The 143,616-nt window shown below is 48.7% G+C and overlaps 2 protein-coding genes across 3 annotated transcripts; both read right to left on the reverse strand.

The window, feature by feature from the left end:
* Nucleotides 1-3,506: 3,506 nt before the first annotated feature.
* Nucleotides 3,507-7,136, reverse strand: EDN2 (endothelin 2). Its single transcript, XM_086480240.1, has 5 exons — nt 7,073-7,136; nt 6,578-6,710; nt 5,303-5,422; nt 4,381-4,485; nt 3,507-3,618 (listed from the first exon to the last, which is right to left on the reverse strand). The coding sequence occupies exons 1-5, from the start codon at nt 7,134-7,136 to the stop codon at nt 3,507-3,509; spliced, it is 534 nt and encodes a 177-aa protein (XP_086336366.1).
* Nucleotides 7,137-50,868: 43,732 nt separating this feature from the next.
* Nucleotides 50,869-114,647, reverse strand: HIVEP3 (HIVEP zinc finger 3). Of its 2 annotated transcripts, none has more exons than XM_086479523.1 (6): nt 109,530-114,647; nt 105,259-105,404; nt 72,412-72,587; nt 63,807-63,905; nt 54,649-55,709; nt 50,869-51,762 (listed from the first exon to the last, which is right to left on the reverse strand). In XM_086479523.1, exons 1-6 carry the CDS (start codon nt 114,645-114,647, stop codon nt 50,869-50,871), a joined length of 7,494 nt encoding a protein of 2,497 aa, XP_086335649.1. The 2 variants fall into 2 exon arrangements, with proteins under 2 accessions (XP_086335649.1, XP_086335650.1); XM_086479524.1 differs by lacking the exon at nt 50,869-51,762 and adding an exon at nt 54,047-54,114 and having other exon boundaries at nt 54,645-55,709.
* Between the last annotated feature and the right edge of the window lie 28,969 nt (nt 114,648-143,616).

Below are 143,616 nucleotides of genomic sequence, written 5' to 3' on the forward strand. Positions count from 1 at the left end.
AACGTCAAATTTTCCTCTGTTCATTGATCTTAGGGCCAGAAAAAAAAAAAACAAAAACCAAACCACAAAACAAACACCTCAACCCACCCACAAATGGGTTAGTTTAAATTTTGTCTCTCCCTGTTTGGATGCCTTGCTTACATGCTGCAGCAGGGTTGGAGAGCATTTCTGACGGCCCCACCTCCAGCAAATGTGATGCTCCCCTTCTGCTATTACCTTCGCAGCTGGCTGGGCCTCGAGCTGCCTGAGCAGGGGGGCTTTGTTCTCCGAGACCAAGGGCTGACTGAGGTCATCGTTCTCCTGTGACTTCAGAAAGGCTTAGAAAAGGCTGGGCCCAAGGTTGGCTCAATAGACATTCCAGGTGAATGGGCAATCTTTCCTGGGAAACGTATGAATTTCCAACAGCCCTCAGCTTCCTCATTCACACCACCTGAAATCACCCCAAGCAGGACACTGTGGAAGGTTACTCCAAATAGGCGAAATTTTCAGGCCTGTTCTGGAACAAGGTTGAGCAAAAGAGGGGAGAACTGCACCTTAGATATTATGCATAGGAAATGTGCAGTATTTCAGGGTACTTTTTTCCATTTTACTGGTAATTCAAGGTCCTTTTTATCATGGGCCTTTATAATTAGAGTCATAGAAACTATGACTTACTGTCATAGAAACATCTGAAGTAATCCGATTTTTGCACACTCTAACACCGAGTCACAGGGTGAAGGCTTGGCAGATGGGAGATGCAGCCCAGCCAAGAAAGCTGAGCAACAGGAAAGGATGAGGCTGTAGCTCTCTGAACTACTGTTCCCAGGAAGCCATGGGAACCCATGGAGAAGTGCTATGGTTTCTGGGTATGCAGCAAGCACAGAGCTAGCCAATACATTAATGTTTCTTTTTTAGTCCCTTCTCGCAGCTGAGCCATGAGATTCACTGAGTTAACTACACCAGAGTAATCTATGGTGTTGTCTTCATGTAAAGACCATCAAATGGATGGTGGCTTTTTAACTGCACCTAAAAAATAGACAATTAAAAGCAATCAGCAAAACTCCTATGTAAAAGTTGGTGGGCACAGGAGAGGGTGAGTGGTTGCTCTCTCCCTGCAGTGCTGACATCCAGAGTCACAAAGCTGCTAAGCAGAGTTGAGGCAAAGGACTCAACCATGGAAAAAACATTAAGAGGATCCCTCAGCACAAGGATTCGAGCCAGTCTCAGCATCCACAGCCCTAAGCACAACAAGTTGGGCATAATTCCACATCTATGTTCCCACAGACCTCTAGAAAGCAGCAAGGTATTTAAGTGAAGGAACATTTAAGTCAGCTGGATGGCTGAATTCTTCACTCTGAATTGAAGGACCATTCACAAAACTACACAGCCTCCCCATTCTCACCCAGCTCTGCTGTCCCCCTCACTTTCACAGTGCTTTTGGCTATCTGGATTTCTTTCACATCATCCACCATCATCCAGCCATCAAATAAGGAAGGAAACTGGTATTGACTTTTGTCATTATTTATTACAAAATTTTGCAAATTACTTCTAAAAAAATCAATAGGTTTAAATAAATATACAGATTTCCAGATGCTACATATGGCATGTGTGCAATAAGTCACTTAAAGATGAGACATTATACACACAGGGAGATATACATAGTACTTTACAGCAGTAGTTTTACTTTAAATTACTAGGCTCACATTAAACCATGTGCAAAGTTTCCTCTGGAACAAACCCTTTCAGGATTTTTTTTTTTTTTTTTTTTTAGAATGAGTCAAACCTTCAGAAGGTCAAATATAAAAAAGATTCTCTGCAGCTTCGGGGACCAAATGATTAGCCTGCTGTTTCATTTATGATACAATCAATTGGTCTCATTTCCCCCCCCCTCTAGGGCTTAAAGCAAAATCAAGGAAGTATTTTCTATGTCCAATGGGACTACACTTGCAAAAGCCACAGATTTTGGTCCACCACCAACTTCAAGCAGCCTTTTTAAATGCTCATGTGTAATACTGGATTGGGCAGCAAGGGGGACCCAACAGTGGTTCCAGGAGAGCAATTATTTATCTGCACTACCCAGATGACAGCTGCAGCCATGATCTATAACAGAAATTAATCTGCCCAGGCAAACAAAAGTGCATTTGTGATATAGAGCCTTGAGATTGTGTTTGCCTGCAGGATTGGTTTCTAGGTCCTGGGCTCAGTGTTTTTTCCAAATTACTCCTTCCCTCCCCTGGGCCAGCAGCACCATGCTGCTCCACAGGTGGGGAAGCAGCTGCCATCCTGGCATGGGTTTAAATCCAAGCCTTTCTTCTAAAGCTGTGCAGACAGTGCTGTGCTCTCTTCTTCCCAATTTTTTCCTCCACATCAATCCCACCTGGCTGCCCCTTGCCTAATTCATTCTCTGTTCAGGTGATGCTTCTCATAGGGACATGCTATCCATATACTGGTCATTTATTATATGGAGTCGGACTTGGAGAGCTGATCTAAGCGAAGCAGCAAGCAAGCCTTTGCATGCTATTTTCCCACCACCCGTCTTCTCTGCCCCTAGCCTTTCCTTTCAGACAGAGCTGAAAGCAAGCTGGACTATCAGGTTAAGAGCTGGAAGTCCTCTACCCCACTAAGGGCATGTCCAAGGAGGTGACACAGATTCACAGCACTGAACTCATCCAGACTAGCAGCTCAGCTCTGCCTCAGACCCAGGGGGGCTCGCTCCCCCCCCCCAGTTACATGGGGCTGCATGCACGGGGCTCCTGCAGAAGTGCAGCTCCCCTTCAGCCTCCCCGCCCCTGCTGCCGTCCTCGATGGCAGGGGTCATGCTTGGATTTGATGCAAGCAAGCTATCCTCCACCTAAATGAGAGGCATTTCAGGACAGCCCTTCAGGGAATTTCTCGGCCAAAAGAATGCCACTGACTACTCAGTTGGCTTTCAGGCTTCTAGAAGATATATGTTTTTTTAAGAAAAACTGGGAGCTGTTTTACCAAGGGAGCCTCATTCATACGCACATCGCACTGTCTGACAAGGAAGAGAAAGAAGTGCAAAGGTGGGCTCACACTGGAGGCAGTTTATCCCCGTCTACAATGGCCAGCCAAACCACCTCTGCCACGCTCAAACCTGGCTCAACGGCAGAGCAGCCCCGGCCAGCGAGAGGGGCTCAGTCCTGCCAGGCCCAGAGCTGCACAGAGCCAGCTGGGTCGCGATTCAAGCGCCCAGCGCAGGCTGACCCTCTGCCTAGGACTCCAGTGCAGAGTTAAGCGAGTACTCTTCCAGCAAGACCCTTGCCTGATCCAAAAAGGCACAATTCAGCTCCACGACACATCTATGACTGTATAGAGAGAGACAGTTTTCCCTTTACAACAGCCGCTGAAGTGCATGCAGTACTGGTTCACGCAACAGGAGCATGGAGACTTCCACTTCTTCCCCCTTCCACTCATGGCCTTTCCTTCAGCTCTAACTACCGACAGCGGAGTTAGCGACACCCACAGGACTCCAAATTCTTCTGGTGAACTTGGTATGCACCTGTTCCTTATCTTTTCTTCTTCCAGATGTTTTTCTTCCAAGGCAAAACTGTTGGCTGTGCGCTCCTCCGAGAACGGTGCTGACGCTTGCTGAACCGCGGGCTCGAGATGGCCAGATCCCTGTAAACACAGAGACCTGTTCATTCTCCAGTCCAACTACTCAGCAACAGCCCATTTTGACGTTTATCTACCCCTTGCCAAGATTTATTTTGAGGCAGAAGATGGGGGAAGGAAGAGGGAGAATTTCTAGCGGCACCTGTGATAAGCCATAGCGGGGATCCACTGAGCACATTGTCCCCTTTCCACCAGTGGCCAGTAGCAGAGAATTCAAGGAGTCCTGCAGCAGGGCATGACTCAAGTGATGCTTCCCTAGATCTGCCTTTCAGAAAGTGTTCCCATGGCATCTGACTTAACTGTCACCAATAGACCAACCCTCCTTCAACTTGCCAACTCCCTTTAACTCAATTTACACTCCTGGAGTCCAGTTTCCTCCAGCAGAGTTCCACAGCTTTTCTCACATCACATCAGTGAGTTATTTCCTTTGGTCCAAAGTTGCTGCCCAATAAATCACTGTCCTACACGATGCTGTGTGTCTCTCCCTCTTCTTGAACATCATGCGTTTGCCCGCCCCATATCAAAGGAACTTCCCACTCCAGTCAAGAATTACATTTTCTATAATGTTCCTCCAGTTTTGGAAGGACGCAAGCAACTCTGGTTCCCTCAGCTGTCAGAGAGCAGAAACAGTCAAGCCTACTCATTTAAAGGGAGACAAGAGGGGGAAGTCAGGCCAAACCCAAGTGGCAACTGCAGTCTGGGGTCACAGTCACAGATTTTAAAGTGCTTATGAGGGACGTTCAGAGTGGGTTTAAGCAGCGTGCTCACCTGAGAGCTCTCAGCAGGCCACGGTGGGAAGGCCTCACACCACCACTCTGCAGAGACTTCGTTGATGCTCCAGAGCTCGCTGGGAGCATCAGACTCTGGAGGTACCTAATGAGCAAGAGGAGAGGAATGAACCACTCGCATCTAGCCATGCTGTGGTAAGTACCGGGGGGAGTACTGCTCTAACGTCACCAGTGACAGACTAAGACAGATGAATGCCTGTTTTTGAAGGGTTAATTGCAGCTATTTGAGAGCTATTTATAGCTCACTTTTACTGCTATCCTCTCCTGTCAGACCTCACTATTCACAGTCATATTTAATGATTGGGGATTTTAACGATTGCCTTGCTATGAAATTAATGACAGATCTCCGCAGTGACTTTACTCCCCACTTCCCCACAGCGTAAGGACTCTCCTACTTCAGCTGCTGGCTAAAGCAAGACCACAGAGAGCCCATGTGCACCGTAAAGAACTGGCTACAGAAGGTACTTGACTTCCAAGCCTCAGCTCACAGCAGTCCCACTCTCCTGCAGCCTCTCCCACCTGAGCTGCGCAGGAGACACTGGTGTCCCAAAGCTTCACACCCTCCGCTTGTCCCTCTCCCAGCGCGCTGCCAGCTCCTCCCTTCCCACAAGCGCACCTAGCCCTTCCTCACCCTCCCGGCAGCCGGAGGGATGGAGGTAACATTGCTTCATATCAGTAAAGAGACTATTGTACAACAAAACCACCCTAGTGACACTTTGCCAGGGCCTCTTGGGAGGGGTACGAAAGCCACTAGACAAGTTCCAGCTGTTTGCAAAGACCAACGCAGCCGTCCCCAGGGAGGCTGTGGTTACTCCAGCTCCTAAGCATTGCCCGTCTGCTTGCACCCTCGCAGAGCAGCCCCCAGGGGCGTCCCCCTCAGGACCCCCCCCCCCCCGACTTACCCAGGCTTCGCCTGGCAGAAGGTGGCACAGATGCTGTCCCTCGACTGCGAGCACTGGCACCTGCTGAGCGATCTCTTGCGCCGCCTTGGCGGGCTTCCCAAGCCATAGGGAGCGGTGTGTCTGTTAAAAACAAAAGAAATCAGCTATGCAACTAACTTTTTATTAGCCAACAGGTTTATAACACAGCCCTGGGAGGCAGCCAAGCCAGTGCCAGGATAATAAACGACTCATCTATAGACATAAGGTGAAAAGGTCACTGATATGTCTAAGCCTTTAAACTCCAGCTCCTCTCCCACCTACTGTATTCCCCACCCTACCCCTCCCAGGGAGATTGCCAGTATGTGCTGGGTTGCTAGTGGAATTTTCTCTCCTTGCAGCAGCCCAGGTGCCCGTGCAAGGGTTGCCACATGGGCTGGGCGAGCTGGCAGCTCACCTGCGTGGCAAAGCACACGAGGAACGTGGCTGCCCCAGTCCACCAGCCCCACTGGCAGCCAGTTTCTCAAGCACAGAAGACGCCAGGGCTTTTCCTCCTCCCGTGGGTTTTAACACGCAGGACATCGTACAGATCAAGATGTCTTGGGGCCATAACAGGTTCTTCTGATCACAGCATGCTTTCAGAGCTGTTAGCACATTCCCGCTCCATCTCTGATGGCAATCTACTCTCCCAGAGGGTTTAGGATTGGCAGGGACTGCAACTATTCTCTGAGCAAGCAGCGAGTTGTAATTGCATGTTAGCAAGCATGATTATAACCACACCTGAGTACCTGTGTTTTGCTACACTGCGATGGCCATTGGTCTGAAACTGCTCAGAAAACTGCTTTAGCATTCTTGAGGGCAGGACTTGGCAGCCACAGGACTCCAGTGCCAGCCCACTGCTGTCTCATTAACAATACTGGCAGTCAGCATTACAGTTTTCAGATGGGGAGAGTAACTTTCTGACTTGCAGCTATAACACCTCGGCGCTGCTTTTGGCTCGCAGAGGTACAAATCTCAGGGAGAGATGAGCCCATGAGGGAGCAGCGCCCTGTGCTTTCCCCCTGCTCCCCTCTGGGTTATACTGAAACTCCTGAGCAGCAGCACAGCTCGTCCCTTTCTAGAGGCTGGAAAAGACTGGACTTGCAACGCTCTCCGGAGCAGGTGCTACAAGATCCTCACAGCCCTGGGACCCTTTCTCGCCTTCCTCCCACCAAACCCCATCCTCAGTCAGAAAGCACAGTCACTTACTCATCAACAGAGCCAGCCCCCCCCTCCCCGAAAAGCTGTGCTCATGCTCACCCAGGCGTGTTGACCCAGATGATATCCAGGTGACAGAAGTAAATGCACTCCTTATCCAGCCAGCTGTTGCAGGAGCATCGCTTGGTCCTCGGGTGCGCGGCCAGGTGGGACTCCAGCGGCGGACGGCCCGTACCTGCAGCAGAAGGAGGAGGGGATGAGCGGCAGGCTCGGTGCAGAGCGCCGGGGTGCCCGCCGGTGCGTCCCCTCCGCAATCACACCTCCGGCAAGGATGACGGCGATTTCCAGGGGCAGGCGGCTTTGCGGGACGGGCAGCCCCGGCGGGCTCAGAAAGCACCTTCACAACCCCGCCAGCGGCTACCCCCGGAGCGAGGACACCGCAAAGCCACCCCGCAACACCCCCCGCCCCGCAGCCAGCCCCCCCCCCCCCCCCTCCATGCAGCCCCAATGCCCTATCCGAGGCGGGGGCAGAGAGTTCTCCCCACCCAGGACAGACACCCCCGGGGAGCGGGGGGCACCTGCCAGCCCGGGGCTTACCATCTTCCAGGAGGGCGCAGAGAGCGAGCACCAGCAGCACGGCGCCGGCGGGGTGGCTGGGCATGGCGGTAGAGTCTCGCAGGCGTGGGGCTGGGCCGGCCGGAGAGATTCGGAGGTTTTGGGGCTGGTTTGGGGTGGTTGTTTTTCTTCGTGTCTCGTCCCCCCCCCGCCCCACGCCCCACGCCGCTCCTCCGCGCTGCCGGAGCCGCAGCCGCCGCGATGCGTCTGGGGCCGGCGGGCGCCCGGCAGGTGCTTTATAGCCCCGGCGCCGCCGCGTCACCGCCCCGCCCCGCCCCGCCGCGTGCGCCGGCCGCGGGGGAAACACGCGGGGCGCGGACACGCGGGGCAACCCCCCCCACACACACACACACCCCCCTCCCGCCCCGCCGCCCGCGCGGCACACGCGGGGGCTCCCCCCGCCCCCCCCCCCCCCCCCCCCCAGCGGTGCGGGGGTCCCGTGTGTGCCGGTGCTCGGCGCGGTGCGGGTCGCTTCCCCCCACACACACACACCTCACCCGGGGGGGGGGCGGGGTGGTCCCGAGTGGGGGCTGCTCCTGCCGCCCTCGCGGCGTGGGCTGGGGGGTGGGGGGGGTGCAGGGGGCGGCCTGGCGGCAGCAGGGGAAGGCAGGAGGCAGTTTGCAGGGGCCGCCGGCAGATGGAGCGGGAGGGGTGCAGGAGCGCCGGCCGCCGTGGGAGCCCGCTGCCCGCCCGCCCCACGCGTGGGGAGGGGGGGGGTTGGTCCACGGCCCCGGGCGCTTCCCCGCAGAGGGTCCCGCAGGCTGCGGCGCTCCCGGGCGCGGCGGAGGAAAAACACGGGGGGGGGGGCGAAACGCGGGTTGGGGTGCGCGGGGAGGCCGGTGCAGGGTGGGGAAGGCGGGCGGGACGCGGGGCGCGTTCGATCCCGAGTGGAACCGGTGCTCAGGGAAATACCCGAAGGCCCCCCCCCCCCCCCCCCCCCCCCCCCCCCCCCCCCCCACGCTCTTTCCCTCTTTTCTTCTTCCCCATGAAATCAGCGTAAAGCCCTCGGCTGGGCTGAGCAACCAAGAGTTCTTGCCATGAAACTGCCGCTGCCTGATTCTGCTTCGACACCACCGGCAGCTCGCTGGACGCTCTGCACGTTTTCAGAATAACAAGAAAATAAAACACAGAAGTGACCTCCTGGGGTGCGCGAAGGAGAGCGGCAAAGCGGCTTCGTCTCGCCCATCGCGGGCGTCGTGCAGAAGGACGACACTGCCCGGCAGAGCGGGTGGGCAACAGCTCCCAGGCAGCCCGGGCGCCCTGGGGCTGCCGCTCCAGCGCAGAGAGGCGGCTCCTGGCTTCACAAATCTGGGCTAAATCTTGGTGTAGCCCTAGGAGCGCGAGCAGGTTGGAAGAGCCAACAACAAACTACCGCCCTCCACTTTCTTATGATGTTTTTAAAGGCTTCTTAGCAAAGGGAGTGTATCTTTATTTGTTTGCAATGACCAGTTTAAGGTTTTATTGCACTGTTGTCGTGAGGAGATGCAAGATGGTGGCAATTACAGTGAATCGGTGCGAGGTCTCAGGCATGTAACGCGTGCGTGGGGAGTGGAAAGAGAAATGAGAAGAAGTGTGGTGAGCAGGAGCGTGGAAACCTGCTTTCGTTGGAGCAACAGCTTCTGCTCGCAGCATCTCGTGGAGGTAAACCAGGTTACAAGTGCCTTCCTGCAGACAACGGCAAGAGGGCTTCAACATTCGCTCAGACCAAGCAGCGGTGTGAATCCCTCGCTGTGCTCACGCGAAATGCATCCAGGTGATGTGCGCAGGGACCAAAAATATGCTCAGGGGAAATTACTGCTCTATTCACCAACCAGCTGTGACTGTGGCGGCACATGAGAGCACAGACACCGTCAAGATCTCCGCTTGCTGAGTGGGGATGAAGGGTGGGGGCACGGGAGGCCAGAGCAGCTGAAAAATGTACATTTGGGGATGGAGCTAAAATTGCCGTGTAGAGGGCATGTTAGGCAGAGAAAATTGGGGATAGTGAAAATTTTATTTTAAAATAATAAAAAACCCGAAAGTATAACTGATAAAACAAAGCTTCAGTACCAGAGGCAAACAAGTAGAGGGAAGTTTTTAACCTCTGCACCAATGCCATAGTCGTTCTAAAGAAAACAGGGAAACACAATAGCGGCATTACCTGTCACAGCCCATATTCCAGCTGTGCCAAGTTTCAGAGTTATGTCAGAACTCGGATACTCTGTGACATTCCAGGTGCCAGTTCAGTGATATAATAAATCTGCCTCAGCTCCGGTGTCTGTGATCCCCATTCTGGCCACTGCCGGGTGAAAGAAGATATCCTCGACGTGGGGAAGGTAACGCAGCAGTCGTTACCCACACAGAGGGAAGGCTGGGGAATAAATGACATCATTTTGTTTAAAGAAGGGGCTCTTTCTTAGAGAAGGTGCTACCAGTGATTTGCATCAAGTATGAGACAGAGCCACAGCAATACGGCTTTGCAGGGTTCGTTTACTGAAAGGATCAGCAGAGGACTTTGTCACATGAAGAACTCTCATGTCTCCATGAGGAAGAAGAGTCTCGAGTTAACCAGAGGTTTTGGAGATCTGGGTTCAAGCTATTTCCTTTACCAGACTCATTTCGTGGCCATAGCTTTGTCACTTAGCTTGCATTTCCAAGAAGTGCCTGAAGCTACACGTAACTGTCTGTAAAGATCTCTCACCGTGTTGCTAGAAGAAGACAAGTGCCCAGGTATCTGCTACATATCCGCCTTTAATGGCAAGTGGAAAAACATCTTTACAGAACAGACCTTTCATCCAAGATTTCTCACTTGTTTTTTTCATTTCTCATAAATCCCAGAAGATTTACACAGTCACAGAAAATGGAGCAAGTGTTACACCCTCTTGTTCTCAGGTGCCTACTGAATGGAGTCTGAACTCATTTTTTTTCTCCAGGAAAAACCCTACTGTGTTGGGCAGGCACAAACCTGACCAGCACACGTATGGGCGTTTGGCACCCGTGTTTCAACGACCTGAAAGGATGCGGGGCTGTGGACCGAAGTCTCCGTTTGTGGCAGGGATGTAGGAACCCTGCAGAGAAGAGGTGGGGCTGGGATTGCATTGACCAGGCCTGCTTCGAACTGGCAGTGCTCGGAGAGCTTTGTCCAGAGCTACGGAATTTCTGTGGGGGAAAAAAAAAACAACCGTTTAAAAAAGTAGTTTGCCTTGAAGAAGGCTTGCGAAGAAGAATGTCCAGACATAGGGTGAAACAGCTGTCTCAGCACCAACCATCCCCACAGAGTGTTACTCTGGTGTCTCACCGTGGTGCTTTCAAGAGTAGCTGCTCACTTCAGGCTGAATGTTCAATCCTGCTCCGTACTGTGGGCTGGGGGGTTCCACTCGGACTTGGAGCAGTTGTTCTCCTTGACCTCCTAGACACAGAGAAGCTGCTCTGCTCCTGCAACTGTCCCTGTTCCTCTGATAAAGAGCAGGGGCCACTGCTTCCCAGGGCCAACCCTCCTGGCATTATCACCGCGCTAAAATCGCTAAGAAAAACAAGAGGCTGGAGCAGAGGGACTGGTCCGTGCTACACAAACACAGCTCCCAAAGAAGGAACAAAGGCATACACAGGGTCCTAAATGCCAAAGATGGGCTTTGCCTCCTGCAGTTATTTTTTCCCTTTTGTTTCTGACTGTAGGAATACATTGTTCACTTCATTGTGAAGAGTTCCAGGCAGACATGACGAAAGGGACAAAACAGCTCAAGAAAAGAGACGTCCCGTGCAGCATTCATGAAATGCGCTGTTTGGAAACAAGGAACGAGCAAACAGGAAAGTGCTTTAACCATTGAGAAGACGGGATCCCAGTGTGTTCTTGGCACCAGCAGGAACAATGGGGTGATGTCACGAGCCAGAATTCCCCACGGTGGATGGAAGCCCAGCAAATAATCATAATTCTTGTTCTGGGACATTAGCAAAATTTTTCCACAGTTGGTCATCCCCCACTGAGTCCCTGTTAGGAAGTGTAGGAAAGAGACATTGTCAAGTGAAGCTTCCTTTGGGAGGTTTGTCGCCCCCCCACCCCCAGATCAACGCATCAGTTGTTATAAATCACTGCTCTCTGCTGACGACGAGGAATTTCAGTGGTGGTGCCGGGAGGCTGAGCACAGGGCTGCCTGGAGAATACGTTTCACATAGTGAAGAAGGGTGCACACAAGGGGCTGGATACTTGTGAGGGCAAAGGGGCAGAAGTCTCCTTAGCTATCCAGGGCTTTGAGCCACAGCAGCATCCACATGGAGCATTGTCCTTGCAGTTTCAAAGGTGCTGAGAATGGCAAGGAGCTTGGGAGACACAGTCTTGCACAAACAGTGGCGTTTGGAGAATTTAAACTGAGTTTAAGGCTACTAAATGGCATGAGCAATACGAGGGCATCCTCCAGATCCCAGGCTCTCTTGTTTTGGCTTAAAGTCAGCTCTGTGGTGAGCGACCTGAAGTCCGCTTGCAGCAACCAGGCATTTTCTGAGGCAGCTCTTGAATTCCCCTTTGGCTCCTTCCTTTTGACAGGGACTAGTCCCACGAGAGGACTGGGATAGCCAGGCAATCCTCACAGGCTGTGATGGCTTCCAATCATTATTTGGCTATAACTGGAAATCCAGACTGCTCTCACCTCTCCCAGGTTGGGTTTGCAAGAACCCAGTCAGCTTCTCTGCAGAGCACGCCGACTCTGGGCTGTCAAGTTTATTTTGTTCCGTGAAGGTTGCTGTTAGTATGATGGGGAAGTGGGACTGCTTGGCCAAGCTGGACATAGGATTACTCTTTGAACAGCAAAAAGGACTTCAATGAGCCTAAGGCAGTCATGGAACGGCAGCCCTGGAGGAAAGAAGCATTAAGACATGAGTGTTTGCATGGTTTGCTGATAACAAATTTGTCCCAGTTCTATGTTTGTCTGTGGTTTGCATTATCAACGCCTGCATATACCATGAAGGGTTGTTTACTCTGGTCCCAGTTTCCAGATCTTTGTGTGTTTTCCCCATCCTTGGAGTTTCCAGAGAAACCCAATGTCCCTCACAGACATGGGGAGAGGTAGCCTGACCCAGGCACCGGGACTGCCACCCGAAACTGCTAGAGCTGTCCTGCTGCCTCCATCTCCCCCTGCCGCAGACACAAGGCTTGTTTGTTGCAGAGGTGGAAATCTCCCCAGGAAAGCGGTGAGAGAAGGTGGGGTCAGACAGGGCGGTGAAGACCGTGCCCTGAACCCTGTGACTTGCTATCTCCATCCTTTCCAGTGAGAAGGGGGCAGGTGGTAGCAGCTGGGCTGGCCTTTGCGTGGACCACCTCTCACATCCACGAGAGCCAGCCTTGGTGTAGCATCACTCCGAAAGCGTCTGTCCCCGTGGCAGCACGGACACCTCGGCAGGATGCTGCCCTTCGCCTGCCTTGCACGTGCCTCCAGCCAGCCTTTTATAATAAGGCTGATGTTTGTCTGGCTCCCTGGCTAGTGAGCTGCAGGAATGAATTATCTCAGACCTCTGCTGCGCGCAGAAAAGACAAAACTCATAGGCTTTGTTCTGTAGGGCACGGTAGCACTTTGCTGCCTGGGAGTTTAAATTTACAGCAGCCACGAGGGGCTATGAGACAGCGAAGGGGGAGGGCAGGCATCGAGTAGAATCATGCTCCCTTCCTGCAGTGCTTCCCTGCTTTAACTAAAGGTCTCAACATTCATTTCAACAGGGCCAGTTTGGCACCACCGGGGTCATGGCAATGATGGACTGCCTTGGGATGTCTGTCAGGCAGACGGAGGCCTCTGCAACGCTGCAATTTAGGAAGCTGCTAATGAAAACTTAAGGGCAGCGAAAGGGAGGTGCGATTCTCAGCTGATTTCAAATGGGGAAAAATGAATTGAATGCTTCAGAGACCTTTGAAATGGACTGTGTCTGTAGCCTAAGATGATTATCACTCTGTTATCACACCAATGTAATTACTGTTATAGCAAAGCAACCAGTCCTTTAGCAAAATAGAAGGGGGGGGGGGGGGGGGGGGAGGGCGAGATCTGCCTCTAGGACACCAGTTTGAATTAAATCCAGAAGGGCACTAGATAAACTGGGGACATTGTGAATATATGGATGTGTGATCAGCTTTAGAGGGACATTCATGCATCAGGGCTCTCCTGTTGCAGGAGCAGGCCATACCTCATCTCTTCTGGTGAGACATGTCCACCTTCCACTTCAGCATCTTCTGCCAGTTACTGCCACAGAGCACAGACCTCATCTAGTCTGGTTTTGCAGTGGTTATTTCGAAGTTGTGACAAATGTGCTCCTGATGACATCCTTCCATACTGCTGCAGGAGCTCTTGCAGAGAGAAGCGCCGGTAAAAACTTGCAGCTCTCCCACACCGATAAAGGTGCTGAATATTTTCACCACGAGCTATTCCTTCTTTCAAAAATGTAAGGACTCAAAAAGGCTGTGAACTCATCCTATTCCTTCCTCACTACCTGGGAAGCAAAGGGTATTCACCCTCTTTCTGTGGATGGAAAAGCTGCACACACGAGAAACATTTGCAGGTAAGAAAGTTTTCTTTTCTAGAGTTAAACCGAATGACAATTACAGATCTGTCCTGTGTGCCTGTCTGATTACATACTTTCTGTGCCCAAAGGGCAAGAAAAGAAAAGTGCAGTGTGTGTTTAGACAGCCCCATGGAGACATTCCTTGTATGTTGGGTGTTCATTGGAACACTTTAATATGGATGTCTGCATTTACTCCACCCTGATGGTTGAACTCCTTCAGATTTCCAGAATGATGAGTGACCTGGAATTTATAATTACAATAGGTGTAATGCAATTAATCACCACCTCGGAGCTGTCTTCTATTGCTAACTGCTTTATGATACCAACCCTTTGCAGCAAGTGCATGAGAACAGCTTGTGTAACATCACTCTTTCCAGCTGAGACAAGTTCAGTGGGGCTCCTACCACCAGGACAGGCGCACATATCCCTTTCTGCAACAGCTGCTCTCTGCAAATGCCAAGGTATTCCAGGTTGCAGACGCAGCAATATTCAGTGTCCAGTTCAGATACCAGCAGATGACAAGTATGCTTGAAATCCCTTTTAAGCAACAAGTTTTTACTTGGCCAGCAGCTTATATCCATTCCAGATCTCTCTTTCTAGGTCACGCTTTTGGGGGAGATATGTGGGGTAAGTATTCAGGTAAGTAATCTGCAGAGAGTGGTCAGAGACAGAAATTCATACAGAGAATAAGGCAGAACTTAAATATAGTTTGAAGAAAACCAGGGAAAACAAAGAAAATGCAAGTGTATGCCCTTTAAACCTCAGCACTTGTACATGTGGTTAATTATTAATTATTGATATGGTTTATTGATGTATTGATGTATTGATTTGTGCCACCTAGAGGACAGATCCCATTGTTCTGAACAAGCCCATGACGGTATCTGAAATGTTTACAAAGGTTTTCCAATGAGAAGTGCAGATGCTGGAACACATCAAAATTTGAACACTGAGAATATCTTCATTTCCTCCCACCAAATAATGGGTAGAGTAAGAAATGAAGTTCATCAGGCAATTTGTTACATTCGGCAAAATTATTTCAGGTCTCAGACTTGCAATTTGTTGCTAAATGATTGAATGGATTTCATTTTCTTTACTCAGGGGCTCGAAATTGTAATGGAAAAAAATTTCTCCTGTCAGAAGGCAACATTTTAATCAGACTTGCAACTTTTAAAAACAGAAGGAATCAGAAATACTTGACTTGTAAAACCAAAGCAAACCAAAACAAAAAACAACCAAAACCATTTGCAGCAAACGAAGAAGGTCATAGTTTCCATCCAGCTCTATTTGCAATTTTGGTAGGAGACGAGAGACTCCAGTCTGCAGAAGCAGATCATTTAGGGAAGGAAACAACGAAAGTTTTACAAGAAAGTTTAATTAAAGTAGGAGTAATTAGGTGCTGAGGAATCACAACATAAACTTGGCAAGGGATCAGTCTGTGCTAGCAGTGTCTTTTTGCTGTATGTGTCTGCCCTTGGACAGATGTAACCATAATTTCAGTTACTGGTTAACCAGCTTGCCATGAAACTTCATTCTTGCAGGCTCATTTATGCTATAACTATTGGTATATGAGTGCAAGTCCAGAGGGATCAGAGCTGAGGGTAGCAAACAGATTTTCTGCTTCACTAGAAATTCTGCAATTTTCTTTTCCAACATAAAATGACATAAAACTATTAGGAATTTCATGTTAAAAATAATAATCTCGTAAGCAATATCATCTCAGGTTCCAGAAATGAGTCATTCTGAGCAAACAGTTGCAATCATTTGGTGTCTTAAAAAGAATGGTAGTATATTAAAGCAAAGGTTTCACTCTGAAAAATAAATTTAAACAGAATAGCAAAATAATCCATTCCAAAACTGTAGACATGAGGTACTACAAATTCATAGCAATGCTTAATTTTGTTATCTTTGCGGCTAATTTCTTGGTTTCAGTAAAATCGGTGTATTTGTAAAGGATGTTTAACAATACTGTCTGTGTTTGTAATTCACTCAAAGTAGTTGCATTTCTAATATTCACTTTGTCTCAATTTCCCAATACAAAAATGGTGGAGAAGAGAAGAAAGGAGGAAATCTTGTCCTTTTTCTTGCCACTCGTTGTTTTGTCTACTTGTTCTAGAAACTCCTTGGCTGTCTGTGATGGTTCTGAGCTCCCCGACCCCAGCTCAGAGACCAGGTCTCCAACAGGAGCTGCTGAGCAGGGAGCACAGTGTTGCCATTGAGTGGTTTTGCGCTGAAGGCCATGCGTTAGTTATGTCTGACATCTCTTGGATGCCACAAACCATCTCCCTTGTTACTGGAGATAATAGAAAGTCTAGAAGAAAACAAGGCAGATGAGGTGAGAGGACTCAACTCCCCCAGAGCTGTTACTATTTATACCTCAGGGATTCCTCAAAATAGCCTCTGCTGTGTTTACAGGGTGGTTTTCTCTAGCATGAATCATGCAGAGACATGTGTTCTTCTACTCAGCATGGCCCACAGGCCATGGGGTCTCACCAGCTGATGGAAGAGCTCAGCCCTGGGGGGAAGCTGGGGAAGAGAGGGTTTCACGGCGCCGTGAGGAAGGATACCCAAAAACATTCTTAGCTGCTTCCAGGCAAACTCCTCTCTTCAACCACTGAGGCTACATTGTGCTGCCAGCTGGGAGTAAGTCCAAACCTGCCACCCACCTTGATCCACCTGTGTCCACTTATGGCCCATCTGATACCATGTGCTGAAGCTTCTCTGATGGGGAAAGCTCATCCCCAAACACAGACACCAGTTCTCAACAATTCAGTCTGCAGTGATAAGCCAAGGGATGGCTGAGCGGGCTAGTCCCAGCTCGTCCAGATGGATGGATACTTAGAACCCGAATGCAGCTTAGAGTGCGGGACATAGGGAACAGCCTGCTTAAATCCCATCTTCACCTCCAAATAGGGATGTAGCCTGAGGAGGTGTCAGGAAATTCAGCGGTCCTTGGGGTTGTCGCTGCCTTATTTTTTCAGGTTCTTACCAAGGAAAAGGTTTGGATACTTTCACTGAAAAACAAATAACAAGGCAGCAAGCTGGCCTGAGCCATATCTTCACCTAGCCCTTCTGTAATCCCCGGTAACCTCTGTTGAGCTCTCCTCCACTTGGCTGTGGCTGCAGTCCTGATGCTCCCTCTGTGGATGCCCACCACACCAGGGACTCAGCAAGCCCCATCCTTCCGCCACCGCTTTTCCTTCACCTCTCAGAGAAGCATCTCTGCCTCCTGCACGGCCCCAAGTCAATCCCTCTCACCATTTTCTCCAGTGGGCTCAGATTTATCTTGGCTCAGCCGTAAGTCAGATGTGCTTCTCACTGCCCGCCCACAGATCCAAATTTCCATGCCCCTTCATATCCCTCTCTGCAACAATCCTCATCTGTCTGCCACAGCAGTTGTTAAGCTTGCTGAATTGATCACCATAAAGTACTGCACGTCCACTACACTGGAAAACTGTGTTCAGTCCCATTTTTCTGCTGCAAGCTTCCTCCAGGGCCCGGGGAAATGCTAAAACACAGGTTTTAAGATTTTAGGCATTCTCCTACCAGCATGGCAAGACAAAGACGCTTTAGAAACACGAATTTTCAGACGTGCTTTTGTCTCAGACAGTAAATCCACAAAGTGCTGCCATGCACGAGGGTGAGTCAGGAGTCAGAGAAGACCCAGTTTGAGCAGAGAGCTGCCTAAATTAGAGTGCGAAATACAAAGAAGAGAGTTGGGCAGCCAGGAGGAGTATTAACTGTGAACGTCCCCCAGAAGTTCAATACAAGAACTGCTCAGGTGTTTCCCATGGTAGATGAGGTCCTGGAAGGAAAAGGTCTCTCCCTCCCTTCTTGCTCTATCCAGTAACCCACTTCCAAGCTTCTACTTTAGCCAGTATTTATTTAGTTGAACAGAATATAAAGAAAGATATGAAAATCCCATCCCAGATACCTTCACTGTCTCCTGCCACGAAGACTCTGTGTTTAATAGCCACAGCATAAACCAGGTAAAGTTACTCACACTTGGCCTCTCCCATAGCCCAGGAAAGTGCTGTAACCACTGGGCTTTGAGTCTACTAGTACACACACATGTCTGAGGGCTCGTCTCTGCTGTCTTTTGTGTGGGTTTGGCAAGCTCTGCACATGCCTAACGGATCAGGTCCTGCCAAAAAACAGAAAGTGGGGAACGCCTAGTTTAAGAGTCTCTCCAAGGCTTGTGCACAAGCAGCTCACCATGTCCAAAGAGCTAAATCCAAAGGGGATTAAGTGCTCAAGCCTAGCATGTAGGCATCCTTGAGAAACCTAAAACCTGGGCTGCCACCTAACACTGTAGGTGCTTTAGGTTCCTAGGTGCTGACGTTCCTCCAAAGGAGTGCACACAAAACTGCCTACACCCCAGGTCTTTTGACACTCATATTTCTGCTGCTGCACGGCAGACACCCTACACGAGGTACGTGCACATCCCCATGGTGTAAACATTCTCCACCGCACTCAGACTGTTCTCCTCTTTCCTAAAACAACAGAGTTGTCCCCGTTGTTTTATGACATTTTGGAAAGGAATTCAGCAGCACATTGAAGGACACATAACAGAGCAGGGACAAACACTGATAACGTTGGCAAAGTGGCAAACAGAGTGGGTGTTTGATAGCTCCCCAAATACAGACTTCCACCCTCTGCTTAATGATAGGAAAAGTGTAGACAGGATATCGCTGCAGGGTGTCTCTTCAGGAGAGTTGCTGGCAAAACGTGTGTTTCTCTATACAGGGTGAGCAAAGGTGCTTTGAGCCAGAAGGATTTTTTATTGTGTAAGAGAACAAAACAAGAAAGAACAAAAGTAGTTTTTATGAGAGAAGCGTGTGAGTGTGTGTGTGCGTGTGCTCCCTCTGTAATAATCTGCAGTGAAGTGAACATAAATTGACTGCCTGTGTCTCTCAATTGAAATCGAATATCGCTGTAGACATTAACAGTCATAACACACACAGAGCTCCATACATGATAGCACTCATTTGCTTCCAAATGCCTTAAGAAGTTCCTTAGCTGAAAGACTAGAAGGCTAGCATTTGCAGGTGTAATGCCAGGTTGGTTGGTTGGTTGTGGAGGACAAACTTGACCCCACAGGGTAGAGACAGTAAGAAGTCAGTCTTGTGAGGGAATGCATGAGAAAACACAAAGAGATGCTTGGGCTGAAGCTGGTGTTTGTAGAAGGCCATGCATGACCGGACTGCATATTGAAGGTAATTGGGTGTTACCACTCCTTAGAGTTGATTTCTGGAGGAAAGATGGGCACATCTTCCCCTTTGCATTCCCAACAGTGGGTGAAAGTGTTGAAATTAAAAGCCAAGGCCTTCCACTGGAGTGGCACATGCAGGACATCTTGTTCCTGGGGTCACCTAGAGCTTTATTGTCTGTGAAAGGGAGGGGGAAAACTGGGTACAGAGAAGAGTGGTGTGTGTCACTGGGCTCTTCAGAACCCAAGATTTTTTCAAGAGCCTGTGTCAAAGAGGGCCCAAGAGTCTGGACAAGATGAGTCTGTCCAAGAGACTATCCACAGCATCGAAATGGCTGAAGAGTCTGGCTGACATTGGTTTGGGCGTCCAGAAGTTGGGAGCTACAGGCACCTGCCTTTAGAGGGGGTCTGTCATTGCACTCCAAACCCATGTTCCCCTAAAGTGCTGGACACCCAAGAATCAAAACCTCTGAAGTTATCTGTTGCATTTGAAGGTCTATCCGTTGTACAAAGTTAGTTGCAGAAAAGCGTTTCCAAACTCAGCTTTGATCTGACTTGATATGAAAAGCATAGAAGGTCAACTTTACCTTCCACTGAGAGCCCTGCAACTTCCAGCACAGCTCTGAGTGCTGTCACCATACTCCCAGCAGGACCTAATGCTCTTGCTTATGGAAGAGTGAACCGCTTTTGAACCTACTGTTACCATTTGCCCTGATACCTTGCGAGCCTAGAGGGGCTGTTAAAGGCTTTGCAGGCTCAGCTCTGGCTCAGTCATCCTCTGCCCTGCTTTTGCAGTTGTTCAGATCACCAGGCTGAAACCTTTGTAATTCCGTGCCAGCAAGACAGGCTGCTTTGCACAGCTAATTGCACGCAGCAGCAGATGCCTCATTGTGCTATGGTTGTCTGGACATGATATAGCAAAGCCTTGGTCTAGCTATGTCAGAGGGATGAGCAGAAATACTAGGAGGATGATCTGCCCTAGGTTAATGGCATAATGAGAGAGGTGTGAAAATTATGAGTTGTGGCAGCCCTGGGAGGCATCTTATTTATCTACGTGGTGACAGATGCCACCTAAGGAAGAGGTATATATGTTACAGACAGATGATGTAACGCAAATCTTAGTTAACATTAGGCACTTTTAACAATAACTATTCAGATGACAGTTCACGGAGAGCACACATTTCTGCAGGCAGAGAAGCTTCAACTAGGAGCGTACCCCACCCAGCTCTGCAAAGCAACCCTAAGGCACAGACCTACGGAGGCACAAGGGCTTGCCTGAGAAGGAAGGGCATGTTGCACCCAGCCCTTCGTTTTTTCACAGTGCTTTGTGTCCTGGGCTGTTCCAAAGGTGATTGCAACCAGAAGCCACGGGCACAATGTCACTGTTGGAGGTGCTTCCTCCATGGCCATGTCACAGCCAGAGTAGACTACCTACGTGGCAAAGAAGGCCAGATGTTCTAGGGAAGCATAAAGGTGTTCCCCCTGTCAAATCAAGGGCTGAGAATGACTCTGTTCCTGAGATCATTTGCCATGACTTCTGCAGGCATGGAGATGTTACTCTGTTGTATCTTGTGTCATCATGGTTTTAGACCGCTGCCTTCTGGATCTAGTCATCTGCATCTGCTGTGACTAAGACCTAACCTGCTACCCTGTGCAAGCAGAACAAGAGCTCAGGCTGAGGCACAGCACTGTTTTTTGGGGTACTGGCTCACCTCAGAAATGCATCAGCACCAGCTGTAAGAGTGTGATTGCAAACCTTATGAAAATCTTCCTTAAAATCCCAGGCTCTGGATTCATGTGGTGCTTATATGGTTTGAAAGGAGGTTTATTAGTCTGTGTAGCTCTAAGGTAAAACTGGAAAACATAATTCCTAACTCAGAAAAAAAATAATTATGTGGAGGAGCTTCCTCCATGATTTTAGAGAAGGGGCTGGGAATGCAGCCTGGGGATGATAATCTGACTTTTTTTCTGGAGGAACACCTGGGCTGCTGCAGTGATGCTACCTAGGAATCACCACTGCAGAAACCTCACTTTGTACATTATGAAGCAGAGGTGGTTCATGATCTGTTCGACATCAACATCTCCCCAGCTTGCAGCCCCACTGCTGTGCTGCTGTAATGCGTGCTGCCTGCCTTGATCTCGGCTGGAATTGGGCAGTCATGCAGGAAATCTTAAGCGGCCAACTGCGCAGTAGCACCGTTCCAATACGACGCTTTGCAGCACGTAGGGGTGAAAAGGGACGTGAGATGCTTTCGTGGTGCCACGTTCCTCAACTGTCAAGAAGCAAACACCTCCATGTGGTCAGTCCAAAAAAACCTGGAGTTTAATCCACTGAGATGCCAGCTTAGTTTGGCCTTGACATAAGTGCTGAGAGAGGATAAAAGCTTCTGGGAGGACAGGCCAGATGGGAGGATTATCTCCACTGTTTTGGGAAAGGCTCTGACTTTACAAACACTCGCTCACAGAAATGAACAAAAACATCTTTTGCGGTAAGGGCTGCCTGCACTGAGCCTTCTCCCCAGCTTGCTGATATGCAAATCTCACCACACACAGCTGGGCTGGAGCTTTGCGGTTGGCAACCTTTCTGTACCAATTTTGGTAATAGCTTTCTACGTGACTCGGGTATGACTAAGCAGAAAGGAATTAGTGGGGACTCTTTGTTCTTGAAGCTCAGCCGAAATATGAACGTGCTGGCCTGACAGAAGCCGGCTCTTCGCATAAAGAAAATAAAGAGGTCTGAAAGGTTAATGAGTGACATAATCAGCTCTCTGAAAAATGTGCATAGGCAAGGAATGAAAACAATGTGCAACGGAGATAATTGATTACCCACAGCGTTGCGCTCACCTGTAGCAGCATGGATTCCCCAGCATGCTGACTGAGCACGGCTCGCGGGGCCCGGCGATGAGGCAAAGCCTGCAGAGGGCTCGGCTGGGATCCTCAGCGCCTCTGTCGTGCTCATGCTTGGAGGAGGAAGGCGGCTGGCTCTGAAGGTGGGTTTTTGTAAAAAAAAAAAAAAGGCTGTTGAGGTGCAAAATCTGCCGGTAGGCAAGGTGTGCAGGAGGATCGGGGAACGCTGTACCCTTTTCCCACCCTAGTTTTAACCCAGGTTGTAGTCTGCTGTAAGGGATGGAAGAGGTGTGAATTCCCCTCCTGGTCACCAAGGGCTTTAGCGAGTCTTTAAGTCTGAGTTACTTCCTAAAGCTGGAAAGTAGCTCTTCACAAAGTCCTGTCCAAAAGCAGCCCTTGTTCTATATATGAAGTAAATGGAGGCTGCCTAATTTCAGGGCAGAGCTGTGCCTTCGGGAAGAGGAATTTCCCTGTAGCCTTCCTGCATCCCTATGGCCAGCAAGCAGCAAGAGCTGAAAGACACTCTTCATTTCCCCAATGGTTGTCACTCAGCAGTCTTCAGCCCCTCAGCTCCATGGCTGGAGCAACTGAATGTTTGAGGTGACAACACTCAGTGGCCACAGAGCCTAAACACCATCACTGACCCACCTATGCTGGAGCCTGGAATACCCCTGTGGGTTGGCAAAGAGATGGAAGGAAGATGACCTGGCAACACTGTAGGATGCTGTGCTATAGCATGGAGCTGTCAAACAAGGCATGGAAATGAACTTGCAACTAACTCTGGTTCAGCTAATTGTATCCGTGTCATCTGTCTGACATCATAATGCTGTTTTGATGACCAGATGAATGAATGATACCTGAGCAGAGCTTCTGTCTAGCTGCTGAGCAAGGATGTGAAATCCTGTGCATCGCTCCCAAGCAGTCTGCTGATCACAGGAAAATAGGCTGGTCTGGGCTGTGTCCTCCCTGGCCGGGTCCTCGTGACGATGGACTAAACCCTCCGCTGGCTTCAGCCAGGCAGCCGTGTGGCACGTGGTGCTTCCGACCCCAGGCCATGGAGACTGTCAAAGATCAAGAGGTCTGCGGAAATCATTTTAGCCTGAATACTTTGAACAGAAAGCGAATGCACTGTCAAGAACAATACCTGCTCAAAGGCCAGGGCGATCTCAGGGGATTGCAGAAGACACAGGCCTGTGACTGCATGAAGGATTTGCCTCTGCTGCCGTGCAATGGGCAGCACACAAGGACATGAAGAGTCATGTCCCTACAGCAATGAGTGCCTGGGAGGCTGGAAGGCAGGACACTATTGTTATCACCCTGACATAAAGGTTTTGTTTGCTGTTCTCACAAAGAATGAGTAACAGATCAGGCTTGTTTCCTAAAAGGGTATTAATCACTTATGGCTATTGCCCCACAGTCTGTTCTCTGCAGTCCCTGTAAAATGAGCTTCCAGGTCTGGGAATGTACATATCTGGGTTTTATTCACAGTTATCTCTGCTGACATCAGTAAAGATTGCCCAGGAAATCAGAGCACTGAGTTTCCCCTCTCTGGTCTGCCACAGCACCACTGGAGAGTGGCTTAGCTCCCCAGCTTCACAGAGGGGATGTTAGCACTGCCCTTTCCCACAGGGCACAAGGGAGAGTGGTGAGGATGTCAGATGGGAATGTAACCAAAACAGGAATGGGCATTGGCCTTCATGTCCTTGTGGAGTTTGTATCTGTTGTCTACTCTGAGCTTAGATAATAGTGACCAGTTTCAGTGTCAACAGAGACATTAAGATGCTCACATGCTCCTGGAAGCTATCTGTGAACCCACTTCCATTCACACAGCCTGGAATAGCCAAAACCAGCCTCCTCCTAGTGCATTTTCTCATGAACATTTCTATCTCTAGTAGTGGCTACAGCTCCTTAGTAGATGTCTCATTTATGTGAAAATGTGTGCAAGAATCTTACTCCGGGTCCTGGGAGATGAAGATCTGGAGCACAAAAGGAATAAAACCAGCAAAGAATTGTTTATGGTCTTGCACAGCGGAAGTTTACAGGAGGGGAGAAGGGAACAGTGATCTCCATTCGCATTTATTGACGTTGGAGAGGACCATTTTAATCATCACTGTTGGGCTTTAGCCTTGCACAGAGTAGCGAATCTCAACCTGATTCTTATTCTCATTTGGCACCTTTTCCCTATTTTGAATGTGGATAACGCCACGTGCAGAAAACACCTTTGCTGTTTGCCTTTGCTGCCTTGGTCAGCAAGTTTCCAGGCCCTGAATTCCTCTGCTTTCCCGTGCTCTCAGTCCAGCAGCAGTCACCATCATTAATGCATCAAAATGTGAAGGCCAGTTAGGTTGGGCATTATTCCCTTTAGCATGAGATCAGACCACTGCATCTGGTGAGTCCCTGTGTAGGACTCTATGTCCCTTTGAAGGGCTTTCCTCTGACCTGCCTCCACCCTCTGAAGATGTCTCCTGTGCACCACTGAAGCAAAGGCTGACTAGTTTGGACGTACACATCTGATTTTCAAAAATACATGCTCAGGTGGATGAATCCTATACCTGAAAAATCTCCAGGCTGGGGAGGAGACTATTTCTGGGCTTGCGCTCTTGCCATGGCACAAGTACGCTCTCTGGACACGTCAGATTTCTTCCTTCCAACAATCACCCTGAGGTGAAAGCCATTTTCCTGCAGGTATTCCTGTCTCACATGGGCACTGTGGGGGGTCTTCCCTGGCCACTGGAATGCAAACCATGGTGTATGAATCAGCTGTGCTGTCTTGAGACACAGCTTGTCTTCAGCTCATTGAGTTAGAGTAGGGGGGAATTCTTTGGAGGCTGATAAATGGGACCCACTTGAGTCCAAGTCTCATTAATGCCTGGGGTCATGAGAAGCTCAGAACAGCAGCTATAGCTGAAGGAATTTCAGGAAGATAAATATCAGTCCCCAGGAGATGCCCAAAGGAGGCAGAAAGCAACCGTAAGTCCCATAAATGCATGTCCAACATTTTCTTTGCTCCTATTTGCAGCCTGCTGTTGGGACAGTTGTTGCTCCCTGGAATGTGGTCACACTTTGTTCTTCAAGGGAGCCGCCTTTCCAAGATACCTGTCGGCACACTGCTCTCCTCAATCCGGTCAGTCGGGTGTGGAAGAGTGAGGGACCAAGCAGGAGGGAAAATGTGCATGCTGCAACTAAAATCCCAAATCATCTGTCACGATCTGGGAAATGTATTGGCAAAGGGTCAGAGAAAACAACGTTCAACACAGTGGCCTCTCCCATGGCTCCTTGGAGTGCCTCCAGCCTCACACCTTTGTTAGGCTCTGGACAGATTTCAGTTTTATTTCTGTCAACACTTCCTTCTCTCCAGCATTGCCCTCATCGCCTCAATCGATCACCGTCGGCATCTCCTCTCACCTGTACCTGGGCTGGCACCACAACCATTCTCTAAATCAGCACCTCAGAGAAGCTATGGCCAGGTCTGTAAACAAGGTACAGGGCTTTTAGAGGGAGCACAGTTCACCCCTGGAACAGTGTTGCAGGGAAGGATTGAATTGCCATCACTTGGCATCCACAAATGAATCCAGAGTGGCTCCTTTGGGGTCATATGGAGCCATGGACCATTGGGGAAAATAGTAGGGCAGAAAAGTCTTCAACCTCCTACACACAGCACACTGCACTCATATCCTCAACTCCAGCTAGCCTGGGCAGCTGCCTCTCAGGAGGTTAAACCACGAGTTGTCTTGCAGTTGGACTGCATTGTCTCGCCTTGTCTTTCCATGTAGGTGTTGGAAAACAAGCTCTGCTTGGAATAGATTAACTATCACAGACTCGAGGAGATCTTAATGGCATCTGCCATATGCCCAGCCTGGCAAGCACGGCTCTCCTTCACCTGTCCTATTGGTGCACATATTGAAAGCCACACCACAGATGCTGACAAGAGTTACCGCAGGGGACATCCCAGTTGACCTGTCTAGTTTAGGCCTGCAACATTTCTGCAGCACCCGTGTGTCTGAGGGGCAGCGGCAGATCTATCTTCACATACCTGTGAAGGAGGGCAGGCCCAATACCCTCCTTTCATAGATGAGGAGCAGAGGCATGGCAAGTAATAGACCAGATCCACACAACTCCTACTGAGTTTGCAGCACACACTTCCCCACTGAAACCAACAGTTCAGGATAGAAACCAGAATCACGGAATCAGAGAGTCACAGAATGGTAGCAGTTGGAAGGGACCTCTGGAAATCATCTAGTCCAACTCCCCCACCAAAGCGGGTCACACAGGAACATGTCCAGGCGGGTTTTCAATGTCTCCAGGGAAGGAGACTCCACCGCCTCCCTGGGCAGCCTGTTCCAGCACTCTGTCACCCTTAATGTAAAGAAGTTCCTCCTCATGTTCAAGTGGAACCTCCTGTGCTCCAGTTTGTGCCCGTTGCCCCTTGTCCTGTCACTGGGCACCACTGAGAACAGCCTGGCCCCATCCTCTTGACACCCACCCTTGAGATATTTGTAAGTGTTGATAAGGTCCCCTCTCAGCCTTCTCTTCTCCAGGCTAAAGAACCCCAAGTCTCTCAGACTTTCCTCATAGGAGAGATGCTCCAGCCCCCTCATCATCTTAGTAGCCCTCCGCTGGACTCTCTCCAGTAGTTCCCTGTCCCTCTTGAACTGAGGGGCCCAGAACTGGACACAGAAATCCAGGTGTGGCCTCACCAGAGCAGAGTAGAGGGGGATGTTAACCTCCCTCGACCTGCTGGCCACACTCTTCTTCATGCAGCTCAGGATGCTGTTGGCCTTCTTGGCCACAAGGCCACATTTCTGGCTCATAGTCGTCTCATTATCCACCAAAACGCCCAGGTCCCTCTCTGCAGAGCTACTCTCAAAGCAGGTCAACCACCAGCCTCTACTGGTGTAAAACACGCCATGTCCTACAGCTTCCCCATGTCCAAGTAGTGATGGGTTCCTTATGGCAGGTGTCCACCTCTCCACCAACAATCCAGAGGAGAAAGCTAGGTGCCACCTTCTTCCAGTAACCCAGTCGGAGAGTGTTTGGGGTAACATCCCTGTATAAACAGCACTCCCCCAGGAAGGTTCCCTCTCTTCCTCAGCAGGCCGTACTTTCCCAGTGGAGCGGGCTTTCCCCATTTGCACTCAGCCTGGTGTTGCTGAGCTGCTGGGAACTCAATGGAAAGCATTGGGGCAGGAGGAGAGGGCTCTGGCTGCCCAGTGGCTACAGCACTCCCCTGCATGGGGTCAGAGCTGGGTCCAGCCCAAGCTCCAGAGAATGCATTTATTTTGTTTATTTTTATTTCATGCAAAGGGGAAAAAAAACCAGGCAGAAGGTCTGCAACAGCAGGTCTGTTCCCCCCAGGTGTGGTACTGGAGAGATGATGATGTATGAGGTGATCAGCACCCACCCTGCTGCCCACCGTCTTCCACCAGGAGCAAGGCTGGCTCCCAGCTGATGAAGACAACTGCCGTTTCCAGTAGCATCGTTATATTCTCCGTGGGGAGGTGGACACATCTGGAATCGCTCAGGCAACACGCTGTCCACAGAGAGGAATAGCAAAATTAGGCTGCTTGGCTTATTTTCTGCAGATTCTCCAAGACAGTGGCCTCTCCCCTGACTGACACAGTTACTCCAGGCCATCTGTCTCTCCTGAGACAACCATGTCAAATTTCCAGAGGGCAGCACTTGAATTAGACACCTAAATTAGGCAAACTGCATACAACCCCAAATTCACGTCCTGTGTGACTTGTCCAAAGTCACCAGGACTTATGTGGCCAGCGCTAATCACAGCTCTGATATTAATTGCCTTCCTATCAGGCACAGGACCAGGAGGTATCTCACGTTTGCATCCGTATTGTCTTGCAAGGCAGTGGCTGCAGCAGCGCTGTCAGGATGGACCTGTTGGTTTTATGTCACCAGGTTTAAACCCAGCCTTGTTCTTAAGGATGAAATAGTATTGACATCTGACTGCTGCTCTGTGATCAGGGCATCTCGGCCTGGTTTGCCCGTCACCACTGCAGTGCGTGTTGTATCTGTCAGAGGCTGGTTGTGCACCTTCAGCAGAGCTTTCCTGGCCCAGTCAAAGCCGTGACAAAGAGCCTGGAAAAAGACACTGGCAGAAAGATGCCAAACCTGTGTCATACCTGACATAACACCCAGCCTGAGCTGTGCACTGACAATTCCAGGGACCATGGAGGACAGCGTACGGGTAAAACTCAGGTAGGGCTATTCTTATGTCTCAAACATTCATTTGCTACCAATCAACTGCAGAAAGCTATTATGACATACAATAATTATTGTTTATACAGCAACTAAAATACTGCCACGCAGAAAACGTCCGAATGCTTAAAACACGTCCCCTTTTTTGACATCAAAGGAACTTTTCAGCACTTAGTTAATGTGCAGCTTGTTGCTGGGGTTAGCTCACTTCTCTTCGCTTTTACCAAGGAGCCCGTGAAGTCTGACCACCAAAAGGAGCTCCAAAATCAAAGGTAAATGATCTTCTCCCATGCCAGCTTCTGGCTGGGCCAGACAATTTGGGGGTCTTGACAATGGGTGATGTAGAGGCCAGATGCTGATTTGAGCAGCACTAGCATGACCTTGGTTCAGCAGTTCGCCTGGAGGTAACCGAGCTGTGAATCCAGCCCTCGACGTGCACGACATCGGGTAGGGGAGGCTGCACTAGAGGCTGTGGCTGAGAGTGACTGACTCAGATGGCAACAGGTTGGCAGTCCTTCAAAGAGGCTTTCTTTTCTTCTTTGTGGGAGGTGTAAATGAATTGAATGGAGACGCTGAAGGCTTTCCCGTGCCAGTTATTAGCAATCTCACTTCTATATATAGCTTCTGCCTAACTTACTCTGGGTGAGCAAGCAGAGTGGCATGTGAGTTATCGCTCTTGTCACGTTCGCCTCTCTTGATTACATGCATTTTGTTTGCTAGCTCTATCGTGGTGATGTAAGGCAGGCTAAAAGAGGCTGCAATGCCACATGGCTTCAACGTGCCGGAGCTACAGGCTCCAGTCTCCAGTTAGGAGCTACCTGAAGCATTGGCACGCCAGGACATAACAGCCTCAGGACAGGGAGCAGAGCTCCAGGCAATCTTCCATGCAAAGTTGGACACTTTCTGAGCTGTTTCCCCAAATGTCTGGCCCAGCAGTGGTTCATGTGCAGGAAGAGAAGCAGTGGGAGACTAGGAAAATTGTACTGGAGGAAAGAAGTGAAACATCTTCCTGCGCCCCCATCAAGCAAAAGCCAATCAATCAGAGTTTTTTCAGAAGTTTGGTTAATCTTCCTGTTCTTTCTCATTTCTCTGCATTCTGGACTGGCACCAGGATCAACATGACAAAGACCGTACAAACAGCACCACTGAGCTCACCGGATCCCAGCTCTCTCAGGGGAGACTGGAGGAAAATCTCCTGTGCACAGACCCTGCTTATACTAACCCAGTATAAACATGCCCACTTTGTGCAGATTAGCAATATCTATGTTCCCTCCGAGCTGCTACATTCCCTCAGCCAAGCAGCCCTCGGATGAAGGTGCTCTCTTCCTGCGCTTTTTGAGGGGCAGCAAGTGCCGCAGCAGCTGGAGTGTCACATCAGCCAGCAGGGATGAGTCAAGGAAGTTAATTAGAGATGGTGAATCTGGGCCCAGTGTCCCGCTCCCTCATCCCCACCTCAATTAGGAGAGACTACCGGGCAGCCTGAGGGCTGATCCATCTCTGGGTCGTCTTTGCCAATGCAAAATGGCTGCAAAGCCTCCTGTGCTGAGTGGAGAGTCCCTGCTGCACACACCGTTTGCAACACTCGTTTGCACCCGCAGGGTCCTGGGGATATGGGTGTTAAAGGCCCATGGATGCTAATTAGCCACCTCTGTGATTCCATTCTCTGCAGGTCTGGGAGCAGCTTCCCCAACCAGTCACCTCAGAGGACAAGGAAGGTTGGATGCCACCGCTGGCACACCGGCAAAGCCAACGGCGTCCCCGCTGTGATCGCTCTCTGCAGATCCTGCCTGGATGCTCTACTCTGTACCTGGTCTTCCCACGTGAGCAGATGCTGGCAGCTGGTACCAAGCAGGGCCCCTCCGCCATGGTCCCACCGCAGCCCCGGTGCCGGGTGCCGAGCACGCCAACAGTTCGCAACGTTAGCAGGCCCCTGGGGCAAGACTTTGTGCACGCGGGCCAACACCGAGCCCCTTCGAGCGCCGAGGGTGTGTGTGTATTGGCAGTATCAATTAAAATTCTTGGATCACCACCAAGAGCTTTGACTTTGTTTGGGCCAAATTCCCAAAGGGGCCCCTTCGCTGCTTCCATGTTGGCTGTGGCCAAGGTCTCTTGAGAACAGACTGGTCCAAGTTGGAATATGTTTTAGATAAACAGTGTGTCAGGTTATGGCGTGTGCCCAACAGCCTGAGCCAGCCTCAAATGCAAACCCTACCCGCAAGCCCAGCTCTCCTGGAGAGACAGCAGTGGACTATGAGAGTGGCTGTGGGCCCACCATGGATGGAGTACAACACAAAGTCCTTAATTCCAAAGGAAACCTTGGCAGCCAGAATATTTTCCCTTTGATTGTGGCATCCCACTGACCAGCTGCTCCTGGGTGCAGTTTTAAGAACAGGCAGGATAATTCCAGGTGATGACCTTTTGAGACACTGCTGGCCCATCCCAGAGCAGTGGCGGTGATAGGTTGGTGGTGACTCACACCTGCAGTATGTGACTGTGCTCCTCGTGTCTGCACCGGTCCATGGTGTAGTTATCATCAGCCTCATTGAGAAGGGGAACTCACTTGGAATAAATTAAACAACTGCTCCTTTTTTTCCCCTACAAGAGGAACATGAGCAGCAATTGCCTGAGTGGAGCGACAGGCTGATCCAGTGAATAAACACGAAGCCTTTTCACAGTGAGGCTCCTCCAGGCACCAGGACTATCTGGGGATGAATTACAGCAAATAGGAGAGACCACTAGCAGCCAAAAGTGCAGAGACAAAAGCCAGAGCCAAGCTAAATGTTTCCAAACCCAATGATCCCACTTGGGAATCCAAACCTCCAGCTGAGTTTGAGATTCAATGAAGCCTTTCTCTCTCTATCCCTTGCATGGGGCCATCCTGGGTAGGAGGCAGAACAGAGAAGCGCCACAGAGGAGACAACTCATGTTGACCCGAATCGACCCTCCATTACCACGATACAACATGGGCAACCCCGGTTGCCACACAGCCATACCTTGGGTCTGACGCTGCATTCCTGGGTGTAGCGATGATGCAGATGCAGTCTTTTTTGACCATCCTGATGATAAGTGTGCAAACAAAGCTGGGGAGACAGCTAGGTATCTACCATTTCACATTGACAGCTTCTCAGGGCTTTACTCAGCTTCTCCTCGGACAAGTCATTTGTGGGTGGTGGTTTGAGTAAGGAACGAGCAACATATGATCACTGCTATCTAGGATGGTACTCTGACAGAGAGACTCACTGGACCTACAAAAGGTAGCAGACATAACGCCACTCTGGCAGCCCCACCCTTATCATTTTATTTTAAAAGAAAATAGATATTTAAGGTCAATTTTCAGCAATAGATATTGATAAACTGATTGATTTTTCCTGGTGATTAAGACTTCAGTCAATCAGACTATAAGCACAAAGACAGGCTGGAAGAGGAAGCACCTTTTTTTTCCAACTGTTATCTCTCTCAACAGCCAGAATACCTCAGCCATCCACCACGCTTCTAGAGTAGGCAGAACAATTCAGTCTAGCAGTTATTCTGCTATATATTTTTAAAAGATCAGAAATGATACTTTATATATGTGTGTATATATGTGTGTGTGTGTGTCTATATGTGTGTGTGGTACACATACCATAAGCATGTGAGTATACATATATTTAAAAATATGTACATTTAGTGCTTAGACCACAATGTCCTACTTTCTTTTTAAGGCATAAGCACACTGCAGCTACAATTACATCCCCTCCTTATTCTACCTCAAAAAAAATGTTTCAAACCTAAGGATTTTTCAGCAAAGGAAGCCCTCCTCACTGCTCTGTAACATTTTGTTTAACGGAAATATTGCTTTATGTTCCTAGTACAGGCGACCTGATTAGGTGGTCACTCAGATGCAGAGGGCATCACCAGTGACTGGTCTGGGGGCTGATCCCCAGAAGGTATGCGCCTTCCCACATCACTTCTCCAGCATTTCTGCGAAGGAACATCCTCCAGCTTCTCCGTGCCAGCCAGCAGAGAACAGCAGACGCCACAGCTGGCAGATTCAGGCGTTGGTGTCAGAGCAGCTGCTGAGTGAGAGGGGTTGGGAGGATGCAAATCGTAAAGGGAGAGGCAGAGGAGTCCAGTGAAAGCCTGATCATAGCTCATGGCCTCTGAAGGGCTAAGTCTCCCTCAGCCCAGCGCTGGCTCTTTCCAGCTCCAATTCCTCTATTGCTGATCTCCCCTTGTCTCTGTTGTTGGTCTCCCCTTTTCAGACTTTGCAAACAGGTCCTCTCAATGCAGCCCAGCATCTCCCATGACTTACAGGGACATCCAAGGCCACAATTAGGCTATAAAAGCACTTGAGAGATTTTTCACAGTGACACCTCCAATGACTCCAGGGGTGGAAAAACCAGGAGCACAAGGATCAGCCTTGCTCTGGTGCAAGGCTCTCAGTCCTGAAAGAGAGACGGGCGAAGCAGAGCATAGATACGCTGCAAGGAGCAAAATTCTCCCCTGCATTCCATGTGGAGTGCCACCAGCATGGAGAAAACACACGTATGTCTCTTGGAGAAACCCAGGTATGTGCCTTGGGCAGGCACCCACACATACCTGTGCTTGCAGTGACACCCTTTGTGTTTTCAAAGAAATGCAAATGTGCACTTAAACAAGGGCAAACGTGCACACACACTCTCTTGCTCTCTCTCCCTCTGTCAAACGTAGTCAGACACACAGAGATGTGTGTATACACATATATATATATATATATATATAAAAATATATACGCACTAGTAGGTTTAGAGAAGATGTAGTCATTTCTGTAGGGTCTCTCACAAGAAGATCTAGATCTTCATATCCACCCTGTAGTACCACTGACTTACAGGGCCCTTTAAATACAAGCGAAAACATGCAATATTTTCCTTGCGGAGCTTCCACTCGAAATCAAGATTGATAACGTGCCAGAAAAATGCAGACATTATGCAAGGAAGGAAGATGGAAAAACACAATTGGAAAGGAGCTGCTGGGGAAGTGCGCGATGGGGAAAATTTACATTAATTATTTTGTTTTCTCCCCTCGGACGTGCATCAAACCGGTGCACAACGCTGTGTTTTTTTAAGGAAATGCAGCTTTTTTTAAGGAAATATGGATGATAAAATAACATCCCACTAGATGGCACTCCGTGGACATGCATAATTCACTCTTCAACTCACGCAGAGCCCTCTGCCAGATGGGAGCTGGCTGCAGCCTTGCCGCAGAGCTCGGCGGCTGATGCAACGCCGGGAGCTGGTGCATGGCATGGTCCCGAGCCTGCACCCTGCACCCACGACCTGGCATCACGGCATCTTTGCCTCCGTAGTCAGTCATTCCGGGGATCTGCTTCCCCTTACGTAGCTGATTTGTGTTTCACGGGTGGGAAACGGAGCCCCGTGGCAAGGACGTGACCTGCTGAAATGCAGGGGGGGAAGCGTGCTGGGGGGAGAAGCCCTGACACTGCGACTCCTGCCCCTCTGCTCTAGTCCGGGGCACTTCAGCCAGCCAAGAAGGACGGCACCGCAGCGGTCTCCCCCGTAGCGTAACCAACATCCAGCAGCTTTGTGTTAGGGCAGCAGCAAACTCTGACCCTTCAGTCAACGGCTCATGCCAGGGAGCTGCCCTGTGATGTGGCTGCAGGTCAGAGACAGCGGTAAAGCGCATCTTCCTCCTGCCCACCAACTCCTAGCCTGCCCCCAGCTGAGGTGACCCACGTGGGGCACTTGTCAGGGGAAGGCCAGCCTGGGCACAGCCATTGCTGGGCTAAAGGGAGCTGGGAAGGGTCCTGTTTTGCTTGGAAGAATGTAGTTATCAGTGAGGAGAGCGTCTTGGGGCTTCCTGACTCCATAGCACAGCGCCAGGGCTGTGAATGAGGGCAGAGGGGAGAACCGGGCCCCACCAAGGAAACCTGCTTCTTGCTGTGAAGTTGTGGCCTGGGCTAGAGGAACAGCTAGCGAAACCCAAGACCCAACCTTTTCTTCCATCTGGCCTCAAACCCTTTTCTTCTGTGCGTGCCAGGCTCAGGGGTGCCTGCAGGAGCCGCCGAGCCCGCGAGGGTCTTGTCTTCTCCAGGGTGATCCTCTTCATCACGGGCCCTGCCCCCAGCCCCACTGCTGAGGCACGGGCACACATCCAGACAGCCCTGCTCCTGGTGCCACCCCCGTGGGGGCTAACGGTGATCCTGGCTCCTTCGTGAGAATCACGAGCACAAAATGCTCATTTGACCAAATGGCTGCTTGGCAGCAGGACTGGAACTTGCACGGTTTGACTGACAGCTTCCCGAGGCAATTTAATTAAAGAGACAAGAGTGCTTGAGAAAAATCATTAATTTCTCTTAAAGAGATATCTTTGCCGAGCATACCTGCCCGACGCGGGGCTGTGAGGAGCGAGGCTGCGCTCCAGCAGTAATTGGCACGAGCGCCCACCCCCGCGCTAATCCAATCTTTTCATGTTTCGTTCCTGCAAGCTCATTTTAATACCATCTGTCAGCAATCCGATCCCCTCTTATCACCACTGTAAGACCATCCAGCCATTAGACAGGCAGTGACGGCGGGGCCGGAGGGTACACACAGCCACCCCTGCGCAGGCTGCAAACCCTGCCGAGCCGTCAAGGCAGCGTTGTGCCCAGGACAGCAGCAACCGGCCCCAGGAAATTCTGGCCTTTGAGGTGACAATGGCTCCGAGGCAACCACCACTGCCCTGCAGCAACCAGGGCAAATATCTCCAGCCCTTCAAGGGTTGGATGGACTGGGGATGACAACAACTGGTTTGATTTTAGCTGTTCCGTGTGCAGGGCTGGTGGCAAAATGGGATTTATTGCTAAGGTGATGCTGCTCAAGGGTTGGCTGAAGGTGACAGCAGGGGTGCTGGTGGGTTGGGTACCTCGCAGGGTTTGGGACTCACACAGAGGGTGATTCGGGAGGGCTGTGACCATCTTTAGTCAAGCAAGGAGGAGAATGAAGAGAATGAAGGAAGCCTGTGACAGTGACCCCGAGCTGTGTGGGTCCCAGCCTGAGAAACAGAAGGGCAAATTCCTTTCACCCAAGTGCCACGGCAGACTGGGGACATGGCACGCCACCGTGAGAAGCCACTCACTGCATCTGGAGTGACTCAAACCTGGCCAGCAAGGTCAGGCTGCCGCTTGATGGGTGGTTTGTGGGGAACCAGCTGGGACATTCAGCCTGGCTTCTGTTGGTGGCCATGCCACTGAAACCACCACCACAGCTACCACAGTGCGGCAGGCCTGAGGCAGGCACAACCATGGCTGAGGGCCAGAGGAAAGTGAAGGGACCAGCTATGGGAGCAGCAGCCCAAACTGCAAAGGTCCCAGGAGTGAGCCAAGGGTCCCCAGACAGTGCCACGGATGGACTCCCGGGCAGCACACAGGTGACCTCCCCTGGAAGGGCTGCCTAGGCTTAGTTAAATAGACACTAAGACCTCGATCATCTGCAGTATTCTTGTTGCCATCAGCTTAAAGGGTACGCTCACTGCTCCTGCGGCTTCATCCTCTCGTGCTGCCCTGTCCTGTTGTGGCAGAGCTGTGCATCCCACTAGCCAGGTGGCTGCTGAACCTGCAGCCCCCCTTGCTCATCTCCCAGCCCATTGCTCTCCAGTGTGGACACATGGTGACAACATCCATCACGGACCAGGAGAGCTGGCAGGTGGTGCTGGTCCCTCGAGTGAGGCAGGGTGCTGGCACCACAAGGTTTGTGGAGATGCAGCTGACAAACCTCTGTGCACCCTGACGCAGAGTTAACCAGGCACATACTTATCTGTTTTTATGCACAGAGAGCTGTCACACATAGCTCCTTGCAGCCACACCTCGAAGGGACACCCCAACGGCTCTGGCTGGATGCACACCCTGCCATGGTTACACTCGCAGCCATCCTGCACTTAACACTCTTCCACACCCCGCTGCCAGGTGCCAGAGGGTGGGGACCTGTGCCAGCAGGTAAAGGGAGCCCATTAGCCACTTCCCTGCTCCTTCAGCCCCAGCCTGGCCCCTGGTGCTGCCAGCCCTCCCAGGAGGCACACGCCGAGCCGGAGGTGTTCAGTTGTGGGATTTGACAATTTGCTCCATGGTTTGGGTGCCCATGGGCGACAAGCAGAGGGTCAAATCAGCTCTGTGCCCATTCCAGCTGCAGGCCGGGGGCTGGGGAGCTCTTGCTTAGGACGTCCTGGACGCACAAAGCGCTGCTGAAGAGCCCTGACCTCACCGTGGCGCGCAGGGACCCCGGCGGGGCGCGCATCCCCGCGCCGTCGCGGTTCGTCACCCCGCCGCCGTGCTGGGGACTCGCAGACTCCACGTGCCGGTTCCAGACGTCTCTGGCTCAAGCACAGCTCGAGGCCGGCGCGGCGAGACCGTAACCAGACCCGCGGCGTGCGCCACGCGCCCGAGCGCGGGCTGAGCCGCGGCCCCTCCAGACTGTGCTCTCTTCCCCGGCGCAGACACGACGCCGTCGGCTCAGCCCTCCGTGCTGCTGCAGATCGCCAGGGCTGCTCCCCGCACCTCTGTCTGCTTCTGGAGCCCCAAGCATGGGCCCCTGGTGCACCCCAGGACCAGTGATGGCTTGCACTGCTGCCTCGCTGAGCCCAGCCCCGTGGCCTGGCGCCCAGGCAGGTCCCTGCCTGCCCACCTCTAAAATCAAGGTCTGGCTGCAGTTTTTGCTGGCTTCGGTTTTCGGCAGCCCAAAATGGGAAACACAGCCCCTTCTCGCTGTGCACTGCAGTCAGGAAAACTGAGCTGCGTTTTTGCCTTGGATGCTCTCAGAGCTGTCTGTTGGGAATAGCTCATGGGCCAGGAATGTGGCTCTTCAGAGCACAAGCTAGGGTCGCTGCTATTTCCCCACTTAAAACCAGAGGAAAATAGATCAAATGCTAATTAGCGGCAGGGGAACCTGCTGCAGGTTTATTAGGATTTTCCCCTTCTGCAGAACCTCCTGATTAGCAGACAGGCTACAAAACACCACGGTACTTTCAACACTGCACATTTGCAAGGAGCACAGCCGGTGCCTGAAGGATGAATAAGTCGGGGTGGAGGGAGATTGGTGTAAAAGCAGAAAAGGAACGTGTGAGTTTGCCTAAAGAGATGATGAATCCCAAGCAGCAACCCTTGTTCTGCCAGTGGCTAACCTAGCACAGTCACATCTCTGGCTCGGTTCTTTATCTGTAAAATGACCTAACCTCTGAGCTAGCTTAGGCTGCAATAAAAAGGCTAGCGGCTGGTGCGAGCTCTCGCTGGTATCACAGCAACAGTGGGAACATTTCAGAGCAAGCTCGGTTTAGCCGCAGCCTCTGGGGTTCTGGGGAACATCTCTTTAATGTCTGCAAAAGTGCTTTGAAACCCAGGGATGAGAAACAGGGAAGGGGAAGGATGGCAGTTATTACGGACACGGCAGATTCTGCTTCAAGCCTATCTGAATGCAACAGCTCAGAGAAATCATGCCTGAGGAGTATCCCAGCGAGACAGCTAAGCTCAGATTTCTCCCAGCTGGTACAGCTGAGGACTATCCCAGATGACCCAGTGACCTGCATGACCTAAAGGATGCTTCAGGTGGGATGAAGCCAGCAAAAAAGCAAACGGGCAATTCTTGATGATCCAGCAGTGCAGAAGCTGTCAGTGCGATACAAGGGCAGAGAGATCTCTTATTTATCCCGCTTGCCGGGCAGACAGAGGTTGAGAATTCTAATGTGCTTTGGGCTCCCTCCCTCACACCCAGAGCTGTCTGCATGTCCCTAGAAGGATCCTGGAAACTTCTGGCCTTGGTCATCCCTCAACAAAATGTCCTCTAGACCTCTAAAGGTCACCCTCTGGAATTTATTCATCAGCCTTGCTGGAAGGCAGAGCGAGTTTTGTCGCCATAATTTTAACCTACAGGAAGAACCTGGGCTAGCCCAAGGCCACTGCTCCCTTGCGCACGTCCCTGGAAGGAAAGGCAGAGAGAGGGGAGAGCCCCCAAATGAGCCACGCTGCCTGGAGGGGATCCACTGGCCGTTCTCAGGTGTCCTTTGCCTCGACCCAGGGGAGCAGCCCACCTCTGCTGCATGGTCAGCCCCGCTCAACACCTCTTCAGGCTGTGTGACGTGAAGCCACAGCAGAAGACCCAGCACTGCCACTCTTCGATTCCAGCAGCAGCCGGCACGTTTTGGAAATGGGGGCTGTCGGACGAGGCACAGAGCTCCAGATCTCTTACTTGCCAACAGCATAAAGGGTTTAAAATGCTGTAATGGGACCTCCAGTGTCCACCGAAGCCGTTCATAAGGGAGACTGCAGGATTTCACAGTTTCTCCTCCTTCCTGAAGCAGTACCCCTGGGTTATTGCACTTATTAAATTAGGAGCTGTAAAGCAACTGGGTAAATAATAAATTGCTAGAAGGAAATAAAAAAAATGCCACCCATTTCGGTTATTAGTCCAGATGAGTGAATTAGGTGTTGAAACAGCAGCTTTGAAGTCCTACTCATTAAATCACACACCAATTCAGCACTTATTAGGTCTCCAGTCAGATATATAAAAGCACCAGGAAGATAGGTTTGCTGTTTGCAATAGCCATTAATTTTTCTGTTTTGAGCAGCCTGCAAGTCTCACGTTGTTTGCTGGGTTCTGAGAGAAGAAATTAAAGCACCAGCTCCTGGTGCCGCATGAGAGTTTGGAAATTGTGGGGTTTGTGTCTGAAGGAGTAGTTCAGAAAGTGGGTGATACTCACAGACATTCACAAAGAGTCAGGAAGGCACAGAAAATGAGCTGGGAGGAGACTTTCTGGTCTATCTGGCTGTCCCAGCAGAGGATCAACTGGGATGCTCACATGCCATTAGCCACCACTGCAGTGTCTACCTCAAGAACCTGAGCTCTTCCACTCAGCAACAGAGACCCACACTTTGGAGGCTTCCTCCCCACACCTCGAGCCAGCCATCCATCCGTCCTGGGTATCTTCTTCCTCATGCATCTCCGACGTACCTTTCCTATAACCTTATCTCCTCCCCACGCTCGCCTCCTGCCAGATGGCACTGTCTGAGCGGTGGGCCAGCAGCCAGCATGCCCACGTGCCATCAGCCACCGGCTGGGCGATACATGCCCCGGACCAAAAGGCACTGGTCCAGAGCTTGTCAAAAAATGTGAAAAGACCTTCCTGGAGCACAGTACTTACCTTAAAGCACTGCCTAATTTTTATCTAGCCTGGCTCCTTTAATAAATGTGCATCCTAATGGGTTACAGGCATCTTAAAATTAGAGCTCTCCTCTGCTGGAGCTTAGTGTTCAGGCATGGCACCGTTGGCACGATGTATTGAAAAGTCCTAAGTGAAGTCTTCACAGTTGTGAGGTTAAAAGAACAATACATTTTGCATTGTGCATATTTGCCTTATGTTGGGAAATATCAGGTCATGATTTCCAGCTTTTTGCACAGCCACAGTATTTAGAAACCTATTTTTAAAGTCAAAATTTGGATTCTCTGTTAATAACCTTATTCCGGGAGCAAAAAAACTGTAGGAGAAATACAATCCAGAGCGAGCAATGGCTCTGTGTGCCCGGGAATTCCCAGTGCTCGCACATTTATAGGCTCAAAGGTTTAACCAAATGGTCGGACCGCGAACCCAATCCTCTCTCCGGGAGTTTAGCATTTCATCTCCTAACCCAAATATTTCAGCTGGAACATTACATTTCTTTAGGACTGGAGCAACTGGGCATATCTGTGGACTGAGCTGCCTTTCAACTTGCAGCTGAAACCGGGAAAGGCCTTCTGAGATAAATAATACATAGAATATGCTCTCATCCACTGCTATCTCTTACAGAAACCGTGTCCCTTCTGTAGCTGATCTGCAATTCGAGGAAGGATAAAGCCGACTCACCTCACAGGCTTTCTCTCTGCGGTTTAAGTCGGTTGCTGGTTACCCGGTTAAAGGCCGTAAGGGCCGGTTACTTGTGCCCGTTCAACACTGCAGCTCGGACAGGGCAGCGGCAGTAGGATGCAGTTGACTCCCAGACCCCCCCAAGCTCTTGAGCCCAGGGGGGCAGAAGCAATGTCTGGCTGGTGTTGCCTTCGCTGTAGCTCCGGAGCACCGGGAAGGCTTTAACCCCTTCTTCCCACATGGATGCACACACATAGGATCATAGGGTAAGTCAGGCTGGAAGGAAGTAGAGAGCAGGGTCAGCTAGGGGGTCAGATCAGGTTACTCTGGCCTTGTGTCTAGTCTGGTCTCGAAAACTTTGCTTTTGTTCCATTTAGAAAAGTCCGGGCCACATTCCTAAGGGATGCGACCAAGTCTCAGAGGAAGGCAGTGGCAGAGTCACGAATTTCACACCCCTCTTGGCAAGCACACAGGGGCCACAGTTCCAAGTTTTCCTCTGTAACCCAGAGGATACAGTCGTTTGCATCTTTCTAGTGATGAAAGCCAAGGTTTTCACTTAATCACCTGGGTCCAGGAGCTGTGTTTTTACAGAGAAGCACATGTTATGAGACACCTGATTAAAAACAAAAGCACAAGCTGACACTGTGGACTTACCCTGACGGCTTCCCGCACCTTTTGATTTTATGCCAACTCTCTTTTGGGCACGAGAGGCTGTGAGGGGGCACTGGTGGCTCCAGCAGGATACAAAATTTGTTATTAGGTGATTTTTTTATTTGTCTTGCTATACATCCAAGAAATCCGTCTCTGTAAGGACAATGAAGTTGTGCTTCACCTACCAGTGCCCCCCCAAGCAATCTGCTGTATCAGAGTCTGTTATATCAGGCACTATTTTCCCAATTTTGCCCACTGCACGGGTCCCACCAGCCCCATGCAGGACGCTGGCAGGGTTTAGGCTGCCGGGATGCAGCGCTGCAGGCATTCCCAGACCCTTCTTGCCCACAGTGGAGTCATGAGCCGCGGCAGAAGGTGCAAAGCCCAACCCCTCTTGAAGCCCCGTGTCGGCTGCATCCCTGGGGGCATCCTCCATCCCCGCGCCGTGCATGCTAACCCCTGGCCTCTGCCTGACCCCTTGCTGGCAAAGGCCTTCTCACCACCATCCCTCTTCCTTCCCTGCCTCCCCTGTTCCGCTCGGCACACACCAGCCTCCTCCCGTTGCCATAACAACGAGCATCAGCCCGTGGTGGCCATGCCAGCCCTTCCAGCAAAAAAAACCTCCTCGTGGGCGAACGCACCGGCTCCTGGCCCCAAACCGTCTGGCCTCAGCCCCAGGCAGAAGGATGGGGGGCTGCCTCACCCCACCCACCCACCTTGCCTCGGGTCGTGCTCCCCAACCCTCGGGGCTGAGCACACAGGGACACCCCACGAGCTGTTCCCTGGCCGCTCGCTGCAGCGCATCGCACGCCCTGGCTCGCCGACGCGGCTCCGCGCTCGCCCGCATCCTTCCCCCCGGCTGGCTGAGCCGTGGCAGGGGGATGTGGGGCAGATACGGAAAGGGCCACGGCCCTGCCCAGCGCCCCCCGGCGAGGCAGTGACCTTCCCCCAGCAATCCTTCCTCCCCGTCAACTCACCGGAGCCCCAATATCCCTGGAGCTGGCTCCCCTGACCCTCTCAACCCCAATATGTAGCACCCTGAAGCACGGGCAGGATCAAACAAGACCAGGTCAGTCCTGGTTAAGGAGCCACATAGGCTCCTTGTGCCTTAGGACATGCTTCTCCAAGGGGGACCAGGACCACAGGCAGAGCCAGAGCTGCTCCTGAAGGCACCGGAGGCACCGGGCACCCTTCCTGTGTTCCAGAAAATCCATCAAATCCAAGGCCTCAAAGGCATTTCTCCTTCTGGAAGCCTGTGGCCAGCCACAGATTAAAGCCACCCAAGACCAGCCTGCTCAGAGCAAGGGGCTGCTGCTACACCCAGAGGTGTGTAGGAAACAGAGCACCAAGATAAAGCGATGAAGATCTGAGCTTTGCCTGCTCCTTATTCATTCCTCACGAGCTTTGTGTGAGCTCCATTCAACCCAGCCCCTCTATGCCAGGACTGAAGACCAACACCCTCCTGAGTGGCTCTCAGCCTCTTTCCCAGCTCTTTTCCAGCAAACCCTGCCAGCTCCACCCCTCAGGAGCCTTCGCAGCCCTTTGCGCTGGTGTGGAAAAGCCAAACCAGAAACAAACCAGAAAGTTGCTGGCAGGGCTGGATCTCGGTGTGGATGGTTGCCCGTGCCCACCTCCACCCCGCCTCAGCTTCAGTCCCGCTTCATTTCCCTGGAGGCATTACTTCATCCCCAACCCCAGTCCTTTCTCCTCTGCTGTTGCTCCCATGCCAGCAGCTCCCCTTGGTGCAGCTCTGTACAAGACTGCAGAGTGACGGAAAGCAGGAAAACTGGTTCTCTTTCTGCTAAAGCCAGCCAGCTCACTCTCCACACAAGCTCATCAGCTCTTCCCAGTAGTGATGCTGGACTACATCTTCCAACACGGTGCAGCTAAATCCCACCCCTCAGCTGGGCAATCTGGCTCCTTCTTCAGCCAAGAGCCCTGTGAGAGACCAAGGACTGAAGATTTCTGAAGGTGCTTTTATGCCTGTGATGCACACAAAGGCCTGGTTGCAGCAGGAGTTCATCTTTCCAGGTTCTCAAGTCAAGGCCCCGAGCTGCTGGGAGGCTAAGGCTGAACCTGTGGAGAAGGAAAGACCATTTCACCGTGGGACTCAGGTTTTCAAAAGAACAGCAGAAATTTCAGCCTCCCAGAGAGAGGCTGGTTTGAACTTCTTCCAGCATCGCCACAACCTTCCCCGCTTCGCACGGCTATCGGTACCTGCATTTCCCGGGGGGTAACCAGCCTGCAAGATCAGCCGAAGGAGTCTTAATATTTTGATACTACCTTTGGCTTCCCAGGGGAGGAAATGTCTGGTCTCTGTGTCTAGAAAACAAAGGCTCTTTAAGGGGAAGGAATTTCTTGGGACACCTGATTAATTGGAGCCACTCTGGAGATTGGTGTAAACCAAATTGGTTCCAGGTTTGGGAGATTAGCAGGGTTTAGCCGCAGCGTTCTCCAGACAGCTCTGGCTGCCTTTAAAGCGTCTCTGTTTTTAAGCATTGGAGAAACTGTTTTTTAAAAGGGAAAAATCATTCCTCCGTTCAGTGGCTAAAGCACACGCTGGAGGGGCTGGCAGCATATCTGGAACAAACGTCACCATCCCACGGCCTCCAGCCAAGGCTCGTTGCCTTCAACCCCCATAAAGGAAAACACAAGGTGTTATTAGGGTAGGAAAGGACCCAATCTTCCCCAAGCCCCGACTCTCGCACACCTCCCTGGGCCCACAGAGACTCTTTGGATGCACAGACCAAAATGCTGGATCCACTTCTACTGCGTGTAGCAGAATCTCGGAGCAGGGACAACAGCAAGGGCGGGAAACCCCTAGAGCAGAGGGATGCAGAGCACAGCAACCACTGCCCCAAGCTTTCTGAGCCTTTCCAGCAGCGGAGAACCCCTGGGCAGATGTTACCCGCAGCTGTGCATCTTCAGCCCTTGCTGTTGCATACGCTTTAACCACTGGCGTTTTCTCACCGCCTTATGAGGAGGCCACGATTGCTGCCTGTGGTTGGGGAAACTGAGTCACGGAGCAGGGACCTGCTGCCCCAGCTGAGTGCCGGGGACTGGTACACTCCTTCCCCCGGAGTGAGTGATGAATAAATTAAAAAAAACAGTAATTGCTGCAAAGCCAGCCAGATCTCAGAGAGGAGGAAAGCAGAGGTTTGCACCCTGCCACCAACACTTCTCCCTCCTCTACCTGCAGAAATGAGGCTTTTGTCAGACTAAACGGAGCCCAGATGAGCTTCCCCACCTCTTCCCTCGTCTCTCTCATCCAGCACAGCCCCTATGCTCAGAAACCAGTGCTGGAGAAACCAGCTGGTTCAGGCTACAGGCTCTGATGTTTGGACAGGGAGCAGCTGATTCCGCTGGCTGGTGCAGCCCCAGCTGCATGGTCACAGATAGAAATCGGATAGAGAGCTCCTTCCTTGACCTATTTTGCGAAGACTCCCTCCCCGAGTCCCCCTGCTTTAGTCTCTGAACTTGTCTGCGGACCAACGGCTGGTGAGGCCGCTGGAGGCGATGGGGTGAAGAGGAGCAGGTGGGAAGCTGCCCAGGAGGGTTTGCTGATGCAGAAAGGGAACGGGCGGGCTGAGGGCAGCCTGCTTTGTTAGAAAGACAATTAGCAGGGGGAAATTACAGGCTCCTTCTTTGGTTTGGGGTTGTTTTTTTTTTTTTCCTAATGGCCATGCTCATTGCAGGAGCAGCGCTGGCGGTGGAGCAGCCTCAGGCAGTCCTGGTCCCTGGGGTGTGATGTTCCTGCACCAAGGCTCGCATTGGCTGGAGAGCGTGATCGGAAAGGTTGGGGGTGCTGGGGTGCAGCAGGATGAGGAGGGGCGCAGATTCCCCCCCCCCCCTGCTCCAAAATACCCTTTTTAGGGCTGCTTTCCCCCGGCTGGCCCTGTGGCAGGATGCCCCAGGCAGCGGGGCAGGCAGCAGCCTGGCAGCTAGTGGGGCAGAGGAGGGACAGACGTGCCCTGGAGGGGGGAGGGTGGTCTGGGGGGATGTGACAAGGAGGGAGTGAGGAAAGCACTCAGAGCCAGCGGGTCGAAGGAGGGTCTCCTCCCCCTCTGCTCTGCCCTGGTGAGGCCACACCTGGAGTGGTGTCCAGTTCTGGGCCCCCCAGTTCAACAGGGACAGGGAGCTACTGGAGAGAGTCCAGCAGAGGGGTACAGAGATGATGAGGGGGCTGGAGCATCTCTTTTACAAGGACAGGCTGAGAGACCTGGTGCTCTTTAGCCTGGAGAAGAGAAGGCTGAGAGGGGACCTTATCCACACTTACAAATATCTCAAGGGTGGGTGTCAAGAGGATGGGGCCAGGCTCTTCTCAGTGGTGCCCAGTGACAGGACAAGGGGCAATGGGCACAAACTGGAGCAGAGGAAGTTCCACCTGAACATGAGGAGGAACTTCTTTACATTAAGGGTGACAGAGCCCTGGCACAGGCTGCCCAGGGAGGCGGTGGAGCCTCCTTCCCTGGAGACGTTCAAAACCCGCCTGGACACGTTCCTGCGCAACCTGCTGTAGGTGACCCTGCTTTAGCGGGGAGGGGTTGGATTAGCTGCATCTCCAGCGGTCCCTTCCAACCCTGCCAGTCTCTGACTCTGTGAAAGCCGCTCTCTCAGCTTCCCGGCAGGGCTTCCCCCAGCAGCGGAAAGCCCTGCAAGACCCCCCTAGCGTACGTGGCCACTGCGGGATGATGTGCAGCATCCCAGATTTGGGGGGATCCAGCAAGGAAAGACACCTCTTAAAAAAACCCAAACCCAGCGATGCTTCCTGCAGACGGTCTCTGATCAGTGCACTGAATTCAGCGCAGCCTCTGCAGCCCCCATCGGAGCATCCACCACGTGCCTTCGCCTCTCTGCCTCTGCACTGCAGGCGGGAAACGCTGAAAAAACCACGTTCTGTGGCGTTTCTGGTACAGCAGCACTTCACGTGCGACCGGGGTGTCTCAGCAGCAATGGCTTGGGAGGGGTGGCTGCGCCTCAGCACTGGTTTATCCGAATTTGCCTCCATCGTTTTACAACCCAGGTCCTGACTGTGCTAAATAAAACGAAAATTAAAGACTGCCAGTCATGCAAGTAGTAATATGTTGGGACTTTAAAATTTATTCCAACATGCTATTTTTTTAAAAATACGCCCAGACTGAGCAGACAATCTGAGCTGTAGTAAAGGCAATATTATACTTGTAAAAACTTCTCATTCACAGTACAGATGTCATTTACAATAAGGGTCACAAACATCAAATACTGAGTATTTTTTCTTCTTTTTTTTTTTTTTGTTTTGCTTTTTTGTGTTTTTTGTCGTTTTGTTGGTTTTGTTTTTTTTTTTTTTTACATCAGACTGTGCTTTTACCTGCATTTTTTTGCACTGATATAACCATACAGACATTGCAAGATGCAAGTGTAGAAACTGGAGTTAAAATAAAATTACAGGCAAAACTACCAAATTACATTGTACGCTGTACATATTTACAGTACCTTTTTGGAATGTATTGCCATTTTAAGAACATATAGAAACTTTCTACAGACTATTCCACTTACAGAATACATACACCTTTTAGAAAAAAAGGCAAATATTTATCTTACATGAGACCATGTATATTAAATTTGCGTACACATTATTATTATTATTATTATTTTTACATTACATTTACTAAAGTGATCGTAAGTGCCATCATATCTCAGTAATGAAAACAGATTGGTTTTATGCCATCAGGACTGATTTTTTAATTTTTTTTAATTTTTTTTGTAAATAATTTACAATATGGTTTTATTTGTAAATACTGTGCAATAGATGGACATATTAAAAAGAAAAAAAAAAAAAAAAAAGAAAAGCACATGATGAAACCAAGTCAGCAAATGAAAAGCTATTGCAAGAACTGCAGGAAAGGGCTAGATCAAATTGTCCGGGATTTCGCGTGAAAATCGTAATTATTTTAATGACTTCTGCGTGACCAGGTATATTGCTTGTTAAGGTGCTGTTTCTGTGGGTTTGAAACGATAACCAGGGAAAAGGGAAAGCTGGCTTAAGGGAAAACCGACTCTTTGCAGATTTTTTTTTGGTGGAGGTGAAAGAAAAGCGATGGGGAGGCGGCCAGTCGTGCCTGACGGAGCTGATGGTCAGCGACTGGCGGGAGCTGGGAGGCATCGCCCCGGCGGGCGGCAGGCGGGCATCGCCCAGCTCCACCAGCAGCCACCTCCCGCCGCCGCCAGCGCCAGGGCTCGAGCGAGAGCAGGGTTTGGGACCGGCGGGCGGCTTTTATCAGCCGGCCCGAGCACCGGCCGAGGAGCGTAACTTCACAGACACCAGGGCTGAAAAAGTCACCCCTTCGGAGCAGGTGAGGAAATACATTTCCCAGTCACAAGCTGTAAAGTCACAGCTGCTTCACCATTACTTGTAGGAGTTTCCTGCTGCAGTTCCTGGGTATCCAGCCAACAACCTGCGAATAATTAGAGCTGACAGAGATCTGCTCCAAGGCACGGGGGCGTTTTTGGGAGCCAACTGCACCCCTCTCCTTCTCCCATGGTCTGCCCAGTCCTGCAAAGCATCAAGCTCGTAACCTTGATAAAAGAAGTTAAATTCATGTTTAAGCACAAAGAAGTTACTGAAACTCCAGAAACTCTTAAGCTTAAGCCAACGTACGAGCGCTTTGTTAGCTCTGGGCATCAGGCTTGGTACTTAACGGGACTGCTTCGAGGAGTCACTCAAGAGCATGGGCCAAGTCCTCTGTGCCGAACGATTTCTTGGATGCCAGAGCACCCGTTTGCCATTGAGCACCTGCATTCACAGGAGCTACACAAACAGCTTACCAGGGAAGGGAATACCGGAGTAGGGGTTTGGCTGATCAGCCAGCTACATAACAACGAGGAGCAGCCAGTCTCTGGAGGCCACGTGCCTTCGTGGACTATAAACTTAAGAACCTCTGCCATAAGAAAAGCAGGGTACTTTATTTCCACCTGCTGATGAAAAGGAAGGGCCGAGCTCTGGTTTTTAATTTGCCTATTTGCATTATTAATACATTCTCTTGCAAATAATGCTGCTAAAACTGCTCTGCAAAGCGTCCGTACGGGTACAAACATAGCCGGCCCTGGCGGAAAGTACTCCCAGGATTTCCCATCCCTATTTTGCAGACAGAACACACCCCCAGAATGATAGGAAAAGCTGTGACCTGCCAACAGCTTCCACCAAGCGTGACACAGGGGAGCCAGCGGGGGCTCCAGATAACAAAGGCGGCCACCGGTGACGGCTGGGCCTTCAGCCCCGCTGCAAACAACGCCCGGCTCCGTGAAAACCAGCGGAGCCGCGTCACCGTGCTCCCGGGCCGAGGGTGAGGCAGAGGGGAGACGCGATTTGCACGAGGTCACGCTGTGATTTCCCTCGGGGACACCCACCCTGCCCACCGATGGAGGTGCCGGGGCCAGCACGGAGGAGGACACCCTTCCCGCGGAGCTCTGAGCTGTCAGTGTGATAATTAGCCCTTAAATATCAGTATTTATTTTTTTGTTGTTGTGAGCCTTTTTGCCTATCCAATAGGCCGTATTGCGCCCATTAGGTATAGCATGAAGCACCATTTCACCCCAGCCAGAGCCTCCCGCACCGCCCCTGCAGCCACTCTGCTGAGAAGCCGGACAGGGTCGAGCCTCAGCACAGCTTTGGGGGGGTTTTTTTTTGCCCATCTCCTGAGTTTTCAGCGGTCCCTGCGCACACCCGCTCCGTGGCTGCCAGGTGGTGGGTATGGGATCCGAGTAGGGCACGACACGGGGAGCACCTCACTGCTGCACGGCCCTTTCCCAAACTCCTCTCCCTGCTTTTTTTTTGGCCACAGGCGAAGGCACCCGGCTGGTTGCGCCCACCCCTGCCCCACGCGGCGCCGGCTGCCAGCCCGGCTGCTCTGCGGCTGAGATGCAGAAAGCTTCAATTCATCTTGAGCTGCTGGAAAAGCTTTAAAAAATAATAATAACAATAATAATCAAAATAACCACAACGACAAAAGCAAGAACAGACTTCTGGGTTGTGTTGGGCTTTTTTTTTTTTTTTTTTCCCCCCTCTGTCCAGAAATGACAGAAGGAGAAAAAAAAAACCAAAACAACCATGCAAAGTATCACGAGGTCAAGGATTTAAAAACAGTTACAGAGAGAAGCCAAGCAAATTTGATCTAGCCCAAAGCTCGTGTCAAATGCACCTAACAAAACCAGGACTCTGAGTGCACAACTGCTGCGTTATTTTTCTTTATGTACAATTTATATATATATATATATATATATAAAAATTAAATACAAAAAGCTATCTTGGAATAATGTTAAGAGTGTGACAAGGGCAAGGGGGAAAAAAGTGGCAGGAGGCAGGCAAGTCAAAAGTGTCACAGACCCGGCGGACGGTCCCAGGGATGCTCACCGCCGCCCCGGCGGAGCAGCTCCGCTGAGCGGAACTCGCCGCCCTGCTCCTGCCAGGGGGTCTGCCTGGGTTTGAAAGCAGGACCAGCTTCCAGGCTTGGGGCCAAAGAGGGGGAGATGGGAACAAGGGAGACTTGATAAAAGTGCTAATTAAGGTATAAATGGGTTCTGGATGTTGTTTTGGTCAGTGTCACAGCCTTAATAATGTTATTTCCATGATATCTTCTTTTGTACTTAATTCCCTTTACAAGAAAAGCAAAAAAAATTAAAAAAAAAAATCGCAGAAGATTATTAAAAAAATTATATTATTTGCCCGTGAAACGGGAACAGTTCATAGCTCATCAAGTCTGGCAAGGAAATATGTTCTCATTCAGGGTATTATTTGATTTCTTTTAATTTTGTTTTTTTTTTTAATTTATTTTTTTATTTTTTTTTAAAAAAGTGTATTACATACCCGATAAACTGGAACAGCTCTGAAAGAAGAAAGAACTGGTCCACTGGTTAAATATTTATATCTTTTTTGTTGTTGTCGTTGTTAAAATAAAAAAAAAAAAAAAGAAAAGAGGTTTGTACAGATTCCATAGACCAGAAAACCCTCTGAAGTAGTAAAGAGCCTGCTGTCTGCTCGGGCAAACCTGCATCGAACACCGGTACGTTAAAAAGTGTGTTAGCGTGACAGAGAGGAACGGCTCCATCGGGTCTCTCCGTATTTGGTATCGTATCTATTGGCAGTAGAGGCCATTGCTCTGCTACGGGTGGTCGTCGTTAAAAATTTGCTCTGGAAAAAGTTCCCGCGCATGCATGGCAAGCTGATTGCAAACACGAACCGCTCGGCATCGCAACGCTTTTCGTCCAAACCGCCAAAAAAAAAAAAAAGGCCCGTCCGCACAATTCAGGGCTGCGCTTGCGGCGCTCTGCTTAAATAAATAAATAAAATTAAAATAAGACACAAAGTCACTCGTGAAGTTACAGAGCCCCAGGCGTGCGAACGCGCGGAGCACAACCCACTCCTGCATCCCTAGAGCTCCGCGAAGCCAAACCAGCCAGGGCCAAGCGGGGAGGGGATGGAGGGAGCTTGTCCCCAGCTAAAAAATCACGGAGGAAAAACGGTCGCAAGGCTGACTCGGCTCCCACCGTGACACCGAGGGAGGGGGTTTCCCGAGGGCTTCCAAAGCCCAGGGAAGAGGGGCTCTCAGGCACAGGCACGACTTTGCCGGGGGGATGCGGGGGGCATGGCAGAGCGGCCGCGGGATGGAAGGGTTAAAGCAAGCAGGAGGCCGGCTCGTCCAGCGAGAGACACCGCTCCTGGCACGGGGTCTACATTCGGTACATTCCTATGTCCTTGCAGTGAAATCTTTGAAGAAGAAACTTGGTTTTGTCCCATTTCAGAAAAGTGCTTTGATGGGTTCTGCAGGAGGGAGGGATGCTCAAGATTCATTTTCTCTCGAGGGACAATTTCTCTCGCCAACGAGCCTCCCCCTACTCAAGGAAGTGCTAGTTTCATTTACAAGTTCAGGGTAAACATGTTTTTCAAATGTAAAGCAGTCTCAACGGTTTAAAGCACAACCATAGGCAATCAGAGGGATGCGAGGAAAAAAAAAAAGCACTTTGCGAGAATTAAATAAAGCATGTAATAAATACAAATCATAAACTTCTGTACACAGGAGCAAGGGTTTGGTTTTGTTTTCTTTTTTTTAATCATTTAATCAATATAAAAAAGTTTTTCTGTTTTGTTTTTGTTTTCAGTGCATCTTCTTCCTCTTAAAATGCTTAACCCTTTCCTTTCTGCATCTCTCAGGCCCATAATTACGCACACCTTAATGGCAAAAAAGACAAGGTCTAACAAACCCCTTTCCAAAAAACTCTAAAAAAATATTCACAGCCTCAAACAGTTTTGTACATTTCAAGCAACAAAAGGTATAGAAAAAGGCACAAGTAACTGCATACATGTGGAGATAATACCAGACTGGGACAAAGAAAACCAGGAATCTTCCATGGGTTTGGTCATTCACTAGAGTGCTTCTTATAGCGATGATTATACTAAAGGAAATAGTGTTGAAAATGTCTGTTGATTTTACATAGGAAGCCTAAAGGTGGAACAGATGGTGGAGGCTTAAGTACTTCCCGTGTTTTCATCCACCTTTTTTTGAGTTTGACCTAAATCTGCGTGCTCTAGGTGTGGACTGCTCTTCCTGGAGGTTCGCCCTTGGCGACTGGGCTCTCCGGAGAGGTTTCTCCTCCGGACGGAGAAGGGCTGGGCGTGCGAATGGCTCGATGAGGGCTCGGAGAGGCAGCCGGTGCTGCTGCTTCGGTCCAACGGCTGGGAGGGGAGATCTGAGATGAAAGTGCAGGATGATTCGAAAGAAGTGCTCGAGCTGCCAGATTGCTTCTTGCCCGGTTTTTTCAAGGGTTCTTCCCCACTCGTCGAAGGCTTTGGAGAGTGCTCGTCGGTTGGGCTGGGGCTGGCTGGGGATGCCGAGCAGCCTGCCTGCTCTGCGTGGCTGGACTCAGCTAACATTTTTACCCTGTATTCCTCCTGGTCTGTCTTTTGCTGAAGCTCACTAGTCCTCATTTTCTCTTCTAAGTAACCACTGCTCGTAAGCTCGGGGGACAGCGTGTATTTAGAAACCTTCGCCACCGGGGAGACGGATGCTGACGACGGCTCCCGCGGGACCTGCGGCTCCTCGTCCCTCTTGGGAGCCCGGCTGAACTCCGCGAAGCTGCTGCCACCCGAGGCAAAGTATCCCGCTTGCAGGGACACGACCGAACTGGGCACCAAGCTGGGATGGGTGCTCGGCCTCGCCTGGACCATCTGGATGCCCCCAATGGGAATCATAGGGTACGGGGTCCTCGCGAGCTGCTGCGAATGCAACGGGAGATGGCTGAAGACATTCTCCTCCCCTCGGCTGGGACCATGGACATGAATTTCATGAGGTGCCTGCAAGGGTCTGGAGCAGACAGGCTGTGTGACACCAGGTGAGCATGTTGGGCTTCGTGGTTCTATCTTCTGCACCAGAGAGGGAAAAGACACAGCTGAATCAGTGCGACGTACCAGTTAACAGCATTAGCATCATTAATGCTCCCCATAAGGAATGGTTTTGTTAACGTTTTATTCTAATTTGAGGGAGATCAATCAACGGATGAAGATTTGGAGCCCCAAACCTTAAAGGGATGGAGCAACACAACCCACATGTGCCTTCTGGGTACAAATAGGCCCACGGTCTGTCGGGGCACAGATACAGGGCTTTGGTTCAGGCTTGGACCATTATAAAATCATAGAATAGTTTGGGTTGGAAGGGACTTTTAAAGGTCATTTAGTCCAACCCCCCTGCAGTGAGCAAGAACTTCTTCAACTAGATCGGGTTGCCCAGAGCCCCGTCCAGCCTGGCCTTGAATGTTTCCAGGGTTGGGGCATCTACCACCTCTCTGGGCAACCTGCTCTGGTGTCTCAGCACCCTCGTCGTAAAAAAATCTCTTCCTTATATCTAGGCTGAACCTGCCCTCTTTTAGTTTCAACCATTACCCCTTGTCCTATTATCAGAGTTTCCTCTGAAACCCTGGCAGAGGACGCCAGTGTTCCCTGCCATCCGAGCTGCTTTGGATCCCTTTCAGTACATGGGGTTTCTGAGAGCCCAGAGTAATGTTATTTATTTTTACTGTACTTTCTTAAAGCAGGATGACACCCCTAATTGCAAGGATGTTTTGGACCAAGTGAGAGATAGCATTAACTCTCGTTTGACACAAAGCACACCCATCAGCGTGGTCCCCACCGCCACCCTCATGGTGTGGTCTGTAGAAATTAAGGGTTAAGACCCTACCATTTTACCTTTTCCTCTTTCTCTCCCGGTGCTTCACATAGTTTCCTAATGTACATCATGGAGAGATATGTGGCTAAACAGAAATGGATTAATTAGTGATGAGGTTATAACTAAACCCCTAAACAGGACTCCCAAGAAGAGGAAGCAACAGAAATTGAAAATAACTTTCCATTAAGATGGGGTTAACTATAAAATTTGAGGATGCACTGGAGGGCATATTTCTTTGTAGGATTACGGAGAAGTGCCTGACCCTGTGAGCTGGACCTCTATGAAGAGGCAACAGAGGAAAGCAGCAAAAGAGAAGAGAAGAGAGAGAAAGCACGAGCCACTGAAGATAGTGTATACTTGGTCAGCAGTTACAAGACCAACACTCGCTGAATCTCACTTATCCACATGAAGTCTTGACAGAATCCCTACAGGGATGCCGGGAAATCCCCAAACAAATCATCTCAACGGTGCAACAGCCACCAGAAGGAGAGATTATCTACTGCAAGAGCCAGTGGGAAGAGAGATGGTCATGGTCAGGCCTGATGCAGAGACTTGGCAAAAAGCCTTGCAATGAAGCTAAGCTAAGATCTTCTCCAGTTCCTAAGCAAGGCACAGGGCACCAGTTTTGAGCAGAGAGCTCTGCTTGGGATCTGATAAATCCACCTCTGATCTTTCTGTTTCTTGTAGCTGTACCAGGAATATAATTTTCACAACAAAAGCCCAGCTGTCCGTCTGACTGGTAGGTAAATGGAAAGTTTCCTGTTCAGGTCTTTATTGTTGCTTTGGAGACAAATGAGAAAGGCAACAGTGGTGACTTTAGGTGCATTAAAAGGAGCAAAAGGAAAACGGAGCAAAAAGGTACATGTGTGAGAGCGTAAGTGAAAAGGTGTGAATGGGCAGATAAGCAGGGGTATGCAAGCAGTCCTGCTGCGGACTAGGGAGCTTAGGGGATTTGGTACAGGTAGTGGCAGTGAGCAGTTCTCCTGACACAGATGCTTTAGAGTTGAAGGACAGGGGCTTCCACAGCCCTGAGATTCACCACAAGAAGTTAACTGACAGGAAAGGGAAATAGCATTAAAGTAAGGAAAAGTTTGGACCTAAACCAAAGGATAGTCTCTGAGAAGGTAAGACAAACACGCATGGTGGAAAGCAGAAGGAAGGCAGCACCAAAGAGGGTGCGTTGTCACAGACATGGAAGGAACACACGCTGGGCAGCGTAGCTTTTCTGGAGAAGACCTGGGTCAGCATCTGCCGTGGCAGGTTCTCCAGGGGCTCTGTAAAGGCCTCTCTCTTCCCAGGAGCAGTCCCTAAGGGCTCGAGTCTCTCCTCACACCAGTTTCAGAGCAGAGCAACTCCAGCAACTGAATCTCATGTTCCTCAGCAAAAATTACAGGAGAGCCAGGCACTGCAGTAGAAATGGGGAACGTTCCACCAAACCCGACGTCTAATTTGCCTGTAGCAGTGGGAGGAACATGCAATTTTCCTTTACCCATAGGATTTGATGTGCCCAGCACAGAGATTAAATAATTTTCTGGACAGTGGGAAACACCTCTCTGAGCTGAAGAGAGAAGCGAGATGAAATCAGAGATGTCCAAACAAACCTCTCTCAGCAGTTAATCTAACCGAGTCGGCTGTGTATGTACGTAGCCCAGGAGTCGGCAGTGGAGTGCAACGGCTAGTTCAGATCTGGTTCAGGTTGCTGACCAGTGAAAAATGGCCACAGCTCCACCCGAGCTGGTGAAATCTCAGAAATGGGTATGAAATTCCCAGGAAAAAAAAAAAAAAAAGCCTTTCAGTGACAACCAGTCATTATTAAGCAGTCATCCTTACTGCTTGTCTCAGAAGGAGACAGGTTGGGTCACAGTGTCTATAAACCCTTGGAGAAGGGACAACTTTATTTCTCCTCAGCTGAAACGGGCAGAACCAAAATAGGTGCAAAACCCATTGCTGTCCACCATTGCTTTTCTCTGGGTTACCTGTGACATCAGTCATGGAGTCACTGTGCACTCCTGCATTGCAACCTTCATTAAAAAACTTATCAGAGAAGGTACTGCAGGGACTAGAAGGCAAGAGGGGCTTGAACTTACCAGCTTGGACTCGTAGAGCTGTACGTTTTTGCCAAAGAACCTGTGAGGTAGAGGCATTGAAGATAAAATCCCATGCTGGGTTTGATATGAGCTTTGAACTTTGTCATCTGCTGCTGATTTACTAGTACCAGGCAAGTCCTCTTTCCCAGGGGATGGATACCTAGACGACTCTGAACAGCCTGGAGACAAGACTTTCTTCAGCGATAAATATCTGACTGATGACATCTCTCTGCTCGGCGACGAGTGCCTCACAGGGGAGACTTCTCCTTCTGGTGGAAGGTATGTTCTTGGGGACAGCTCCCTTCTGGGGGAAAGATGCCTGCTGGGCGACAGCTCGAGTCTTGGTGACACACATCTCAGTGGAGATGCCTCCCTCCTGGGAGAGACGCGCTGGCAAGGAGACAACCCTCTCCCTGGAGACAGGCACCTTAGAGAAGACAGTTCTCCAGTTGGTGAAAACCGTTTCGGTGAAGTTTCGTTTTTGGTTAACAGGTGCTTTCTCGCTAGCATTGGTCTGCTGCTGCCACCACCTCTGCCAGAGTCCTGGCTCGGAGACCACCTTTTTCTTGGGGAGGTGTCTTTTGAGGTTGACAGGTCCATAACTAAGGACATCTGTGGCCTTGTGACAGACTCTCTTTCAGCAGAAGCCAATTGTTCGGTGGAGGTCAAAGCTGGTCTGTGGAGACTCAAGAAGCTGTGGCACACAGCAATGTCGCTGCTGTCTGCTGACCACTTTGTTTCCAGCCCTGAGGAGGAGGCCTGCTGGCCTTCACCTACTTTTTGGCTGCTGGAAACAGTTTCTTGGGCTAAGGACAATGCTATTTCACTGCCTTCCTCTTGAGAAGATGGAGAGCCACCTGAAGAGTGCATCGGGAGGGTGGTAGGTTTGCCTTCCGGCAACTTTAAAGGTGGCTCATCTTGGCTCTCCTCTTCCTCCTCGTCTTCGTCGTCTTCATTGTCATCATCATCGTCAGATTCCTCTAGGTCTGAAAACTGGTGTTCCTCAATTGGCTCAGATCCCTCCCGCCCCTCAGAGTCCTGGAATAGGTCTTCACTGGTTCCTGGAGGGATGGGCAAACACAACACAGAGAGTGTAAAACACACACACAGGGACTATCTTTGTGCTAAACCTGCTCACAAGTTCTAAGGGGACAAGACAAGAGAGGACCTGGCTATTTCCTAGATCTGATCATCTTGTGCATTGCAGTCTGCAGTCTTACCCTTTGTGCCAACCGCATCCCTGATGATACCAGTAGATCCCAGTGAATCCCACCATTGGGACCTCCCGCTCTGCCCTGATTTTCATTCCAGCCATTGCTTTGTCAGCCCACGCAGCCATCAGTCCCTGCTTCTGCTGCACACCTCCACTCACCCTCCCTGACTTTCTCCAGAAATGTGAAAAAGGCCCTTAACAGATGAGGAGCACAGCAGCACCGTCAGGCTTTGGTCGGCTTTTTATGACTATTTGTTGCAATGGTGCCTAGAAAATATCTACAGCTGCCAAGTGCAGGAAAGTCGCTGGGATGACTGCGCCCATCCTCCACACCTTGGGCCTTCTCCTGCCTAGGTTATGTGATAACTAAACATTAGCAAGACAGGACTTTTATTAAAAAGCAGACAATAAGGTTGAAAAAACCTCTGTGGATCTTCCCTTATTTTGATAAATTCTAGCGATGATGCAGACGCTTCTTTGCGGCAGAGTCTTTTGCTGTCTGTCTGTGGAACGCCTTGCACAGCGATGCTGCGTCAATAAAAGCTTATGAACTGTGAGGAGTATACAAAAAGCAAATTCTAAAGGATCTTAAATTTATCTGCAGGTAAAAATACAGCCCCTCTCTTCTACTTTAAGGGCCAGCAGAAGCTTTTTGAGATCAGTACCAAGCTCCCAAAGCAGATAGCTGCTGGCTGCACTGAGAAAAACCTGCATTTCCCCACGCCAGATGTGCAGCGATGCTGGCAGCGAGGCAAGCTCAGCCGGAGGAGATCCATCGGGAACAGCCACTGGATGTCACTGTAGCTCAACAAAACTGCACTGTCAGGCAGCTTTTCCTGCTCTGGAGGGGCTAATAAAATACCAGTTTCTCAAACTCCATGTGTGCCAAGCACCAAGACGATGGGTGCAGAGCTGTTTGGTCCCTGGCTCTGGAAAGAGAGAGCCTGGGCGCTGCTCGGACACCTGCATGAAGCCGGGTAACTCACTGCAGCACTGCTGGCCTCGTTTCCCCGCCAGTTCAGCCTAGGACACTGCTTCTCCTCTGAGGAACACTGAAATGGTTTTCCATTTAGAGCTGCCATCTGCCAGCAGGACAAGCTGGAGGGGAAATTAAACAGAGCTAATGCTGAGGCCGGACCACACCTGCCTGCAGCAGGCAGGGTGGTTTTCAGAAGGGTACACGGCTGCACAGTGAGAAGTCACTGTGATCTGTGGATAAAAAGCCGAATTTTGTTTACTTTGAGTATGAGGGCCCAGCTAGTAAATGCTTGTGAAGTATTTGGCATTAACAGTGAAACAAGACATGCATTTCACCATGGCTGACTTCATCCAAAAGTCAGCCTGAAATGCATCTCGTCTGCTCCCCACTCCCTATCCGGCACCTAGTCCGCGAAGCACGATCTCCTGCAGAACTCCCACCGCACCGAGCCGAAGGCAGCAGCTCTCCCCCAGGAGGCTGACTTGCCTTGTGAAACGCTGGTATCATGGTGGTGTCTGCTGGGCCCCGGATCCGGCGGCGGGTTGTTGGCAAACTCCCAAAGGCACAGAGTTCAGAACAAATATTATTCCAAACCACCAGCTCTCCCAGCTGTAGGGTGAACCGTGCATATTTCCTGCTTGGCAAAGGAATGCGTTTCATGACCAGAGCGATGAGCGAGTCCCTGTCTCTGGTTTCGGGGTTCGACATCTACGGGCTTCGGGATGGCCAGGCAGCTACAGCCTCAGCCCCCAGCGCCTGGCTCCGACAGCCTTGGCCTGGGTGGTCTCCTTTTTTGGCCCTGGGCACAGAGCAGACAGGCGCAGGCCAGGACAGAGAGCAAGGTCAGAAGTACGGAGCGAGGAAAACCTGCAGCCAGCTCTGCACCGGGGAGCTGTTTGCGTTTGCCACCGAAGGAAACATTTCAGGGACCCCTGGGACAGCCCAAAGGGAATTTGCTTTGGCCTCCTAAGATGTTCCTTGCAGGCGGAGAGAGAGCTCAGACCTGACCCCTGGCTTCCCGCAACTGAAATGCATTTGGCTGAGCTCATGGGCAGAGAAAGGGCAAGTCAGAAGGAGACAGCGAGGGAAGGAGAGATGGAGGAAGGAAGGAGCGAGGGAGCTAGTGAAAATGTGCCCTGTCAACAGCTTTGTCTGAGGGTTGCATTTCGTTACATGTGTGTTATTCTACCAAACTGGTGCCATCACACCAAGCAAAACCAATGCAGAAGTGAAGAATTATAGTCCAATCTCCTTTTATAGTAACACCCCTTACTTTCTCCTGCCCCTTAAATAGAAATAAAAACAATCAAGTGAAATATAACTCTAGTTTAAAATAATCCAGGGAATTTTAGGAACTGCTGCTCCCTCCCTGCCTGCCCCCAGATGTAAGCACAGCAATCTCCCCGTGCTGGTTGGTGTCACATGGAAATAGCAACTTTTTTATTTTTAACTAAAGGAGTCCTTGCTAGGCTCTGTTCTGAGCCTCTCCACAAAGAAGAGAGAAGACACTCTGTGGTTACACGGGGGGAAGCTCTTTGCAATCCACTACTCAGAGAGCAGGGGATGTGTGATACAGCTGCGATCTCTGATTCCTCATGCACCTTTCTGCCATTTTTACATTATTTTCTCATCCATCTAAATGCCTCAACCATTACAGAACAAAATAGGATTTTCTGACCATCTTGGCTGCTTTACTTGGTATTTACTTAGCATTTGTGAGCAATAGGCCTCCTTACTCATGGGGCAGACTATCTGAAATTTCAGCACAAGTCCAGTGCTAGCTTCAACCAGCTGAAAAAGAAGCTGAAAGGAAACGTCCTCCGGTACCGTGCCTTCCCTTTTTCACCTTTCTGCATTCCTCCCTGTCAGACCGTCCCCTTTGCACAAACACAAATGGTCTTCATCAATGGGAGGAAATGGGGACTGTATATTTTTTGTAATTCTAAAATTACACGGATTGCTTGCATAATGCAATAAAGTCCAGATAGCGCAACACATTCCAGCGAGCAGCCACACGGCCAACAGAAACAACAGCAGAGGAGTCCCTTCCGAAGGCTGACGGTGCCTGTCCTCTGCAGTCCAGGTAGGGCCCCCCCTTGCTGGGCTTAGCAGGTGTCCAACCACCACGAGTTCAGCCGCAAGCAGTCAAAGACCAAGGCTTTAATGACAGCCAAAACAGAAGTCCCCCAGCTGATGGTCCCATCCCTCCCACTGAGCACTCTCCCAGCCGACCCGGGGAGGCAAGGCAGACCTTTCTTGGGTTTCTGCTTAGACCTGTGTCCTCGGTTACAGTGTAAAATGTGCCAAAAGGAAAAAAAAAAGTATTCTATGACCATCTTCAGGAGCTGTTGAGACCAGGTGGGGCGGTGCTCCCTGCCTCCCCCCTCTGGACTATCTCCTGTCGATGGGCACAACAATGCCTTATCGCCTGACCCATCGAGAACTCGCTCCTGGGCTATCTCCTGTTAATGGCCCATCAAGGAACTGCCTCACGACTCCCCATCCCATGGTGAGATGCTCCCCCCGGGGGGGAAGGAGCCAAGCAGTCCATGCCAAATAAAAACTGAGATCTCCAACACCCGAGCAGCCTTCTTCCACTGGATTCCCAGAGGAGTTTTTTCCCCCCACTGGAGTTCCAGAGGACAAGAGCTACCTACCTACCACTGGACCTTCGGAGGAAGACCAGACCCTTTTACCTGATCGCTGCTTCCACAGAACTACACCCATCGCTTCAGGAGGACTGCAGCCAGCATCTTATCGGACTGCTACTGCCCCCCTAACAGGGTGTCAGGTTGTGTTTCTGACTCTGTCAGTGTAAACCAGGGGGTTGTTTGTTTTTTCCCTGCCTTGTGTTATATATATATATATATTAGTAAAGAACTGTTATTCCTATTCCCCATATCTTTGCCTGAACGCCCGTTAATTTCAAAATTATAATAATTTGGAGGGAAGGGGGTTGCACTTTCCATTTCAAGGGAGGCTCCTGCCTTCCTCCGCAGACACCTGTCTTTCAAACCAAGACAACCTGTTCTTCCCATGAGGCCCCAGGCTGAGACGAGCTCAGCCTCATCACCTCCCAGACCTCCGTGTTTGCAGGCAGAGCGCTCCCATCAGCTTACAGCCTGGATGGGCTTTCACACAACCCGCTGCTGAGGGCGCTACTATTAACCCCGTTTGAGCCCAGGGATGAATGACTGAAGGAAATCATGAATGAAAGCATTCCCCTGGTCTGCTGAAGTGAGCCCTTGCAGGTCTGTCCTCAGACGCCTGCAATTACGTGTGACATAAATAGGACTTCTGATTTGCAGGTTTTCCAAAGTGACACTCAATTAATATGATTCATTAGTTCTAATTGACTATAATGGAAAGGTTTAAAATAACAGTTGTTCTTTTCAGAGTCATGAAACCAACGTTTCAGGAGCCACTTTCCTCTTTCCCTATCTCGCTTTGGTCTGCAGAAGCATCACCAACAGGCAGTGTAACAGAGGGAGAGGTTTCTGGAGCCCATCAGCTAATCCATTATTTCAAGTGAGTTCCTAGGCTGAAGGAGTCCTCCAGCAATCCCGCACGGGAGCATCGTCCCGCTGCTGACACCACACCAACACTTTCCCCTTGGGGTGGCTCCTGCAAACTCCCAGACTAGGTTTTCTTTTGGCCAAGCCCTCCTTTGGAAAAGCCAAATACAGCATGTCTCTGCCTGATCAAAAGGTGGCTCTGAAGAGCTGGAGAGAAGCCAAGAGCTCAAGCAGATTTAAAAGGAAGAAGCCATCCCTTCAGGCAGAGCAGCACACTATCGGTCCTTAGCCTTGGGGTTTATTCTGTGTGGCCTGTGGGAGCCCTTTGTCCACCCCTGTACACATCAGGAAAGGCACTCAGAGAGGGGACACCAGGGACTGGTAATGCCACAGGGCGCTCTCTTTCTCCCATGTCCCCGTCCCCTGAGCATCCAGGCGACTACACTTGGCCTGAACCAGAACCCAAGCCTGAAAGCGCATGGTACCACTGCACTGGGAGATCACTGGGGTTTGGAACTGGTTAACCAGTGAGGGTTCCCAGATATCTCCTACAAGTTCTTTGCTGGCAAGTTGAGCCATGGCTTGTTCAGGTCAACGACGGCCGCATCAACCCTCCAAGCCACGTTTGTCCCAGCACAGTGACACAAGCCCTGCAGCCCTGTCGGATCGCTCTGCATCTGCACCTCTGTGCCTCCAAAACCGGGCAGCCACATCCAACCCCCTGTGCAGGAATGCTAATTCCCAAACTGCGTTCAGCATTTTTTCGGAAGCGTGGCAGATGGCCTGAACCACAGACGTCCTGCTGATCGCTCCCGCAGGTTAAGTTCAGACGACGGCAAGCCAGCGCCTGCAAATGTCCCCAGCACACTCCAGTTAACCAGCGGGGAGACACCTCAAGGATACAGCACACTGCATGGGACAGCGTTTCTGAGCTTCGATATCCAGACCCTGGGACTTAGAGCACCTCGGAGGGTCCCAGCGGCCAGGGATGCCCAGCGGGCACAGCCTCCCCAGCCCCGTGAGCCACCTGCCCCGCCAGCTCCCCCTGCGGCAGCCTGCAGCCGGGCAGACCCTGTCCCCACCGCCAGCTACGCAGGGAAACGCACTTGGTGATTTTTAATTACCTATGAAGCGGGAAGCACGGGACACTGCCCACGTCCCGGGAACCAGCCCCTTTCCCAATAAAGGCTCTGATGGACTTGACCTCAGCGGGAGACCAGGGTGATAAGCACTGTTTGTTGTTCCTGCCGAGTTAACATTCCCTGGCTCACAGCACCGTCTCCAGAACTTGCTCAGCTGATGTTCACTTTATAAAAATAACCACGGCGCCATGTGTTTTATGAAGTTCATTTTAACCCATTGTCAACAAACCCTTGTGGGCTGCAGCAGAAGGAATCCCAGGGATGGGGGAATCAAAATCGTTGGGGGGGCGGGGGGGGCAGGAAACAGGGGAAAAAAAAACGCTAAAGACAGCCACCAGGGCTGCTTTCACACTAGGGCTTCTGGGGTGGCAGCCACGAAGGGTCAACAGTGTCATGAGCAGCCTGCAAGGCAGTGCAAACAGAAAACACCACCCTGCTCTGTGGCACTAAGTGTTTTATCCAGGCATAACCACACTGCGACACACAGATCTGCGCTCCCAGAGCCTCTCTCCCCTCTATAGCTGGTATGTGCAGCGTTTCCTATAAACACAAACGACCCGCTGAAAGCAAATGCAGATGACCCAAAATTTCCTGAGGCCTTGATATCTGCTACCCCTAAGGCTTCTCCATCATGTCTGTGCTGTGGCTCCAGCCCTGAATACTCAGGGTCTTGCTAAAGGAAATAGAATAACAATCATAAAAACATCTAACTGTTCCCTGGAGACATATAACCTAACCCTTCACAGCTGTCGGAGTGCAGCCTCCAACAATCTGGGTAAAATATCTTTTTCTAGCTCAAACAGCTAAGTATACGTAAGCCTTCCCCATGTTCCCTCCTCTCCGAGCTTGGAGATCTTCCTCACCTTTCCCTCAACATTTCTGATGGAGACAGTAGTGTTTATGGTCACCATACTCCTGCCTGATGCTGCCCAGCCTCCCAGGAGGAGATCTGCTTCTTGGGATGACTTCAGGGAAATTCAGCTGCAGATACTATAAACCAGGGCGGAAATTACTAAATAAGAGAGTTATGTGTCCTCCTCAAAGAACAGACAGACTCCTGAATTGACAGAGCCTCGGACAGATTTTCTCTGTGTGTTTATGCACAAGCAGATGAAAGAAATAAGCAGGTGAATCAGGGTAAATGTATCTTCTTGTAAAGCACACAGAATAATGCCATTAAATGTCAAAGCACCATGTTATTTTAGTTTTGCTGCCTCTTTCCCTACTGAGAAATCTTCCAGATCAGTTCTGACCTGAGTGATTCACCTTCATCCTATGCCTAGAAAAGACTCATGAGAGTAAGGGATAAGGAAGCAGCTGCTCCCATGCTGCTCACACCCCATCCTCGTATGCTGAGGTCTCCAGCAGTGGTGTAGGGTCCAGGCTGGGTCTGCCTGCAGAGATGGGAGCTGCTCGCACATGCACCAGTCCCTCCAGACACGGCGCAGGTTTGCACTGGTAGTTTGGAGTCTCCTGGGATCAGCCACATACAGTAAGATGGGCAGGTCCCTAGAAGATAATCCTCATGGACAAGTCCTTTTCTGGCGGCCCTTTCAGGGGGAAGGTATCCCCAAATCATGAATACTCCTGTATTGCTGGAGTGCATCCCCTCTGCCAGAGCATCCCTGCTGCCTGCACAGGGCCCACACTGCACAGTCACCCCTGTGCTCAGGCTCAACACTTCAGCTCCAGTCAAACAGGCTGTCAGAGCCCAACCACGGGTGACAGGACTGATTTTTCTCCTTCACCCACCATACTGTGCTTGCAGCTGCGAAGTAGGGGTTCTCAGCCTCATACAACACATCCTCAGGGGTGGGTCTCATTTTGCTGCTGCAGAGACTCCCCCTAAGGCCAGGACAGACCCAGGAATTCCACTGCATGGCAGTCAGGCTCCTGGTCTCCTTGCTAGAGATACCCTGAAATGCCAGGAAGCACCTTCTCACGACACATATCCACTACTTACTATTACATATATAGCCCGCGCGCAGGGCGCTGGGCCAGGATGCTCCCTACCCATCTGTTTACCCCTGCCTCTGTCTGCAGCCAGCCAAAATACTTCAGACGAACATGCACAACCCCCAGCAGGGAGACACGGGCTCACAGACTGTCCCACAGATGCAGCCTCCCAGGATGGCCCCATAACCCACGCCACGCAAGCAGAAATCCCTCCTTGGGTGCTGGAAGGAGCCTGGGGTGAACAGAACTGCTGCACATCTTTGAAAGGATGATCTGCGGAGCACATCTCCTGCCTGAATAGACATTGTCCTCACTTAGCAGCAATAGCAGGTCTATAATGTGAAAGATTTTACCTTCTTCGGCTTCCAGATCCACCAGTGAAGATACCAACACGCCCATCTCCTGACATTTTTTGCTGTGGGCCTTTGACTTCATGTGTTTAGTCAGATTCCCTGAAAAGAAGCAGAAAACATACTTTGGTCAATATGGCTCTTTTTTTCTTTTAAATTTTTGCAAGCTCAGCAGTAGCAAGTTAATAATTTGGCTCTGAACCAGACAAAGGAGGCCTCTGACTCTCCCCAAACCACTATTCATTCCAAACACCCCGTGACACAGGGCTAAGTCCTCCCTTTCATTCCTTTGCTGCTGCCCTGGGGTGCAAGAGGAGATGCTGGCAGGGTTGTGTGGCCTTTCAGGTGTCGTGCAACCTGAAAAAACAGTTGGAGTACACATTTGGGTCTGGGGGGGGAAGAAAAGTCCTAAATTGCTTTCAGCAAAGAAACAACGGTAGGCAAGGAGGGAAGGGAAACACATCTCAATCTATCCTCGCCTCCCGCCTCACCCCAGCACACAGGGTCACCTGCCTGGAGGTGAGGAGCTCCTTAGCACTGCGGGGCAGACTGGTACTACCAAAATGAGCGCTTGAGATGTCAGCAACGGGACAAAACCCTCCAAGCACCCTCTCTCCACCCCAGCAGGGTGGCTCAGATGCTCTGGCAGGCACCGAAGTGCCAGGCACCAGGGTCTGGCAGCTCTGAGAAAACCTGCTGAGCGCTAATGAGGCTTCCTCAGGGCCAGGAGGGAAAGAGCAGCCCCTGCAAGGGGGGAGGCTGGGGTGTGGGGGCATTGGTTACTGCTCTGAGACAGTGTGGTGGGATAATCTGTGGGCATGCCAGCCTCACAGGGCACCTCTCTATCTAATTTTACCTCCCAAATTACAGGCAGGTTAATTAGACCGTTATTAACCCTATTTACACCCAAGGGAAACGCCGAACAAAGGGGAACCTTTGTTGAGCAGGAAAAGGCAGTTAGGTGGAACAGAGAGAAAAACAGAAGGTAGGAAAAATAAAGAAAAAACATCCCATTTTTCCCTTTCCTCTCCCACGCCTCTACGAGCTGAGCTGATGATGAGAAGAAACCTGCACCCATGCTGAAGGTCCACCAAGGACCGTTTAATTACCCGGCACAGCGCAGGGGCTGGCTGAACACCCCAAAGTCACGGCAGCAATACGATGTGCCATCAGCCTGCCTGCCAGCTAACACTTGAGGGTAGTGCTGAACACGAGGCCTGTTTTGCTCACTAAAAAAAAAAAAAAAAAAAAAGGAGGAAAAAACCGAGGACTGAGGTCCCTCAGCTGGTATCCTGCAACCCACAGAGTCCCCTGGTCCCCGAGCTGGGTGGGAGTGCAGAAGGCCTCTATCAACCTCTCCTCCTGCTGCTCCGGATAGTATAAATAAATAAACAACTATTCACTGGAGCAGAGAATTACCCGTGACGCCCTCACATCTCAGAAGAGTGCCATAACCATCCAGCTACCAAGTTAGTTTCTCTTTAGCCCATGAATTATTTATCTAGCCCATTTTATACAAAATGGAATAGCTCCAACAGGAAAGACCAAGAGAGACAAAGGCTGACTATATATCCTGGTGTATCTGGCACCCATCTAGGATGTGGAGTCAAAGGATATTCAATAATTTAAATGCAGCAAAACTGTTCCAATAAGAGAGATTTATTATTTCTAAACTTCATGCCCAAATACCCTTAGCCCCATGGTTAGGACACTCAGGTATGAGGATTGATGCCAGCTTGCCTCAGGTCCTTGCTCCAGATCAGACCTCTCTTTCTCCACTTTGGACCAGGAGTTTTGTTGTGGACTGGAGGACACCCAGTCAGACAAGAGCATGCTCTCACCCACACCTCTGGTTCCAGTGAATCACCATCCTTTCAAAGTGAAAAGCTGTTTCACTGAAAAGTATCCAATGAGGCAAATTGTGGCCTCATGGAACTGGAATTTAATTTTGGACCTCACTAGCAATAAGACAAACTGACTCAGCCTGTTGAAATCAAACCCTGCTGCTGCCGCCTGTCCATCACAGCACATCACATCTTGGCCGACAAAAATGACCCATCTTTGGCCAGTTACCACGGCAAAATCCCTAACTGGATTCCCTCCAATGATAATAAACACAGAAAATAAGCCCGAGTAAACGCCTGGTGCGAGCAGGGGGGTTGTTGGTTAACCTATGGTCTGTGGCACCTTGGGAATTCAGCTGTGATCCCCAGCGTGGGAAAAGTGGGGAGGGGAGGTCCACCAGGCATTTTGGTGCTACCACATCCCCAAAACAAGCTCACAAATGCACCGTGTTACATGTACGTGGCTTTGGCTAAACCAGGAGGAGGGCATAACATCAACGACTTGGGAGGGAACGTTGAATGCGATGTTTTGGGCAGGACCGCAGCCACCCCGTACTCGAGGGAAGGACGCTGGTCCCCAGAGGCATACAGCGGCCGCCTTGGCCACTCGAGGTGTCTGAAGGCTGGTGAGACACACAAGCCCTCCCCGCTGCCTTGGCTCCAGCGCCGTTCGCAGCAAACACTCTCCCTTCTGCAGCGGCAGCATCTGGGCAGCTTCTGCAGCCTGCAGCTCTCCCCCCACCCCTCCATCGCACCTCTGCTTTGACTCAGCTCCACCCTGAGCAACGGCCCGGGCCGACAAGCTCTGCCAGAAGCCATCAGTGTCACTTCCTTTTTCATCTTCTTTCACTGGAGGCAGCTGTCCTTGCGCAAGGCAGCGCCGGGGCTTCTCCTCTGCCTTCCCCACCCGGGCCGCCCGCGCAGGCGTGAGCGGGAAGGCCCCGCGCCGGCAAGGCCAAAGCACCCTCTGCAAATGAGTTTATGCAAAATACCAAGGGACCAATTCGCAGCAAGTGTTGTTTTCTTTCCCCTTCTACTATTTTCTACTCTGCTTCCCCGTCTTCCCTCGTGCTCATTTGACTAGATAAGGCGATGCCCACACGCGCTGATGAACGAGATAAGCCGGCAAAGCTCTCGGTGCAAATCCCCCTGGTGCACGGCCTGTCCGTGCACAGCACCCTGCACGCACAGCAAGAAGAAATCCCAACAAAACAGGGATTCCGCTACCCTCTTAGGGAAGGGAAACTCGGCGGGCTGGATTCCCATCTGACCTAAGTTTGCATCATTTTAAGGAAGTTAAAAGCTTGAGGCGTATTTACACCAGCCGAGAAGCTGAGTTGTCATTTGGGAGCAATTTGGAGGACAATGATATTTATCTTATCAGGGTTCTTCTTACGGCTTGTGTTTTTAGACCCCTTAATTAATGCTGGCAGGATTAAATGCTGAAGTCCTTCGGCAAATTTCCAGTAAAATCAACACCACTTTGCCTAAGTAAAAGCTGGATACGAATCCTACAAGGAAGGACTCACAGCTACTTGTGGCCTTACAGAGTTCTGGCTCCCAACTTAAAAAAAAAAACAAAACAACTAACCACATTGCATTGCTTCCTTGGAAACAGTGGAAAAAACATACTTGAAGGAGCAAGAGAGAAACTAGCAGGCGGGGAAGCTGCATTTAAAGCGCAGAACAGTTATACTGCACCTTAAACAGGTAAGTGGGCCTCACTAAGGATCGCTTACAGAAAAGTTCCCAGATTTGAAATAAACTGGCTATATTTCAATAAATTCAGGAATCTGTGGAAATTGTGACCCCACCCCAACTATTGCTGCATCGGAGGAGTACGTGCCATGTCAGCCCAGCTCTCCTGCTACGCCTGCTTATGTATTACCATCTCCTTAAGCTCTTCTGATGTTGTGAGGTCTTATTCTGGACTTAAAGCAGCTTAAATATTTGTGTTGTTTTGAGAAAGCTAAAACTCCAGTGCTCCAAAAGCACTTAAAGCAGCTTAACAGGGACTAGAAGTGATTCCCCAGTTAAATTTAAAGAGGGAAATTAATTTTTCAGAATATCCATTATCATATTTTAAAGGTTGTGGAGTTAAAGCAAAGCGTAGGGAACAGAAACATTAAGATTCCTGGAAAAACGATCCTGTCTGTATTGGGCAAATACCGCGCTTCCCATTTCTCCTATTAAATGTGAACAATTTAACAACAACAACAACAACACAACAAATGACCAACCGCATGATCTCAGTGTCCAAGGCAACATTGTGATACAAATATTCACAGCTTTCCAGAACTTAAATATTTTCATATTTCTCTTTTAAAATAATATGCGAGGAGAGCAACAGCTACTCTGTAACTATCAGGCTCCCGTTTTGCTGTGAGATGCACTCACACACAGAGAACCAGCCACAGACCAACACTCTTCATCCAAGATAAACCCTTTAAATAGGTTTTATGTGTGGCTTAAATAATGCACGGGCCTTGATTTAGGTCTTGGCATGGAGATAATGTCCCCAGGTGAGACTCTATGAGAAGGAAAACTTTAATGTATACAATTTATTGGGCAAAAGATTTCAGTTTTCAAAAAAATTGTTATTATCTTTTATACTTACTGATTTAAAGATTAAAGGAGAGAATTTGAACATCTAGCCTGCCTGCCTCTATTGATACAGGCTATAAAATTTTAGCCATCTTCTGGATCAAGCCTATCATCTTGCGGTAGCTGGAAACGAATCTTCCAGAAAGGTACCCAGGCTGGATTTGCAGATTTCAAAACACACAGAATTCACATACTTCCCTTCGAGGCTTGTGCCGGGACTTAATAGCTGCGCTGTTTAAAAAAATAACAGCTAATATTTGGCTTGAATTTGCCAGTCTTTTACTTCCAGCTCTCATTCCTTTTTCTCACCTTGCCCTGGTCAGTTAAAGAGCCCCTTTGCTCACACTGTTTCATCTCCTGTCTGGACCACCAGGTCGTTTTCTGTTCCCAGCCCCACGCCTCCTGCCACACTGCCTAAGGGCGCAGGCAGCAAGTTCCTGAGGATGACTCTGCCTTCGTCCCGCCGGAGCTCCTCACATCCCGAGGAGCGGGGGCACCAAAGCCTCCTCCCAGCAGCGGCTCCACAGGGATGCTCGGACCCTTTCCCTCTTCCAAGCCGCTAAAGAAGGGCTCCAGCACACACAGGGTGCAGGGACATTCTGCAAATCTATATATCAATCTGCCCTGCTAGAACAGCAGTTAATTCTTTCGGAGCTTTCCGCCAGTTGGACCTGCTCTGTAGTTTCCAGAGGAGGCTTAGCAGAGCGCTGAGTCTGCTAGAGCAGTAATAATAATAAACTGTCCAGCCATAACCTTGCCTTTAAGGGCTGAGGGTGCAATGCATTTAATATATTAACATGTTCAATAACCTCAGTGCCTGTCATGGGCTGATTTAAGGAACTGCAAACTAATTTATTAAAGGAAGACTATGGCTGAGGACATGAAGAAGTCTGGTGTCTGGAAACTGTGAGTGGACTAGACTATCAAATGGGTATCTTCAGCCAACAGGCACTGGTGTCCTTTACACAAGCACCTTTTAAATTAATATGAAGCTCCTTGTCCCTCCTGACCCCAAAGCAAAGGCAGCGGCATCGACACAGCGAGCTGCTCCATGCACTTTGTCCAGAAATTTTAAGAAATCTGAAGTAATCAGGACGTGAGAGTCTGATGTGAGTCTGAACAAGGACAGAAAATAGCTGTGGAAAAGGATAATGTCTGCACAGGAGGGGAATTAATGTGCCAACACTGACCCACGTTCCCAAGTCACCCAAGAGAAGGAGTGAAGAAAGGGGCTGCGCTTCCCCCCAGGGTCTGGAGAGGAGTGACGAGGGGAGGCTGGCAGTTCCTGTGTCCCCTCTGGGGACGTGGCCAAGGAAAAAGCTCTCCCTGACCTTCCTGAAAGGGAAAATTGTGAGACTGCAACTTTGTCTTCATTTCCTTCCTGGTAAGAGAACAATGAAGAAGCTGCTTAACTTCTTTTAAACAACATCTTGGAGGCCACGGCAACAAACCTCTTAGGAGAGGACTCCTACAGTGGAGGTAGAGACACCTCATTAAAGAGGCACGCTTATATCTGGTCCAGAAACGTAAAATCAAATAAATCTTTACAAACCAGATTTCCAAGACTGCTGTTTCCATCAGCTAAGTGAGCACAGAAAACTGTCACAGATTTGCTTTAAAATAATAATAAAAAAATTTCCCTGCAGTTCTGTAACCCGAAGGAACAGCTTCGCTTACAGTAACAGAAATGCTCAAAAAGCAGACAAGCAGCATAATTAGTGAAAAGGGGAAAATATTTAGAGCTCTTCCTTTTGTGAAAATTTTCCCAGTTCTTGGAACACAGATACGGATTTTCTGGGGCGCGTGGGGGAGAGGTACATTTTAAACAGATAAAGATCCTCATTAAAAATAATAATAAAAAAGCGTTTAACTGCTTCCAGCCTAGTTGAGAGTTTAGAGCATTAGATCATGCAGAACAGACCGACCACAGCCAAAATGAAGACAGCTCCACAGATATCCCCCCTGAGTTTACACTGAAGGCTAAAATTAACTTTGGAAAGCTGATTTCTAAAAGAGCTTCAGCTCAGCTTATATTTCCGCAAGTGCAGTCCGGTAGCGAGAGCTCCAGCTTCTCCATTCTGCAAGCAACTGGTTGCAAAACTGCACTCGGGGAAGGAGGATCCTCATGAACCAGGGCACGAACAAACGTGTTCCAGGTGTCTGCAAAATAAGCTGGGAAACACCCAGTTCTGCAAACCTCCTGGGCCTCTGGTTCGCGCTCCATCACCAACAGCAATGATTCTGCAACTGAACTTGAACTCACGATTTTATCAGCACACAAGGCTGACCTTTCTCTCGCTCTCCAGTAACTCTTCCAAAGGTCCTTGTGCATCCGTGACAGCAAACAGCTTTCACCCAAGTGCTGCAGTTACGTGGAGTATAAGCATGCCCGGGGCTCTGGCTGCCACCCCCTGCCAGCAAAGAGCCATTTCCATGCAATTCCAAGTTACCACCATGCAACTTTTTGTCCTGAAATCGCTGATCCGGAGAAGTTCTGACCCCCTCATGCATCCACAGGCAAACAGATAGTTCTGCATTCAAATCCCAACACTAGGGATTTTTGTTTTTTGAAGGAAACTTTTCCATGCCACCTTCCTCATGCAAGTTTCCTGCAAAGCCAGAGAAGGGAAGTCCCTTGGAGGCGGCTATTTGCAACGTGCCATCGGCACAGTCAGTGCTGGCAGTTTGTGTGCTTCAAGGGAGCAGAGATGAAGAGCAAAGCAGCTAAAGAAATGGTGAAAAGGATGGTTCAGTTGCAACAACCCGAATAAAAGCCTAACAGAAGCATGGTGGAAAGCAAAGTGAAGTGACGGAAGAGGCTGAATGGATTCACCTCTCAAAGGAAAAACCTCAGACAAAGTAACAAAAGCAAGAGAGAAAGAGAAAGAAAATGAATCAGAAATAGCTCCAGGCTGGGAGGGAGAGAAAGAACCATAGCCCAGACCTCCTGCATGTGTCTGACAACAATTTGGCCTCAAATTGGGTATCACTTCCCCATGCTCCCAGACGCCTAGCGATTACCAACCCGTTGTCACCCAGAAATCACCCGCCAGCTTTACTGACTTTTACATCAGCTACAGGCACTGCCCACCCTGAGTCACCCAGCGTCTGGGTCACTTGTCTAGCGCAGACGTGCCCTTCATCGGCGCTTCTGGGTAAGCACGCTTGCCGCGGGCCACCCGGCACCCAGCGCCTCCTCCCCACCCCCACGCTGTGCTGCTTCCTTGGGTAGCACTATTTTTGGGGCGGTTGATGCTCTTTTTGAGTAATTAACTCTCCCAGCGGTGTCATCTTCTGAGATTTGCAATGACAGAGCTACGGACAACGGACAGTTACATTTATGTCAAACTATAATCAAGAAGCTGCACTCGACATCTTCATTGCAAGGCTTGCTGCAACCAAAGATGGAGGGGAGGTTTGTCAAACCCGTGATGCCAGACTCATACGAGAAGCTAAAGGAGCATGGACACCTCTGGCACTTTTGAAAACTTCACCCACAGCCCCTTGGCAGAGACTTTTTATCGCATGTGGCTTTGCATGTTCCTGATAAGAGTTCCCTCGCACACTCGCTGAGGCAATGATGGAAGCTGCTTGCAAAGAATATCTGGTGGTAGTGAAGTTGTGGACCGTTCATGACTAGATGTCCTGGAATGGAGGCCTTTAGAGAAAAAGTCTGTTGACATGGTATAGAAAATGTCAAAGCTACATGCAACTGCGAAGGATGAAAATGTGCAGTGCAAACAGATGCTGAGAGCATAAAAACCACCCAAAGACTGTCTCCAGGTGCTCAGCCAGGGATGTTTGCCTGTTCCCGGGAGCTCCTGCTCTCATTCTGGGGCGGGTTTGTTTATAAATCCCTGTCAGTGAAGCTGTATTTCAGGCTCATTCCCTTGAAGAAGCACAAATAGGATGGCGCAGATGCTTTGCTGCAGGCTGGCATGTGCAGCCAGTGCTCTCCACCACGACACGCATCAGCTTAACGCAGGACCGGTCCTCTCCTGAAAATTTCAGCCAATTTCAGACTCCCTCATCCCCCTCCCTCCAACTCCTGGGGTTCTCCAGACCCTGGGAAGGCTTTCCCTTCCCCTTCGCCAGCGCCCCCAAGAAGGCTTGTAAGTCAATATACTAAGCAGAGGAGCTAGGAGCTGACTGTCTCTTACCTTTGGTTTTAAAAGCAAAGTTACAGTACTTGCAGACATATGGCCTGACGTCTGTGTGCGTGCGAATGTGTTTCTTCAGCATGCTGGGTTTCTTGCAGCGAATTCCACACTCCTCACATACATACTTCCCTCTTCCACGGCCTCGCACATACACATACTCTTCGTTTGATTTGTACCTATGAGCAACAGGTGTCATGATAAAAAAAAAAAAAAAAAAAAAAAAAGAATATTCCCACCTCAAAAGTAGTCACAACTTTCCTGGATTAATTCAGCATGTTATTGACACCACCAGTCTCATTTACCATTTGCTAGCTGGGTAATTAGGCTAAATTAAAAATATCTTCAAAAGCTTTTGCCCAGGTGCCTGCTTCCTCTTCCAGAAGATGTTCTAATGTCCTTCTTCTCTGTACAGACAAATAGGCCAAAGCCTGAGGTAAGTCACAGGGTCACCCGAATGTCCTGATTTTCCCCATCCTCAGACACAAACTGAGGCACTCATCACCATCTGAGTAAGATATGTCACAGTCCAGCCTGGCTGCCTGAATCATCTCTCTCTCAGCCTATGCTGCGTATTAAAATAGGCACAGTCTGTCACTGAACTATGCAAAGGACTGAGAAAACACATCCTAGTGAAACTGCTTGTGGTACAACCTTTCCCACCCACCGGGACAACAGTAAAAGCCAGCGGAGCAGACAGTAACGCCACACTGCAAGTTGTGGTCCCTGCACAGACCCCTGCTAGAATGAGACACCCAGAATGGACACAAAGAGAAGAAAACATCCACTTTTAAAATACATTGTGCTGACACTACATGTAACCACCACAGACTCCAGGCTTTTTTATCTTTAGTACAGTATCATGACTTAGGTTTACCAAAGAGAATGAGATTGGTCATCCTTCCTTCACATTGTACATTCATTTATTTTCTGTCCACGCATTAGTGCATAGTGAAGGCTACATGACGGGGGTTTGAAAAATATTTGTGAGACTGAGGCAAACCACTTAGCCTCCTGCCGTTTAGCAAATGGAGTCTGTAATTTCCTGTACTTGCAGCACAAGAAGAATAAGGTAACATGAAATTGGTCCCCTCAGATTTTTAAGAGGCCAAATTTTTGAAGTGTGGTACTTCTTGCAACTCATTTTTCTATCCAGTATGACTTATGTCTGGTCTTCAGAGATCTCAAAAAATCCACCTTTGAAAATCAGGTCTTCTCAAGCATCTTAACAGAAGACACACAACACCATCAGTCACCTTTTAGTATCTTCCCAATAAAGCCTACTCCAAACCAGAATGGTGAGAAAACAGCAGCCAGACTGAAGAAAAATGGAACAGAAAACAGCAACACTACAGATAGCTTGAGCACTTAAATAAGTGAAGGTATAGTAAGTCCTAAAAAATCCTATGTATTTATAATGCAAAAAAGATCATTTAAAGCTGAGTAAAAACCACACAAATATCATTAATCCAGCCCTGAACTGTTAGGATGATAACGGCATGGTCTGCACAGGATGCATCCGAGAAAATACATCCCAGTTTACATACAAGTGTGGATTTAAAGGCAAGTCACACTGCACGAACCCCTTAATCTCCCACCCGGGCAGAATGCACGTGGCCTTGGCTGCACTCACTTAGGAAGTGTGCAGGTAATTTCAGTTCCACATGGGTGTTTGGGGGACCTACTACACACGAAATTCAAAATAATCTTCCTGGGTGCCACCTGGTAGATGTGAGTTCTGGACTAAACCCTTCCTCTCCTGCCAAGTCCTGGTCTCTCTGCCTCAGGGTCTTATCTGTAAGAAGGAGGCTGAGCCACTTCTCTGCTTCATAGGGGAGACGTGAGCAGATGCATACAAGATGATGAGTTGTGCATGCACTAAGGTGATGAGGTCACGGATTTCCCATGCAGCTTCAGACACAGACTAGAGAAGAGAGGAAAAACAGGTATCTAGATAGCCCCAATCTAGCCTGAAATACCAGTAGCAACACCAGCATAACCAGGTCCTGGCGTCCAACAGCTACATGTGGGGGAACAGCTTGTATTTCTGACCTTCAGCTCAGCAGAAGTTCTCCAGAACACAACAGACCTGCTTGAGCGGGTCCAGAAGAGGCCATGAAGATACTCAGGGGGCTGGAGCAGCTCCCTGTGAGGGCAGGCTGAGAGTTGGGGGTGTTCAGCCTGGAGAAGAGAAGGCTCCGGGGAGACCTTAGAGCGGCTTCCAGTGCTGAAAGGGGCTGCAGGAGAGGTGGGGAGGGGCTCTTGACTGGGGAGAGTAGGGACAGGACTAGGGGTGACAGTTTCAAACTGAAAGAGGGGAGATTGAGATGAGACATTAGGAAGAAATTCTTCCCGGTGAGGGCAGTGAGGCCCTGGCCCAGGCTGCCCAGAGCAGCCGTGGCTGCCCCCTCCCTGGCAGGGCTCAAGGCCAGGCTGGATGGGGCTGGGAGCGACCTGCTCTGGTGGGAGGTGTCCCTGCCCATGGCAGTGGGTGGGACTAGATGGTCTTTAAGGTCCCTTCCAACCCAAACCATTCTGTGATTCTATGATCTCGTAGCCCAGATCCTCTATTCTGCCTATGGTAACTGAAGCCACAGCAATGCCATCTACCCTGTGCCTTTCCTGCTTCCCCCCCCCGCCCAAGAAAAAAAAAGCCAACACCAAAACCCCTTCATCACAAATTTCTCATTATTTAGCCAGAGGGGACTGAGCTGAAGAGCACACACTGACTGTCAGCCTCCACCCCAGTATGTCCAGTTATCCCCATTTAACTGTACAGACACCAGGGTAGACACAATTAATTGTCAGGGATGGCCAATGTCCCTTCTTCATTCAGTCAGTGACTTAATGCTAGAACAGCGAAAGGAGCAAAAGGAACCCAGGAATCCTGATTTCTCTTCTGTTCAAAGTTGTATTTGAGGCTTCCTTCTTGCCCTCCTTTCTTTCTGTCATTATGCTGGTAATCACCTTGCCATTTAAAAAATGAAATTGCTCCTTTATCAGCCTTGTACTTGCACTACCCTTAATTACACTCTCACATGGAAATCTCTAAGCAAGTCCTTTGTGTCCAACAGTCCCTTCGTCAGCCTCATTAAAGCTATTGGGGCTGGCTTTTCCTGGATAAAAAGGGACACGTGACTTAATCTGAAATTAGACATCGCAGTTTATCTGACACTCTATGAGACTGAGCCATCCTTCAACACAGATATTCTTCCACAGCTCCCCGAGACCATGCGCAAAACACTGAGGGAGAGGAGAAAAACAGAAAAAGAAAGGTAACCTAAAGAAATACCAAACCAAACAAGAAGAAAGCAAGGGAGGTGATACTGCCATAACATAGAGAAGGCGGCTCAAATGCCATCTGTTTCCATTGAAGGCTATAATATGGTTATGGAGATAATTGCTTCAGTACGATCCTGGTTTCTCTGTGGATCTAATACTTTCATATGATTTGCATCAGAAAGACAAGTCAGTGACAGCTCACTTCACGTGAAGATTTACCCCAGACAAAGGATCTTCCAGCTCCGTAACGTTTGCTGTAACCAGATCCCTCTAACATCCACAGTTGGAGTTTGTGTCAGCAAATCTGGGCTTCTCTTCCAGAGCACTGTGGAATTCATAATCCTGTAGTTAGCAACTTACACCTCCCACAGTGTCACATCTAATACCCAAATGATTTGAAACCCAGGAGGCTAACTGGCCATTACAAGCTCGAAGACTAATTTAGGACACAGTTCTTTCAAACAGATGCACAGAAAGATAAAAATTCAGTTATTTGATGCATTTTTTGAAAGGTCATTTGCTGTGTTCTGCTCGCAAACGCACATCTGTTGAATTTTGTGCAACCACTACGAACCACTTTTCAGAGCAAGAGAAACTGGCACGGCCACGGCAGCATTGGTGCTGCTGGAGGCAGTACCAGATTCGGAGACTTGATGACCTCAAAACAAGCCATTACTATCAGGAGTCACAAGAAACCCAACAATGGGAAAACACGAACCTTGTCTCAGCTCTTTCCCTTAAACTTAGTTGAAACCTAAAACCATGAAGCATTTATTCCTTCGCCGGCTTTAGGAGGCTTCGTTCTTGGTATTTGCTGTTAGAAATACCTGACTACCCTTCCTAGCCACAGACACTTCTTTCTTTTTTTCTCAGCGCTGTGAGCCACATCCAAAATCTTCATGTGGCTGAAAACCACACGATAAAACCTTGGAGAGCAGAGGGGGAAGGAAGTTTGGTGGTTCGCAGGCAGGAAGGGAGAGCAGGTTTCTGGGGGACTCGTTGCTACGTTATGAGACACTGTCGGGCTGAATCACCCCTTCTCTCCTGCTTTCTACAGCCGCCAGGAATTTACCTTGCCCTGCAAAGCCTCTGCCGGAGTGACCTTGCTGGTCGCAGCCCCAGCACAGCAGCTGCAGTTATGTTATTTGCAAGTCACAGCCTGATTTTGTGCATTTCCAGAATTTGAACCTCAATAATGTATTATGGTAAAGAACACCCCCGGTTAGTTTTGCAGCAAGTGTTTCCTTAACTGCTTTTGACATTCATTAAACTCGTTTGCTTTTTGGATTACTGGTACACAGTAACAGGAATTGGATACCTGATCCCTTTCCTGAGCTGCCCCATTTAGTTCAGTCAAGTGAACGGAGCAGCTCCAGTTGTTGCTTTGGTCTAAGTCTTCTGGTTTCATTGATGGCACATTTTATCTGTCACCAGGCTGCCCACCCGTCTGGTTTGCCTAAATCCTTTGGAAATTCCTGACAGTCTGCCCTGGTATTAGCTAATGTATGTTTTATGCCACCTGCAAAATTTGCCAGATTGCTGATAAATGTGTAACTGCTATAATGTCCCTAATTACTAGTAAGTTTATTGCCTTCCTCCCAGGTCCCAGCTAGGTGATTAGACCAATTCTTCCATGGCGACATCAGCAATACCTGCTCTGAAACTGCATGTGTAGCAGAAGTCCTTAGCCTTATCCATTGCATTCCCTAGGGAAACACGGGCTGGGAGACCCTACAAGACTGCAGCCTGTGTTAAGGATCACCACACGCAGAGGCGTGTCCTTAAGGCCAGACAGTTACTACGAAATCTGCCACAACTCAACCCAAGCTAGAGCAGAACAAACAGACGGAGTTCTTTACAAAACCCAGACCAGACAATGTCATTTCCAGGTTTCTAAAAGCATCATAAAACCTTCTAGCATCCCAATTTGTCAGGCAGGAATATTGCACCAAGACAAACAACAAATGTCCAAAGAATGATACAGCAAGACAGAGGAAGAGCTGGGTGTGGACATGGGAGGACCTGGCACAGAAATCCGCTCTTCCCTGTCTGAAGTAATGGATCTTTTGCAAACAGCACTTGCCCATCTCCAGTGAAACTGCAGAAGACCAGAGGCTGAGCTGAACGAGACCCCACCACCCAGACCGGACACACACAAAGAAACTTGGTATGAAGGTGTTACTACGAACATCATCTCGCCCTTGACTTGGGTATCAGCAGCTCAAATAAGATTTAACACTGGAAGAATTACACCGTCCAAGATGGCCACCTCCCAGGCAGCAAACCTAGGGCTCCTTCTGCTTGGTAAAACATTGGGGCAGGGACTATCTGCTGCCAAAGGTACCACACAGTCCCTGAAGTAATGGCACCCCCATTTTGAGTGGGCTCTAATTCAGATAACAAATCCGGATCGATTCAAAGAGAAGTAGCTGGTTTGGACTCACGGGGAACCTCACAGAGGCTGAAGGATATTAAATCTTCCCTTCATCAGCAACACATGCCACTGGCATGGGAAGAACGGCTGGGAAGCCACCGCTCCCATTCCCATGGGCTGCAATGGCTCGAGTGCACGAGGCGCTCTGCCAGTGCAGAGAAGCTGGACGGATGTGCCCTCCCTCTTATGGTTGATAGTGGACAGCAGATTAAAATACTACAAGCCCAGCTCCCTCTCAGGACTGCCGCTGTGATCAGCTTCCTCACGCATTTCAGGCCCATGGCTGCTTGCGGTTGCAGGATGGAAGGGCACAGCAGAGAGACACCGCGACAAATCTGCCGGCCACAGACACTTGGTTCCCGATTCGAAAACCTGCAGCTTTGATTATGTTTCTTCCATGCAAGGAGCAACAAGAAACACACGGAAAACCAGCCCATCGCATCCCTGAGTTTCTGTGGCCACTCCGAGTTTGTTCATAGAATCACAGAATCATTTACGTTGGAAAAGACCTTTAAGACCATCGAGTCCAACCGTTAACCCAGCACGGCCAAGCCCAGCACTAAACCACGTCCCTCAGCACCACATCTACAGTCTTTCAAGCACCTCCAGGGACGGTGACTCCACCACCCGTGCAGGAGCAAGGAGACATCTCTCAATTTTTGCAAGTGCTCTGGACGATGCCTTGGCAAGGTGACAGCCCACCAGCGCTGGCACCAGAGCAGGTCTCGCCATGCTTTCCCGTCGAAACAGGACATTACACCCCTGCCCGAAGTGACTAGGCTCACATTCTGTCATGGGTAGCTGTGGGGCAGCGCATTAAAACTCGCCTGTATTTTTTTTTTTTTTTTACATAGAGATGACAGTGAGGATAATCTCTCAAACCAAGCCCTTTGTGAAGATGTCATGCCAAGCCCAGAAGAGGAACTTTTGTTCCAAGCCCAGAGCTGCTTTCCAGGCCTGAGGCTCTATAAAATTTCTCATGACCAAGCAATGAATATTGGTAGAAATACATAGGTCGGTAACTCATTTTTGTAGATTTAATTTTACTATATAAAGTGGGAACATCTTTGCAAACACACTTTTGTGATCATCATCGCTGTGTTATCAGGTTTGGTCTTGCTGACATTTCATGTTTATGCCCCAACCACGTACAGAGCAGCACACCAACTTCTTGTCACTTATGAGGAAAATCTCTATGAAATAGTAGGAAGGCATTCAAGAAGAATGCATTATTGGCAGATGGAAACCTCATTTGCCTATGTCAGGAGAGGTATCAGTCAAGGAAATCCTCTTGCTGTTTCTAAAATCTACCAGAATTGACTAATTTTGCTTAGAGAACTGAAGAGGTAAGGTTACATGAGCACCCAACATTGTTATTTCTGTATCAAGTCATATCAAAAGCAGATCACACTTTTTCAAAGAAACCCGTTAAAGCATTTTGCACAGGAACGTCTTTAGCCTCAGCAAAGTGTAGCACCCCCGAGGGGAAGATGTTGCTTATGATCATCCAGTCCGTTTAGGTAAAGAGAGGTGATGATCAAAGAACCATCAGGTTTCCTGCATGTAAAACCCCCTCTGCCCCGCGTGCCATGAGGTCAGCCTCTGACTGGAGGACGGGCATGCCACTCGCCCAGTCACTGGCACGCGTAAAGCACAGGACAGCACGTCTGCTTGCACGGAAACAAGCGCTCCTTGGTGTCCCACAGAGCAAAACGTCCCCTTGGCTTGCCACCACCACTGCAAAACGCACGTCAGTTCGGCAAGAAACTCTATAGGCAACTTCAGGAAGAAACGTGTCCCGCTCGCTTCCCCTCTGCAGGAATCTAAGCGTAGATAGGAGGAGGAGGAATTTTATGGCACTGCAAAAGAAAAAAGATCACACAGGACAGCTCAGGCCTAAGTTACCCTTTCTGCTTTTTATAATATCCCTGGTGGGTCCTCACAGCTCAGATTTTACCTAAGGCAATTTTCCACATTTCTTTGAATGGGAAACAATAAAGTGGGTGTACCCCACAGTGTGCTCCTTGTGATCACAGCTCTGTCAGCACAACCTCGGTGGCACTGGGGCTGCGTGGGACACGCCAGCTGCTTCTGAAGTGATGCTAGCACCATGGGTGGTCAAGGCCCTGTCCAAAAGCAGATCAGTGATTCTCCAGCCTGTCTACGAAAAACAAACCCTGGAAGAGCCCATATATCATACAGAAAAGCCACAGGAGCTGCTTCCTATAGCACTGCCCTGTGACCAGGCAGCCAGACCGGCAGGATGTGGGGAGGTCCGTGTAGAAACATCAAGTCAAAGGAAATCTCTCTTGATGTGATCACATCTGGGACACTGTGCCCAGGTTTTTGCATTTCAAAATTCAAATGGTGCCAGCAAACCAGAAAAAAATGGGAGGGAAACAACATCTCTGGTGAAGGAGATGGATGCAAAGCTGGATTTGGGAGGAAAGCACACAAAAAGTGAATGATTCAGACATTGTACTGAACCATAGACAGTAAAAGGTCCAGGGACAGGCTAACAGTCTGGAAAGATGCACATCATGGTCAGGATGGAGAGACACTTAATATTGGCAGTTACCCTAAGAACTACAGAGTGAAAACAAGAAGTGGAAAATTTAAGCTTAATATGAAAAATTTGGGCAATGTCTTCAAGTAGGTTTACCCTGCACAAAACCACGGCACGGATTTAAGCAGTGTAACACCTCCTGGATATTCAGCCTTTAAAGCACCTTTCACTGGACACAGTTTCTTGCTGTAAACTCCCTGGAAGGGCTGACAAAAATGTTGACACCTCTGTAGCACACAGAGCAGTCTCCAGAGGTGGACAAACAGCCAGAGTGAAAGCAATACAGAAAATATGCATAAACAACCCAAAACCCACACAAGAAGCTTTTACTAGCATTTTTCTGCCAGTAAAACCTATTTTGATTGAAGAAGTGTTGTGGGCTACAGGGACGAGAGGAATTGCGAATGGCTGAGCTGGTCCGCACCAGGAGGATTGCTTCACCAACAGCTGTATCTGATCCCTATCCTGAGGCTGGCCCTCGAGCAGTGTGGTATGTCCGAGACAGACCATGGGACTTCCTTCAGTTAAATTCATCCAACACAGAGCAAGCACAATACCAGCAAATATTGTATATGGATGCAAAACTGCAAAACCAGTGCCGTTTTATATTACATCTCCAAATGTTATGCTTGAGTGAAAGCTTGATTCAATTTTGGGTTGTGGCATTAGGCCTCTTCTAGTCTATTAGAAGTAAAATTACAGTTATACTCATTACAGCTCTATCTGCTGTTATACAACTTCATCCTCTCTAAGCTGTAATCATTTAATTGTTGCAAACCATCATAAAGGCACATCTATTTCAGAAAAAAAAATCAATGTAAATAGCACTACGCTGCTTTATACAAGCTGAAAACCTGCGTTTGATTACTAAAATGCAATTAGAGATGAAACCAGACTGAAAAAACAGAAGTACGTTCGCTGCAAGGTGAAAGGATTTCAGTGGAACGTGCGCGCGTCGTCCCTGCCAGGTGGCCAGCTTTAGCCACCTAAGCATGAAGAAACGTGGAATTATATTGATTGTGTGCACAGGCTAATTAGTCCCTTCTGGGCTCCCCGTCCATTAAATCCAATTGCAAGAGCAGAGAGGTAACGCCAAAACTTCCACGGTCTCGTACTTGTTTAACGACTGCCCCATGGGTGCCTGTCCCCAGAAGATGCCGAGCACTTACTGCAGAGCACGTGCAATCCAAACACCTCGTCCCACCACCACAGGGGCATAAAGAGGAAGGGAAAAAGAAAGTCATTAGCTGCTGCAGTGTTTTGCAATGACAGGGACATGAAGCAGCACCACAAAACAGCACATCTGCCTTCCACCGCTCTGGGCCCGTTTCTGAAGATTCCCCTGGATGTTATCCCAACAAATTAACGCCGTCTGACTGCCAAGGCAAGGCTGGGCTTTTTTCCCCAGAACCAGTCAGACAGGTTGGGTCACGATACAAAAGTCCACCCGGGTAAGCACGCACACTGTTCCCAGGGAACTGCTCCAACACCACCTTTCCCTTTTGAAGAGCAAATACAAATGGAATAAAATACCAGATTAAACAAAAGACAAACAAACAAAAAAAAAAACCACAAAAAAACCCTCACCAAACAGCCGCCACAAAGTCATACAGCTGATTCATAAAATATTCATGGAGAAAGTCTAGCATGGAAATCCCCATAGATGACCTGTCTCAATCGCCTATCTTCCTCCTCCGCCTCATCAGAATTGATTAAACAATTTGCAGAGAATCTGACATTAATGACTCTGTCTGACTCTAAGTGACTCTTGTCTGACAGAGATACTTCTTGTTCTCAAAACAGTTCTCTATAACTATTTTTCTAAGTGCTATGAGTGATACCACTGCTGTTTTAATTCCAGGCTACCTTCTAGTCCTTCTGTTGCTTGTCCTGCCAAGCAGGAAGGACTGTGTTTAGTGTTAGCCCAGTGCTTTGTTTCTCAGCACTGACTGCACTCCCTGCAGTACCTGTATTTTTGGAGACAAGTCAGGGTCTGTAACACTTGTTAGTCCTAAACAGATCATTAAATTCTTGAAGAAACTGGTTTGGATTGAAGTCACTTACAACTCAAGACTTATTTCAAACTGCATTGAGGACGTTGAACGGAAATATCCAAAGCAAGAAGCAAGCGCCTGCATCAACACATTCTGCCCACTGCTCTGTACGGCCGTCAGCTCCAGGAGCGATCTATCCCTATCCCTCCCCCCTCTATTTTGAAGCCACTACCAGTGTAGTCCAGAGTTTGTCTTAACACACTTAGAAACATTCAAAGAAATTCCCATCATCAGGATTTGGCTTCTGACGTGCATAAACGTAAATGCATTTGGCTGCTGCATTTCTGTGTGACTGTATAAAGAATCACCCATTTTTGACAAAAGCATGCTTTCAGGGTACGCCCAACACCTTGCTGTTCAGGCCGGATGCCATCACATTATATCCACCTCCACATTTATTTCAAGCAGCTTGTTTTCTACACCATTTACTGAAAGGTTGCCACTATTAATTAACATTTTTCACATTTGCTGACTTTCGTTTGAGAAGCAGAATTTTTAGTAACCCAGCAGAAATGCAGTCCTTTTCAAAGTCAAGTCCATTCTTTACAGTGATCTTGATTTGAGCTAGTTATTACTTACATGGTTAAATACTACCAATACTTCATTCTCTAGTTAGTCCATTTATTAACTGCTGAAACGCACACACTACAGAATTACGTAGATCTGTGATGTAACAGTCTGTAGAGTCTCTCAATAACCATATTCTGGCAAAAAAAATCTGCTTTCTCGAGTGACACTTTCCTGTGACTCAAAGTTTATTCCATTTGTGGATGAATTTCCTCTGGTTTTCAATCCCCTCCTGGTCTGACTGGGGTATACAGAGGACACTCACACCTCTGGTCTGGAAGACTGAGTTCTTGAGAATTTCTTCCTAAAGCCGCCTGTCTCCCGGACACGGTCGCCTCTTCCTCAAGCTCTCTGCACAGCGCCTGTCCGTTCTGAGGAGTTCAGGGTGCTCTGCTTGCTCCATTTTTGACCCAGATGCCATGTCATTAAGCTGCAGCACAGGGGAGTGCTGTTATCAGACTGGCCCCAGTTACCTAACACGAGTCAAGGTGAAAAAAGCCTAATATTCCTGCCCTGGGATGAGGTGAGTAACCAGTGACTACGTTACAGAAATGCGTTTTCTCTTCTCTCACCACAGCTGATACAAGCCTTCTTGTTCTCCAGCCTATTAGAAATGAATAAATATCCCATTTACAACTTACACCTCAAAGGAACTCACCAGTGGGTCTTGGGGACAGGGACAGGAAAAAACCACCGCTGCCCCTGTATGCTCTCCATTGTTACATCGCTTAGTTTTAAGTTATTAAAAAGTGGAATTTCATCATTTCACTTGAGAAACAAACTCAACTGACACTTAACAGAAGGCTGCATTGGAAATTTTTCTAGTGTTCTGTCCAACATTATATTTACATTGTTTCATCCAGTTATTGCTTAATCTTCTGCAAGTAATTCCTCTGCTTTTAGAGATCACTGACCCACAAATGGAGCTGCCCCATCCACGGTCACTGGAATTACTGGTAGGCAGGCAGGAAAAAAAAAAAGAGCCATCTATTGGCTTTTACAATAAATCTGTAGCGTAGCGGCCAATGTTGCAAGGTCTTTAACGTAGAAAACATACTTTATGCTCAGCCTGAATGCTAATTGCTTTTGTGGTGAGACTTACAAAGCTGATACCTAATGAGGTTGGTCATTTCTTCGTTAAAAAAAAAAAGAAGCAAAAGCCACGCTGTACATTGTTAGACTATAACACTGTTGTGTTAAAAAAGCCAAATTTCCGCACATAGTGAAAAATAGTAATTAAGACGAACACCACACAAGGGAAATTTCACTGTGGTGTTCTGCTAGTGCTCTGGGGCTTGGCACTCCTGTCCTGGCCCCCCTGTGTCTCGTTCCTCGTGTGACTCTTTACTCCTCTGCAGCAGGATTGTGAAGGGGGGTACCACACTGCCGGGCCTGGACGGCGCAATTGAAAGCCTCCTTACCCTTCACCAAGCGGGACAAGAAGCAGCAAAGAAACTGAGAGTGAGATCAACATCACCCACTGCTAATTCGTGGCTCCCAAGCTTATTTCACGCACTAGAAAGAACCTGCTTGCCAGCATCACTGCAGAGCTACGAGCTGCAGCATGCACAGCCCAAGCAAAGAAGATCTCAGGAGCTGCAAGGACTGACCAGACCGAACTCACACCCCGATGGCTTCTCAGCCGCGAGTTCGAACCTTTCACCGAAACGACGCCAGAGATCGGTTCCTCTGCGCCGCTCAGGTGACCGCAGCCTGAACCAGCGTTTCCACGCCCGTGCCACGGACGGGCTGGGGCTGTTTGCCCACGCTGCTGGAGCTCGGTGCAAGTAAATCCATCAGTCCTGCCCCAAACCGGACTGATTTAATCACTCCAGGCTCGAGGCCCTTCTGTACCGGGTTTCATTTTGTGGCTTAGACACGTCTCGGAGATGTCGACTGCCGTGATCAAGTCTGCACACCAGGCATGCCCCAGGACTGAAGTGTCTTGAAGACTCCTCGCCTCATGCACTATTTCTAATTTCAGAATAAATTTCAAATAAAAAATCTCTGTATACATAAATCATAGAATAAAACAAAATATATTTTCACTTGAAGTTGCAAATTCCATTAATTAGAAATTAGGAAATACTACATGTAAGTTCGTCCACTTAACCGTAAGTCTTACAGGTCTGACTACAGCTTAGATGATGATCTTTTAGATTTTGTTTTTAATGTTGACAAGCTTTGGAAGAAATGTCATATGGCATTTCCAAATTTTCATTATTTTTTTTAACATCAATAAATGCATTTTATTGTGAACATTTCTAATCGCTCAAATGGGCAATGAAGAGTCTTTTGGCATTCATCAGAGTGGACGAGACATGAACTGCAGTCAGAGCTACAGAACCTGGTATTTTAATAGCATTAGCAACTTGTAGACACTTCTGCTGCCCAAGTGCCCCTGTTCATTGCTGCATCCCTGGTGCTAATGGCAACTGATGTCCTGCCTTACAGGATCTTCCGTGTTTCCTTACCGCTTGGCCAGGCCACCTGCTTAAACCCCCTGAGTACTCCAAGTGAGAGAAAAGACTTTTCAGCCATTCTTCTTTGAGTAAAACTTGTAAAGTATTTCACAAGATGAAGAAGGATTTTCTGGCGCAGCTGACTCACGTGAGCAAATTTCAAAAGCGAGCTGCAAGCAATAGAGATGCTGCTCCTTTCTCTCAGAGAAGGTTGCAATCAGGGATCACTGGTTACTTCCCGCTTCCCTTCAGTATCAGCCAGCTTTAGTACTGCTAATCACTACTAAGATAATGCACAGACAGAATAAGAAGGACTGATTCTTCTGTACAAATGAGCCACAAAAAAGGCTCAGACTAAACCCGTTCCCTGACGGATGTCTGCTTTGTCGCATCTGTTTTCCTCTTGTTGTCTTGTGGGGCTTCAGCGCATCTTCCTTACACATAATCTGATTTCTGAAAGACTTTCTGAAAGATTTTGGCAAGGACAATTTTACAGTGACTCTCTGTAGCTTCATTCCCATTGCTCAGTCAGCGACAGACTTTGGGAGCATCGCCGGAGGAATCCGTAAGAACAACAGGAATGGCGAAAGAAAAGAAAACTTCCTTTCAAGTTCCCCTGCCTCCATCATCACACACTGGAGAAGTTCTCCTTGGGGAACGTTTTGTTTGTATGGAAAGGCTGGAGCACCCAGCTCTCAATGGAGGCGTAGGGGGGCTTGGGAGGGGGGTGCTGCTCAGGAACCGGTTTTATCCCCATCCTTTTGTCACTCAGCGATAGAAACCCAAACATTTCTCCTCCAAGCGTAGAAGGCTTCCAGCAGCTCCAGCAAGAGCCCTGCAGGGAGTATTGAATTTCATTCACTTCTTCACCAGCGACATGAATACCCATCCATGAACTGTTGGCACAACGAAAACTGAACATCTAAGACTGCCTGCCACTAACAATAACACGAACCCCATCCAAGCAGCGGCCTGGTTACACTTTGAAATAACAGGATGTGCCTCGATTTCAAAGAATCTTGGACATGAACTTGATATCCTGCACATTATGGAATAACTTCTTCAAGACAAACGCTTGATTTCCAAATGTCTTCACAAGACAACCCAGACAACTCTACTGCCAATCCCAAGCAAAGCTTCAGCAGAAGCCAGGGAGCTGGAAGCAGCAGAGTGTTTTTTTCAGGAGAAATGGTCCCCTTTGGAGTCCAAGCCCTTCAGAAAGACTCGGGTGAGAAGGCACTATGGACAGGACTGGCATCATCAGCCGAGTCCTTCAAGGTTTCTGGCAGCACGCACTTCCCTGGGCTAACCTGCGGCTGACCTCAAGATGTGGGAGCACCTCTCCTTGCGAACAGGATCCGGGGGGGTCTCCTGCCAGCTGACTCTTCTGACTTACACACCTTGGCTCTGCCGACCGTCAGCTGCTGGAAGGCAGAGGGGAATAGACCGGTTCCACCAAGTCTGACACTTCCCTAAGTGAGGTCCAACTCCCCAGTGAAATCTCTTAATAACAATAAATAACAATAATAGACTAGATTTATTTCTATAGCATGGAAGCCAAAAAGCCTCTGGCTATATTGAAACACAGTAAACAAAAGCAAGTCCAGCTGCCTCGTCCCTTGTTTCCCCAAAGGTAACAGAACTGTATACAAAAGCACAGTAAAGACAATCTGAGAACCTCTAGTAACACAAACGCTCAGTAATATCACTTTCTGGTCTGTTCTTGCCCTTACCACCACTGGGTATTGATGGCTGATGAATTTCTGATCTCCAGATATAAATGCCACTGACAAAATACCCAAAGCCACTTATGTTATTATGACATCTTGACATCCTGGAGGGCCTAATGGATTTGGCTTAGATTATGGCCTGCAAGTAGACCATCCCGTCAACCCTCATTCTGCTCTACAGGACCTAGGGGTTGTAATTATTAATGAAATTCTCTACGTTTTTCCGGTAGATAGAGAAAAGCTTCAAGGAAATTCAAGTCTCCAACTCGTCCCCGGCCTTTATCCATCCTTCAAACTGGATCCGAGACAAACCAATTTGCAAAAACTGATTCAATAATTTCTCATTTTCTGTGTTTCCCGTCTCCTGCCAAGGCCAAGCAAGAAAACGAGGACTAATCCCAAGGAGGCCTGAGATACCCTCAGTCGAATTGGACAGAAGAAACACCAGGAACTGCGTAAGAAAGTCTTGTCCTACCAAATTTCAGACCAATTCTAGATAGGTGAGAGATTCCCCATGAGCTGGAGTGAAGCGTCCTGGTCCTCAGGCACTCATCTGGACTAGTGTGTTGAGGAGATTTTAGGCGCTACTCATATCTAACGACAATGAGGAATCACCCCCCCCTGGGCAGGACCTGTGTTGTGAAAGACCTGGCAGGAGGCAGTAGGTCATCAGTCTTGCTGAATCTATGAACACCAGGATGCTCTTTTAGTGCTTCTATAGCCCAAATGTGGTCCCCAACCCAACCTGCCCCCAAGGCGGTGGGAGGGCCTGGACACGGGCTGTAGGCAGCGCTGAGCCGAGGCTCGCTTCACGTGGCACGAACCGGGTCTGTGCATCGTAGGTGAATCGCTGACCAAGCGACTGAATCCTTGCCAGCTTGGTAGCTCACTCCTCCAGCCCAGGCACTCCGAAAAGAGTTCTGTGACTACTCTTCCCACGCCTATACAAAATCACACAACCCGAAGGACCATCCTCTGTCAGCCATGCAACCTCAGCAAAGTTTCAACCGCCCCGTGGCTTTCCAGGGCCGCTCACTGCGGGGTGAGGAGGGCCTCTGAAAGCGCGCCTTCCCATCTCACTGCTCCTCCCCAGGGCATCTCCAGAGTCAGAATTTCTGACTTCAGCAGCCAAAAACAGTTTGCCATTTCCCTCTTCTGCTACTGCTGCAAAAACCAAGGCAGCCCGGAGAGAGGGAGCTGGATCCTGTTCTCTCTTGCACATAATCAATGCAATGACTTCGGCAGCTCCAATCACACGCACAAAGCGACTGAAGGAAACAGGGCAGCACAAGGGTAACCAGGGGTAGAGCCTTCATTACCCGTGATGATGTGTGAGGAGACGAGCAGAGACAAAGTTGTGCTTGCAGGGCCTACAGTTCAAAACCCTTCATCTTTTAACTTGGAACAGAAACACATTAGATACCACAATTGCTGAGGAAAAAGTCTGGAAAACCCATAATGTTATTTTCCTGGTCATTTTTCTGCAACTGAATTTTTTAAAAAAAAATAAATTGGGAAAAAAAGCCCCGCCTCTCTCTTAGGCATCTGCTTTTAGCTGGTGCATTAGATAATTGCTGTGCAGAAATTTCAGTGTATAATGATTACAATAATAATAAAAATAATTATGCCAAGAGCACACTCTTCTGTAGCTTAAGCAGTATCTGCGCATGCCTGCAGTAATTTCTTTTAGAGGTCCCTAAATATCCTACAGCGACAGATAGTCTCACTTACATCCTGCTAGTTTTAGAAACCATTTCTACAGATATCGTTTTACAACTTCAGATAACAGATCTATGACACACAAATGTTTTCCTAAGCCCCAGTAGCGCAGTGGTTCTCACGGGACCATCACTCGGCGCAGACGGCCGAAGCAGGTCTCACCGCTCCAGCGGGGAGCCCTCACTTTTCAAGGATGCAACGCAACCCCCCGCATTCCTGCAAGGGCCACGGGATCGCGCTGGCCCGCCTGTTCCCAGACGTTGTGCCACGCTCGTGGGTGAGATCAGAGACACAAGCAGCAAAGCAGCTGGGAAACGAGTCAGGCAGGGATGCAGTCCCTCCACCGCCAGCACGGAGACACACCGGCAGCGTGGATTTCTCTCCGAAGAATGTGGAGCTGGTGGGAGGAGGAGACCGGCTCCCAAGATGCTGATGGAAAATGCCATGGGTCTGGCCACCTCCCCTGTGGGTTGAAAGGGACTGTGAAATAATCCCTCCTTGGAAAGTTTCCCATGGAAATCTCGCAGAGATAACACAAGCAGAGAAAAACGTGCCAGTATTTGTGTCTGCAAATGGCTGATGATCATAAAGTCTGGGGGAGGGGGGCAGTGTTTAAACAGGGCAAAGTAATAGATATTCAAAAAAGGTCCCCTAAGAGCCCCAAGGTCTGCTGATGACACTGAAGGGCTTTCACTTCAACATTCAGCCCAAAGCAGCAGTGGCTGAAAGCTGTCACAGCGCGACAGTTTTCTGGGAGCTTATAAGAGAAAGAAGCTGGTAATTGCAGCTGAGCTCCTGTGGATTGTGTCTCCGCACTGCAGACTGGCTGCTCTCGTTAGCTTCCCTGCCCGGGCCAGAACGAGTCCCCTTCAGCCCTGCCAGCCCCCCTTCTGCACACGGTGACTTTACTCCCCAGTGCTGCAGGTCCAGTACCTTGCACACCTAAAAGAGGAGAAATTTCCAAGACAGGAACCCTGTTGTTCATCCTAACGTGGTGCCTACAAGTAAAACACGCAGGCACTGCAGACAGAATAAAAAACTCCTTTGTACCCTGTAGAGTTCCTGCCCCAAAGATAGATGAAGACACAGCAGATGGACATGGGTGGATGATATGGGAAAACAACTGGACAGCGTGATGTCCTAGGATGTCCTGGCACAGCATCCTAAACGTTGTCATCATTTCTCTAGACATCTTAAGAGTAGAGGTGAGCCGAAGGAGGAAAAAGAAGGTTGGCAGATGTTTTCAGAGAGCTCTTTCCAGCAGGGAAGATAGGTTTGCAAACCTAATACATGGGGAGTGGAAAGCGTTGTCACGATTCAGAGGCAGGAGATGACGTTTTTGTAATCAAAAAGAGACAACAGGCAGGGTGGTGATGAGCTGTGGAGAGCCTCGTTAGTGACACCAGCTTGTGCCTGGCGTGATAGGGAGTGAGCAGGCAGTGCAAGGGGGTGCAAAGGGGGCTCCACGTGGACAAAGCACTAGGGAAATTACTTTTTCCTTCCATTTTCCAAAATGGACTGAGACAGACCCAGATCACCACTGTCAGCATGCAGTATAGGACACAGCAAAGGAATTGCATGAGCATCTGACGAATTTTGTTTCCACATATGGACAAGAAAGGTCGTATTCAAGAGTTGTGCATGAAGAGTTGGTAAAGTGCAAGCAAGGCCCGAGCGTACCAAGGAAAAGCCCTGCACAGAGGGAACTCCCCCAGCTAGCAGAGGGAAGGTGGTGCTGTCGAGTGCAGTCATGCAAAGGTGCTGAGGATGGAGAACCTGCAGCACACCATTTTTTTCCAGGTTGAACTTGAGCTAATGCTCAGGGCAGGATTCCCCTCATTTCACCTCAGCCATCTCCAAGCTGCCTGCCCAGGCCAGATTAGCCGTGCAGACAGGAATACTCCATAGGCAGGAACACTCTGGGGGCATCATCCTATTTACAGCTGCCGGTTTTGCACATGTTCATCAGAGAAGAACAAAGTCAGGCTGCATCACCCGTGCTGCCTTTCCACAGGGGGATCAGGTACGTGACAACCAAGGCAAGCAGCTTCCAGCCCTTTCCTGCCACTGGAGATGTCGCCCACCCAGCAGAAGGGCCGGGGTGCAGGGAGCCAGAATAACCCCCAGGGAATGAGAAAGAGATCTCTGGACCCTTCTTCAAGATGAGCTGCCTCCTGGAAGTAGGCCTTGACAAGCTCAACAGCACAGGGCTTGCAGACCAGATCCAGCCTACCCAGAATGTGTTACACCCAGGGGAGTAAAGACCATTCTCCATGTATTTCAGGAAATCCTTTTCTGCACTAACAGTTCAGGATGTTTTCATTTCAAATAAAAAGATTGACACATCACATAAATCCCTGCCCAGAATTCTTTCTCTCTGTATTTCGCATGTGTGCAAGGGAGTCTGTCAAATGTACCAATACATCATGCTCAGTTTTGCTGAGACCAAAATATATTCATTTTTATCTCCAGAAAGCTACAAAGCCAGCCATCCTTGCTTATCCTACGATTATGGCGCTTTTCCCAAGCTAGGGAGGGACACTCAGCCTTCTGGGGGTCTCTCATGTACACATCTTCATACGGGACATGCGGCTTGCTTCCAGTTCAGACTCTGCTGGAAAACGTGCTGCTATCCGAAGACGAGACGACACTAAACCCTGCAAGAATCCGAGGTGACTCCTCCTCAAAACCACTCATCTTCCCCTCTCTTAGATAAACATCGAGTGGTAGGAGGCTGCCAACAACCACCAGCGCCCGCGGGATCACCATCCAGCTGGGAGTTCCCTTGACGGGCCCATCTGCAGAGGAACTTGGAGCCATCTGATCCCAGGCACAGTTCACGAACCCGCTGCTCCAGATGTGACCTCAGCTGTCGGAGGCTTCGGCGGGTCTGGTGACACGACCCACGCTTCGTGAGAGACGGCGGGAAGGCCTCAAAGCCTGTCTGCGCAAAAACAACCGGCCGCCGTTACTGCTGACACGTCCTCTGCTCTCCAGCCTTTCTGGGCTGTGCAGGGGAAGGAGGGCCATGAAGTCCTCTTCTGAAGGAGGGCAGGGTGGGGTGAGGGCAGGCTTAGAAACCCTTTAAACTCGCTGCTCTGCAAGAAATAAAACCTCCCTGCGCGTCAGCAGAGACACCCGGGCGTGTTTCATGCCGAGGCGCCCCGGGGAGCTGCTGTGCCGCACAACAGCGATGCACCGTGGCCCAGCGGTGCGGGGTCAGAAATCACCGTGACTTTCTGGGCTGGTAAAGTCGAGCTGCAGCCTGCAAACGTTCACCGTACAGGACTGGCACCTCCCAGAGCTCTTCTGTTTTCTTAGGCTGCTGCCACCTCCAAGTGCCCTTTGCCACGTACCATCACTTCCCGAATTTACCGTCAGCGTTGATGGTGCCAGCGTGCACCAGGGCCACCGTTTTCTTTCTCGGACGCTGCGAGTGAGCGTATTAAGCTCATAGTGACAGCCACATGAAGGTCAATTTGCACAGGCACCGGTACCCACAGCTCTTAACGACTGCAACGAGCTCTGCCCATTTCTCACCACCTCAGAAGATTAAGCCCTTCTTTGAGTGACAGCTCCACTTTCACTTCAACAAATTCAACTCCAGATTCAAGAAGTGAAGTGCTGAATTCATAATAAATCATTATTAATGATATTTTCCAGCAAAACTAGCATTTTCAGCTCTAAAACTCAACGCCATCCACAACAACAAACTGTCCTTTATTTCTACTGTGACCCTGCAATCCCAATCCCACATATACAGAAGATCTCACTGCAGTTCTCAACATTATACCATTTTGGGAAAGAAGGAAAATATCCACAAACCAAGGCAATAACGGATCCATGCAAAAAAACCCGACCTCCCCCCCTGCATTGTACACTGCCTGAGTAAGCACACACCAAACGTTACTTGGCCTGTTTGAATCCTTGGGGAAAACGGCGCAATCTTCAGCCTCAGCTCCCCACGGGTCTCTCTCCTCTCCTGCAATTCTGCAGCAGCACCACACCCCCATGGCACCCGCCGCGGGGACCTCGTGCAGCACGGCGTCCCTCCCCAGTGACCAACTCCAGGTACCTGAAAGCCTCCAGGTCTTCCACCCCGCAGCAGCTCTCCTGCCAAGCTGAGGGCTGGATTTTTAGTAATGAGGGTCTTTGCTCAGTTCGCATTTGGGAAAGGTTCTTATTTTATCAAAACCAGCTTGCAGGCACAGGCTGCTCTGGCACACTTCAGACCAACACTTTGCAGATAACCCCGCGCTTGGAAGCGCTCTTTGGTCTCATAAGGGGACTGAAATACACACAGCTGAACCTCAGAAGAGCTGCGTAAGTGCTCAGCCTCTCACAACCTTGAAAACCACATAATTCTGCCATCAAATTGTTTAAATAAGAATGGCAAAAAACTCACAAACATTGAAAACCACTGGTTTAACTGCTGATCTAAAACATCTGCAAGAAGTATTTGCTCTTTGAAAGTGCCGCTACTGTGCTGCTAACCCAACCAAGAGTTACACAAACGAGTTCAATCATGTCCGGAGTCTAAAAGAAGCCAAAGCACCCCACAAACAGAAAGGTTCATAAAAACTCGGCTACATGCATCTGATTACTCCCCTATGTTTGACATACCATTAGTTCTGAACAAAGTTTAGAGACAAGAGCACCCAAGCATTCAGAAACACATGAACTTCTAAGAAACCAAACCACCGTGCACAGATGCTGGGTGAACAACATCAGGAGAGTTAGCCAAGACCCTGTAATCTCTAATCTCCCCTGCTTCCAGTTTTTAAACATCTTGTAATTCTTCAGTCTTATCTCTACACCAGCAGAAGCAGCAAAACAAAGCATCAAAAATATCTTATTAGGTCACATTGCCTTTTGTCTGAGGTTCTACACACAAAGAAGCATGCAGTTACAGCCCCTCTGGATTCAGAGTGGTCAACACCTACGCATGAATTTCTCACAGGGTTCCAAAGAGGGACACTGCATCCCACCTCCCCTTTTCATTCAACTCATTCTGTGTAACTGCCTGAGCAGCAGCAGGTCCTCCAGGACAGGGAGATGACTTTAAACACTTGCATTGAGTAATCACAGCTTTTCCCACTCCTCCATCCTGGAGAAACTGAGCTGGGCTGGCAGCTGCCTTATAGCACTTCATGATCCAGAGACCATGGGGCTCAGACTGGCTATGGGTTTAAGATGCATCTGCCTGCACCACGCCCCTGGTGAGCTCCTCCTCCAAAAAAGACTAAAACTAAGAAGTAGGTAAACAGGCTTTATCATAAAAAACCTGGAAGCACTTTTAAATACCGAAAAGCAACTTGGGAAGATGGAATATTTTAAAAAAAAAGTTTATATGCAGCCCTGCCCACCACATCCTCACAGCTGGCTTTCTGGCAGCAGCAGACTCTGCCCGTTCCCTCTGGTCCCACTGGTCTTCTTTCCATCTGCTCCTGCCACGTTCCACAGCCTCTCCAACCTCTCCCCGCTCGAGCAAGCCCAGCGGTGTCCCACGAGGAGGAATGATCTCACCTTCCTTCCACGGCATTGCACCTCCCTCGGCTCTGCAGATGAACGATGATATTCATAACGCTCAGAGATCCAGTTACATCATGGGCTATATCAGGACAAAGCACACAAGCTAAGCTGCTCTCCTTCCAGCAACAAACTGGGAAGAACTGGAAAATCTTTCTGAAGTGTACGGTCTGGCTCTCGCAGTCGCCCTGCTTCAGGATGTAACGGGCTTTACTCGGTTCTTACAAGCATTCTCACCATCAGTATGACTCGTGTGCTCACTTCCAAATTATGCAAAAAAAGTAAAACTTTTCCAAAAGTAAAATTTGGAATCCAAACAGGGAGCGGGGAGTGATTAATACCCAGTCTCAGGGACATTGTCCCTCTCCAGGTGAAATATCTAGTCAGTGGACGGATTTCATAGGGTACATGCTCCCAAATCCATGTCATTTTTTGAAAATACAATTTAGGCACACTTTACTTTCAGACCTCTATCATTTCTATCATGCAGAATGTTCCCAAGAATTTCACATCCCATCTGTCATCACCAGGATTATCTGGTAGTTGATACTACAGAGAATTGAAAATCAACTGCTACACTTGGGAAGATAAAAAAACCCAACAACAACCAACCAAAAAACCAAAGCAAAACAAACAAAAAACCAAACCAAAAACGAAGACCATCAAACAGGAATCAGATTAATCTCTGCCTTGAAAAGAGACCTGTCTCTTCAAAAGTAATGTTTTCATCATTTAGAAAGGGACAGAAAAGGAAGTCTCAAAAAGCCAGTTCAGAATTACATTCTCAGAGTCATCTTCCTGCCATTTACCTAGTGGAATATGGATTGACTCTGGGTCTGTCTGTTCGAACATCAGGTTTCTAATTGATTGCACAGTACTTGGAATGTATTAAAGGGCTTCTATAAATTACATTTCTTTATAGGACAGGCTGCCTAGATATGCAGATGTTAAGAACTGGCTAATCCTAAGTAAACCTGGTAAAAACGTTTGCCTTCTCAAATTTTCCACCAAATTAATTGCAGAGATTGTGTCACTGAATCCATAAAGCGAAAACCCTATAATCTTGATGTTTGCCACAAGCCCAGAAACAGTCTGCTAACAGGGAGAGCTTATTATTCCAGACATTTGGCCCATATCAAACGGCGGCTCAGAATAAGACATTGTGTCATGCCTGTGAAGCCAAGATGCAGGAGGATCACAGGTGATCACAGACTGACTTCAGGACTTCACACAGATTCTTTTACATTATCATTTTCAAACCCCTGACAAAGGAAAGTGTCCAGCCTGCCTTTTATTAAACAGCAAAAAAATGCTTACTCTTACGAGAATGAGGGCACATACAACCTTGGAAACGCACACACACACGAGTGTTGTTAACTTGGCACCTGCATGCACCCGTTCCTGTATGTCATCTTCCCTGTCCTGAGATCATCTCTGACCCGCATCTTCCCTTTCCACTTCTTTACTGGCAGCAACTTGTACCATTTTTCTCTCCATCCCACACCCTCCCTCTTTGTTATGAGAGCTCAGGTCTCCCAGCCTCACCCTCTCCTGCTTGGATAATTGCAGTCTCTTACCTTCTAACCGATTTCTACCTCTCTCCATCCCTGTTCAGCTGCCAAAACTGTCTGCCTGATCAAACCCCACTCTTCCTTTCCACTGGCTTCCCCCTGCCTGTGTGATCAAGGCACTGTGAAATGCTCTGGTGTGTCCCTTCATCTGCTCTTAGATGTTGCGTTTTCCCCCACCTCTCATGCACAGCTCTGCTCTGCCAACAGCCCTCTAACACCCACCGGCGCTGTTTGCCCTGAACGCTGTTTGTCCATTTTGCTTTGTAACTCTTCAGGATCAAAGGCGTGCCGGCACACAGCTTACATCCTCAGACTCTCCCCACCTGCGATGGCAGGGTCATCTTCCTCCTGTTTATCTTCCCCTCTCAGACCCCACACGCTTCGTGCCCTCACTGCAGACAACGACTCCGGAGCAGCGTACGCAGGGTTCCACGAGCAAACCCCGGTCTCAGAAACGAGACGAAGTTGCACCTATAGTCCAGGGCAGAGGCAATGCTGCAGACTTGTGCAATGGTCTAACCAGCCCCAAGGAGAGACAAGAGTCTAAAACCGAAGCACCCGCTATTGCCACCCTCGACTTTGCCCCCGTTTTTGCAAAGGGATGACGGGGACGGTGAGAGGCAGGGTGATCTCCGGGGTCACAGGGCTCTGGCAGGGCATGGAAGAGATACCCCAAGCAAGGCCATGCTCCCTTTCTGCCTCTTTGCTTGCAGTGATCTGAACTCATCTTTCCACTGAAGGAGGAAGGAAAATCATGCTCTGTCCTACCCCAGGAACCCACTTGCTTGTCAGTCTCAGAGCCTGCAGAACAGGGGCTGCTTCTTGATATCTACCTGGACTGATCCTTCGATCTACAAAAGCAAAGTAATTGCTAGAACAAATGCAATTACTAGTAGATCTTCAATTCATTCAGTGCTGCAACAAGAGACTGACAAGCCTGACAGCTGGAGCACTCTTCATTGCCCAAGTAAGATACAGCACAGTGCTAGCGAGGCAGGTTTGCCCTAGCCAGGTACCCCAGGCATTTTCTTGCTTGATACTCTTTATTAAGTCTGTGTTTTTCATGATTTGAGCTGAAAGCAAATGGGAATTCCTGTCTTTGTGTAACACAGAGAAGATAAATGTCATGGCGAGTGGAAGAAGAGGCTGAGAAAACCCTACTGGGAATGCTGAGCTCAGGAAGCGCACCATCCTCCACCCAAGGACCACCCTCAGCCACTGTCCCACCATACCCACGTCACACTGGAGAAGCCCATGGGCTGGCTGGCTGGATGCTGATGGGGATCTTTACTCAGGAGGAAAGAAATCCCTGCAGAAAGTTGAGCATCCCACACAAGGTCAGACAGGAAACTGGAGATAACATTTTTTAATAATTGGCTGTGGGAAATTAGCATCAAGCTGCATTACAAGCGCCTGCCAGCAGGACGTGTCAAGAAAGCGGGCTGGCTGTACAGGCAAAAATAATTTAGGAAAAATAATAAAGAAAACCAGACAACAATCTAGACTAAATCCTTCTGTGTTTGTCAAATTTCCTGGGAAAAGAGGAATAAGCTGCAGAATTTGTCAAGTGAAGTGACGAGATACTCAGGACAGGAAACATTCACAATTCCCACTGAGGGATATTAAGACATTTTAAAGGCGTAATATACTCAAAGTTAGCAGTAGGTGAGTTTGTGTGTCCCCTCTCACAAACAAGGAAACTGAAGTGCAGAGAGGAGAATGACTTATCCAAGAGTCACAGCGAGTCACGAGTCCACCATCCCCAAGTCACACTTCTCTGCTCTAACCACCACCATTCGCTGTATCCGGGCTATGCTCAGGCCAGGGAACAGTCTGTTCAGGAACTGCTCAGCACAAACACAGCTGGGATGAAAGGAAAGCTCCAAGTAGGCACACGGGGACATCCTGCATTTTGGAGCCAAGATGGAGGTGGCGCAGGGATGGCCAGTCCTCACCGCACCCGGAGCATGAAGAGCTCAGGGCTCCCTGTGCTGCAAGTATTTTTTCACCCAGCTGGATCAGGGCTGGGATGGCAACGGAGAGTGGGGCCACGCTTAGCTGACCGAAACACATGCAGGATTTAGTGGGGTTTTTTGTACCTGCAGCCATAAGGGGAAACCAGAGGCGGTAGCAAAGGGCAGACCGAATGTGAATGATGCTGATTTGCCTTGCACAGACCCTTCAGAAACGTTCAGGGAACGTATCATCTCACAGGTTGCATGCACAGCCATAAAAGCAAGGAAAATATCAAATGCTTCAAGCCCTGAGCTCTGTCCCAAAGATGCATTTGGGGTCTTGCGTGAACTTTAGTGGCTACACAACCAGAAGCTGCCCCCAACAGAAATTAATAACCTGGTTTAAAGTTAATCTCCCGAGGTTACTCCTCTCTTATACAAGGTTACTTATACAAGAGCTCTTGGCATGCAGCACCATCTGCTGAGTGGCAGGTTTGGGAACTGGCGCTCTTACAGAGCCGTCCCACACTCTTCCTCCGAAAGGAAAGCTGTCAGCTCTCCCAGACACACCGGCTCTTATCTAACCCATCTCAGCAGGGGCTCGCAGCAAGCAAACAGGCTGAGGTGCCTCAAGTTGGCGTCAAGCACGTTACGCCTTTGTGTCGCTGGTTTCTGCACTGACTCCACCTGCAAACTCCTCACCTTCCCTCTCTTCCGCGCGCTGTTCTCTGCCATCTACCTCGCTGCTCCTTGAGTTTCCTGAACAGACCACTGAAAAGAACGGACTTTTTAGTTTGGCTGCCCCCTGAGTTACCAGGGGAAGATTTTTTTCTTTTTTAATTAATCCCCAAAATAGAAAAAACACCCAAATTTTCATGAAGACATATTATGGGGGGACAAAAGCATTTGCTACAAGTCAAATCGAACCTTTTCTTCATATTAGCTTTTAAGTATAATTGAATGTAAGAATGCAATCATTTTCAAAGCAAAAAGCATATATATTCCTTTCATTTTGAAAATATTTTTTCTCTAGTTGCTATTTTTCTCCGCTGCTGTTCCTGAACGCATCTTTCAAGCAGCCTTTCTCACTGCCTGCCTGCAAACCTGTCTCTTCAAACAATTTCTCCTTTCATCTTGTCAGCTTCGGTAAAATTCACAAATCCGTCCTTCCTTAAATTGCCACCCTGTGTCTTGTCTCCTTTGGATTGTTAGCTTTTTAAGCAGAAAATGTGCTTTGCTTGTGCTATGAAAAAAAAAAAAAAAGATAGCATGTCAACGTATGGTGCTCAAAAGAGACCTTATGTTCTTGTAATGGGCATGAGGAATGAGGCTTGTCCTTCCCCCCATATGGAGCACAGTGCAGCCCCAGCACCCACGAGGATGGATCCTGGCGGGTGTAAGCATCCTGACCCTTTGGGCTATGCCCAAAACCAGAAAGCCACCCTCTTAGAGGGACATGGAGACTGGCTACTTTGGGGGGGATTCCTGGAGAGCTGCCAGCATCTGACACGACGTGTCTTTTTTCATACGAGCATTAACAACATCAGGGTATGCTCTTCCCTGCTTCCAGCACCCCCGACACAAGCTGGTTAATAGTTTTCAGATCTGCCTAGGCAATACGGCTGTCGCTGGTCGTCTCAAAGCCAGTGGCATCAAAGCTCTCCTCCCCATTTGTTGTAAAGTCCTATCTGAGAAATAAACAGAAAATTCCGCATATTGAGAAACACTTTTTTTTTTCCAAAAAGGTCCTTTACAGAAGCAGGACAAACACCTGTGCACAAGCTGATACCCGAGACTTTAAAATCGTGTTTCAGAGAGCAGCTTGACACACGCAGGACCAGATTTGCCCAAGGGCTGCGCAGCCACAGGGCTGCCCAAACGGAGCACAGCAGCGCCTGCTCAGCGCTGCTCAAGACAGGGAAAATCCAGCAACCAAACCCCACAAGATGCTCCAATTAACGCCGAGCGGTCAGTCTGGCACCGCTAGCCCTAACAGAACATTTTTAACACCAATCCCTCCCTCCCGCACCAAGCGAAGGAAAACCCCGTTCACTTAAAAATGCAAATGACAGGAATTCGTTGCTTATATCTAGCAACAGAGTAAAATATCAGTATTTAACACCAGCCCCGCTTTGCAGAGATGTGCACCTATGTGAGGCACCGCCCTGGGGCTGTGAAGTGAGTTCACTTCCAGGATTCAAGCAGGCTGGCAGGTAAACGAAGGAGCACCGGCCACCAGCCCACGCTGGCGCACGTGGCAGCTGCGTGCGCCGCAGACCCGAGCTTCCTCAGATTCCTCCTTTGCTGCTAACGTGTGTGCTTCAGTCGGCGTCTTTGGGAGCAATGGCTCCTTTCAGAACAAACGTGGTGAATTCTTAGAACTCATCTGAGCAGCAGAGGAAATCCCCTGAACGAACCGGGCCCGATGCAGGGGTTTGGAGTTACAGGCTGAGAAACTTTGCTCGTTTAACAGAGAGGCTTTCTCCAGGGTAATAAAACTCTCACATTGCTGTGCCAGGGATTTTCCATGAGGTGTGTGTCAGCGGGTGGTGGGAGCTGCAGTTTCTGTGGCCGGTCATAGAGATGGAGTGAGATCACCCCGGAGAAGCCAACCACAGATCCCAGTGAGTCCACAACGGCAAGAAGTGGGAAGAGAGCTGGGGGAAGGGAGGTTTGCATACAGCTAACGGGTCCCCCAAAGGCTGGCTTTTTTTTCCTTATGCATCCACTAATTAGCCATCGTGTTCAAGTCTGATAAAACAGTCCCAAGGCTTCTTCATCTTCCTTCAACCCAGGGGAAAGTCTCTCACTAGACAGGCTAAGACGTACGGCTCCATCACCTTCCTGCCTGCCCAAAATCCCACGAGCAGCCCTGCAGCACGGAGACAAAGGGCGGTGCGACCCAACAGCCTCCACCCCTCCGGCCCTGGGGATCTCTAGGGAACAACGGTCAAACCTTACACCATCTCCCAGTTTCTTGTACTGTACTAGGCAAAAGGGGCTTCACCCAGGCTCAAGGGAGCCATATGGTTGCAGCCATAAGATTTTTTTTTTTTCCCTAAAGAGGGGAAAAAAGGGGGAACAGCTTTACAAACAGAGCCTTCCTTTTGACACAGTTTTCGTTTCACACAACACTGGTTTGGGGATGTCAGTTAAGGTTAGTAGTCTTTAACCTTCTGTAACCTATCTGTATTGCTTTCCCTACTCGTTGCAATCAAGCAGTGCAATAAGCCAAGAGATGGGCCCCATAAAAGCACAGAGAGTTTGGCTTTGAAAGAGAAGAACGTGTATTGACTGCAACTACCCCTCTACTATCAGGTTTCATCATGGCAATGCTAATGCACAGTAAACAGGCAACATTTCCCTGACAAGACCATGATACCATCACAAACCCCGCTCTCAAATCAGGTCGATACTAATCTACAGTTTCATGATGTAAGATTTCAGAATGGGCCCGGTGCCTCCAAAGTACCAGAGTGGATTGATGAAGGTGACACAGAGCCACCAAGAATCACGGCACCTCCTGAAGCAGTGCTGGCCAGCTTGACCTTCAAAGATCATTTTCACTGCTCAAAACCACCGCGATATCCCTCAGGACAAGTCCAGTGGATATTTATATTAGCTCCTTCAGGACTACAAACATTGCCCTGGCTGCTTAAGGGCAGGGTTCTCCCAAACACAACCTAACAAGACTGCGCAGCCTCCAGCCTGCGTGTGGGCTGTTAAACGACTCCCAGCTCTTTCGCAGTCCAGTGCGTGGGGTGTGTTCATGGGGCAGGGGGTGAGCCCTGGTTGCAACGGAGGTATATCCAGTCTTACAAAATTTCAGGACTGCAAGTAAAAAGCCACTGGTGAAACTACCCATGGAGTAGTCTTAAAACTTGCTCTCTAAGAGGAATTTGTTCTTTAAACAGGAGCCAAACAGAAAACTCTGTGGATTCCACCTACAGTTAACTGTGGAGAAGTCAAGGCAGAACCACGCATGTCCCTCCTGCGGTCCCCGAGAAACCAGAGATGCAATACAAACGGACTGAAGGTCCTCTTCTTCACAGGGAGCCAAGGGAGGTAGTAGATGCTGGGTAACTCAACGGGAGCTGAACACCTCCACCACCCAGGTCCTCTCGACATCCCCAGTGGCTGCTTCTCCACGTCCTGAGATGGCACCACAGGGGCCGATAGACATCCTCCACGGAAAGAGTGATGAGGGAAGAAACTGAGCCCGAGCATACGCCATGCATGGCATTACTGAGCCTTGACCCTAAACCCAGGCAAGAAGGTACCTCAAAGCTCCAGGAATTGGCAAGCTGCTGTTTCCAAAACACTTCCCAGTGGATAAACACAAGCAAAGCGACCATCCACGCTCACGGCTAGGGGGGAGACCTCTTCAAACGAGAGAGACTTTGCAAGGGAAGCCAGGCGGCCCTGCACACTCTGAGAGCCTCTGGCAGGTTCATCGGTTTGTTCCTTAAAAATGGGCAGTGGGTATGGAAGAAGTAGGAAATCTGGCTTTTCTGGTCTTCTCTGAAGCCAAGAAATGCTGTTCTAGCCCCCAGGCTGGACAGCAGCAGGAGGGTAGCAGAGCTGGCCCTGGCAGTGCTATAAGCAACGTAGCAATGGGGGAAAGGCAGCTATGGCACTGGGGAAGCCAGAAGACTGTAAAGAGGGAAAAGCAAGTGTTGAAAATGGCAATGAGAAAGGCAAGAGCTCTGAATAAATAAAAGCTGAGGAGAAGAAGGAGCTAAAAGAGCTGCAGCAAGTTCACCTTTTGTGGGAACACTTTAATTTTTTTATAATCTCGCTCCTTGGTTGAGTCAAGAAAGCACGAGATGGCTCCAGAAGATTTGAAACCAACTTCATCCCACTGGAAGGATGGGTCTAGCCAGCAGCAGACCATGTGAAACCAATAAATAAGGGGAAAAATGAGACAAGGAGGAAATTTTTATGGGGAAAAAAAAAAAAAAAAAGACGGTGAAATAATGTCTTGAGAATGGATGCACTTTTTGTAAAATATTTTCAAGAGATGGCCAGGAAAGGGGTCTGATCCATTTAGTATCTTGCACAAAGCACCAGGCACCCTGCGGATTTATCTGCAGGCTCGTTCCTTCACCGCAAGAAAATATCCTCGCACACGCGAGCTGCTGAGGCTGAACAACCTGACATCAGAAACCTTGCGGGAACCAGCCACGGACCACCAGGTCGGCACCGAGCACCTCGGAAGAACAGCCTGTCCTGCCCGACCTCTTAGCAGCGTGCACGCCATGTAATTTAGGTATAAAAGTTATTTCTGCAACCTGGCGTGTTACATTGATGCCTGTGCTTGGCATTAAACAGCTACTATATTCTGTCTCACATCCAGAAGGACGGCTGCCTTAAGTCAGTGCTACAGGAACTTTAAAATAAAACATAGCATACGTTCAGGATGACTAATACATTCCCTGATGCTGCCTTGCACAGAACATGTTGGAAAAGTTGCTTTATTTTCTGTCTGTCTTGTAGAAAATGTGACTCCGCATCCGTTGTGCCGGGCTGGGGGACGCAGACAGCCTCCCCGCGTGAGCGCAGGGGCGTGGAGACGCAGCTTGCCTCGGCGGGGGCAGCCGAGGAGCAGCCAGCACCCAGCGCCCCCGCAGCTCTCCCCAAAAACCCCCCACAGAGCTGCTCGGCGAGGGGCAGGGTGACTTTCGTTCACGTTAATGCTTAGCCTCTTCAGTCACACCTAGGATTGGTACCCTCCTGCCCAAGGGTCGCCCTGGAACGGCCGCAGCTCTGGGGCAGCCCCGTTGAGGGAATTGGAGGCTTCTCACGTGCAATAAAACCTGGTGCTCGGTGAGTCCCGTGGCTCCTACCTGCTACAAGAGGGTGACGGCAACATACCGAGCCCATCGTATTTCTCAGTCTGTTGCTTTCTTGCCATTCCCTGGCTCCCTCCCTAAATCACTTCAGGTCATAACCATTACAGGTTGCCCCTACTTTAGCTCTTTGCATTCACCACTCGCTGCCAACATGTATCTAAACCTGAGCTGGACGCGTGGTGCCTACGTCTGGGTGAGAGGCGAGTTCTCCTGAACAAACAAGTAGGTTTCCTTCCCCAAAGCACTATTTTACTCTTTTGGTTAGCTAGTTTGATCATCTGCTAATGAAATATTTTAAAATAAAAGCAAACGTCAACTGGTAACAGCAGAAAACCACAACCACTGGCTAATTAAAGCTTTTTTCTAACACACAAAAAACAAGACCACCCAATGGCAAGAGCAGAACTGAAGAATCCTGCTAGGGATTTCTTGTACCTCTTTGGCCCCCTCTGCAACACATGGGAAGGGTGATCTTTAATTGTATCCCACAGACACATTATTAGCTGATTTTTTATTTTTTAAAAGATAAACAGTAGTATTAGACCAGTGCTGAATTACTGAAGAGTACTCTGAATTACCTGGAGCCAAGAATTAAGATATACATCGACTTTAGATCTTGCATCCATTCTGGTTTGAGCTACTTTGGTTGGGTGGGATTAAAATCACACAAATACAACCTTTCTTTTCTCCCCCACCCAAAACCCAGGCATCAGAAAAGATTCAGATCCTCCTTGTAATGGTAACAATCATTAGGAACATCATTTTCAGGAGAAGGCTCTGGAAAGATTTAGAGATACAGAGTACACCTTTGTCAAATCAGAGAGAGCTACAGGATGTATTTGTGCTCTTCAGCCATCTTCACTCAACCACCCGCTCAGAAAAGAGCTTGAGGTTCTTGCTAACTTAAAGACAACTCAAAAAAAAAAAAAAAAGAAAATAAATGCAGTCCAGAGTATCTACAGATCTCAAGGGCCAGGTTTTTACAGTGGCTGTAGAAAGCAAGCTGAAATCCAACTGTATCTGGCCTTCTGCTCACCTCCACGTGGCACCTTCACTGACTTGCCATCATTGTTATCAGTAACTCCTATACAACTGTGACACAAAAAGAGAAATAAAATGAGACACTTACCCTCCTTCAAAGATCTTGATCCTGACTGGCTCCCCTCTTTTGGTTACAAGAGCCTCTTCTTCTGATTTTCCTCTTTTATCCTCTTCCTTCTCAGCTCTAGTTATATCTTTTCGACCTTCATTAGAAAGGAGCGAAGGCAAATGAACCTATCTCCCCAAAAGAGCAAAACAATCCATGATTACATACAAAATCACTCTAAGACAGACACAGACCAAACAGCCTCTGAAAGAGCCAGCAACCTACCACACATGCCGCTCCTGACAGCTATGTGCAGCAATTAGGGCATCCTCCTAATGAACATGGCCTCTGCTTCTGAGCTTTTGAGCCCTGCTGGCCATGTTATATTTACTGTGACCGTTTACAAGTTTTTAAATCACCCCCTGCATATGGTGGTTCAATTTTATCCAGCTCTTGCCAACTGGAAAACTGAGGCATAAAGAGAAGTGTCTTGACTGAGGTCACTCTGAGCGTGTGGGGGAGCCATGGGTCTCTGTTTCCAAATCCACTGCTCTGTCCTTGGATAATCCTCTCTCTAATGTACACATCTACAAGGGTCTAGAGAGGAGGCATCTGTAGAATTCATATGTTTAACCTCAGCCTCTGGGTTTCTCCCACATACGCACACATTCACACAAATTTGGACTTTGGCCATCTGAACTTGATATAAATCACTTGACAGTCAAAGCTCTCGGGTGATTTCCTTTCACCGAAACCCTGTTGCCAAGGGCGCAGTACAGAGAAAACCACAAAACCAACGGGAGAAAATAATCCTCAACCTCCCCAGATGTTCCCAGGGTAAAATTTGCTTTTTCTTTGTTAAACTTTGCCACCCTTTGTTTAGACCAAGGCTTAAGTCATACACTAACATCTCATCTAGCATGTTCAATGCTATTTGTTGTATCATATGGACCTAAACACTGCAGCTGCCTCTCTAGCTCTGTGTGATGCAAGGGGAGCTCTCCACACCCGGAATGAAACCTTGAGATGTTCCCCCCTGCTACAACTTAACAGTGCAAATAACAGGGGTCTCCAAAGCTCTGACAGAGGAAAGCAGATTGCCTTTCACCCAGGTTACTTTTTACACAAGTGCAAGAATATCTTTGAAGTTCAGCTGAATTACCCATATCCTCGCTTTACAGATAATTTGTGGAAACAGACTTTCAGTGGTATTGGAGAGACTGGGGTTATCAGAGGGATTTTGGCCTGAACGTAGCCAAGGAACTGGCAGAAACCTAAAGGAGAGCGGGTGACCCTTGACTGTCGACAGTTGCTGGAAAGAGTGGCAGCTTTCAAGGGTGATTCATCTGCCCAACCTTAGACACTTATCTTAAGGGGGATGAATCACCCGAGAGGTGCCTCTTTGTCTCCCATGGCTATACAGGAAGCCAACGAGTGACTAGCTCAACCGGAGGCGAGCACAATCCAGCGGGCTACACCCCAGCCTCCACAGCAGCACGCTGCTGGTACTACCGTCAGATCCTCAGCAGGAGGAGGGATGGACCCGCCAAAAAGCAGCTTTGCAAAACCGAGGTCAAACATTGCAAACTTGCCCAGTGGTATCAGCAGCTCAGCTTAGAGCACTGAGCGCGCTCAGGACTGCTCTTTGCCCTCGGGGCCAGCTCGCCCAGATTAGCCCAGGTCCATGCCATCAGACACACACACCCTTCCTCGATGCCTCCTGGGAATGGTCCCTGTCCTGTCCTATCTCCCTACATGTGCCCAGGAATTGCTCGGGAGAGGGCTATAAGCCCAGGACAGAACAGTGCCAGGAACCATTTTAACAATTTAACAGCAGAAACAGTCTCGAGTTTATGCCTCTGGGCACGGAGATGTCTGAGCTCGAAGGAAATCAGTGGCAGGAGACACACCGAGCACCTTCAAAAATTAAACCTTCACCGTTACGGCTTCACCTCCTGATATGAGCTATGTGCTCGTAACAATGCTAGTGATAACCTTCCCAGTTCAGTTCCTTATTTACTGAGGAATACAAAACAATTGACTTTCTAGATGTAGCATGAGGTTTATTTATTGCAACTTTTGAAAGCACAAAACATAAACAGATGAAAGGCACCAGAGAGAGCCAAAATCATACAGTCACTACTATCCCCTTTTACAATCTTCTTTAATTTACAAAGTGTGCAAGCCCAATACAGTGTAATTAGCCATCCCTACATGCACGCTGGAGCCTACAGTCACTGCAGAACTGATCTGCTCAGTAAATCCCGCTGGTAATCTAAAAACCAAGCCAAGAACGGAGACAGTATTTACAGTGCTACTGCTTGCTGGTAGCTTGCTGCATGCATAATTGTACAAATTATTAGAGCTGTTTTACATTTTCTGTCCTGTTGACTGACAACTTACATAAAGAAGAAAATATTTAAGGGAATGAGCTAGAGCAGAGTTAACCGAAGGGTGAACTTTTAACCTTTGATTGATGCCACGGCCACGCAGCTCCTGTTAATCGCATCTTCCTGAGTAACCAGCCACACGACTTCCTAATCTGTGCCAATCATATGTATTTTATAAACTACACTGAGGATTTCACTCCTACTGATCATCTAATCAAAAATAATTTCTCTGCTTGGCATGAGGTCAATTTATCTCCATTGCAATTAACATAATTTCTGTGAACGGCCCTCCTTTAAGGAGCAGGTTTATCAGATTAAGGCTACACCATTTTCTAGGGGAATTTGGCAGGGCAAACTCTTACTTTTGCACATTGTAATATGAAAAACTTAACTTTCACCACCAGTCAGCTTATAAGGTTTTGTGTAAAAGGTTTTTGAGTCTTTTGAGCAAATGCATGCAGTGAAAAATGTATTCGATGACTAAGGGCTGAACCATTCTTGTCTAGAGCTTAACGTTTAACTTCAGGGTATCAGGGTCTCGTATTTCTGAAACACACACTTGGTGTGCATTTTAGCACCATCTTAAAGAGCAAAGCTCAGAGGAGCACAGGCACTTCTATTACAGAATGAAATCAAGGATGGTACGACACCGTTCAGATAAAATCCTTTGAAAAAGAGTGCATAATTATCAAGCATTAGTGTGGTTATTGCACTGCATAGGTAATTATCTGCCCCTATGTCCCTAGAAGTTCTGTCTTTTGGATTTCTGCAAAAGAATGATGGAAATGCTGAATAGGAATAAAGATTTATTGAACCGAAGTGACTCTACTGTGTATTTTAAGACATATTTATAAGCAGCAGCTGCAGCAGTGATTATGATAAATTTAATATTCAGAGTTCATTTCATGATACAGAAATAAAATGAATAATCCATCAATATAAATTGACTTGAGATGAATATCAAATTGCAAAATCTTTAGAGCAATTCTGTTTGCTAATCTACATGAACATGATCTGGATTAAAGGGATCTGTATGGTTCAGCATTAACCAAGAGGGGAAAAGTCTGGCCTCAAAGTGAGCTACGTAACACTAGGCAGCTACCAGAAGTTTCTTAAAGGCCTTCTGTGCCCACGTGGCCGATGCTTTTGGTGAGCTCTGCCCCTATGAAGTCGTTTGCCTTGCTCCCCTTAACCAGGTATAAAATATCCTTAGGTAGCTGGAAAAGCAGGTAGACAGCTAAGGGCATTAACTAAACGGACCAGACGACATGGGTGTTTCAACAAGACTCCAGGTCTAACCTACTGAGGCACTTCTATAAATGTCACTGCATGCCTTTACGCTTCTTTGGGGGCCTAAATACACTCGCAAATCTCCTTTTAATATTTTTAAATACTTTTAAGCATGCCTCTCCATGTTCATTACTGTGAGATCAGTAGATGCACAACCAGACAGAATCCCATTTCCCCAAGGTAATCCTTTTTCATTTATAACATGCAAAATGTAGGGAATTATAACAGCATTTACAAAAAAAAAAAAAAAAAAAAAAAAAAAAGGTTGTAAAGCTATTTGAAATATCAAGACAAATGCAAATCAAGTCTAATCCTTTGTGCTTGAGCAGTGGCAGTTCATGGTGCGGTGGTGATTCCTACATGCTCTTTTGATTACAAGGCAAGTAGAAACTGGTGAACAGAAATTTGGCACATTGCCTTGGAGCAGGCTTGCCCTTTTTTTTTTTTTTTTTTTTTTTATTACAGTGGGTTTTAGCTTCTTCATCCTAAAAGTTTCACTGAGAACAAGTGCTTACCAAACTGAGAGAGGGATGAATAAACTCTTATGAAACTAAGAACAGCAATTCCCCATCCCTCGTCCCCCTCTTCCCATGTATCCAAATGGATGAGGAGAAATATATAGGATTGCATTACCTCTGTCATTTTTGGCTTCCTGGAGCTGGACGGGACAAGCCTGCCTGCCTCTGGACGTGGAGCAGTAGCCATGGTGTAGGTTTCCTTGCTCACCTTCTGCTTGGACCTCAGGAGGGACAGGGCTGCTTTAGTGGATATACCTGGAAGGTTAGGATTATACAAGCTAATACACCAGCTGGCATACACGGACGACCGTCGATCAACTTGCTGGATATGATTTGGCTTTATGTAGTTTAAATAGCACCAACTGACATTAGTGGTTGTGTGGAGACTGGGGAACTGAAGTACCTTCTTCGTATCTGTACCTTCTCGAGACTTCATTGCACTATGAATGACCTCAGACTGAGGTGCAGGGCTTGGAGGGTTTGATGGAGACTGCTCCACCAGTTCTTTGGAGTCTTCTTTCTTCACAGGTTGCAAAGGTGCCTTGCTGAGGAACTGCTTGCCAGCTGGCTGCTTATACTCTTCCAGAGTCTCAAAACTTGGAGAACCTGGATGGGACACAGCTTGCTGCAAAGTACTTGGGATTTCCTTTGGCTCTGACTGCTCTAAGGACAAACTGGGCGGTGTTTCGACCTCAACCCTGCCTTGGCTTTCTGCAAGGAAGTGAGATTTATCCTGCTTTTTCCCTTCCTCTATTGCACTGGGTGGCTTCACTACTTCCAACTTCTCTTCTGCTTCAGACACTTCCTCCTCTTTCACTCTCTTCTGCTGTTGTGTTTCCATCGTCAGCTCCAAACTACCAGCTGGAGAGAGCATCCTTTTGCTTCCACCAACTGTTGATGGGCCTCCTTCCAGCCCAAGGACGCTGTCTGATGGGGAGGTGAGCGGCATATAGCCTTTTCGCTCCGGTAAAGGTAAGGGCACTCTCAGATACGGGCTCTGGAAAATGCTTCTCTGATCCTCTGTGATCATCTGTGCCAAATCAAAACCTAGTCCATGAACATCGGCGCTACAGACCAGGGTACCCTTGGGTTGGCGGTCATCAAATTTTGGGAGAACAATTGAAGAGGAACTGCACTGGGACTGAGTGACCAGAATCTGGGAAAGCGTCGTGTACATCGCGCTCCCATAGGACGGCATATTTGTCTGAATGCGAACAGGGACAACGAGCGACACCATTGGGTCTGACCGCGTCGGGACAACGAGCTGAGACGCGGATACAGACACCGAAGGACTTGTCGTGCAGGTCAGAGGATGCAACCTACTGTCCAAGCCGTATTCCGTGCACGGGGAAAGACTGGAGGTTCCTGCTGCTGGGAATAAACTGGATTTGATCTGCGGTAAATGTCCACCGGCTTCACCTGGCAACGGGAGAGCAAACTGAGACTGAAGAGGCAGAAAAAAGGCGGAAGGGATTGATGAGGAGCCAGGGTAATGCACCGGCAGGAATGAAGGGTGCTGCCTGAACGGCACCTCAGCAGGGTGAGACATTAATGGAGGGGCGATGTGAAGCGGGCCTGGGTGGATGAGCGTTTGCGGGAGAGGCAGCGGCGGGCTCTGAAATATGGAAGGAGGAATCTGAGGCATGGTGAACTGAGCAGAGAGGATGTCAGACATGGTGTGCGCAGCGAAGAGCTCTGCAGACTGCCCTGGCTGCGGCAGAAGGTGCTGGTAGGGAAAGATAGAAACTTGGGGGGACATGAACTGCTTTTCATGCAGCGTTAGCTGTGGTATGGGATGATGAAACACTTGCAGAGCTTCTGTGTATGGCTGGGTATATGCTGGCTGAGGGCTGTCTTTTGGCTGACTCTTTTCACTTGGGTAAGTACCATGAGAGTGCAAAGGGGATGAAGATGTCGGCTGATGGGGCAAACTTGTCGAAGGAGATTTACTTGAAGAAGGAATCGGATCTTCTGTCTCTGGCCGGCCTGTTGGGGCCGAGTCTGGCTCATGCTCTGGGTGTCTAGTGAGGGATGCTTGTCTAACTAGAAAGCACTTCCTTCTCTCCTGTGGAGCCGAGGAGGATGAGGGGCCGGGGGTTGAGGCAGGAGTGGACGACAAGCTCCCATAGTCAAACGATTTACTGCGGGTCTCTGACATCTGGGAAGGATGAGACACGTTGGGTGTCTGCTCGGAAGCAGATCTCCGCATCTCCCTGGAATGATGATGGTGGCTCGGTACCATCAACATGTGTGAGCCAATGCCAGGAGGCTTTGGGTGGGTTTCAGAGGGCTGGCTAGTTGACTCTGACTTGCTGTGATCTTCACGATCGAATGAGACAGAGTGGCTGGAGCCATGGGATATGCTGCTTTCCTGACTCGGGCTTCGGGTGAGTGAGACTGATTCAAAACTGGACTCTCCGGAAGACTGAGCCATTTCTGCCAGCCGCAACCTCTTCTTTTTTGGTGGGAGTTTCTCTGCAGGGAGCTGAGAAAGGGTCTGGCTCCTCTGCGGCCACTGAAATTCCTCTGTTTTCTCTGGCTCTTTTGGAGGAGGCTCCGGCTCTGTTTCTGGTCTGTCAGGCTCTTCCGTGACCAGAATCTCTGGGACCTGGATGTTGGGTTGGCGTACCAGCTTGGGCTGCAGGGAGTGAGGCGGTCGGCTGTGCTGGGGTGTCGGCTGAGATGAGTACTGGGATAAGGGCTTGTCTTCTCCTTCCAAGCTGCTCGCCTGCTCAATAGAGTCAGACTTCTCAAAGGAGCTCGTGTGCTGGATGACGGAGATCTCCTTCGAGGTCGTTCTTCTCTCCTTGCCCTCCGTACTCGGAGCTGGTTTGGTATTCCTGGAATGAAAGCTGGCGCTGACATCAGAAGGTGCGGATTTACCCGGATCTGCTGGTGACTTCATGGATTCACGGGTTAGGTTTAAAGCGACATCAGACGATGCTGGGTTTGCAAACTGAGACCCTGGCCCAGTACTGGAGGAGGGGGTGTCAGACAACTCGAAAGCTGGAGGCTCCTCATCATCACCGAGGCTCTTTTCCTTTCGCCTTTTCCGGAGCGGGGTGAGCTCCAAACTGCTCCCCAGCTTGTAATGCATCATCTGGGGCCACTCAGGATCCGCAACACTTTTCTCAGTCTCTGAAGAGGTATGGGAAGCGGAAGAACGAGGCTTTGAGACCTGCAGTTCTGAACAGTAGTATTTCTTATGGGCTTCATAATTGTCCCTTTTCTTATACCGAGCACCACATATGTTACACTCGTACATGAATCCTTTAACTTTCGGACCCTTCCGTGACTTTTTGGTAAGATCGCTTTCCTTGGTTTCAGGCTCCTCGGGAGGTTTGGAAACAGTTTCTTTGTTCGCAGAGCTAACCTCCTCCGAGACGTATTCGACTCCCAAAGGTAGCTCAATAGCTGGTTGTCGTTTCAGCATTCGAGGATGGGAAGAAAACGCTTGACTGCGACTTAAGACTTCAGGCTCCATGATGTGATCATCAAATGAATAGCTACCTCTAAAGGTATGTGGGGAGCTTATAGTGCATGCAGCAGAAGGCATTGAGTGGCTTCTTAGGAGAGGCACTGTCTCTGTGGCACTGTGGGATTGCTGAAGTGACAATAATGATTGTTCGGGCTTAATTTTTTCACCGTGGGATGTCAACACTTTCGATGCATCCAACTGGCTACTGGAACCAGACTTGATATCAAACTGAAACGGTTCTCTATATACACCAGACTTTGGAGATTCAATGCTGCTACGTCTAGATAAAGAGCTTCTTCTAGGCTTAACACTATCTATTTCACTGGTATCTACAACAGCTTCATTAATGGTAATTAGCTTAGTGATGTGTTCAATAACCTGTGTTCTAGGCACAGATAAGGGTACCATACTCGGTTTCTCTTCGGTAGACAGGTGCGGAAAGCCCTGGGTTGTGTTTGCAGCTAACGCTGCAGTCCTTTGCCCAATTCTACCACATTTCCCAAAAATAATTTCTGCGTAAGATTTTGCATTAGTATTTGGTGGGCTGATCTGCTGCTCTGCACTTTCTGATCTTGAGAAGTAGCCCGACTCGGTACTCCCTTTGCTCCCGGGGCTCAGGAAAGCTTGTTCATCTATGACCTTCTTCCGTTCGCTTAAGCGGAGTGCGAGCTTCTGCTTTATAGTATGGGTATCTTCAGATTTATGGCTCAGAGCATGGTCTGATGATGGCTCCGCAAACTGGGTGCTGTCCTCAAGAGACTGAGACATGCTGGAATGAGACAATGAACACCGGTCATGGCTGGAGCCTTGGCTCCCTCCACTCAGCAAACTACTGGACAACAGGGTGTGCTTCTGCCTGGGTGACAGCTCTACCGAATGGCCTGACATCGCACCGGTTTCCTCCTCTGAATCTGTGCTTTCTCCTTCTGTCGGCTCTTCGAAGTCCTCCCCGCCAATCCTTTCCATTTCCAAGCTCGACGGATACATCTCCGCTCCAATTCCTGAGGCCAGCCCAGCTTTTATTCGATGAGCATGAGATTTCCTATGTTTATACAAATTGCTCTTAGTCTTAAAAGAAAAGCCGCATGGAATGCAAGGGTACGGCCTCTCACCCGTGTGTGACCTGATATGTTTTTGGAGCACACTTGGCTTCGCACAAGGCCTACTGCAGTACTGGCAAATGTATTTGCCTGGCTTCTGAGGTTTCTTTTCCTTCTTGTGCACTTCCTCGGCTTGTTTTAAGGAAACCTGCGAAGTGCGAGGGATATAGACCTTTTGAACGGACGGCATGTCCTCTCCAGGAATGATTGGTGAATGGGAAGGTAGGAGTTGGCTGTGGTGAGAGTGAAGCCCGGGCGATGAAAAGGAGCCAGAGGGACCTGGTCTTACTGGATCAACTAGCTGCCATGTGGGACCTTCGAGGACATGCTCCGGTTTCCCAGGAGACATAAATGCTGGTGACAGTGCGTGTTGCTGAAGCTGCGAAACGTGGGGAGGATGTTCAAAAGAGGAAGGCTTAGGTTGCTTCTGATGTCCAGTCTTCTCCTGAGACTCCTCTCTTGGAATTGGCAAAGAACCAGAAAAGTGCTGCTGCGATATGATATCTCGGAGAGGCGTTCCTTGCGAAGAAGCAGAGCTGCCCTGGTACGTAGCTGCGGATGAGATACTGGCTTGGAAAGCCTCTCCTTTGGGAAGCCTCTTTCTTGGACTTTCCTCAGCCTTTTTTGTGCTCTTCTGGCTTTGTTCAGGATCCATGACCTTAAAAGGGTCTTTGAATGCTATTTCGGGAAGGTTTTGGCAGGCTTCATTTACGAATAATAAAGGTCTCTTCTGTAGATTCCCTGTTTTGCCTGCATTTGCTACGAAGCTGGAGCCGCCAGGAGATGGTTGTTGATTTAAGATTTTTACTAAAGTGTCACTAGTTGCTATTTGATTCAAAAAAAAATGTTTCAAGGTCAATAAAGTTCACATTGGTAACACATGACAAACTACTTCAAAGAGAGAAAACTTTCCAAAACTTTTAGTCCAAATATTTTCCTTGTGCACTTGGTTAAGGCTTTAAACCTTGCCATTTTATTTCAGTTGACAGTGGCAAGCCTTCAAAGTCAAGATGCAACCCACAATGTGTCTCTTGTTTGTTATGCAAACCTTTGAAAACTTGAGACTTTAGTGCTCATCTCATAATGATCTTTTTTTCCTGTGCAAGGAAAATAACACTGAATGGTGTATGTCCCCCTGTGTCTTCCTTCTGTTCCACTTTTGAGTTCAAAAGCCTTGGAAAAGTATTTCCCACATTTCTGTAATTACATCCAAAAGAAAACAAACAGAAAAAATTACTTTAGCATTTGTATTTAAGTAATTAAATACTGCTATTTCTATAGAGGATTAACAGTAAATATTTTGCACAAAAGTAATTCAAAATAACTGACTGAATGTCTACCATTCACGAGACATTACTTTTAACGGTAATCCAAACATAAATTGTACTAAGTCAAACCTCAGGGGCTTATGCTCAGTTTAATGCACACATAACCTGGCTCTGTAGCAGTAACCAAAGACAGTAACTTGAAACACAGACAGTTTTGAAAAATGTTTTACAATGGTTTCAAACTTGAATTCCTTCTAATCTGCTGCAAACATTTATGGTTTTACAATTTTTATATTTCCCTTCCAAAGAGACTACACAGTAAAGCTGACTAAATACAAAGCACTGCCTAATGCAGCACACACATTCAGTGACAAATAAAAAGCAAATCTTTTCTGCATAAAATCCGCTCTTAAGCTTGCCATCATCTTCAGGGTCATTTACAACAAGAGCAGGTGAAGAGAAAGCGCACCCACTCTTTTACTGAAATGTTGCCTCTTTAATTTCCTGCCTTTTGTTACCAAACAATGGTCCAAAGCCAACTTCTATAGCACGCCTGCATTTCACACAGGCGGGATGTCGAAATCTGCTGTCTGTAAGGGGAACCCTCCTTACAGTGAATCAGAACGGGAAGCTCCATTAAACCTACCACTCTTGTCAGCAAATACAACTGTCAATGAGACATTTGGGGAGGAAATACCCCGATTCCACTGAAATAAGACAGCATCATCAAGAGACGGAACAGAGAACGGGTGGGATAGTCCGAAGGAAAATAAGGATGGTGCTTTTTAAATGAGGCAAATTGACACATGTAATTTACCATGAGAACTACCTTCCTTTTTTAGGAAGCTGTTATCTGCCTGAGGGAGCAGCGCCTTGCTATGACAGAATTGCATTGGTTTAATTATGGGAAATTGCTCACAGCCCTGCTGCTTTGATCCTGCCCCATGCAGCAGGAGGGCGTGTGGACGGGGCTGAAGTGTAAATCCAGCAAAACAGGGAAGCACAGGGGACTGAGATTTTAGCTGCACAATGGCCTGGCTCCTCATCTTGAGGAGCAACAGCAAAGACCCAGAAGAGGTTGGCTGTGTTCAGCATGAAGTCCTCCAAGGATTACCCACTCCTTATTCATTCCTACAACACTGTGGACTCTCCACATTCAGTGAGAAAGGAGAGATGTGGAGCGTAAGGTAACTTGGTTCAATTTATCAGTCTAAAGATATGATAACACCCTAGGATACATCATGACCAACTAGCCTTTACAAAAGTGATTAAAAATGACTATTCTTTGGACAGGACTGATTTCACCTAACCTTACATGGCCAGAAGTCAAGGTTCAAGTCCATATGCACAACTCCCTATACCATCCCCAAGAGAGGCAGGTGCCAATGAGGGACCCAACGGGGGCAATGCATCCCACATTAAGGTCTCAGTTCAGTGAGATTGACTGCCCTGAGACGTCATCTCTTCTTGACTGCATTAGTGGCTCACTCGGCCAGCTGCGACACCCACATCTTCGGTAAACGTACAGAAAATCAGTCCTGTCCTTATACTTCACTTCCCTTTTCCCAAGACATAGGTTCTGCTCCTGTCCAGCATGAGCTTCACATCTTCCCAGGACCTGCAGAGCAACTGCACCTGCCCCAGCTTGCTAAGAAAGGTGCCTCATGTTCATGGGCTCATTGGTATGAGGAGTAATTAATTACCTTTTGAACCCCTATTTTAGAGAGTGCTGGGTCCTTGATGCTGACTAACACCGACTGTGGTCTGGGCTAGACGTAAAGCTCATTCAAGCTTAGGACTTATTCAAGATCAAAGACCATTGCAGAGCTGATTTATCATCTTGATTTTTGCCCAAGATGCTGTTCTTTGCCCCACTCAAGACACACATACCATATTAACGTGGTAGAAAAGGATTTAAGCGAGACTTCTTCAGCAAGCACAAAGCGAACACCGCCTCCCACAAGCTCAAGCAACCACATTTAAGATCTGCCAAGTCAAGAATGCCTGAAAAACATTTTAATACTGTGTTTTCTCCTATAGGCTCCGTATCCACTCCTAAGAGTACAAGAATGAGGGTTGTGAGGAAGCTTCCTGAGATGATACAATATCATCCCGAATGTTCAGACCATCCTCAGCCTCCTTTGATGAACACATGGGCCCCAGCTGATTTTGTTAGGAACTCCGCACAAAAGTTAACATTTAAAGAATTGGTCAACAAACAAGCACACTTGCTGCCCACAGCAGTGAGCGTATTACATTCTGGGGCAATTCAGGCTACTTTCTACATATTTTTTCCATTACTGGACTTGGGCCCTGGAATGGCAATGGCAAAAGATAATTCTCCTGGCTGGATGTAGTTACTCCAGATTGATACCTCTCCAAGGAAAATTCAACAGTGCAGAACAAAGTGGCAGAAAAAAATCCAGCTGAAAATTGTAGGAGGGTTTCTCCCCGATGAAGTTAGAGGCATAGTAGAGAAAGGGAATGAGAACTTCCAAAAATCTGGTTGCAGATGCCTAACACTGCTCTGCCCAGCTCAGATACAACCTTGAGTAGCTAAGGAGCACCTCACTGCACGACATCAGATAAGAGACCTTGTTCCTCTCCTCTCCCTTTCGCCTGATGCAGCCCTCCAGCCGGCAGAGACGAGGGGGCTGGCGCGGGTCAGCCCTCCACGGAGCTCCTCTGCACACAGGCAGTTTCCTACTGGCTCCGTCGGGAAATGCAGCGGGACTGACGTGGGTGGGAAAACATACCCTCTTTTTAATTCCTTCCAGTTTCTCTTCTCTTTACCTCTGTCGAAATCTAGCTTCAGACTTCAGCCTTTTAGTATTCCTTACACTTGCACAATTCTCCCATTTTTTCTCAGAAAAGGCACATCTTTTACTTCTACTTTTGTCTCCTCCTCCTCACGACCTGAGTAGCTTCTTCCCTCTGCCCTACGCTATGCCTCTACTGTTTTGCTGATCACTTTCACTTAGCCTGTGTTCTGCACGGCGCTCTGTAGCACAGCACAACGGCAGCTAACGCACAGCAAGGCAGTGCACGGCACGGGCACAACAGCAGCAAATCTTTAAGAAAAAAGTCCCATGGATTTTATGGCACATGGTTTCCAGCTGCTCACATTGCATGTCTGTGGCCAAATCCAAAGTACAGGCACTAAAACTGGTGATTCCAGCTATTATTTCTATTCAAACATAATTTCTTAGGGTTTTACTTGAAATGCAACGGAGCGAACATGAGCAGAAATGCCTGCTTCATTCGCAATGACGGAAACAAAGGTTGCCACCCTGAGGAAAGAAATCAATGACAGAATTCCTCCTGATTTTAATGGGACCAGAATTTTACCCTAAAGCCTGAGTTAAAATGCCTAGAAATGCTCTTTCAGAAAGTCACAATTGTTGGTATTTTGAATTACCTTATTATGCAACGAATTCCTACAAAGAGGCCTTGGCACACAGCCTCTCCCAATCCTAAACCTCACCTAAATCCTCCTAAAGAGTCTGAGGAAGAGCTAACCAGTGTCAAGCCTTAGGCTGGTCCCTCTGTGCCAGGGACTATCACCACATATATGCAGCCATTCGCCCAAACAAGATCTTTATCATTGGATTTGGGACTGAGACCACCCGTAAGTGGGAAGAGAAATGCTGCAGGATGCACCTGACACCTGAGCTCCAAGTGGGAACATCACTGAAAAGATATTTGAAGGCATCAGGCCTCTCTCTATGTTGTGGTTGGCTTCCAGAATTCATTCCTTTCGAGTGACATGTGGAAAACTGCAGTGCTTGGATTTCTGTCGCTTGTCTTTTGTTTCCAGGACACTGAAACATCTCATTACCCTGTTGATCCTCAAAACCCTGTTGGTGGCAAAACTCTGCTCTTTGCAATACTCAAGCAGATGGAAGGATTTTCTCTGGTGTTTGGTCCTGTCCCAGCCAGATCGAGATCCAGTGTGATTAGCGAGAAGCTATTACAACTCTACCTTTTCTATAATATTCCAAACATAACAGCATTTTCTTCTCTACATCAGATTTTAGCCTGTTTTTAAGGATGCCAGGCTTATGTAAGAATGCCTTGTGTGCTACTAGAAAATCTGCCTGTTTATTCCTCACAATAATTTTTAAGCCATTTGGACAATTTTAACCAAATTTAACCAATGACTAACGTACCTGACATATGTTAAATATATTTTAAAATCTTACAAGTTTTTTGAAAGCGAATGATCTAGGCAAAGCACAAGTTCCTATTTCTGCTCTGCTGAGGGACAGGTACAGCTCCCTTCTTACTGGCAGTCACTAAAATGTCCTGTCTACAGCAAAGCCACATTCAGCATTTACCCCTTTTTAACCTGCAGATGAATCAACCTGAAGCGACACATCTGTGGGAGAACAGGTCCCTTTTTTCAGTAGCTCGTGACGTTCCTCAGTCATCACAAAAACTCTGCAAGTCCACACTTCACAAAAGCAGGTAAGGTGATGGGCCAAGCACAGGGTGGTAGGGCTTTCTGCTGCCTGGAGGTCACGGTCTTTGCAACTAGATCCCAGCTGTAGCTTCGAACACAAGGGCTGATTCCACCTTAGACGTTCAAAGTGATTTATGACCGAGAGGGGTTTACCATGCAAGCAGCAGGCAGCAGTAGCAGATCTCCTGTCATTACGTCTTGTAACTAGACTCAATAATATAAAATGCTACCGCAGGACTCGCCAGGCAAAAGTTTCTCAAATATATTGAAGAAAAAGCAAAGTAAACCAGACAAACAGCAAAGCAAGCCCCGTTCCCAGGCTGAGTCCACTGCAAAGGGCAGAGTACATATCCAGGGTAAGTCACCAGGGAAAAAACAGCGATTACTTACAGTGGACTCGGTAGTCTGTAATTTTGATGGTGTCTCTTTTTTGTTTGCCCACGATTTAATTCGGTCTGTAAAAGAAACAGCACGTTGGGATCATCAGGCACGTATGCTCAAATGCCATCTCGGCAGCGAGCACACAGGGCTTACATCAGGTGCCCTGATGGAGAGGATTGCTTGGTAACCGAACAGTACACAAACTCGGTCCCAACAGCTGGAGAAGCCCTCGGTGGCTGCATTCACCTCCTCACGTTTACCCTGATGGTGACGTGCACGCCTGTAGGAAACCCATCGCCGTGGGGTATTCCTCCTCCTGGATGGGGCTGCAAGGGAAACCACAGCCGGGCTGGTGTCAGCCGCGGGAGATGCAGTGCAGACAAGGCAAAGGCTCCACACCCTGGCGTGGATTTCAGGTCTGCTCAGATACTGGGTATTCAGATCAGCACACGGGTGCTGCAGCCCTTCCTCCAAAGCTCGTATTTAGTCCCGAGTTTTGCACTTAGACCACCTTTGGCCAAGTAAACCATTCGGTTCCTCCATACTTACCTTCCACAAAGCTTCTGTCACAACTGAAGGGATCTGCACATGGCTCAGGTATAGATAAAGGAAAGCAACATTCCAAATAAAAATCTACCTTATAAAACCGACCCTGAACATGGAGCATGCTCCAAGCGTACCTTACATGCACAGAAAAAGGTATTTCCTTCACAGACAACAAGGGTTGCAATTCCACAGGACAGCGTATGTTGGTGTCCCCATCACAGATCCTGTGTCCAGTGGCACCTGTGCAATCCACTCTGCAGCTGAGGGGTTTGAACCTACCACCAGAGCTCTCAGCTCAGGGAAAAACACAATCAGGACTGAACACCCCTCTCCTCCTTTCCTACATGCTCACGGTGTTTCTGAACCACTGAAGGAACAAAGGGTGGCGGCACACATTCCTTACTAAAGCACCTCCAGAACACAGTTCTGATTGCACAGAAACCCTGGTTTTCACAAGCAGTTTAAGGTCTCTCAGGCTTTGTGATGAATTTATGAAAGCTTCAAGGGGTTTCACGTTCAGAGACAGCAGCTCCTTCCACAACTGCCTGCTGCAGGACAACTTCTGACTTTATGGCTCACGTGCCCAAATATTCCCAAAGTTTTGAGCTTCACTCCTGCCACCTTCCTCAACCCCAGCTTGATGTCACGTTGCCTTTTTATTATATTGTGTCCGGTTCTGGACTACACCTTCCTTATCGCTCCAACCTCCTGCTACCACAGACCTGATCATGCTAGTCCCATCTCCACCTCCCCATCTTTTTCCTCCCCCTGAAAATGCTGCAAGCCCCAGTGCCGCCTCCTTGTGCCAATACCAGCTGTGTCAAGAGGAGGCTGCAGCGGGAAGCCCCCTCACCAGCCCACTTCTCCAGACATCAGCACCCCTGGGCATGGGCCAGGACATCCTGATGCACCCCTGTACATAGACACCAATTCTGTCCAGGCAGACAGGGACGTACAAACACAAAGAAGAATGAGTTTGGAAACTAAAACCTTTGGCAAGCAGTCTCCTCTCACCTGAGGAGCATGCTCAACCACAGACATGAGAAAAAGGCCATTTTTTCACCACTTAGGTTTTCATTTTGGTTTTGCCATCCAGATTCCCAGAAGCTGTAAGTTCAGGAAAAACAAACCAGTGGATAGATAACACTGCAGTGCCTGGAGACAGCCCTGTCTCCTCCCGCATCCCAGGCTCAAAGCGGAAACAAGTTTGGTGAAGTGTCGTGTCCATTTGAACCTTGCAGCCCCCACAAACCCCAGCACAAGGAGCACTCGTTTCGCTGGGAAGAGAGCTGAAGTTCCACTTTCCTTGGGGCCATCACCGCCGTGATGCAGGTGTTTGAAGAATTGCTCACTGAGGACCGGCCGTCCAGAGCAGGCAGGTTTTAGTTTCCAAACTCATTCTTCTTTGTGTTTGTACGTCCCTGTCTGCCTGGACAGAATTGGTGTCTAGGTACAGGGGTGCATCAGGATGTCCTGGCCCATGCCCAGGGGTTCTGATGTCTGGAGAAGTGGGCTGGTGAGGGGGCTTCCCGCTGCAACTGTGCGCCCCCGGTCTGCCGGCAGAGCAGGGCAAGGAGGCAAGAGGAAAGGCAAAGCAGGGAGGGGAAGGGACGAGAGCCCCGGCGGGGGGAAGGCTGCAGACCCGAAAGGGCTGCCCGGCGCTGCCGGCGAGGACGGAGGGTCCCTCCGGCGAGGCGCGGGGTCGGCGGGACGAGCGGGACGGCAGCGCCACGGGCGATGGACGCGCTCCCCGGGGGAGCCGCTGGCTCGACACACCTGAGCTCCGCTGCTGCCCGACCAGCTCGGCACATTCAAACCCTGCTCGGCTGAAAGGCACCCGCCAGAGCTCCCTGCTACCCAGGGCCAGGTGCACAGAGCACGTCTTGTTCTTTCTCAGCAGTAGCTGATTGTTAGAAAATAAATATTTTTTTTTAATGATTTTTTTTTTTTGCTTTCTCTTTTTATTAGGAAGCAGCAGCTTTTCATTTTAAAACTACCAAACCCAGGCACCTACCAACATGATTCACGTGTTTGGTTCTTAAACCAATTTCACACGTGCAACATCTGCCGAGCCGCTGTGGACTTGCCGAGGGAAGGCGGCAATCCGGCGCTAAACTCAAGTGACACGGGTTCAATTCCCACTTGGGTTACACATTTCCTGTGTGAAACCGGGCAAGTCATATCATCTACGGTCTGCGCTAGTCCCCGCTTCTAAAACGGGGATACTTCCTTATTTCGCAGATGTGTTGTGAGTCATCCATTAATGTCTGTGAGGCCCTCGGATATTACGGGAAGGGAGAGACCCACAGAAATAAGCAGGGATCCGTGTAACTAGAAACAGACGGGAAGACATCCAGAAGACTTTCTCTGCTCATTAAAAAGCCTAGGATTGAATGCCATGCTTATTAACTTTTACTTATACCCCACACGGGTTCAGCAACGTCCCTTCTCACCCTTGCACGCAGCAAAGGGCACCATACCCGCACCACGAGGAAAGCAGACAAACAAAAGCAACCCTGCATTTCGCCAGCAAGGCGTGTGTGCAAAGGGTTAATCTATTTTCGTCGCTTAAAACAGTTTTTCCAGAAAAGCGTTTGAGTCGGAACAGAGTAATTATTGCAAAATCTGCATATTTTAGAGATAATATTCCCAGAAATATCACCATTGAAACTAGAAGGAAAAAAAAATAAAAGCAACAAGCCCTGTGCAGCCTGGCAAGCAGCACCGCCAGAAAGCAAGAGATGGAGCTTGCTCTGCACCACGAACCTAGATGTGGCAAACAGCAGCTGAGATCCCCCTTCCTCCTGGGCACACCGAATGCAGAAGACACGGCAGTTTCGTCCTACCTTCGAGGCCGGTACTCAGCTCTGCCCCGTCCAACGCAAACCCTCGGCACAGGGCTAAGGCAGACCCAGCTCCTGCAGACAGCCTCGGTGTGCTGCCTGGACCAGCCCCCGGCTGCTCAGTTTCCATCTTTAAGCACAACTGGGATTTGCAGTCGGGCTCCTGCAGACGGGAAGGGTATGCCAATATACCACTCACATTCCAGAGGGGTTTTTTGGGTATATTTACATTTGTAATCAAACTAATCCCGTTTTCTTGCACAAAACTCAAGCAAACCAAGTTCTCTTGCGATGTTTAGGATGACCCTCAAGAACCGTTCAACGCTTGTGACCGTGAAGAGGGATTACGTGCATCACCATCACGTCTCCTCCAGAGGATTGTAAAAATCTCTGCTGCTTTCACTTCTCACACACTCATTGGTGCAAGAAAGTCATTAGTAAACTAATATTTTGAAACTACTGCTGCGTAATGATTCTTTCAAAATTCATCTGAATTGAACACTCCAGGCCTGCCAAACCAGGAGTGGGAAGCCAGCTATTGGCAAGATGGTGATTCTTTCCAAGGTAATGTGTCTTGCATACAGCTAAGGCAGTAATTGCCTTTCCCTTATAATATGTTCCCCCTTCTGAGACTTATGGTTAAACTCATGTATTGAGAAACCTTCCAAAATATTTCTACATAGTTTCAGGCCACAGGAGTGAAAAAAAAAAAAAAGAAAGGGACAAGTACAGTTCAGATGGAGTTTATGATTTCTGCTCAATCTCATAATTGCAGGGTGAATTAGTGGGGAGTGAGGTTTTAGTCAATACCACAGTCCCTGGTCTCATGGCCAGCAAGCTTTGTAGGGATCAGCTGAAAATGGTTTCCCTTGACCCTCCCCTGACTTACTGATGAACCTCACCTCAGAGACTGCTTTGCCTTTCTTCCATGGATGCACACAGCCGTGTCTGGACAGTCTTGCTGAGCACAAGAGTCACTGCACGCTGGCTGCTCGCTTCTCCACTTGCCTTGTGCAGAAGCCAACTGGCCGATGGATAGTGGAGGTATAATGCAAAACCCAGATACAGGGAGTGTCCCAGATTACTTTGCTGTGTGAGGAGCAGAATCTTGCTTCAAGATGAAGCTCACCCTTCTGCAGAGAGCACACACAAAGCCTAGACACTGAGATGGAGTGAGGTCCCTCCATGTCACCGGCCCTCAGGGTCAGAAAATTGATCCTGGCTCCTTTTATTTACTGGTGTTAAGAGGAGCTTCAGTTGCTCCAAAGTTGGAGAGTGGAGGTTCGTATCTGCAGCTAGTCACTACTCTGCTTCTCCTGCCCTGAGGAACTGACTCCTCTTGCTCTCTGGTGGACTCAAGGGTCGGGACGGAGCAGAAGGAAGTGCACTACAGGAAGCTGAACAAAGACAGATGAACCACAATGGAGGTCAGGCTGCCAAAACGTTAAGAAACGGACAACAGCCCAACTTCCAGACTTCGTACTCAATGCTGTCTCATACCACGGGGCTCCAGTTTGAAAAGACCTGTAAGCAGCCGCTGGGATGAGGAGGGAGTCCCAGAGAGACCCATTGCACCCCTGCAGCCAGGCTGGTCTGCAGCCCTGCAGCGAGTCAGCCAGAGCACGGGTCATGAAGCTGCTGTTTTGCATGCGTAGGAGCCTGGGCTCACTGCACACATCTTGTCAAGCCCTATGCAAATGCACACCAGACTCAGAACCCCATCATGCTGCAGGCGGAGTGCCTCATCTGGATTTGAGAGCCACGATTAATATCACAGTAACACGGCAGTGATTTTAGCTCTCATTGCGAAAAATGGACCCCAAATCACCTACCAAAATGGAAACAAGTTTGTCCCAGCACTTTTCGTATTTCGTTTCACCCTGCAACGATACACAGCGAGTCCCAGGTCCAGGCTTCTACTCACACATCTGGACTGTGTTGTCCATAAGGGACCAATATGGAACCTCTTCTCTCATCGACTTCAGGAGTGAAGGGTTACCCAGCAGGCAAGCCTGCAGCTACCTAAATTAGATGGTCAGTTAATCACTTTGCAAAACAGTACTGAACGACAGAAACAAGGCAGCAGCAGCAAGGCAGTCATGACTGTGTGTAATAATGAGATTAATTCCCATTCCTTACAGAGTATTCTCCAGTGTTTTATACTCACAGATTTTACCACCCATGATTTAGACCCCATGCCAGACTATGCAACTCCTATATGGTTTTGCTTCGTAAGGACACAGAGGAAGCTCTGGGGAAAGGTTGCAAATGTGCTCTTTTCAGATTGGAGCTAGTAATAACTTGTTTAGCCTTCCATAGCCCTCCACAGCAGGGGTAACGCCAGGCACAGGCCTGCATGTCCTAGCTTCTTGCATGATGCTCACCAGCTGATTAATATAATTTCCTTTCCAGTTTATTTTGCATTTCATGGGCTTCCTGAGAGTAGTATTCCCCTCTGGCTTCGCTAAGGAAAAAAAAAAATAAAAGAAAAACCCCCAAAAAAACAAGTGTCATGGGCTTGTTATCTGTAGTGTTTAACTCAGCCTGTGGTTTTCTGACAGTTGGTTACCGCAGCAGTTGAAGCCATTCCACAAGAGGGAAAATGAGGAATTCTGGTGTATTTCGTAAATGTAAGAGGGCTACTTGTGGCTGATTGCAGAAGTGACCAGAAACGAAGGATTGACGCCGAGTTCAGGCGGACAAGGCGCTGCCTTGACCACATGTTGGGTATAGGCTGTGTACCATCCTGCTCCATGGAGAACTCCTCATCCTTCTGCCATGGTCCAGGTGAGTTTGCCCTAAGGATGCACTTGCAGGACACAGACAGGTCAGTGATGTTGCCTGCAGGGCACAGCAGGTTTGCAGGACCGAACAAAACCAAATGAGGAATTTGAAGACAATGAAAACAATAAAAAGAAACTTTTAACATGCAAATTCTGTCTCTGCTCCTTGATAATTTTGCTCTGCAAGCTATTACACAAACTGCTTTTTGTCTCATTAACAATAAAGCAGAAGCAATTAAGCAAAATGCAATACAACTTAAGCAAAATAAAATTAAAACAGATTCCAAGATTATTGTATAATCTCACTAAAACGACAAAGTGATTTTTCAAACTGACATCACAAAAAGCTTCCAGTTTGCTTTGGATACAGAAGTGAGGAGAAGAAATGCTACAGAAAAGGTCTCCATACACACAACCTCTCTCACTGGGAGTGGAGGCCGCCAGTGGCTGCGAGCTGCACTATCACTTATCCCCACGCAGGATTACAGTCCAAGCCCACAGTAAGGCTCCTGCTCTTCGTACAGGCACAGCCAACTGGGGCAGCGAAGCACCCACTCCCGAGTGCATCTGCACCTCTGTGCACACCTACGTACACACCAAACCGTGCAACGACACACAACGCTCAACCGACCCACTGCTTTACGTGGCAAAACAGCAACAACTGCCAAGGTCGCACCAGTTTTGGTTTGCCATCCTTTCAACGCCAGCATACACGCAAACTGACACCCCCTTTTCTCCAACGGCTTCATTTTTCTTCCTCGTGAATTAATTCATGCAAGGGCACATCGGAGTTTCCGTTTCCTGCCCTTCAGACACACACTAGATCTGAAAAACTGGGTGGTCTTTAAGCACGATGCTCATGAGATGGGAGAACCAGGCTGCAAGCGGTGCCTTGTAAATGAACCGGCCCCCCGCCCCCAGGGCGAGCAGACACCCCCATCTGACACCTGAAGACACCACGATGGTCGATGGTCGGCCTCATGGTCCGGCCACCTCCACCCACCCTCGCTGCCCACACCCCTCCAGGCCCTTGGCGCTGGTCGCTGTAACCCCGTGCTGTCAGCGACGGCAGCCGCTCTGACAGCCGCTACCGGCCGACACACGGGAAAGCCACCAGAAACCAGCCGAGCTGGAGCAGGAGCCAAGGCCCCGGTGCTGGCAGATGGAGCACCTCGCATCCTGCTGGGTGGCACGGAGGGGGACCTCTGCCACCACCCAACGGGGGGCAGGTTCATTTCTGCAATGCATGACTGACAGACCAACTCCCGTGTTCATACTTCGCCTTGGCTACCCCATACACAGTTACCGTTTTTTTTTTTTCCTTTTAATGTTTTCTGGTTTATACTTTAAAAATAAATAAACCATTAAATATCTATGGGCTTTTGTCACTTCCCTCTCTGAGAAAACAAAGTAAATTGACAGGGTTTTAGCAAACCCTTGGGATGTGCCAAGGGCTGCATCCTTCCAGAGTTTAAATGCCAGCCACTGGTAAAGGTGAGAGGCGCTGGAAAGGCAGCCAGGAAATTCTGGAGTATCACATGGGACATCTACAATACTGAAATCAGCCAAAAGCATGCAGGCCACAACCTCCAGAGCTCCTCACAGGGCCAACTGACTGGCCTGCTCACCACAGCATTCCCCCACAGCTTCAGCAAAACCAACACATGCTCAGCAGAAAATTTCCACAGAACACATGAAAAGCTCTGCCCTCTCAGCTTGCCGATTATTTTTTCCTCCCCCTTCAAGCAAAGAAGAGATGCATCGAGGCTCATGGGAATGAACCTAGCTGCCCTTAATTCCAGCCCCCTCCCCTCAGAAAAACCCAAACACCAAAACCACCACATAATAGAGCAAAAGCACAGGCACACTGCGCGCCCGCACGATGTCCCCGGTGATGGGAAGCAGACGGCAGCTGGCAACCTCCCTGCCCGGCTTCAGCAAAGGTTGGTGCTGCTGCCTCCAGCAAAAGGACTGAGTCACGACCTGGTGAGCACGAGAGGCAGGCAGAGCCAAAGGATCGGAGTTTGGCACTGCCGGGTCTTGCTTTCGTAACTCTGGTAGGAGCTCCATCGGAATGGACCTATTTCTCATGCCACCCAAAAGTCCTAGGACTTCCATGGTGAGTCAGTTGGTTGGCATAACTGCAGCTTGCCCAGAGGCTGGGAGCCAGAAGAAAGCAGCATTCTTCTCCACGCAGCAAAAAAGCAAGCTTATATTTTTCACCTCACTTCCCCAGATCATGGCGTGCCAGGTGGGTAATCCCTGCTGCTGCCAAGTTTGCATCACTTCTGGTCACGACCTCACCAGACCTTACCGGCTACCTCAGGATCTGGAAGACGTTGGTATTTCGCGAGGAGGTCTGCAGGGAAATCCAGGTGGAGATTCAGCAGGCGGCTGCCCTAGCCACGAGGAGCAGCTACATCAGCACCCCCAGGCTGGGAGGTTGCTGGAAGCGTGTGATTGAAATCTGGGGGCTGATCACTAAAGATCCCATAAGCTCTTCCCACAGCCCCAGATTCCCACACTCTATGACAGCTTTTTCTTTCCTCGCTGCCCTGCAGTACCGTGCAAAGTCGCCGCATGCTCTCGCCCAGCTGCCCGCTCTCCATGCACAGCATTCCAGCATCGGAAGCGATGCGTTGAGTTAACCAAGTTCCTAAGTGCTCTCATGGGCAGTATGCAGAGAAGAGACAACAGAAATAAAAATAAATTATTAATTCTTGGAATTAGGATGATGAAAAAGCAGGATGTAGATGAGGGAATTATTGCCTATGTCCACAGCACCCGATGAGGAAAAAAAATAATCGGATCTTCCCAAGTAGCGTGTTACTTTCTGGACACAGCATCAATACACAACCCGGTATTATGCCAGTCCGTATCTTATTTAATCAAACAAAAAGACAAGATGCTGAAAGATTCCTGTCTAAGTGACAGTGAAAAAAACCCTGGAATCTCAGTGGAAATAATTCAACAAGGAAACTCCCCCCCCCCCGATTCAGGGCCAACGACAATGGGGGTTTTCCTATCCTCAGTGAAAAGAAAGCCAGAAAGAGAAGAAAATGGTCCTTTTATTCCCTATAGGTAAAACCAGTTTCTGATCCTATCACCAGCCTAGCAAACTCCCATTTACAGAAACAGTCTTGACTCAGGAGTATATACCGAAATTCATTCATATTTTGTCATGTAACAGAGAAATTGAAAAACAATGGAAATACCTATTACACACACTGACCAAGTGCCTGCCTGTCCCCAGCGCCACCCTCACCTTGAAAAAAGATAAAAGACCTTGCTGTGTTTTCGTTACGTGGCAGGGGAATTGGTAGAAGAGTCAGTTTAATTAACACAACTTTTCTCGAGGTAAGTATTTTCTCAGACAGCGCGGAGCTGCCGAAATGCCGTGCACTGGCAGCTGGGCAGAGGGAAGCAGATCTACCGACGCGCTCAGCCCCGGCTGCAATAGATGGTGCAGCACTTCTCCTCCCCAGCATCGTGCCCAAACCTCCCTTGCAAAGGATAACATATACACACTGCAGATGCCTGTGGACACACGTGCATGTACCTCAGCGACGCCCAGGGACAAGCTGCACAGCTCTTTGCAAACAGCTACGAAGGGCGTGAAGACACGTCACCGCTGGAAGACCCTGGTGTTCCTCACACCAGCAGCACGGAGGTTCAGAGGGAAATGTCACGTTTTAGAGCTCCTGTACTGCCAGGCCAAGCCAAGCCACAAAAAGCAGAAATAATTTTAAATCAAGATATACATTTTTTTAACAGGAAAGGAAGAAAAAACTTGACTGAGTTTGGAGGGAATATTGTTAGCTTTGTAGGTAGAAAAGAATCAAGTCTGGACAGTGTTTGCTTCTTTGTCATCACAAGCTCCATAAAACTCCCTTGTATGCACATACAAAAATACACCTTATGCCAGTGAAACGAAGCAGCATTTAATGAGAACCAGAATATGTTTTGGTTAATTTCCAGGTGATCGGCCTCTTATTAACAGACACGACTTGTAGATGAATGCAAATATTTACATAGGGACCCCTCGGCTGTGTGTCCATCTATTCTGTTTTTTCCCCTCATAAACCTGTTCCTCAGGAATCCATCAGCACCATCACTCACTGGGGGAATGAGAAAAAACCCAGAGCAGGATTTTCCATGTCTTCCCCACCCCAGACAGAATCTCCTCCACACCAGAGAGTCTCCACTCTTAAATCCACTTGGATTAAAGTATGACAGGCATTGCGAGTTTTAACGGCCGACTTAAAAACCAAGAAGCCTGGTGCTACCCTTTCCTCCTCTGGGTCTCCAGGCTGCTTCGGACAATGCCACTTCCTTACATTTTCCTTCCCTTTATCTCTGTAAAAGTTTGAGAGCTCCAAAGGGGAACACACTTCAGGATGCAAATCTGGAGTACAAAGCCATGGGAGTCCACCACAACATCTAGTTTGATGGCTGTTGGACTGAAGGACTCCGATGGACTTGGGAGCGTGGGATGAGCAGGTGGATCCACCCCAGAAGAATCTGCTCTACAAGCCTCACCCCACTCCCAACCAACTGTGCAAAACCATCTGAACTTCACAGCACGGGAATGGCCTTGGTGATCTTCCTTTGGGGCCACTTGAGCGCATAAAAGGAAGAGCTGAGGCATGAGATCTGTGCTTGTACATCCAGCTGTTCATTTCTGTAAGGCAGTTACTTAGACACCCCGGTATTCATGAGAAGCAAGGCAATTTTTGTGACTTTTATTACTATTTAATTGGCCACTGAAATCTGTCCAGTAAAGGTACCTGCAGATGGAGCTGGTAAATCGAGAAGCGACACTGGAAGTCACCATTTTTTGTCAAACACAGCTGGGAAGTCACAGAACTTACCCCAAATTAAAGGGAAAGGGATCTTACGTATGGTCTAACCTTCCAGCAACATCTCAGCAGAAACTGTACACAGACCAAATTATCCTAACATATAAAAGCCGTAAGCAAAACGACATCTTAATGTAGATGAGGAGAACAAGACCACTTCAGTGACACAAAGCTCCACTTTCTAATCCTAATAGACTTATGGCATTTGTTTCTAATAGCTAATGAATTAAGAATCAGCCAATTACGTGCACATTTATTATTATGCTTCTAATGAAATAAAGTGTGAACTTCTGTTTAATTAGAAATGAGCTCATGCTGGTGATCAGAGACACCTTCAAAATATCTTTCAGCACTTCTCAACTGAGCTCATCAGAGCTTCGAGCTGGAACGGCATTAAGGAAATTATATGGAGGTCAAATATTAAAAATTTCAAGGCAAATAAATATTTTTCAAAGCCTGGTCCCACATCCCTAGAAAAGAAGGTGGGTATATCTGTGTGCACAGTCATCCAGGAAATCTGAGATCATATTCCTTCTGCTTAGCACAGGGCTCAACAGAAACTAGTTTGGCTTCAAAACATTTATTTGGTGATATTTTTAAAAGAAATGTCTTTGGCAAGAAAATATGGACAAAGATTTTCATTAACACTTCCAACCTGATTTTTTTCTTTAAAAGCAGTTTACCTCTTTCTAAGAAATTAAAATAACAGAACTTAAACCTGCAAAGAACCCAGATACAGAAATTATTTGCGTGCCTCAGCTACTACTGCTCAAAAAAGCCTCCTGCTCTGCAAAGAGGAAGAACGCTTCAAAAAACCTCACCTAAGATGAAATCTCTAACTGATTAAACAGCTGAGCGATCACAAAATACCCTCATTATTTTAATGCACGTAAGAAATTCTTTGGTCAAAAATCACAACTGGCTACACATCTGAACTTCAGATTAAATGGCTACTTTAAAAAGAAAAAAACAAACCCCAAACCAAACCACTTAAAACCATCAAGTTGACATCTGTTGGCAAAATGGATCTTCAGCCAGTGTTCATGTCTCCTCCTGACCACGCCGTATCAGCATGAGAAATAACAAAACAAGCTTATAAGGGCACTGACACCCCAATTTTTGTCCAGATGTTTTGCTTGGACCTAGAAATCCTTATGTTTGGATTCACATTGGGCTCTCCTGGTGCATCCCAGAGTAGCAACAATTTTTTTGCAAAATACCAACTGCAAAGCACAGCACTAAACCAGCAACTCTGTCTTTAAAGGGCTACTGAAACCGAGCCATGACTAACTCCACCTTAACATAAAGACCACTTCAATTATTCATAGCAAGCTATTTTTCCTGGATCCAGGGACAGACGACTGCCTGTTAAAACCACCCTGCACAGATGCACCAAGTGTTGTTACAAGTCTTCTGTCTCCACCTTCCCCTCAACGTGCAAAACAGTGTTTGTAGACAAGGCAAGTCTGAAATTGCCTCTGGCCTCTTTAGGAAAGGTTAAAAAAATATATTAAAAAAAAATAATAATCTATTAAGAGGCCAGCATTCCTGCTTTATGCCCAAGCATTAGCAGGCAAAAAAAGAGCATAGCTACAGGCCTTGACAGGAACGGAGCAGACCTTCATTTTCTGGTGTAGGTCTGTTTTACGGCTGCTGTCTCTGCAGGCTCTGCTCGCTGGCTTTAGGCAGCAGACAGCAGCGGCTGTCTTTTGTCTGCTCGGCAGCTGAACAGGACAGTTATGTCAGTAAAAGTATAAAACAGTGGGGGACAGCTTCAAAAAAAGGTGTTGGACGAGGTTTCTGCGTGCCCCTGGACAGACGGCTCCAGTCACATCTTGTTAGGCAGAGGAACTCGGAGATCTCTCGTTAGCGTAACCAACAGCAAGGCCAGGTCTGGAGGAAGAGCCCACGTCTTTAAATAGGTCAGTCGACATAGCTGGAAACACCCAGGCGAGCTTTCAGCCCCACCAGCCCTGCTGCAGGTCAATAACGCTACAACTTCTGCAAGAGCCAGTCACTAGAAGAAATGAGCTGCCCTCGCGCCACCGGGGCGGGAAAATGAGGTGCAGCAGGAGAAAAGTCCCCCGCGGCACAGCGCAGGAAGGCAGGTGGCTACTGGATCTTCTGCTTTCTCTGCCGCTCGCCCCTTGCTCAGCGAGTCGGTCTGCAAGAGCAGTAATTCTCTCTGCACGTTTCCTTTCGGCGGCAATCGCCAGCCGCGGGGCTGTGGGGTGTGCCCCGCAGCAGCGGGCAGGATGTGGTCCCACACCTCCTGCGCACGCCGGCTTCCCGGTGCGCAGCACCCAGCACCCCAGTCACAGCCTAGCACCCCGAGGGCTCGGAAACCCTGCAGAAAAAAATAAAACCACGGCATGAAGGTTGCTTAGATTTCCCCCCACCTCCTCGGTAGCTGGCCACGAGCCGCCCAGGAGTTTCACTCCTCCGCTCCCAGGCTGCAGCTCGCGAGGAGCACCTCTACGCACGCCTCCCAACACGCCTGCTGCACCACCCATGGCTCCTCCACCGTGCAGGGCTGCAGACCAGAAGGTGGTGCTGCAAGAATGGTGTAGACACAACAGCCTGACCTGAGCTGGGGTGGAAGATGCTGAATCATCCTTTGGGCTTCATAAAGCCCCACCACCGCCTACCAGACCTGCTCAGCCAAAACCACCAGGGTCCAAAGCTGAAGGAACCCAAGCAATTAATTGGCCATCTGGGTAGGAGCCCTCTTCTGAGGAACCTGAAATTACAAACTTGGGTTTCTGCTTTGCAAATTTTCCTCTTTGAGTCTTTTGCATTCATTCATGAACAGGATCGTGGGGGAGGAGAGCCGTAGATGTGGCCCTGCTCTGGCTGTAGAGAGAGGATGCTTGGGCAGAAAAGTAGCAATCTGACCGCACACCCAAAAAGAGAGAAACAGGCCTTTTTTTTTTTTTTTCCTCCTAAAAGTCAGTTTGGAAGATACTGTTCCTTCCCACAGCAAAAGCGGGCAGCATTCTTACAACCAAACCTGGAGTTTAAGAGTAGGGTCCCAGATAATAAAAAAAATATGATAATCCAAAAAAGAGGGAAGTTCAGGCCTGGATGCAAAAGTTTTAAATTAAAAATAGATGTACTGCATGATAATTGCACAAGAGCTTGTTTGTTTTCACAGTGAGCTTCTGCACAGCTCACAAACCAAATACTATGACCTGGGGGTGTTCCACGGGCTATTCTGTGATGCCAAGCCCTAACAGCAACGAACTGGTGTGCAGTTAGTGCAGCATTTGTCTTGGGTATTCCTATTCTTAGCCCTAGACTGAACAGCAAACAACATTCACGCTCGCATTTATGGGGCACAACAGACAGAGAATTTCAGCAGAACGATTACACTGTAGGCAAGGCCCTCAATTTTTTGGAATAAGCATTTCCAGGAAGATTAAAACGTTGATTTTCAAAACGTGATGCCACAATCGCACATGGTCTTTAGAGATCGTCAAACATTAAGACCAGAAGACAGCATGATAAATGATAAAGCCCAACCTCCTGCTCAACACAGGCTGTAGAACCTCTCAGACAGTGCTGCGTCAAGCTCATTATTTGTCCTTGAGCTTCAATACCTCTTATGAAAACAGAAAACAGTCTTGATTTAAAGACTACAAATGGTGGCAGAAGAAGCAGTTCTCAGTGAAGATGTTCCAGTGATCGATTTCTTCTCTGCTAAGATTCTGTTCCTTTTTTCTAGGCTTACTTTGTCTAGCTTCATTGCTCAAACCCTGCAGCTATAAAATTAAATACCATATTTTTTGTTGTTGTTGGTTTTGCTCTTCAAGGAGAAATACCCTGACTACCACAAGCCAAGAACAGAACCTTGTGGGCCCTTCCTAAAACCAGCCCTATATGTTGTAATTCCCTACCTAAAATTACTACTTGAGTTCTATTTGGGGTAAGAGAAACATATTTTGAATTTTAGACCGTACAGAAACCAAAACATAGAGAATTCTTGGAAACATGCTTCTTTTCAATCAGCCTTCTATACATCTTACACAAACTTTCTAGCTGCAACTGGTTTTGCGGTCTGCAGAGGCTGACTGTGACACTGTGGAAAGGCTTTTGATGAGAGGCAATGGTCAGGAGCCAGAAACCATCATCATTTTCTCTGGTCATGGAGACCTACAGTGCTGAAGGTCAAAGGGAAAAAAAGGAGATATTTCTATTCTTTGCAAACTAGTTGACATTCCAGTACCCACATCTGGCTATCCACCAACGGCAAAATTCATACTATTTTTTTCTGTAGCACCAAGATTTTTTAAGTGTTATTCTTAAATACTACAAGCAAACAAAGAAAAAGAGGTGGGTTTTTTTTTTTTTTCTGAGCAACTGCAGGGCTTAATAATCACAGACTGCACAGTACCCGACTCAAAGTTCAACGCAACGTAACCATCAGCCCCTGCAGTTTCCCTATTAGCTCCCCGGTGCACCGCTTGAGGACTGGGTATGCGGGCTGCTGTTTTCAAAGCTATGTTCCAGTTACTTAGAGCAACAATAAATCTGCAGGGCTATTACAGCCATTTAAAAAGTAAACCTAACAGGGAAGCAAATTTGGTAGCTGTTCCATCTGGCTGGCAGATTGAACGGAGCCGAGATGCCCTCGCTGTTTGAGGAGGGACTTGCAGCAAGGTCAGCCGTTCAGGCCAGTTCTAGAGCCGCTTCCCCCAGCAGCATGGAGGAACTGGTTTACTAGAAGACACTGTGTAAATATTTTGCTGAGCTGCAAAAGGAGGAAGCTTCCCCGGCCCCGGGCTGCCATGTGTCATGATGGGTTCCCAGGCACAATGCTCAATGAGCGCTATTATACGAGCGGGTGTTTATTTCACATCGCAAAGCGGTTGCCAGAACACACAATCACGCGTCTTACCCGACGGCCCTGCAGGCTGCCACAGAGAAACTCCTCTCCGAAAGAGAATGAGACGATTATGTTGGGATTAACTCTTTGGCGGCGGCAGCGGGACTTCCCCCGGGCCCCTGCACCGCTTCAACCCCTGACCAAGCAGCACCGGGGGCACAACCATGACACCCTTTCACATTCCAGTGAGATAATTAAAACTCTTCATTTCGGCACAGACAGGTGAGAGCGGGGCTTTTCCCACTTCTTCACTGGTTTCATCATCTCGCCCGCTCACGGTGTTGATGCTCTGCAGATGATCTCATCCCCCCCCGCCCCCCGCCGCTGCGAGGCAACTCTAGGAACAAACTTCTCTGAAAGGGCTGCACTGTAGTGCTGGGCAGATCTAATCAACAGTCGATGGCGTTTTATTGCCCCGGGGTGTTTAATGTCACTGCGATTGTCATTTTCTTAATGAAGACAAATGAAGGAAACACCAGGTTAAAAAGCCTGGGTCTTTGCAAGTAAAAACAATACGCCTCTGCTCAGCCTCAGCAAAGGTCCTGCCTTGCACCCTTTTGCCTTAATAACAATCCCGATTTTCTTTAACTGGTTTTGCACTTGGGTGACTGCTGTCTTAGAGGCAGCCATTCCTGAAATGCACAGCAAATAAGATCAGAATTAGGCCTAATTTGACCCTCTGCTCCTATCCCTACCGCCAGTTTGAAACTCGATGAATTTGTGGAGCGGCATGTTTTATCCCAGGATCTCAAGTCCAACACCAGTGAATCCTGGACGGCCTCCCAAAACCAGAATGCATCATTCCTGTACTACGGCTGAAACACGGGATCCTGGAGAAGTGTTGCATTACGAGCTGGTACCAGAGCTGAGCCCCGACGTCCTGTTTTGCCTCCTTTTATCATGATAAGCTTCTCTTTTTCCATTCTAAAGAACCATGCTGTAAGCAAGCACTGATATTTTCCTCCCGCTTCCCGTGTGGCAATCTTTCCCTTGAATTGTGTGCTGGAGCCTCATCACTTCTTCCAGGAGGGCAAGAGGACCACTGTCTACCTCACTGCAACATGCTGCAGGGTAATGCCACCACAGAAATCTGTAGGAAGCAAGAGGTCTTGAGGGTGCTGTTCAAGCTCTGAAAGGCGTGTTTGTATGAGGAGAGGAGGTGGAAGATTACTGACTAGCACCCAATCAATCCTCTGACACCCAGAGGGCTTTGACCTCAAAGAGAACAGGATCAGCCTGTGGGTTTATGTACATCATCATACAGCCTTTCATTTCGGTGAGCTGCTTTCCTGTTGTTGAGCAGTGTGGAGCGCACATCTCCACACGGCCAGGACCTTTTGGCCATTCGTGGTACACAAGGACACCAGTACAGTCATCACAAGTCTCCTCTGTGTCTCCTCAGGAAGCATTAACGTTCTGTAATACATTTGCACCACAGCAGAGGCCCAGAGGAGAAAAGTCCCATTTGTAAATTCTGTGGGACAGGCTGCTCTCTCGTACGCACCGATTTTGGTATAACATCACCCTGAAACTCAACTTGCCTTCTCAGGTCCAACTTGTGCTTCCCTCTGCCAAGGTGCACCAGCGAGAGGACAGGACACACGGGCTGGTTCTTGCAAGAGGAAGGAGCCAAGTAACAACCTGGCTTCTAGGAGGGAGCTTGTTAGTGCTGGACTCATTGCTGGCAGCCCAAGAGCAAGTCTTCTGGGTGGAGTAAAGGTGACCTTACGTCCCCCACAATCCTGCATCGCTCATGTGAACGCCCTACAGGACGCAGCACTTGCTCTTTTACCCCCTGAAGCTGTTAGGCCCACGGTGGCAAATCCGCAGCCATCGGGTCACCTATTGCCTATGAGACCTGCTGGCACAGACCACGACCAGACACAGCCAAGCCTTCTGCTGCTCTGCTCCACATCTACAGGAAGAGCAAATGACGGCGTTGCCTTCAGTGCAGCAAGTATTTGTTCAGTATTTCTCTCCCAAAGCTGGTAGGCTGAAGATGGCAGTTCGTGAGGTATTTGGCCTTTCAAAGACACTTCAACACAACAAACGTGAGATCCTGCCACTCTCACAGATACACAATAACCACCGTTATTGACAGTCATTTCAATAGCCTACTCAGGGGACTCTAGCCATTTCTGCTCCCTTCAGTTCTTTTGTTTCTTTCTCCTTATTTCAGATCCATCCCTAAGCGTCCATTAATCCTGGAGGTGACACATCTTGGCATTGGACAAGAGGCCAAAGGCTTTCTTTGTGAGCTGCTCACATGGTTGGCTGGGCAAGGGTGACCATGAAGTAGTTCTACAGAGAAAACTCGTACTTCTTAATGATAAAAATAACAAACCTGTCCCACATGCTGGGATCTACAGCAAGGAAGCTCTTACCCCCAAGATACTGAGCTATTGGGTGACAGTATGGGAAGGCAGAGCCATCCTCTGCTCTCTAGATACTTCTGCAATGCCTTCCTCCACATCACCCGATATCCTTGGCGCTTGTACTTCTTCCCTGTAGCTCTGAGCACATGCAACAAGTTTTAAATCTCCACCTTATTTCCCACAGGAACTGTCTCTTTCCTTATTACTTCCCTTAGTCATTATTTCTCATTCAATGTGACAATGCCACCAACTCTCCAAAGCACTGTGGGACACTGTCCACATACAGAATGTGTTGCATTAGCTACCAGACACCTCCAGAAGAAAAAGCTTGTCCAGGGTTTAACGCGACACTTCAGCCTTAGGGGAGAAGCCAGCAACCGTAGAGCTAATTGGAAAAGTCCTCGCGGACGTGTAGACCTTCATGTACCATCAGCAACTCACCTACGTGGTTTCACCCCAGGGTAAAAGTAGTAAAGCTCATCTTCTTTCTATGAATCACCCTAAGAACACAGCCCCAATTAAAATATAAAACATTGCTGCTACAACACCAACTTGTGCAGGAATTTATTTTTAGAAGCAGCTTAAAATAGAGTGTGTGTTACCTTGCTAAAAACCATCACCTCTCTGTTTTGGTAAAGGATGACATAAGAGCAGTGATACACGCTCCGGTGCAGAGAGGTACTTCACACCCTGCACCAGGACTTCTGCATGCCGCCAAGCTGAGAGAAAACACTGAAGGGAAAAGGAGGGGAGGAAGTCCAAAGTTGGTCTTAACTTTTCACTGCCAACATAATAAGGTGCTAGGGCTTAAAGAGAGGAATGTAAAGGGATGAGACAAAGAAAATTTTGGAAATAACAGCATATTTCCCATTGAAAAGTGGAAAAAAAAAAAAAAAAAGCTGCACGTAACTTTGGGGAAGGGTTTTGGTTTGTGATAGCCAACCCTGGCTCTGAAACAGACTCTGAGACAATGTGGACTCTTGATTTGAAATGCCATTACTGCTGTGAAACCAGTCCTCGATGCAAAGACTTGAGAGTGTGTCCTGATCTGGCACCTCCAGTGTACCCTTCTGCACCAGTAAGTAATGGAAAAGGAAAAGACAACAGCCCTTGGCAGCAGCGTGCATCCCCGCACACCTGCACCCCCAGCACCAACACCATGGGGTGCCCTGTAGGAGCTGCCTTGTAACTCCAGTGGGATGGGACATGCCCCTTCCCTGAAACAGGCTCCCGCTGACACCTGACACAAGGACTTGAGAGGACATCACACCCTCAGGTGTCCACCAAAAACCGCTGTGGATGATAAAATCTCTGCCAAGAGCAAATACTTCTCCACAGGCCACGCCGTGTCCACTCTGCACCTCCCTGTGCTCTTGGCCATTCCGTGACAGTGCATGGGGAAATCCGCCGATGGAGACACTGGTGAATCCTAGTGAGGTCAAACACAAAGGATAACCCTCAAAACCACCAGAGGCTCATGGCATTCTGAAACCAAGTAAGAAAAGAAAAGCTGAATTAAAACAAAAGGGAAAAGAGGAGTCACACGAGATTTGAAAGTGATGAGGAAGAGACTCTGCAGAGAAACCTTTGCTGGTACACGTGGCTGCTGCTTGTGGCTCCACGACATCAAACCTTCCCATTTAATGGCTAAAGACCTAAAGTAATGGTCACAGCACCCACACAGCTATTTTCACAGGGGAAATCTTCGGGTCTTTCAGACTTGTGAAACTCAAAGCCATCTTATTATTTTGATTGAAGCTTTCCAAGGAATAAATATGAAATGAGAAGAGAGGGATGAATCTGATGGAAAATTACCTCAGTTGACAGATACTGTTCTGCAGACTTCACTAGATGCGGATACATATGGGCAAGCACATATGCAATGCCATCCAGTTTTGTTTTGTGAAAAGCTGAACAGCTTTTCAGAAATGGAAAACAGTAAGAGAAAGAAGCAGTAAAAAAAAGCGATGGGAAAAGTCAGTGGCATACACAAGTGAGAAAAGATACGGCTTTTGGTGAGACACACAAGTGGAAAATTACAGGATTGTTCTGGAGGGAAAAAGCCACGTGTGAGATGGGGCAAGGATGCTATGCAGACGGGGGGTTTGGCTGTACAAGAAGACGAGGAGCAAGACTAGACTGCTGCCAGAGGGGAGATTTGGTACGATTCTCAAAAAAGAAGCTGCAAGAAGAGAAGAAACATGTTTGAAGACATTAGCACAGGGGTAGCTGGGCCACCTACAGATGGGCAATATGGGAAGGGTGACAGGAGATGGATTTACGGACAACAGAAGATGTTAAGAGGAGATGGAGAACTAATGGCTGGCTCTAAACGCAATATAATTCTCCCTAAAAGCCCAGCCAGCCAGAGATTTATACATTGCACCATGTGAAACAAGTAAAAAATATTACTAAAACTCATGAAGGTTTTAACAAAACAACTTAGATGTGTTTCTATTTCACATAAATAAGAGCCAAACAGCTATATTAATCCTAATTAATCTGATTAATATTATTGCAGTGGGAAGAATCATTTACTGGTACCGTAAGCTTTTTTTCCCCTCTCTCCAGAAAGAACTCCCTTTGTGCACCTGCTTTTAACACCACCATACTAGATAGCACATCCAAATGTAATTCCATTACGGTCGGCAGAGATTTCATCCACTCAGTGGAAATGCAATGAAATGCAATGAAAAAATACAAAATCATTCACATGAGGTAATCTCTACAGGGATATTTAAGGCTTTTTCCCCCAAAGTAAATAAGTTTTATGTAGTTAAAGTCCTTGAAAACATCAAACTGCAAGTCTTTGTTCGCAGAATTTCATTTGTTCTCAAATTCTCGTAACTTTGGGAAAGACACAGAGGTCACAGAGCAGGGGACGAGGATCAGCGTTTCTCATCGGGGCTCACTCTATGAGCCTAACACAACACTGGCCTCCTGTGCCTCAGTTTCCCCCTTTGCAACACAGAAATAGTATTTCTGGCCCTATGACACAGGTGCTGGAAATCCTAATTCCTTACCACGTCTATGAAGTGCGAAGTGAAAGGCAAGTAGAAATGATTTTTCCTGTTTAAACTTAAATTTCCAGAAACAACAGATGTCACAGAGAAGACCAGGTTTGAAACAGAGCTATTCTGGCAAACGCATATACATTTAGGTGCAGTTAACAACAAAACCCAGCTTTATGCTCCTCCTGAGAGAGAAACAAGAAACCAATTCTCGTCTGAGTTCATTTGCAACTGATTACCTTTGGGGTCTATCGACTGTTTTTGTTTTCATTTCTTATTTGTTAAACACCGACAGTTACAGGGACATAAGCAGGGGCTGTCCGCTATATTTTGGGTCTCCACGGGCAGCACTTGGCTCTGCCCCTTTGCGTCATAAATATAAGCTCGGCCTATAAAGCTTCATTTATCAGACCCCATGGAAATTCATAAACCCTGGAATACTGCACCCTTCACCTTCTCCACCAAAATGAACCTATGTGATAGTCCACTGATACAGAAATGCAGTGTTTGAGAGGGCAAAAACCCAAGCAAAGGACACAGACCACCTACTCGGACACATACCTGCTGCCACCCCCAGCGGGTCCAACACACCCCCACCATCGCCCACGACCATGTCCTCGGTTTGTAAGTCATGAAACAAACCGCGTTTGCTTTCCTCCTCTGCGTGTCAGCCCCAAACACTCTTCAATAAACAAGTGTTTGCAAAAGGGCAGCTATGAGGTGTGAACAGAACCTGGGGTTTCCATTGAGAAGGAACGAAAAAACTGTAACAAATACATGGGAAAAAGCTGACTTGCTGATTTTCCAATAAAACTCTTTCCAGCTCCTGGCCCTTCACATAACCGGTCTTGTTCAGGCACCAACATGGCAAATAAACTTATTTCTCACTACAAATCTTCAAAAGGGGCTGATGAAATCTCTTGCTTTGGGAGACAAATCTCTTTGTCCCAGGGAGTTGCATTGTCTTTTGCACCTTTTGCAGGGCAAATGCGGCATTGCAGGATGCTGCCAAAGGGCGAGACAGATCAAACGGGCATCCAAGGCACCCTCGCTCTAGCACAATTCAGTATCTTTATAATTTACTGGAATGATGGAACATAGTATGCTTACTAAAATTGCTGCTGATACCAGGCTGGGACAGGCTGCAAGTACTTCGGAGGCCAGGATTAGGATTCAAAATGATCTTGATAAATTGTAGAAATGGTCTGGAAAAAAAAAAAAGAGAAAAAGAAAAAGACAGTTCAGGAATGATGGGTGAACAGTGCTAAGACAGGAATAATCAATGACACGGTCACAAGGGAAATAAATACCAGCTCACAAAGGTTGTTTTTTGTTTTGAAAAGGATCTCAGGATTACCAGGGCTCACAAACTGAGCAGGAGCTGAACGCAGCCACGTTACCGCCATAGAAGCAAACATCACACTGCGACACACAGAGAGCTGTGCTATTCACCGGCTACACACAGGGAATTTTTCAGTTATTTAGCACTACTGAAGTTCTGATACTGGACACTGCATTTCAGTGAAGTTATAGAGAAAGTCCCAATGCAGGCAGCAAGAAGGATCGGAGACTGAGAAAGCACGGACTGGAGAAATCAGTGAAAGAATCACATTCATCTGGACTAAATATGACAGGGAGCCATCATAATGGTCTTCAAACACAGCAAGAAGGCCACAACAGAAAGGAATAAACTACCTTCTTGGCTTGTCAAGGGTAGCACAAGATGCCATAGTCCTTAATCGCACCAAGGAACACGGGTTAGGTGCTAGGAGGAGTTTCCTGACTAAGGGAGGAAAAGCACTGAGATAGACACTCGAGGATAGCTGTGGGCTCTCCAACATTTGGATCAGCAAAGTTAAGGCATTGTCCATCAGGAAGAGGAGTGGAGAAGGTGGCTCTACCTTGAAGTCTTAATTTTCTTTGTTTCAAAGGGTAAAAAACCCTTAGGAAGCAACCCAATGACTGCTCAGCTGAACCTACATAACCCATTAATTAATTAACTACATTAAGACAGTTGAGGCCATCACCCCGTCCACCACATGATCCACACGGGCAGCCCATCTTCCCCAACTGCTATCTATCTACACAGACCAGAGAGGGGAAAGAAGTGTGACTGTGTCAATATTGTGGAGAAGAAACAGAGACTTGAAGAGACCAACTCAGGTGCCAATGTCATACAGAGGATTGGGCACAATAAAAGAAGACCCATGT

This window comes from Leptosomus discolor, chromosome Z (genome assembly GCF_034619465.1).
Source record: "Leptosomus discolor isolate bLepDis1 chromosome Z, bLepDis1.hap2, whole genome shotgun sequence".
Taxonomy (NCBI): Eukaryota; Metazoa; Chordata; class Aves; order Leptosomiformes; family Leptosomidae; genus Leptosomus; species Leptosomus discolor.

What these genes read in the sequence shown, in the direction of transcription:
- EDN2 (XM_086480240.1), bottom strand. Translation starts at nt 7,136, where the DNA reads ATGCCCAGCCACCCCGCCGGCGCCGTGCTGCTGGTGCTCGCTCTCTGC. An exon ending in TTCTGCCAGGCGAAGCCTGG is followed by an intron (nt 4,486 to 5,302) that starts GTAAGTCGGGGG and finishes CTTGCTCATTAG; the next exon opens with GTACCTCCAGAGTCTGATGC. An exon ending in GGCCTGCTGAGAGCTCTCAG is followed by an intron (nt 3,619 to 4,380) that starts GTGAGCACGCTG and finishes CTGTGTTTACAG; the next exon opens with GGATCTGGCCATCTCGAGCC.
- HIVEP3 (XM_086479523.1), bottom strand. Translation starts at nt 114,647, where the DNA reads ATGGATCCTGAACAAAGCCAGAAGAGCACAAAAAAGGCTGAGGAAAGT. An exon ending in ATCAAGATCTTTGAAGGAGG is followed by an intron (nt 72,588 to 105,258) that starts GTAAGTGTCTCA and finishes TGTTGCTCATAG; the next exon opens with GTACAAATCAAACGAAGAGT. An exon ending in AGCTCTACGAGTCCAAGCTG is followed by an intron (nt 51,763 to 54,648) that starts GTAAGTTCAAGC and finishes TCTCTGGTGCAG; the next exon opens with AAGATAGAACCACGAAGCCC.